The 143,629-nt window shown below is 46.3% G+C and overlaps 4 protein-coding genes across 12 annotated transcripts; 2 read left to right on the top strand and 2 right to left on the bottom strand.

Annotated features, from left to right (window-relative positions):
• Positions 1-34,239: 34,239 nt before the first annotated feature.
• Positions 34,240-124,575, bottom strand: SMARCD3 (SWI/SNF related BAF chromatin remodeling complex subunit D3). 8 transcript variants are annotated; one of them, XM_072330181.1, is made up of 14 exons: positions 123,914-124,575; positions 120,484-120,679; positions 85,907-86,124; positions 82,772-82,814; positions 70,851-70,973; positions 66,307-66,429; positions 64,430-64,525; positions 63,821-63,922; positions 62,093-62,254; positions 61,160-61,257; positions 54,745-54,880; positions 47,382-47,504; positions 45,919-46,020; positions 34,240-45,820 (listed from the first exon to the last, which is right to left on the bottom strand). In XM_072330181.1, exons 3-14 carry the CDS (start codon positions 86,113-86,115, stop codon positions 45,767-45,769), a joined length of 1,371 nt encoding a protein of 456 aa, XP_072186282.1. In that variant the 5' UTR covers positions 86,116-86,124; positions 120,484-120,679; positions 123,914-124,575; the 3' UTR covers positions 34,240-45,766. The 8 variants fall into 8 exon arrangements, with proteins under 8 accessions (XP_072186282.1, XP_072186277.1, XP_072186281.1 ...); XM_072330176.1 differs by having other exon boundaries at positions 124,006-124,574; XM_072330180.1 differs by lacking the exon at positions 123,914-124,575 and adding an exon at positions 123,378-123,872.
• LOC140248984 (uncharacterized) lies at positions 99,401-102,288 on the top strand. Its single transcript, XM_072330182.1, has 2 exons — positions 99,401-101,403; positions 101,683-102,288. The coding sequence occupies exons 1-2, from the start codon at positions 100,821-100,823 to the stop codon at positions 101,829-101,831; spliced, it is 732 nt and encodes a 243-aa protein (XP_072186283.1). The 5' UTR covers positions 99,401-100,820; the 3' UTR covers positions 101,832-102,288.
• Positions 124,576-128,846: 4,271 nt separating the features above from the next.
• On the bottom strand, positions 128,847-132,857 carry CHPF2 (chondroitin polymerizing factor 2). The gene is made up of 4 exons (XM_072329886.1): positions 132,452-132,857; positions 131,246-131,810; positions 130,735-130,917; positions 128,847-130,363 (listed from the first exon to the last, which is right to left on the bottom strand). Exons 1-4 carry the CDS (start codon positions 132,721-132,723, stop codon positions 129,101-129,103), a joined length of 2,283 nt encoding a protein of 760 aa, XP_072185987.1. The 5' UTR covers positions 132,724-132,857; the 3' UTR covers positions 128,847-129,100.
• A 356-nt stretch (positions 132,858-133,213) lies between these two features.
• Positions 133,214-143,172, top strand: ABCF2 (ATP binding cassette subfamily F member 2). Of its 2 annotated transcripts, none has more exons than XM_072329254.1 (15): positions 133,214-133,342; positions 133,530-133,702; positions 134,827-135,039; positions 135,780-135,962; positions 136,286-136,457; positions 136,589-136,684; positions 137,758-137,860; positions 137,940-138,035; positions 138,144-138,263; positions 138,788-138,877; positions 139,068-139,178; positions 139,421-139,483; positions 139,952-140,080; positions 141,221-141,424; positions 142,151-143,172. In XM_072329254.1, the coding sequence occupies exons 2-15, from the start codon at positions 133,549-133,551 to the stop codon at positions 142,286-142,288; spliced, it is 1,872 nt and encodes a 623-aa protein (XP_072185355.1). In that variant the 5' UTR covers positions 133,214-133,342; positions 133,530-133,548; the 3' UTR covers positions 142,289-143,172. The 2 variants fall into 2 exon arrangements, with proteins under 2 accessions (XP_072185355.1, XP_072185357.1); XM_072329256.1 differs by lacking the exon at positions 133,214-133,342 and adding an exon at positions 133,394-133,456.
• The last annotated feature ends 457 nt before the right edge of the window (positions 143,173-143,629 follow it).

The following is a 143,629-nucleotide window of genomic DNA, read 5'->3' as shown; positions in this document are numbered from 1 at the left end:
GCTCATGACAGATGCAATCACTTATGCAGTAAGTATCACATGCCCAGAAAGGTGCTGTAAAGCCTAGTTCAAAAAACCAATGTTGTGCTTGCTGCAAGGGGGGGGCAGAGAGAGGGGGAGCTGCAGACACTAAGTGTGAGGAAACAAGGGGATGAAGGCCATGAAGATCAGGGTGGAACAGCCCCAGAGCAGCGTGGTGATTAGATGTCCTCAGGGCAAGCTGGAAGCAGGTTGGGGGGTGCCCCTCCCGCAGGGTGGAAAGTTGAAGGCGAGGAAGACGATGAGCCTTCATCCCACCCCCACCCCCACCACTCACTACGCAAGGGGGAGGGACTGATGCTCATGGGGTCTCAGGAACGCCACGATCATACCTGCTTGATCTCTGCTCTGTGGGGATGGAGTTGGATTCCTAAGGCACTCCTGCAGCAGGAGCTGTGCTGCCATTGTGGATGGGAGCAAACGATCTCTCGCATCCCGGTGCTGCTCTCGATCAGCCCGAGCTTCCTGTCTGTGGTTTGTGCTGCCGTTCAGTGCTGTTTTTCCTGCTGTTTGGATGCTGCTCCCTCACACCTCTGTCCTCCCCCCGCGGCCATTCCTGGCTCCCAGCTCCTGACCGGTGTCCGCCCCTCCCCCGGCCTCCCATTGGGCAGCGGCAGCTCCGCCGGCTCCGATTGGCTGAGCCGCAGTGCGCGGGAACCAGCGTTGCGTCCCGGCCGTTGGAGGGGCGGCTCCACACAGAGCGCGGCTCCCGCAGCCCGGTCCGAGGCCGAACGGGACCGGCGCGGCAGCCGGGGCTGTGCGAGCTGCACCGGGACGGAAACCGGCACCACGGAACGAGTGCTGAGGACAGCTCCGCCGGAGTGCGGGGAGAACGGCACTGGTGCGGGGAGAGGGCTGGGGGGGGGGAGAACGCGGTATGGGACTGGGGGGGATGGGCAGAGAGGGATATGGGGCTGTGGGAGAGCAAGAGGGAAATATGGGACTGTTAGGGGGAGGGGGGCAGAGGGATATGGGATGGGGGGGGCAGAGGGGATTAAGGGGCTGGGAGGGGGGCAGAGGGAGATATGGGACTCGGGGGGGGGGGGGCAGAATGGAAATGGGGCTGTGGAGGAGCCAGATGGGGATATGGGGCTGTGGGGGGGCCATAAGGGGTATGGGGCTGTGGAAGGGCCATAGGGGAACATGGGGATGTGGATGTGCCAGAAAAGGATATGGGACTGTGGGGGGGTAGAGGGGGATATGGATTGGTGGGGAGGGGGGCAGAGGGGGATATGGGACTGGGGGCGGGGGGCAGAGGGGGACATAGGGCTGTGGAGGGGCGAGAGGGGGATATGGGGAAGGATCTCTCTGTGTAGATTGCTTCTCTTGGAGTTTTCCCTGTAAGCCTGTGCAGGTGTGCATTTTGCATTTGTTTTCAATGGTCTCTTTCTAAGTGCACCGCTCTAGTTTTGTTTTTTCTTCAGGGGCCATAGAGGGATGTGGGGGGGCCACTGGGGGATATAGGAAAGTAGGGGGCTGTGGGGGGACTCTAGGTAGTCATATAAGACTGTAGGGAGCTGTGCAGGGGCTGTAAAGGCCTACAGAGAGTTGAGGGGGACCCTAGGGGGAATATGGGGCTGTGGTGGGCCATAGGAGGACTAGGGGCTCTAGGGGGCTCTGAGGGTGTGTAGGGGTTGTGGGGAGCTATTGGAGGATATGGGCAGGTATGGGACTTGAAGGGGTGGTGTATAGAGAGAGAGAGGGTTGTGGGGGCCTTAGGGTGATATGGGGCTCCTGGGGGCTGTTGGGTGCTATGGGGAGGAATATGGAGTTCTAGCAGATGGTGGGGGTGTAGGTGTGGTCTATATATGTACATAGATGGGAATCTAAGTATGAAAAAAGATACATCCACGTGTGTTCTGGGCTGCATTGAAAAAGGGGTGGCCAGCAGGGAGAGGGAGGTGATTGTCCCCTCCTACTCAGCTCTTGTGAGGTCCTGTTTGCAGTACTGTGTCCAGGCCTGGGAAGGATGTGGAGCTGTTGGGGTTGGTCCAGAGGAGAGCCACTGTGCTGATCAGAGGGCTGGAGCAGCTCTCCTATGAGGAAAGGCTGAGGGATCTGGGCTTGTTTAGCCTAGAGAAGAGAAGGCTGCGGGGAGACCTCATTGTGGCCTTTCAGTACCTGAAGGGAGCGCACAAACAGGAGGGGGAAGGGCTGTTTATGAGGGTGGATAGTGATAGGACAAGGGGGAATGGAAGTTGTGGATGCCCCATCACTGGAGGCATTCAAGGCCAGGCTGGATGTGGCTGTGGGCAGCCCGGTATGGTGGTTGGCATCCCAGCACCCAGCAGGGGTGTTGAAACTAGATGATTGCTGCGGTCCTTTGCAACCCAGGCCATTCTGATTCTCTGATACGGGGGGATATGAGTCTATAGGGTGGACAATAGGGGGATGTGCTTGCAGACACTCGTGCAGCCCTGTGCACACACACACACGTGTGCAATTCCATCCTGGCTTTATGCAATCCTGTGTGCACTCATGTGTTCTCTATTGATTTCCCGCTGAATCCTCCGGTGGACTCGTAGTTAGGCTGGGAGTGAAGGGGAGCACTGGGTAGCTGTTTGTGTTCCCTGCTGTGTGCTGCGGGGTTGTGCTGGCAGCGGTGCGGTTGGTTTGCTTTTCCTTGGGAGGGTGGGAAGGAGCTGAGCAGGCCCGGTTCTTTTCTCCAAGGATTCTGATCCTCCAGTGTCACTGCACCAGGGAGTGCACGATCTAAAGGACTTCTGGGTTGTGATAAACTCGTATCTCAGCAGCTTCTATGATTTCAGATTGGGTGTTCTAGTGCAAGCAGTTTGGGGGCATGATTTATTGTCCCTGTAGCTAACGCAGTGTGGGAAATTTTGACCTGCTTTGGCTTGCCAGTGCTTTCCCCTGTCTTTACTTGTCTGGAGCCTCCTTGAAATGTATGCCTAATGTGGAAATATTTTCCAAGAAGGCCAGTGGGATCCTGGGGTGCATTTAAAGGAGCCTGGCCATCAGGAGAATGGTCTCTAGTGGTCCCTTCCAGCTCCAATTCTGTGATTCTGTACTTGCATCATTGCTTCTTGCAGCAGTACAGTGTTTCAGAAGAGAGAAAAACGTGGCGGGCATAAACTGGATTTCAGCCATTAGTGAAGTTGTGCTGAGATCTGGGCAGACTGTTGCACCTGTGAATGTGTGCAAAGCCTGCCGACAGAGAGAAATAACTTTTCCCTGCAGGTTGAGCTTGTCTGACATAGGTCATTGCTAGGTGAGCTTCTGCTTTAAAGCATCAAGCTGTATAAACAAGGCAATTTTAAAAGCAAGCTTGCCAGTTCTTTTTTTACCAGTGATTTTTTCAGGAAGGAAGGCTTGGAGATGCTGTTTGCTAATGGAAGATGGAGAGAGGAAAAGCAGGAGAAAGGCATGGTGTGCATAGCCACCACATCCCATCTGCAGCGTTCTCCCCCTGTGCAAATGAGGAGCAGCTCAGCAAGCTTGGCCTGGGCCGTGGAAAGGGAGCATGCAAACGTCTGGACCAACCCCAAACGAGTTAGTTCTGCAGGTTGGTTGTTTTCTGCTGTTTGTCTCATATCCTGTTGCTCAGCAGTAGATTTGTTCATGTTCAGTGCCAACAGGAAACTCTCACAGCATTTTTGTTTCTGCTGTCCCAGTGCTTTGATCCCTTGCTGCTGGGATGGGGTGTTTGAAGAATGATGCATGTGTTGATGTCCAGCCTGGCTCTGAGGATGAGTCTGCATCCCTGGCAGGACTGAGGGTCGGAGCAGGCCAGGTTGAATCCGATGCACTTTGCTCTCGTTCTTAATGCTTGTTCTTGCGCAGGAGGGCAGGTGGTGAACCTCATGAGCCAGTGCCTGCAGGTGGGGTTTGCGGAGAAAGAGGTCCTGCAGGTCTTGGGTGACACCCATGGAACCATAGCGAGGCTGCATGGGTGTAAAACACCGGGAATCGACAGAGGTGTGAAGGTGAGCTGTGGGCTCCAGTACCACAGGAAGGGATGTGTGTGCTCTGGGTTTGGATGCTTCTGTGTGCTTTAAGTGACTGAGAAACCGATGCTCAGTCCGCTTGAGTGTGTAGAACAAGTGTAACATCCTTTCTGATGGAGTATTGTGAAAGGAATCCTATGGGATTGAGACCTGCCATTAAGCTTGTGGACATCATCCAGGAGTTGGGGATGAGGCAAGAAAAGTTGGGGTGAGAGAATGAGGCATTAGAACAGAAACTATCTTGGTCCATATTAACTCCTCCCTTTTTTGAATTGGAATTGATGTGGGGTTTTTTTTGTATAAAGAACAGACTGATTGTGCAGCTTGTCAATGAATTCATTCACGCCTGCTGACTGGTGCTGTTCTCTACAGGGAGCTGCAGTGGAAATGGACACTTGTGGTCCAGTGTCTGGCCCCCTCCCGCGTGCTCAGATCAGCCAAGTTGTCAAGGCCTGGCTCTTGGTTGGTGAGTTGTGCCGAGGTCAGAGAGTTGGATTTTCTGGGCTTTGAGACACATCTTCCAGTTGCACGTTGTGTTATTTCTGATGTGCTGACCTGTTGAGCTCCAGCCCCAAATGAGGATTCAAGCCCTACCATAGCAGGAATGGTTGAGATTGGAATTGGAATGCAGAAGGCTGGAGCCAGCAGGAGCAGGGAATCCATCATCCCCCTGTAGTCGGCACTGGTGAGTCCTCACCTGGAGTTCTGTGTTCTGATCTGGGCCCCTCACTGCAATGAAATGCTGAGATGTGTCCAGAGGAGACCAGTGAAGCTGTGAGGTGTCTAGAGCACAATCTTATGGGAGCTTCTTATGGAACTGGGATGATTTAGTCTGGAAGAGAGGAGGCTCAGGGAAGACCTTATCATTCTGTACGATTACCTGAAGAGAGGTTATGTGGGGGTGGGGGTTGTCCTGCTCTTCTCCCATGTAACTAGTGACAGGAGTGGAAGGAACAACCTCAGGTTGTATGAGGGGAGATTCAGCCTGGATGTTAAGAAAGCCATCTCCAAATGGATGCTCAGACGCTGGAGGCATCTGCTGGCTGAGCGCTTTGTTGGGTGAGCATCACACTGCTGGAAAGCACGCAGCTGTTGTCTCTGCGAACAGCCCCATCTGTGGGGACTGGTGGCTTTTTCATGTTACCCTTGTGTTTCAAGTCCTACATCCAGTTACTCGTGCTGTTTGAAAGCACCATCTTAGAGGCAGCCTTGATTTCTCCAGCTGCGAGCTTTGTGCCACGAGAGCTCTCCTGCTTCTCGCTGGGATGGGCGAAGGAATGGAAGGCCCAGCAGAAGTCTGGGTAGGTGATATCACTTGCTGTTCCTTTCCCCACCCGTGCCAGGAGAAGCAGGGAATGGAACTGGACGAGATCCCGGCGGTTTGATCCTGCCTCAGCAGAACTGAATGGCGGTTCTGATCCCCGTATTTTAACCGGAGTGAATCTGACACTAACGACAGAATTGAGGGGCCTGTGGGAAGAAACTGCATGTGCCACAATTTGTGGTGCAAGGTGTTCTCAGAACTGCTGCTTACAGTGCCCAGAAGGCCTCCTTTTTGACAGGGAGAGGATTAACTCGGTTATTTTAATGAATCTCTTTCATTTCTGCTCATCTTTCATACTCCCTCTCCAAAAACTATCTGTGGATTCTCAAGTAGTATTTCTTGCTAAAGAGAATAGGCGTGCAGCCTGCACTTTCGTTTGCACAAAGGATCTTCTAATCATCTCTGTCTGTGTTTCTTTTAGACCCTGATGTGGAGCAGAGTGGAACACAGACTTGGGTGCATGTTCAGTCAGGAGCAGGGACACGTAATGCTCATCTTAGGTGTCTGGCTGACATGAAGAGCAGAGAGGTAAGTTTCACAGGGTGGCGTGCCCATTTAATTTTATTTTTCATTCATGATGCATAGAGGCGTTACCCAGACAAAGTGAGCATTTGTCAGCTGGACTTTCTAGAAATGACCTGGGCAGTGAAATGGGTTTGAAGCATCCCAAAGAGCCCTGCAAAAGAATGCTGAGAGTTAACCAGGCACCCTCCTTTGGAAACCTCCGGTGTCTGCCAGCTCTTCAGCTGTGCCCAAACACCTCCCATTGCGCTGCCACACCAGGACGTAATTCCAACCCCACACTGAGTTCTGCAATGTTGTGGTGCCGTGTTGGAATCAGATGTGACCCCGTGGTCTTGCCTCCCCCCCTTGTGGGGGTCATGGTGGACCAGGCTGGTGGCCGTTGGTGATGTCATAAGCGGCTGGAATGAGGGGAGGAGCGGTGCGTTCTGTGTTCCTTTGTGGGCGAGTAGGAGTTCGGAGTGGTTGGTTTTCTTGTTGTTCTTGTGCGTTTAGTGCCTTTGTTTGAGTACCATCGTGCGCAGCATCCTGTAGGTAAGCTGAGCCAGCGTGGGATGGACGGGTGGGCAGCGAGGTGTTGAGAAGTGCTGGCTGTCAGCGCTCAAAGCACCATATTGCTTACTCTTGACCGTCAGACATAATCTTCCCCTGGTACACACATTCCAAAGGGGGTGTCCATAAAGGTGGCACCTGTCCCATGCTTCTTCCGTTGTCTTCTTTGCTCAATTATGGAAGCAGAGTAAGGTTGCTGGGTGGACAGGCATCACGTAGCCTGAGACTCAGCATGTCTTGCAGCAAGTGGATGGGACGGTTGTGCTGTGTGCGTTATGCCATGGCTGTCTTAGCCCTGCTCACTGACCTGCTCTTTCTCTCTCCTCTGCCCACCCTCCGCCCACTGCCTTGGTGCAGCTTTTGCTCTCATAAGATCTGAGCAGAGTGACCAGGAACTGCTGCAGATAGCCTGAGGTGATCTCGTTGCCAGGTACGTGCCATGTTTTGTCCCACCACGTCGTTTTACATGCCGTGGGTTTCTTCACTGCCCTCCAGCTCAGCCCTCAGAAGGATGCTGTCTAATGCCCTGCTATCGCACTGTCAGAGTGCTCTGGGTGATTGCATCTGCTGCTCTGTGCCAGAGTCCCCATCTGCTGGCAGAGGGATAGCAACTTGGTACAGCGCTGCCTAATAGGCTGTCACGTTTGAATTTACTGAAGCAAGGGGTAGTTTCTCGAACTCTTGCCTATGCCGCAGAGTATGCAAGGGTAGTTCTGAAGAAGTCCCTCCATACTGTGCTGGGTGAATAGAGAAAACAGACGTGTGTTTCTTCTCTGTTCCAGCTTGTCACACCTGCTGGGATGGGCAACGCATGCAGCGAGATCAGATGTGAGCCCGAGGTGGCGGGCACGGAGGTACAGTATGAAGCTCTGGCTTGTCTTTGTTCTCTGTGTTGAGCCAGCAGAGGGAGCCGCAGATGTGCTCTCCTGCAGGAAAGAATGGGCCAAAAAGGGCCTGGCCACCTGTCTGCGCCAGTGCCATTGCTGATGAGTCTGGGTAGAGAGAGATGCATCTTGGCATGGCCTGGCACTGCACGCCAGGAAGAGAAACAACTGTGATGAGAAGTGCAGCTCCTTCTGAAGTGCTCCTGATCAGGAGGGAGCGCATTTCCTGCAGCTTTCTCTGCAGATGTGCTCCTCCCCTTGAAATCCTCCTGGTTTGTCCTCAGCTCCTGACCACGGCCTGTGCTCTGTTTTGCAGGCTGATAACATGTGGAAGCCGCAGCTGGTGCGTGCGGAGTCATCTTTCAACGTGCCAGCGATTGCGGCAGCCCATGTTATTAAGCGTTACGTCGCCCAGGGGCCGGATGAAGTCTCCCTGGAGGTAAGCAGTTACAGGCGTTCCTTGTTGTCATGCACGGGAGAGTAGTCTAGGGTGTGAACGGCTCAGGAATCTTCTCAGACACCTTCAGAATGTCTCACGAGGTGAAGCTTCGAAGGTTCGGTTCCAGCTTAGACTTGCGCTGGGTCAGGAGGAGTTCAGCCATCTCTCCAGTATGGTTGGATTGGGCATTTGAACCTTGTAATCAAGCAGATCCTGCCCAGTATGGGAGCCTGGTCTCTGAGCAACAGCAGACGGGTGTGTGAAGTGTGCAGATGTGTTCAGGAAGCCCTGCTAACTGATGCCCGTGGTTAAAGTGGAGCTCTTGCATAGCCTTTGGCAGAGAGCCAGCTGATTTTGAGACCTGTTTCCTACTGCACAGCAGTACTGTGTATGTTGTGTGACTCTTGTACCTCCAAGTTCAGTTTTAGAAGGGAAAATGCCTTGGGGCTGCATTGGTGCAATTGCTGTCTAGCTTTAGGATATTCTGTGGCGCAGAAGAAGGCAGTTATTTGAGCTGTGCTTTCCTGCCAGCTGTGCTGAAGCTGGGATTGACGTTTCAATCTCTTGCAGGTGGGAGACTTGGTGTGCATTATTTCTATGCCGCCAAAGGAGCTGAGCCCCTGGTGGAGAGGCAAGCTTGGCTTTCAGGTAGGCACACGCTTTCGACTAGAGAGCCCAACTTCAGTAGAGTCAGGAATATCAGCTTGGAGCTGCTCTGCCTGCACAGGATGGCTTCCGGATGCAAACGGTTGCCCTGTGTCACTGTCAGGGGACATTCCCTTTGGCTCTGGGCTCAGGCTAATGCCCTCCTCTCTTTTTGTTCTTGTTACAGGTTGGGTTTTTCCCTGGTGAGTGCGTGGAGCTCATCAGTGGAAAAGTTCCCGAGTCCCTCATCAATTCATTGCCAAAGCCAGGTACACATGTTACATTTGACAATGCGGGTTAGTAAAATGGGGTCAGAGCGTGGCTTTCAGGGCGTTCGTTAATGCCCGCGTTGAGCAAGCTTAGCAACAGGACTGCATTAAGGTCCATGGGAACACGCAGAGATCTGTCCCAATCCCACTGTGTTTATTGTTGGGCTTGGGGAAGTCACAGAATCCTCCTGGAATGGCTTGGGATTGGAAGGTGCCTAAAGGATCATCCTCAGGCTCCAAGGCCCCTGCCTCAGTCTGGGTGCCCAGCCTGCGCATTTAGCAGGAGTCGAGAGCAGGCTGTCCGGGGCCCCTTCCGACCTGGCCTTGGGCACGTGCAGGGACGGGAAAAATCCGTTCTTGCGTGTCCTTGTTGGGAATGTTCTTCCCGATGTTCCGTGCTCGGTCGAAGGCGTTAAGCTCAGCCTCGTCCAACTGAGCCAAGCCTGAAATGAACTGGTTTCTTTGTTTTGTTTCTTTGCAGTGCCGAAGAAACGGGGCAAGCTCAGCACCTTCCTTCGTTCGGTGGTGAAGGCTCGCCCCAGGAGATTGGAGCAGCCGGAGCCGGCGAAGGAAGGGGTGTTTGGGTGTGACCTGGGGGAGCACCTTCTCCGCTCTGGCCGTGATGGTAAGGAACAGCCCATTGCTGAGATCTCCCTCCGCTGGGCATCTAAAGATGAAAGGGAGATCATATCCAACAATTGTTTCAGTCTGAAAACGTAGGAAGCCTTCTGGCCAAAGAGAGCATCCTGCAGCCTTTTCCTAGCTCTTCTGGTCGTGAGATTGGATTCCTCCATTCCCCAGGGAGCTGTGATGGGACTTGCAGTGTCTGTGATTTTGCCAGAATTACTTTCTCCAGGCTGTTGCTAGGTGGTGGCATTTCTGGAAAGCCAAGAACACGTCTCTGTGCAGCTTCCTCACAGCTGTCTCTGCCAGCTTTCTCCTCTAAGGAGGAAGCAAGTGGTAGCCCGGCTGGGCTTACTGGGTGGGATGTGAGAAGAGCAGGGCCTGACCCAGGACTTGAGTCAGAAGCTAAGCTAACCGCTGGCTCTTGTTCTGTAGTCCCCCAGGTCCTGCAGAGCTGCGCTGAGTTCATCGAGCAGCATGGCGTGGTGCAGGGGATCTACCGCCTGTCTGGCGTGGCGTCCAGGATCCAGCGACTACGGTAAGAGTGCTGCGACTGACACAGCTGTCAGCAGGGGCACGTGCCATGCTGCGGGCGTTCAGAGGAACCCCTTCCTTTTCTTGACTGTATTTGTTGTGGCTTTGGACTTGCTTTCCTCTTTCTCAAAGCCCTCTGCTCAATCCTGTGTCCTTCTCTGCAGCCATGAATTCGAGTCGGAGCAGGTTCCCGAGCTCAGCGTCCGAGACATTCACAGCGTGAGCTCCCTGTGCAAGATGTACTTCAGGGAGCTCCCAAACCCTCTGCTGACCGAGCAGCTGTATGGCAAGTTCTCGGTAAGCTCAGGGCAATGTCTTGGAAATGACACGTACCTCTTCCCTGGGTGTCCTGGCTGATGGTTGCAGCAGTGCCCCAGCTCCGAGGTCTTCTTTCTGTTAGCCCCATGAGGCATGTCTTTGCCACCTCCTGCCTCTGGCTGATGCCACTTCTGGTGGTGCCAGGAGGTGCCTACTTAAACCATTCACGATGCTTGCGAGAATTCCCTTCCCTTTGCTATTCCCGCCTGGTGTCTGAATCCCTTCCTGCCTTTTTCCAGGACGCTGTTTGCTCAGCTACAGAGGAGGAGCGGCTGCTCAGAATGCAGGACACCATCCAGCAGCTGCCCGCTCCTCACTACAGGTCAGTGCTGCACTCGGTCTGCTGAGCTCAGCCCTGCTGCCTTTCAGAGGGCCATGATGCGATTCCAGGTGTTGCCTCACGCTGGCAGCATCATGCCTGTGCACGCTGAAGCGGCTGAAGGCTGCGTCGGGTCGGTTGACTGGGTCGGTTCCTTGGCATGGGGGCATGGTTGGTGCAGCCGATGGCTGCGGCTGTGCTGTGCTGGGGCTTGGTGCTGCAGCGTGGTGGCACTTAGTTAAGTTTTACCTACTTCCTATTCGGGGACAGTAGCAATGACAACAACCAGCGTGAAGTGAGGTTTGTTTTGTGCACTGCAGCACGGCTTGCTTTTTGGTGCTGAACATCTGCCCCTCTTGTTTTCCAGGACGCTGGAGTACTTAATGAAACACTTGGCGTCTCTGGCTGGGAACTGCTCCGTGACCAACATGCATGCTCAGAACTTAGCGATAGTGTGGGCTCCAAACCTCTTAAGGTAAACTTCTTTTTCCGTTTCACCACGATGCTTACTTCTGCTCCTGCCCAACGCCAGGGGCACAATTTCCAGATGACAGTTTCTAGTCACTTGTTTAGCTGGGACTGCTGTGTCCCTGCTTATCCAGGAGAATTTCGTCAGTGGCATCGCTGATTGCCCACTGCGGAAGTCTCCAGAGCCCAACTTGTCAGTTTTTGGCTACAGAAATTCAGACTTGGGGAAACGATCTTGGGGAAATGACTTGTAAGATCTGCCTTTTCTTCAGATCCCCGCAGAGCCAGTCTGCCTCCACCTATGGAGAAGCTGCATGCAAGGAGCTGCAGATGCAGTCAGATGTGGTGGAGTTCCTCATCACCCACACAGACGTCCTCTTCCCCTCCACATCCACACCAGCCGTGGGAGAGGGAGCAGGTGAGCGTCTTCCTCCATTAGCTTGATGTTGATCTGACACCTTGATCCAATCCAGGCCTTCTCCAAGACCTTTGAAAATGCTCTTACTGTTGAGGAGACAGCAGGCTTCTGGGTTTAGATTAGAATATGGTGCCCTGTTCCTGGATTCTGAGAGTGTCCAAACCCATAATTTACATGGAGAAAACCGTCACTGCCATTCAGATGTTTTGAGCCCCTCTTCTTCCAGTGGCTCTGATAAGCAAGTCTGAGAGAAATGCAGAACTGGGATGTCTGTGCTGCTGCTTTCTGATCCTCCCTCTTACCTGTGGTTTCCCCTTGCAGGGCACAGTTCTCTTGCTGGGCCCAAGTCTGTGTGGGTGTCTCCTCCATCTGCAAAGCTGCTCACGCTGCAGGAGGCTCTGGCAGAGAGGAGAGGCCAGAGCAGCTCTCCTGCTGCGACACGGAGCAGCAACACTGAGGTGGAGGAAGGCCCCGCAGCTGTAATGAGGATCTTCCACACAGTCCTTGATTTTCCATCTGAAAGGTAAAGAGGACTTCCCTTTCCAGCCCCTACCATCATTAGTCGGGTGGGTTTGCCAGGAATGGGCAACTGTCGTCAAGGGCTCGGAGCAGCTCTTCCCTCACCCTGCACCACGACTGGCAGCATGCTCTGTTTTCTCTCTCCAGACCAAGAGTGCCCAGCAAGAGGAAGCAGGCACCAGCTGGCAGTTGGCGTTCCTGCTTCTGCCTGGGCAAACCATCCCCTGCAGCCGAACGCCAACTGCAGAGCAGTGCCAGGGAGCCCTCAGAAGCAGAAGTGTTGGTCCTGGCAGGTAAGGGTGCAAATGCAGCTTTCAAAACACTGCTTGTCAGCAGCACAGGTAGGTTTCATGCTTTCAGTGGGCTTGTACCTCCTTCTGGCGTTCGAGCCCGTGCCTGACATCTTTGGTTCACCCCTGTCTTTCCCAAATGAGTCTCTTGTCAACACAAGAGCTGCACCTCCACGAGGATCACTGTCAAGACAGTGACACTGTTGCTAGAAGCCTATTTGCTTCTGCCCACCACCACTACATAGCCAAATGTCAAGATCCTCTTTAAAGCATGATTCATCTTGTGAACGTTTGACACTAACCGCTGTGCATCTACTCCTTCCTAGGTGACCCGAGCCCATGTGTGCCCCGAAGACGCCGGGCATGGGACGACAGCGCATCCTGTGCTTCCATCAACACAGAGCTGCTAGGAAGCACAGGATGCTGCATTTCAATCGATAGCCTTCCTTATGGCAGCATCAATGTAGAGAAGAATGTCATCCTTGTACAAGCCCTTGTTCATCCCATCCCTCCTGAAGCTGCTGACCTGAGCCTGCCAGACAGCACCGGCACCAGCCTGGATTGGGACCCAGTGCAGGGGTCCCAGGACAGCCCAGCCCAAGCACAGTCCGAGTGCCCCGACAGCAGCACCACCATGCAGGCTCAGGTCAGCATCAGTGAGGAGAAGCCGAGCATCTTGGAGGGGGATGTGGAGTAAGGCTGCAATTCAAATGAAAGCCTTCTGAGTGACAGCAGCGACAGAGAGAAAGAGGTCATCATTGTTCAGCCAGTCATTTCTCCTAGTTCTGCTGAAGGGGCTGACGTGAGCCTGCCCGAAACAACAGCCACCAGCCTGGACTGCGACCCGGTTGAAAGCAGTTGAAAGAGGAGTTAATGAAGGCCCCAGCATTAGGACAATGGGGCAGAAGAGAACTGCACTGGTATCCCACATGTTCTCTACAGTGCTGGAGGTGAAAGGGGGACACTGGCTTTCCCCTCAGAGATTTTTGAAGTATCAGGCCATTCTAGTGGAGCAAGATGATGGAGAAATAACAGTAACAAATATTGTAAATCCAGCTGCTTTTCTTAGTGCAATTACAGGAGAACCTGTGTCTCACGACTGTTTAGAGACTATGGAAGCAGTCTATTCCAGTCGCAGAGACTTGAAAGAAGAACCACTGGAGGATGCGGAAGACGCCTGGTACACAGATGGGAGCAGCTTTGTTCGACATGGGAAGATAAAGATATGGACTGATTCAAAATATGCCTTAGTGCTGTTCATGCACCCATATCAGCAATATGGAAAGAAAGAGGACTGTTGTCAAGCCAAGGGAAAGGTCTTAAACACGCTGAAGAAATAGCCAGACTCCTGGAGGCAGTCCAACAGCTGGAGAAGGTTGCTAAAATGCACTGTTGATGCCAGCAAAGGGGAGACAGTGCTGAAGGAATGGGAAATGTGCTGGCTGACAGAAAGCAAAGCGAGCGGCAGAGGGTGAGGTGGTGGAGGTTTCCTTGATTCCAGATGGTAACATGCAGGTGGATGGTGAGCCAAAGCACTCAAAAGAGTATTGGAACTCGATAAATAATTATCAGGAAGGGCAGGTAAAAGAGGAAGGATGGAGCTTTCCAGCACAAGGGAAAAGAATGATTCCAGCAGCCATATGATGGGCTGTGGTGACTGAACACAGGAACACTCACTGGGGAGCAGAAGCATTATATAAATATCTTGTTCAACGAGTGGTCACCCGAAATTGGTATACTGCCATTAGGCAAGTGACCCAGCAATGTGAAGTTTGTTTACCAAATAATCCTAACACAGGCCACAAAGTTCAGTTGGGGCAAACAGGGAGAGAAATTATCCAGGACAATAATGGCAGGTAGATTTCTCAGAGCTCTCAAGAATAGGGGGGTACAGATACATGTTAGTTTTAGCAGATACCTTTTCAGGATGGCCTGAGGCATACCCGTGCCGGACTAACCAGGCCAGGGAAGTAACAAAAGTTTTGTGACAAGAAATAATTCCAAGGATCTGGGTGCCAGGAACAATCTCTTCAGATTGAGGCCCCCATTTTATTGCTAAAGTGGTTCAACAAGTCAGTACTTTATTGGGAATCAATTGGCAGTTGCATACACCTTACAGGCTACAGTCAACTGGCCAGGTGGAAAAGAGGAGCCATTTATCTAAGCTGCAAATACTAAAACTTGGCAACGGCGCTGGGATTCCATGGCTGCAGGCACTGCCTCTGACACTTGTGAGAATTCCAACTAAACCCCAACCAAGGAAGGATGAAGCCCATATGAAATTCTCTATGGGCGACCTGTGCGGTGCCTTTGCAGTGCAGCCCAGCCCAAACACAGCCCGAGTGCCCCGACGGCGTCACCTCCAAGCAGGACCAAGTCAGTGTCACCGAGGAGAAGCCGAGCCCTTGGATGGGAACCTGGAGTCAGGCCTGCAGTCCCAGGCACCAGGCAGCAACACGAGCTCTGAGCCACTCTCTCCTCAACAACAGAGGATGAATCCCATCTTTCCCCGTACCTCTCCCGTCCTCCTTTCTTCGATTGAATAAAGGCACTCTGGTGCTCAATCAACGCCTTGACTGTGTTCCAAGTCTTCATTCACAGGGACCATGATGAATGCAAGAAACAGCAAGGCAGCTCAGCTTGCAATGCTCTGACTGTGGGGTGCGTGCAGCAGAGCTCTGGGTGTGTTCCTATTTTGCCTGGTTTTGTGATGCCTGCAGCGAGAGCTCTGTTACCATTTTTTAGGGGAGCAAATAGTCTCTGGCATCCTGGATGCTGCTCATGCAAACCCCATGCCTCCTGGCTGTGGCTTTGTGATGCTTTTCAGGGCCTTTTGATGCTCTTCGCTGCCTTGGCTGCTCCCTCACACCTCTGTCCTCCTGCCGTGTCCATTCCCAGCTCCCACCTCTGAGCTGCCCCTGCAGATCGTCTGCAGCCCTGCCATCATCACACTGCGGAAGAAGGAGCTCACCCTGACCAACATCAGGCAGTGCTGCCTGCCTCTCTCACTCTCTAGACCAAGTGTAACTACAGTGTCGTGCAGACAAATGCTTTCTGTCACATCCTCCATCCCCGCAGCCATTTACCAGTAGGCGGCTGTTGCAGAAGAAGAATCAAGCAGCAGAACCTTTTGCTCAGCTACAGCACACAAATGCTACAAAAGCAGAAACAACCCTCAAGCTCTGGGTCTGTTTGTCTTGCACAGGCATGCATGGACTTGGTGTTTGATGGTACCCCCCATCCTTGATTTCCTTCCCTGCTTCTTGTCTGATGGCACTGCTGAGCCAGGAACAAGCTGCCCAGCGTGGCAGAGCGTGGTGCAGAGCTGTGCTGGGACCTCCTCCCCTTCCTCTGCTGCAGCTTGGCGTGCAACCTCACCCACTTCTCTGACAGACCTGCTGATCCCACGCGTGCCATCGGGATGCTCTGGCACGGGATGTGCCTCCAACCCAAAGCTCCTTCCCACCTCCCAAGGGAAAGCAAAGCAACCCAAGCATCACCAACAAACCTGCCCAGCAGACAGCAGGGAATGCAAACAGCTTCTGGCTGCTCCCCTGCACTCCCCTCCTTGGTAAGAGCAGTGGGGTTCCACCAGTTTGTGTGTGTGTGGATTTGTGCACGGGTGCTGTTGCACACGTTTGTGTTCATGAGTGTACAAACCAGTGGGGTTGCTCAGGTCTGTGCATGTCAGTGGGTATGCGTGCAAGGACGAGCATGCACATGTATGTGTGTGCACAGGGGTGTGCAGAGGGTTGGAGCTGCGCAAGGACATTGTTGTACCGGTGTGTGCGTGCACTTTGGGAGTGAAAGGAAGGGGTTCCACGTGTGTCTGTGTGTGTGCGCACAGGGCTGCACTAAGGGATGTGGTTGTGTCAGTGTGTGAGCACATGGATAGTGCGTGGACGTGGTGGCACAAATGTGCGCTTGCACAGGGGTGTGCTGAGGAGTTGGGTTGCGCACAGGTGCACACAAAGGGATGTTCTCTGGTAGGTGTTGGCACGTACGTGTTCCCAGGGGTGGTTTGCACACGTCTGTGAATGCGAAGGAGGGCACAAGGTGCGGTGCGTGCACGTGGGCGTGCAGAAGGGGCAGAGTGGTGCACGTGTGTGTGTGCACCTGGAAAGGCGGAAGGCTGGGGTGCAGGTTGACCTCTGCTGAGGTGCGTGGGGGCTCACGGTGTTGCTCAGTGGTAGATTTGTTCACGTTGAGTGCTGTCAGGAAACTCGCTCAACACTGAAGGCCTTGCAAAGTCTGGCTGAGGGATGTCAGTTGCTTTTCCTTTCCCTACTGATGCTGTCACTTCACTGTAGAAGGCCACCACAGCGACCAGGCTGCATGTCTCCGTTTCCGCTGATTCTCCATTTCCTTCTTGTTGCTCCCTGCGACCAGCAGGTTCAGCCGTGCTGCTTTCCTGCCTCCTCTGCTGGGTTTCGTGTGGTCGGGATGGAGCTCAGAGCAGACCCTCACCTCCAGAAGCCCATGATTGGTTCAGTCCCTGGTTTTACCCGCAAGTTCTCCATGTGATCATGGCTGTTCTTAGTCCTTTGCAGTCAGCTTCTTCATATAGAGGGCAAATCTCTCGCCCTCCTGAATTCCACAGTAACAATCACGTCTGCTTTGTGTCAGGCTTTTGTTTTCTTTTTTTTTAATTATTACTATTCTTTTCCCATTTACTAGGTAGGAAAGCTACTTTCTGAGCCAGGAGAAGAAGAAGCGCAACAGGCAACAATCTTCCTTGCACTGCGCAGTTTGCATGAGTAGCCAAGTGCTCCTCAGGTCATGTGTGCTGCAGAGCTGACCTTGGTGGCAGGGGCCGTGTCTTCATTTTCTACCTGTCCCGTGGGAACATAAGAAGACTATTCAGAGCAGGAGCTGCAGAGCAGGATGAACGGCATGAGAAGGTAAGGCTGGGAACCAAGGAGGCAGCTTTTGTGTCGGGCAGCAGTGATGCAGAGGGCTCCCCAGCAGGAAGCTGGCTCATCCAAATGCTTGCTGAGTGTTTGGAAGCCCAAATCCTTATGGTCTCTAAGCTGAAGGCAGCCCAGAGGCAGCATCTCCTTGATCTGATCGTGGTGTGCCTGAGTGAGGGAGTGATCCAAGCTGGATGCAGAAGCGTCATCTTAATTTCTCTGATATTTGACCTCAGATGACACCTCTTGGGTGTTGGTTTCTTAAACTTTGGATCTAGGAGGCGGCCTCTCCCTTTGCTTAAGGTTGCAGTCATTGCTGGTGTGGGATCATTTGTGCCACAGCTGGTGAGCAGAGCTGTTGCTCTCACAAGCGTGCTGCACGTGGAGACAGAGCTTTGGACCCCCTTGGTAAAGACCACCCTGTGAGAGCCTGTCAGAAGCACTGCTGTGTGTGCACGTGAGCTGGGCGCAGCTTAGGCTGAGCGGAACTAAGAGGTGAGCTGGGTTTGGTGCTGGGTGGTTGCTGGGAGGTATCTCAGCAGAAAAGCCGGGCTGGGGTGGGCATGCTGCGTCAGTCCTCATCCCAGCTGGCAGTGAGAGTTGGAGGAGGGTGATGGGTGCTGCCTGCTCTCGCTGCTGCCATGAATTTGTGGCACAGCAGCACAGTGGTGAGTGAGCTGGGAGGGGGACGGACTGCTGCTGTGCATGGCTAGGCCAGAGCTGGAGGTTTGTCAGACACGTGAGTCCTGCTGGTGCAGCCATTGCAGCTGCAGCAGGAGTAGAAGACAAAGAGGTTTTCTTCGTGAGAGCAACACCAATGATTTGATTCAAATGTATGACTGCTATGAAGATGGTGAAGAACAGATCCACCTCAAAGACATGCTTGATCACATCAGGAATGAGCACGTGATCAAAGACAGCCAGCGTGGCTTTCCCAGGGGAAGGCCATGCCTAACCAGTCTGGCGGCCTTCTGTGATGGAGTGGCGGCATTTGTGGACAAAAGGAAGGAAACAGATGTCATTTACCTGGACTTGAGCAAGATCTTTGACATGGCCCTTCACCACATCCTTCTCTCTAAATTGGAGGGACGTGGATTTGACAGGTGGACCTGGTGGAGAAGGTATTGGTTGAAAGGACACAGACAGAGGGTGGTGATTCATGGTTCTGTGTCCAGGTGGAGGCCGATAACAAGTGGTGTCATCCAGGAGTCTGTCTTGGGACCAGTGCTTTTTTACATCGTTATCAGTGACACCAGTGATGCAATTGAGTGCGCCCTCTGCTGTTTGCTGAGGGTGCGGCTGACACAGCGGAAGGAAGGGATGCCATTCAGAGGGACCTCGCCCGAGGGGTTGGCCTAGGTGAATCTAATGAGGTTCATCACAGCAAAGTGCAAGGTTTTGCACTTGGGCTGGAGGAATCCCAGGCATCCCTACAGACTGGGAGGAGCGGTCCTTAAGAGAAGCCCCGCAGAGAAGGACCTGGGGGTCCTGGTGGATGAAGAAGAGAACGTGAGCCATCAGCGTGCTCTTGCAGCTCAGAGAGCAAATGGTATCCCGGGCTGCATCAGAAGAGGGGATGGCCAGCAGGGACAGGGAGGTGATTGATCTTCATGATCCTTGAGGTCCCCTCCGACCCGGGCCGTTCTATGGTTCTGTGATTACACTGGCTGTCCAAAATAATGGCAGCTGTACAGAAGCTGGATATATGTGGGGACAGCTCTTGTAAGCAGCTGATTTTAAGACCTTGCCCTAGTCGAGAGTCTAAATTGCGTGTCAGAAGAAAGCTGGGAAAGTGGTTCTTGCTCATTATTTTTCATTTGCTGATTCTTTCTTTAGGGTTCTTTTTCAAAAGGAGATTTTGGTGATGGAAGCAGTTGAAGAAGGAACAAAACCAGCTCTTGCCAGGAGTGCTTGAAGTCCCTGTGGAGAGAAGCAAAGAACCTGGGCTTCCTCTGGGATGCCCCCCACCATGTCTCAGGAAGGAGACAGCTGCTGTTCCAATTTCTGCTCTGTGTGTGGAAAGGTACGCCTGGGTTTCTTCTACTTGTTTTCTCTTTCTTTTTCTCTCTTTGAAGGAGAAGGGGTGGAGCAAGGGGAGACCCACTGGTCATTTGTTACCTCAAGAACAGGATGGATTCTGCATTCACCGTGGAAAACCTGGGCTAGTAGCATGGGCGTGTTTCAGGCTGGACTCTTCTTTTCCTGCTTGGTTTCCTTTTGGCTACGGGGAGACAGCTGTCTAAAGGTGTGTTTTCAAAGCCACTCTACAAAACCATGTTTCCCTGTTGCAGGTGGTTCAGTGTGCTCTTGCAGTGTAGATGCGTTTGCTGTAGAATCTTAGTGGTTTCTGTTCCTAGGGGAGGACTGGGAGGAGGTAGTGAGAAGAGCATTCAATGCCTTGGGTGTATCTTAGTGAGAAATGTCGGCATTAGGTGCTGAGAATCTTCAGCTGTAAAAGGACAGTGAGGCTCAGACTCCTTAACGTGCTGGAGCAGGGTGGAAGCAAGGAGTGGGCACTGCCCTCCCAAGTGCAGGCTGCACTTGGTTATGGTCTTCCAGGTCTCTGCTGCCCTGGGTTTCTTCTGAGAAGTTTGTTGGAGCTGCTTGGAGTAGTGAAGGGTGGGGAAGAAGTGCTGTTCAAGAGCTAAGGCTCTGCATGATAATTTTGGATGGACTGAACCATGGTGTCTGAAGACATAGTTTCCATCAGAATGATCCCAGCATTGTGTCCCAGTGTCTCAGCTGAACCCCCAGAGCAGGTGTCTGAGAGCACCCGCCTCCTCCAGCTGAGCCATAGGAAAGCTAACTGTGCCCAGGAATTACAGTTATGCAGATTGAACATGCTTCCAAGTGTTTTCCTTAGTGATAAATGATGTCCCAGCACTCTGATATTCCATCTCTGGCACAATCTGGAGCATCTCTGCAAACCATGGGTGCCCCTTCCCACCACCGTTTCTTCCTCTCTCTCTTTAGAATCAGCGTGGTGAAGTTCCCTGCGTTTGTGAGCAGCAGGCAGCAGGCTGCAAGAGATCCAGTTGTGTTGGAAATGACCGCGGGAGACGTGCCTCATATATCATGGTCAGCAGGCCTCGGTTTATTAGGTGTAACAGCATCTTGTTTATACAGTCAGTAATAAGCTCATACATATTGCAAAAGTAAAGCTCAAGATTGGTGGGTTATACATTACTTCATTTGACCTTTATAGTTAGTCTTATGGTTACTTTTCTTCATAGCTATGCCTACACATTGCTACACATCTTGTTTTTCCCTTTAGACCGTCCTTGTTTCTCGCTACATATTTTGTCCTTAGCTACATATCCTGTCTTTCACATCCTGATATCTCCTCATTGTTGCCACTAGCCACATACCTTCTCTTACAATTTAACTAATGGAATCTCATCATGTCCTTTCTCACAAAGCCACTCTGCACAAACACTCTCCACACTTACACAGACCCTCTCCACACTTCCCCCGTTTTCTTTTTGGGCAACTAAGAAGGCATTGTATTTTGAGTCGATCATTCTCATTAGTAAATACAACATAACAACATTACTGTTAAACCTACTAAAAAGAACAAACATGTTTGTACTGTAACCTAAGTTTCTGCAACCTGGAAATAAATCCGTGAGGGTCCCATTGTGTTAATCTGTAACCAGTTAAAAAAGTCTTCAATTTTCATATACTCTGATATATTGAATTTTAATGACCACTAAGATTTGTGCAATAAATACTTTTAGGATGCTCATAACCATGCTCTACCGACTGAGCTAGCTGGGCTAATAATTGATTAATGATCATGCAATTTACAAAGTAACATATCAAATAGAACCAACTTTAGAGGACAAATGTACTAGAATATCACTAGGGGCATTATTACTTATCAACCCTTGAGAAACTGTTTGTGGTGAATGCGACAGGTGGTGCCAGCAGGGCGTCCCCTGCTTCAAAGTGCACCTTTCCTCTCTCACCCACCACAGATTCTCTCCTGCATTCAGGGTCTGAAGGATTTCTTCCAGTTGTACACCATATCCGCGTGGCCAGTGCGTGATATAGAGCCCAAGTGGAACACCTGCTTGGAAACCAAGTATCAAATTTAATTCTATTAGCGTGTGCCTTTGTCTCAAATGATGCGTGGTTATATTTTAAAATCCCAATTAGTTGGATGTAAGAGAGGTAACCATTTTACGATACAGGGCCATCCCTTTGCCTGGGATTCCTTTCCAGGTTTTGTCCTTGCAAATTAAGAAAAGCTAATTAATCCTGTTTAATACACATTTGAACTATTACTAAAAATAGAAGAAGCACACATCCTAGCTAATGCCTTAAACTCTCTAATTCTTGAGACTGCATATGAGCATATTCACAACTCCAAGTTGTCAGTGGTAGGGGACAGTCCCAAAGTCCTGCGGCCATATTCCAAACATTAACCATAGGCTGTTCCTTGAGCACTGGGGAAGCTTCAAAAGAACGATCCACATAAGCTGTATCCGTACGAACATGATTCAAAAAATTCAGCACAAGCAAAACAAGCAAAACCTTGCATAATATTTCTTGTAGTGTGTCTCCCATATTCCCACTTTTTTGTTTAATAATAACAAGAATGGATTTCAATGTTTGATAAACGTGCTCAGTGATAGCTTGTCCAGTGGGAGAACGAGCAATGGCTGTAGTATGTTCAACAGCCCCATCTTGGAGGAAAGTTTGAGTGGCCTTAGAGGTATACGCAGGCCCATTATCTGTTTTTGTAATATGTGGGATTCCTATAGCAGCATAAGCTGATAACCAGTGTTTACGGGCATCGTGACTGTTTTCACTTGTATGTGCTGTGGCAAATATGTAAGAAGAGTGAGTATCTATCGTTACATGTGCATATTTTAGACAGCCAAATTCAGGAATGTGAGTGACATCTGTCTGCCACAGTTGAAGAGGTGCTGTGTTACGTGGTTTTGTCCCAATTTGAGGCAAAGGGGCAACCACCTGGCAGTCTGGGCATGTTAGAGTAATGTTACGGTCCTGATCCACTGTCAGTTGGAATTGTTTTTGTAAGGCTCTCCTGTTATGATGGAAAATTTGATGCGAGAGTTGTGCTTGCTCAAATAATTGAGGGGCAGCAAAAGTGACTGTGGCTTGATCAGCCTTATGGTTGCCCTCAGTTAAAGGACAAGGCAATGTAGTATGCGATTGAGTGTCATAATGCAAAACTTGCTTGAGCTGTACAAACAAAACCAAGTTATTAACTTCCTTAAGAAAGGATTCTTGGATCTGTTGAATGATACCTGCTACATACAAAGAGTCAGTTATTATATTAAGCTTCTGTTCTGAAAAATTTTGAAAAGCTCGAACTACTGCAGTGAGTTCTGCAACTTGAGGTGATCCATCAACAACATGTACATCTGACTGCCATCGTGTAGCAGTTGCACGCCAGAGAACCTCTGCTTGGTGCGCCTTGCTGGAGCCACCTGTAAATACAGTAACAGCATTGGGTATTGGAACATGTGAACGTAAAGCATTAGTAGCAAGGGGGATATCAGTCAAATTATGTAGCTGGTATTCAGTCATAAACACAGTGTATTGCATAGGAGAGAGGATCATTCGTAACACAGTTTTTGATCCGTCCGTGTCTTTAACCACGTTACACGCGGGCTGCAGAGACGCAGATGCAGGAGTCATAGCCGCGGCAGAGAGAGGCAGCGTCCCGACGAGTGACGTGGGCGGGGCGGAAGGCGGCAGCTGGCTGGTAACGGCTGCTTGTGTCCGAGCGCGGCCTCTGTTCTTTCTTGCGCTGGGCTGGAGGTTTCTCGACCAGCGTCGGCAGCTGACGGTGTTGTGGTTGTCCGAGCGGCAGTTCTGGCACCATACACCGGCGGCTTGACAGTCGCGACGGATGTGTCCGGTATTTCCACAACGGTAGCACTTCATGCGGGAGCTGTTCTGCGAGCGGGGGCTTATAGAAACTGCAGCTTGGAGGGCTGCAAGGGCAGCTAACACTTGATTCTGAGAAGCCTCAGCCTGTGCCTTTAATCCTGCCCCTACCTCCTTAATAGCCTTAACTATGAAAGCCTGAACCCCTGTGGGCACACTCGATAACCTGTCTAACACCTCCTCTATTGTCCAATTACTCCTCAATGTATTTAGAATGCCACGAGCTGTAGCGTTACAGTTTTGAAGTGCACACTGTTTCAGCATTATTTCTCTCATGTATTCTGGTACTCCAGCCTTCTCTATGGCTCCAGCTACCTTATCTATAAACGCTCCAAAATCCTCATTTCTTCCCTGCTGGATTCCCATATAAGACGGCAGCCCACCTGGTGCCTTGGTCTTATCCATAACCTGTCTGGCCAGATACATTGACTCCCTACATTTAACTGGCCCTAATAAAGCCTGGGCCCCCATCCGGATGAAAGGACCCACCCCTAAAAGTTCTTCAACAGTTACATTATACAAGGGATCTCCCGGCTGCCTAACTATCGCCGTACTCTGTTGGCACATCTCTTCCCAATAAGCATTAAACAGCCTAGCTATAGCCCGACAATCTGATGGCAACAAAACTTGAGTACTCCAGATATAATCCAACATCTGTCTCGCTGACTCGCTTTTTACTCCAAACTGACTGACCGTAGACCGCAATTGTGACAACAATTTCCAGTCTAAAGCAGTGATAGCAGCCTGTATCCCGCCTGCAGGATTAGGTGCATACACCACCGGAAATGCCATCTGTTGCACAGCTTCCAACACCTCATCGTCCCCTGCCTCTAAACAAGCCCACGCCAGCGCAGCCCAGCCCCCCCTCCGCTCCCGCGCGACGGCCTCCGCTAGGTCAGTCCCTGCCCCAGGGAGCGGCTCATTGCTAAGGGGGGTCGAGGGGGCCGGCTGTAGCGCCATGGTGGATGCAGGCGGCTCGTCCGACACAGACGTGCCGAGAGGCGGAGACGGGGCACTCGGCTCCGGGGCCACTGGCAATGCAGGCTCGGCAGCCAACGGCAAATTTACGGTGGACACAGCAGGGGGCATCGGGCAATCTGACCACTCACTATAATTCTTATTCCTCCCCTGCACAACACTAGCTTGCTCTGTCGCTTTCTTTTCTGCCTGATATCGCAACAACTCATTATAAACCAGACTCATCCACATGCTTATCCACACACTCATCCATACACACATAAACACACGCCACCACTTTCCGCATTTTTTAGCCTTTTTCTCCCCTTCTATCATTCCCTGCTCAGTAAGATCATGCACCAAAAGCGGATTCTGAAATAACCCTTTAGTATATCCGTACGCTAATAACTTGGGGAGTTCCTTTCCTATGTCTATACCTTTAAAGTGTCTCCTACTTAGAAAAGCGGAGAACAAATTATATGCTGCTTGCCTGTCCATATTTACTCACGTCGGTACCGTTGCAGCCTTCCAGGCTTCGGCAGCACGTATCGGTCGAGCCCACCTGTCGTGGTCGCTCGAGACGCGGAGCTTTAATTCGGCTCTTTCGTCGTCCTCGCTGCTTAAGGACCCGAACCCAACGCAGTCCCAACCGTGGCAACTTCCTTTTTCCCTGGCAAGGATTCCGTCTTCTTCTTACTTAGCGGAAGAAGATTGTCCCTGTTCGGGCACCATTTGTTGGAAAAGACCGTGGGAGACGTGCCTCATATATCATGGTCAGCAGGTCTCAGTTTATTAGGTGTAACAGCATCTTGTTTATACAGTCAGTAATAAGCTCATACATATTGCAAAAGTAAAGCTCAAGATTGGTGGGTTATACATTACTTCATTTGACCTTTATGGTTAGTCTTATGGTTACTTTTCTTCATAGCTTTGCCTTCACATTGCTACACATCTTGTTTTTCCCTTTAGACCGTCCTTGTTTCTCGCTACATATTCTGTCTTTAGCTACATATCCTGTCTTTCACATCCTGATATCTCCTCATTGTTGCCACTAGTCACATACCTTCTCTTACAATTTAACTAATGGAATCTCATCCTGTCCTTTCTCATGAAGCCACTCTGCATAAACACTCTCCACAATATACACACACACAGATATACACACACACAGATATACAAATATACACACACAAACATACACACAGAGACATATACACACACAGATATACACACACAGATTTACACACACAGATATGCACACACACGGATAAACACACAGAGAAACACATACAGATATAAACACAAAGATATATACAAAAGCAGATATACATACGCAGACATACATAAACAGATATACACACACACGGATATACACATACAATGGTATACACACACAGATATACACACAAAACGGTATAAACACACACAATTATATACACTCAGATATACACACACGCAGATATACACACACAGATACACAAACACACAGATATATACACACACGGATATACACACACGGATATACACACACACAGATATACACACACACAGATATATACACGCAGATATACACACGCAGGTATACACACACAGATATACACACGCAGATATACACACACGCAGATATACACACACACAGATATACACACACACAGATATTTACACGCAGATATACACACAAACAGATACACACACACAGATATACACACACACAGATATATACACACACAAATGTACATACACACAGATTTATACACACAGATATACACACTCACAGATACACACGCAGATATACACACACAGATATACATACACAGATATACACACTCACAGATATACACACACAGATGTTTACACACAGATATTTACACAGAGATATTTACACACGCATATATACACACAGAGATATATACACACAGATATATACACACACAGATATACACACACAGATATATACACAAAGATATATACACAAGATATACACACACACTGATATACACACACACCGATATATACACACACAAAGATATACAAACACAGATATACACACACAGATGTACACACACAGATATACACACACAGATGTACACACACAGATGTACACACACAGATATACACACACAGATGTACACACACAGATGTACACACACAGATATACACACACACAGACATACACACACAGATATATACACACAGATATACGCACACAGATATACGAACACTCAGATATACACGCTCATATATATACACGCAGAGATATACACACACACAGGTTTTCACACACAGATAAACACACACACAGATAAACACACACACAGATATTTACAGACACAGATATTTACACACAGATATACACGCTCAGATATATACACGCACAGATATACACACGCAGATATATATACACACTGATATTTACACACACAGATATACACGCTCAGATATATACACACACAGGTATACACACGCAGATATATATACACACAGATATACACACACAGATGTACACAATCATATACACACACACAGATATTTACAGACACAGATATACACACACAGATGTACACACCCAGATATACACACACACAGATATATACACACGCAGATATACACACACAGATCACAGAATTACAGAATCACAGAATCACAGAATTATAGGGGTTGGAAGGGACCTCCAGAGATCATCGAGTCCAACCCCCCTGCCAAAGCAGGCTCCCTACACCACGTCGCACAGGTAGGCGTCCAGGCGAGTCTTGAATATCTCCAGAGAAGGAGACTCCACCACCTCCCTGGGCAGCCTGTTCCAGTGCTCCGTCACCCTCACCGTAAAGAAGTTCTTGCGCACATTCGTGCGGAACTTCCTATGCTGGAGTTTCAGCCCATTGCCCCTAGTCCTGTCCCCACGCACTACTGAAAAGAGACCAGCCTCGCCACTATAGCTCCCACACCTCAGGTATTTATAAACCTGGATCAAGTCCCCTCTCAGCCTTCTTTTCTCAAGGCTAAACAGACCCAGTTCCCTAAGTCTCTCCTCGTAGGGAAGATGGTCCAGGCCCTTCACCATCTTTGTGGCCCTCCGCTGGACTCTTTCCAAGAGATCCCTGTCTTTTTTGTACTGGGGAGCCCAGAACTGGACACAGTATTCCAGATATACACGCTCTGATAAATACACACAGAGATATACACACACACATATATCCACACAGATATATATACACACAGATAAGCACACACAGATATACACACACAGATGTACACAATCATATATACATACACGGATATAAACACACAGATATAAACACACAGATGTACACACACAGATGTACACACACACAGATATATACACACACAGATATACACACATTTATATACACACACAGATATATACACACATATATATACACACAGATATACACACACAGAGATATACCTATACAGATATATACACACACAGATATACACACACACAGATATATGCACACAGATATATATACACACACAGATATGTACACAGATATATATACACACACAGATATTCACACACAGATATACACACACACAGATATATACACGCACAGATATACACACACACAGATATACACACAGATATAAACACACAGATATACACTCAGACATACACACACACAGATACGCTCACACAGATACACACACGCAGATATACACACACACAGATATATACACACACAGATATATACACACACAGATATATACTCACACAGATATATACACACACAGATATATATACACACATATATATACACAGAGATATATACACACAGATATATACACACTCTGCACTGAATGTAACTATGCTGTTGTGGAGACACATGCTTTCTGTCACATCCTCCATCCCCGCAACCATTTGCCAGTAGGCAGCTCTTGCAGAAGAATCAAGCAGCATTACCTTCTGCGCACCCTGCAGCATGCAAATGCTATGAAAGCAGAAACAACCTGGCATGCTCTGGGTCTGCACGGCTGCACAGGTGGGAGAGGTAGATTGTGTTTTTGCAGTGGAAGTTTCCAGTATTTTCAATACATAGCATAGGCCTATACTGAACGTATAACCCTCTTGTAAAACAGATGTATATGTAGTTTTTCCACCAAGAAAGTTGCTGAACAGAGTTAAGTTCAGACTGGGGGAGTTCTGACATGGGTAGAAGTGAGACAAGCACAAGATGAGTACGCAGGGTGGGTAGAGCCTAGCACAGGACAGAATGAATGTACTAACTTTTGGAAACATTGCCCTTCTCTCTCCACAGAAAAGTACAAGGCATAAAAACAAGAGGTTGGTAATTGATCTTATATGGAAATGAATCCTAGCAACAGTCTCGAGGAGTCTGTGAGCCTGAGATGCTCAACCAATGAGAGCCATGAGAGCATTACCTGCATTGGGTTTAGGGCATATAACAGAATTAATTTCACTGACTGGTGTGCAGTTTCTTCCTTGCCAATAGGGGTTGTGCGCGCAGTATTGCAATAATGAATAAGCACTGCTGCTATTGCTGCCATCTTTGCCCAACTAGGAATCTTTGACTTTGACAGCTTCTCGCACAAGGAAATAAACAAGGGGCATTCTGGGTTGGAAGTGGGGCAAATACTGCTGGAGCTGGCGGTCCAAGAATTGACTACTTGCCTGCACCTCAGTGGGTTGTGCATATGGGTCCTATTTGTCTTCTGGCACATGTGCAGTGCTGCCTGGAGGTCTAAGCAGGACTGGTAAATTAGCAGCACGCAACGATGATAATGTACACAGGCCCCCAGCACGGCTGTTTGTGTGCATCCAGCTGCCTGCAGCACCGAACATCAGGCCCCCAGCACGGCTGTTTGTGCGCATCCTGCTGCCTGCAGCACCGAACATAGGTGGCTGCACTTCCTCAGATTGGACACGCGGTGACAGCAGAGACTGAAGAAACAACTGCTCCGACAGGAGTGAAGCGGCCCTGCGGTGCAGTCCCCGGCCATCTGTTCTCTTTTTTCCTAACAGGAGAAAAACACAAAGTTATAAGGGGGAGAGGGCAAGAAAGTAAAGAGGCACAGAAAATTAAGGAGAACTGCTCTTTATCTTATCTATAAAAATTGATACGATTGATGCTGTCGTGCATTTTTTTTATTTTTAATTTTTTACCAGTGTCAGTTAGATTGTTTTAAAATATCCACACACCAAAATCTGACTACCAAGCAAATTTAATGAAAACGAAATGAAGGTGAGTTAGCAGAAAGCACAGGGCCATATTATATTAGGCTCTAGCAAATTTAAAGGCAGTCACTGCACAAAGAGGTAGATTTGAGTTTCACATTATATGATTTCTACAAAGATTAAGGAAATCTAAAGCTTTCAATATATTTTTTTAATTCTTTTTTCATTTCATTTTTTAAACACTTGACCCAGACCCCAACCCTCACAGGAGCTGTAAAGATAACAGCATTAACCCACAATGTAACTCTAATCCTAAACCTTATCCTGATTCTAAAATCGTCTCCAACTCCAAATGTAACAATAAAAATGATGCTAGAAGTTTGTAGCAAAAGGAACCTTAACCCTGATCATAATCCAAAAAACAATCATTAAGGTAACAATAATCTTTACCATAAAAGTAATACTAATCAGAGCCCTGATGATGCCTGCATCCAATCAGAAGCATGCTTTGTATTATTTAGGAGTTGTATTTTTTCCAATGAACTCTTTCTATTCTCACTTTTATAAAGTAACAGAGTCTGTTCTTTTATTTATTTACAGACATTCATAAGGAGTTAGTACATGTTTGCTAGGTTTGGAGACGTTTTTATTTGTTTGCTGTGGTTTGATTTTTTCTTTTTTTCATTTTTTTCCTCCCTTCCCTCCTCTTCTATCTTTGTGTTCTTCCCCTATAATCAAAAGAGAACGGATCACCAGGGTCTGTCCCGTCGGCCTGCAAAGCCGCAGATGTTCTTTCCGTGGTCTCTGCTGCCACCGCCTGGCCAATATACGGAACTGCCAATGTTAGGCGTTTGGTGCCGCAGGAAGCACAACGCATGCGCACAGAAATACAGACGAGGCAGATCTTAGTTCTGACCGGTCTACACAGCAAGTCCGCCAGTCTTTATTGCGTTAAGCCCTCCAAGTGGCACTGCGCATGCACTCGAACACGTAACAGGCATAGATTTCTCCTAACTCCTTGAGGAGCAGGCAAGCAGAACAACTGAGTGCGCTACTGCTTGTGATTGGGCCACCCCCATCGTAGAGATGTGTGTTAGATCTTTCACCCACCCCTGGACTGGCCTAGTTGTTTTAACGATAACCTCTGAAATCTGAGTTACTTGTTCTACCACCTGTAGTCTAGAATAGGTAGCCAATAAATGCTTTTCAACCATGCTGTATCTTGATTCTGCTCCATGCCAAACCTGTGACCAAAACCTCATGGGGGTTCACAAAGAACTCTGGCTCTGCCCCCATCCAGACCCTTCTTGAGTTACATTCACATCTAGTTTGGCTGAAAAGGTTGGACTGAAAATACTCAGTGCTTGGGCCTGTTTAACAGATATTTTTTCCTGATTATGCTGTCCATCAATCTTTTTAAACTGAGCTCCTTCTCTAATCAGGTCTTTAAACATTTGTTGTCTCAAGATCCTAATGGGTCCAGATTGGATTACCTTAGGGGCTGGACGCCTAAGTCATGGCAGCAGATGGTTCTCTGACCTTTCCACCACCATTCAGAGACTGCATCTGGCCGTAGGCACTCTTGTCTCCCCATCAATTGGGCAGCCTGTTGTATTACAGCATCTGAGGGCCACTAGGGGGTTCAGGATGGATAACAAAGAACCATACTGATGTAAAGATGATTGCTGTAGGATGAGATCCCTAATTCCTAATGAAAATTTTATTGACTGGGCTCTCAAAATCATCTTCATAGATTGCCTCTTTCATGTCTAATTCTCTAATATAATTTTGTAAGTCCTCCATAGAGGACCACAGGCTCATATTTAATGGTATGTCATTCTTATTTGGCCATGTTATATGACCCACAGCCATAAATCATTCACTGATCAAATGGCTATCCTCATTATGTTGGACAGTAGCATACAGTCTTTGCTTGAGGGCAGGGTGAGTAGTAATGGATGTCAGTTTTGAAATTTCCGGTCCATTCACCACAGCGCTTTCTGCCTCCATGTCCCATAACCAGAGCAGCTATTCTGGCATGCTCTCTTGGTTTTTGTCTAAAACACTGTACTATATCCATCAGTTCAGTTGCTGTATTATGGGCAGCAGGGTTTGGGGGGCTGGGCACTGGTCAGGGCACTCCCACCAGCCTATCCTGCACTTTTTTTTTCATTTTTGGGTTACAATCAGTCAGATCTCAAATAGACCTAGTCCGAGTGGAACCTCAAAATCTGGGATGAAGTCAGAAGTCTTCCTCAGGTTGACCTTCCTTCTTTGACCCAACTCCTTCACTCAAACCAGTCAAAACCAGTTTTTTTGGCTACCTTTCCATTATGTTTGCCCAGCTGCACTGCCTTGACTACAGAAATATCAACATGTCCCACTGGTCTTTTTCTATTGAATTTCCCCAAAGCCTAGGATGCTTCATCTTCATGTGAAATGCCCCTACTTGCCCAGTTCCTGCTTTCATGAGGCTTATGCTTTGATTCAGTTCACCTGTTTTTATGAAGAATGCACATAACAGCCCTGAAGAAAAACAATGCTAAAAGAGAAAAATGAATATAAGCAACAGATTATATTACTAATAAATTCTGCCAACAATTTTGGAAGAGTTAATACCCCAAATCTCTTAGTCAAAAGTTTTTATTATGAACAGTTACAATTCTAATTATTGACACTTATTTGTTACTATACATGTGACTACTTTGCAGTTATATGAAGACATTTTAAACAACTATAGCATGCAGAACTGCTTTGGTTCCCCTTAAAAATTATGTAACGTTTTTGCACATCCTACAATCCTTCCTTAATAAAAGAAAATCTCTTCTGCAAGGCCTGTTATTTCACATAATTGCAGATTCTGGATGAACCTCTTTAAAGTTATATTTCAGTGGTTACTGCAATGGCTCCACTCAGTTAAGATTTCTGGTCTTTGTTACTGTCATCACTGACTAATGTTTGTTAGGGTTTGTGTTTAATCTGTTGCCTCTCCTGTCTCTCTCTCTCTTTTAAGTGTTGAATAGTCTGGTAGCCATACAAATTACTTTTCAAAATTTCAGCTTTCAATTCCATTTAAAAAAGAAAAAAAAAGTACTTGGTACTTGACTGTAATCACTAGGCTTCCTTGTTGAGACAAGTGCTCCAGCATTCAGGCCTTTGTTTAAACTGCAGTTGTGTTCTTTTGAAGATCCTTACTGGCCAATTCCCTTATGAGGAATATTATTTTTGGGAATGGTGCAGCAAAAAAAGTACATTTTTAGAAAACCTAAAGACTGAAGTTGTTTTCCATAGTTTCTTCAAGATTATCTAACTACAGGCTATCACTGAAACTAAGAGCCTAACAACTTCTGTCCTCTTCCAAACATTATGTGCAATTATCCCACTTGTCTTTCCAAAGCATTACCAGGTCTTGCATTATAATAAAACAACCAAACAGACCATTCATCTGAGAGCATTGTCTAGATACTTCTTGAACTGCAACAAGCTTGGTGCCATCACCACTGCCCTGCAGAGGCTGTTTCAGTGCCTGACCACCCTCTCGGTGAAGAACCTTTTCCTGATATACAGCCTGAATCTTCCCTGTCACAGCTGCATGCTGTTCCTTCGGGTTCTATATTGTTTGCTGGAGAGAGGTCAGTGCCTGCCCCTCTACTCCCCCTTCTCAGGAAGCTATAGGATGTGATGAGATCTCTTCTCATTCCCTTCTTTTCTAGTCTGAACATGACCCTTCCCATTCTTATTAGTAATTTTCTTCTAACACTATCTATAGCATTTCATTTGTTTATGGACTTTTGCGACCTTTCTCTGTAGAACTCATTTATTCAAGATGTTTAAATCTTATCCTCTGAGTCTGAAATAAGGTTGAGACCTCTATTTATTTTTTCTGTCTTCTTTAGATACATTCTATTCCTATAGTCCCAAGATGCCCTGTAGAAATTTAGGCGGAATTGCCTCAGTTGAATAAGTCTATATGTTACACACACAACTAATATATGTATATAGACTTACTGCATGATTGTATATACATAAAATATATTTTAATATGTACCCAAAGGCTGCCTGGGACACAGACCTGTATGCACACTGTCTGCAAGACTCTCCATGGAAGCTTGAGAGGAAGTGATAGAAAAGGAGGAGCCCAAAGCTTGACCAGTCCTGTCATAGTCATGACCTGCAGCCATGGCACAGCCACAGGCACTTAGTCTTTGGAGGGAAGTTAGCAATCTCATCACTCCAAGAGACCATCATGAAACCTTCTGCTTCCCCCATATTACAGTGCAACATGAGCAAGCCAGCAAAAAGGCTTCTTGAGCTGCAAAACCATGTACTTGTTTCAAGTACCAACTACCATTTGTTTCATCTGAAGCACCTGCATATTCCAGGAAAGCTCCACAGCTACCTGAAAAAAGAAGACATTGCACAATTTGAGATCCACCTTGTCTGTGGTATAGACTACCTGTTGGTTTTTTTAGCTGCTTTGCAAAGCTGCTTTGTTTTTCTGTACTTGTTCTCATGTAGACTACCTTTTAGAATGCTTTGGGAAGAAACAAAATAATTTAAGTGTTCACTGGGCAACAGTATTTGTCTGTAAGCAAATGAGTGTGGATGGGCCACAGATTTACAGACTGTAAAGCAAAGGCACAAAACATCTAGTCTGATCTCCTAAGCCTACAACATCTTAGCAAGTACTTTACATCAAATGTGTAAAACCAACAAAATAAGAATAACAGTGATGAAACCAAGTATTCACTAACTTTACTTTCCCAAAGGTCAGCTTCCTGTCACCTCCAACTTTGTTAAACAAAAGTTCCTTCTGCTTTAACAAACATTACATCCAGTTTGCTCCTGCCCTGGTCTCAAGGAAGGCATCAATTGGGATCCTCACTATTTGTAAAGGAATGCTACTATAAGATTATTTTTTTTTATATACTGAGCCATCACTCTCTACATAGCTAATTATCTATAAGCTGTGCATATCTTACTTAACTTTATAATTAATTAAAAGCAGTTTTAAATTCAATATTTAACAAAACATAACTGTTGGCATAGAAATTTTGTTCAGCAGCATGGGATTGAACGAAAGCCTCTTGTAAATCTGAGAAGGGCTGTGACTAATTTCAGTACTGCAAAATTAAAGCCAACAATGCAGGCTTGCTCGGCACAACCATATTCTACAATATTTATTTCAACAGTGACCAACAAATGTCCAGCCAAATTCCACAGTCTCTATTCAGACAATAGAAATTTTATCAATATAAAGAGAATGGTTTTAATATGCTGATATGTCACAGAACAATAATGTCAGATCTCCCAGGTTACACATGAAGATAGTGGTAGGAAAATAAATGCACACACATTAGAGAGTATTAAAGGAACATGATTTAGAAAATGAGGCAGCATACCAGGAACCTGGTCTTTCCTGTAGGAAAATATCACAGGAATTTCCTCCTACATTTCAGATCTCACTATGACAAGCTGAACAGGATGGAAATCATTTTAAAATATACAGTTATGACATCTGTTCTAAATAATAAATGTTATGTGTAACACTGTTTTCTCCTGGATAAAGACATAATGAGTAAAAATACACAGAAAGAAAAACTCTGCCAAAACAGGAAAAAGTGAAAAAGAGATTATTAAAGAGTTTATTAAATAACTCCACTATTTGGAAATAAGGCATTTTTCCTACATTGGTCAGGAAAAAGAGAAATAAAGGACCACCACAGAATCACAGAATGTCCTGAGTGGGAAGGGACCCCATTGGTCTAGCAGTCAAACCTTCCACATGCTTTGCATGTTTTTTTCTTCTGTACATTTTATGAGCAGCACACATACACTGTGGCTGAGTATGTGTCACCCTGTGTTTGCACTTCACCTTGTGGGATCACTTTCAAGACAAATTACAGAAAATACTTGGTTCTCCACATATTTGCACTTTTTCCTGATACCTGGAGAGGATGTTATTGTTTATTGATGGGCAGGATGAATAGAAAGAGAAGAAAATAGGGAATAGGGATGGTCACTAGGGCAGAAAGGGGATCAGAATAAAGCAGGGACAGGAGACAGGACAGAGGCAGAGCAAGAGAGAGGAAGATGACAGGCAAAACAGAGGGAAAAGGAAAGAGACAGTGATAAGGAGCAGCAGGACAGAGGGACGGGGGAATAAAAAGCAGAGATGGGCTGCAGGACCAAGACAGAGGAATTCAAAAATAACAACAAAGAACAACAAAACATCAACGACACATACAAAAAAATTAGATTTTAAAAAACAGAGTGACTGAATGGTACTGATATAGGTTTGTTTACGGGGAGGGGTCTTATGTTAATTAGTTCTAAGAAAACATTAATGAGTTTGAGAAAATATTTGGCATATGCATGAAATTCTGGGGAAAAATATGTGTACGTATGAGCACAACCAATAAATGTAATATGCACATGAATTGCATATATTGGGCAGATATCCCATATATACCCAGTGCTGCAATAAAGGAATACCTGCTTGACACAACTCCTTGGAGTGTAAGGTTAATCTACAAATGTTCTTGGCATCAGGAGGAATGGGACAGAGGAGGGAGAGCTAAAACCAGAGACGGGTTAGTGGGCCATACAGACAAAGAGATAGACATGCAACAGAAAATGGAGAAGAACAGCAGCTAGCAGCAGCAGCAAGAGACAAAAATGGGTGTAAGTTGAAAAAGAAGGAAAAAAGCAGACAGGAAACAATAGATAGGCAGAAAGAGGGAGAACTGAGAGAGACTGGGACAGGCAGTGGGAAAATAGAAAAAGCATGCCAAAAAGCTGACAAAGGGTTTGATCAGGCAGTATGTAAGAGAGGTGAGCAGCTCTGGATAAAGAGAAGGGAGAAGGGATAAAGCAGAGATGGGATGCAGCACTGACACAGAAGAGAAGAAAAAAATGGAGCAGGAAGCAGGCTCCACCAGCACCACAGCCCAGCATCAGGGGCAAGCCCCTTACCCAGGGATGTAGTCCATCCTCATCAGTATCCTCACTGCTGCAGCAGGGGCTCCTCCAGCCCCAGCCCACAGCTGCACTCCTTCAGATACACAGGGCCACCACTTCACAGCATTGTTCCCTCCATACACACAGACCCCAGTATGGATCCTGTGCCCCTGGACACAGTGTGCAGTGGTTTCACACTGAGGGATAGGCTAAGCACTACCATACTGCTTTCTCTCCCCAAAAAGACAGGGATAGAAAATATGATGGAAAAAGTCTCAATGATTGAGATGAGGACAGGAAAATTACTTACCAATTACAGAGTCAAATCAGAGTCAGATCAGGGAGATAATAAAATTTATTTATTAATAATAACAGACTAGAGTAGGAATGACCAGAGGGAAACTGAAAACAATGAGCCCCATTTACCTTTTCCTACTTCATCCCTCCAATGCTGCACAGGGAAATGGGGAACATATGTTGCAATCAGTCCATAATGGCTGTTCTGTGGTACTCCTTCCTCTTCACTCTCTTTACCTAATCCTGTGTGGGGTCTCTCCCATTGGTTGCCATCCTTCCCACAGACTGCAGTTCTTCAAGAACTGCTTCAGTATGGGTGTCTACCATGGAGCTTCAGCGTGGATTTCCCCACAGTGGGCAGCTTCCACCAAACCTCCTGCTCCAAGGGATCCTCTCCAAGGGCTGATGTTCTAGTCCAGAGTCTGTTCCTGTGGAGGCTCTCCATTGGCTGCACCATGGTCTTCTCCACAGGCTTGCAGCACGGAGATCTGCTCTGCTCTGCAGAGAGATGGCCTGTTCCACCATTCACCTCTCTACACACTGCAAGGGACCTTCTGCTCTGGTGCCTGGGGCACCTCTTTCCCCTTCTTCTTCATCATGTTGTTTCTCCCCACATTTTCTCACTTCTCTTTCCCAGCTGCTGATATGCAGTACTTCCTTCCCTTCTTCAGTACACTTTCCTGGAGGTGTGACTGGCATCACTTGTCATTTAAGCCCTGCAGGTCCCTTTCAGAGTTGCCTGGAACTGACTCTTACCTAGCATGGGGCAGCTTCTGAATCCATTATAAGGACCACTCCTGCAGCACCCTCTTACCAAAATTTTGCTATAAAAACTTGATACAAAAGACTGCTGCTCACTCAGTGCAAAAGGACTACAAACACAACCAGTAGTGCAGGCAGAAATGCAACTCTGCATTAACTCATGCATGTAATCCCAGGAGGGACACTGCCCATATGCTTTGCCGTCCTCTGGGGCACTGCAGCACTCAGTCCTGGATTAGCCTTCTTTAATCCAGCTCATGGAGAGCAGTCACCTCCTGCAGCTACGAGCTGCAGAGCAGAAGAGGAAAAAAAAAAAAAAAAAAAAAAAAAGGCTATGGAAAAGAGCGTGGAAAGAGATATGGAAAAGAGTGTGGGTCAGAAGCAGAGAGAAAAGAAATGGAAAATGGATAGCCGGTGAGTGTCATGGCTGTATGATTTTTGGTTATCGGTATTCCACATCATAACATCATGTAGTCCACTGGCCTCCCCCCCCCCACACCTTTTCCCTTTTGCTTTTGGCAGCATGTGAGCTCCCTCAGTCATCTTGTCTCACCATGAGAGTAAAGCCTTTGGATTTTGGACATTCTCTCTCATTTAATTTATTAGCTTTAATTCTAATTGTATTGTATTATATTGTATTATATTGTATTATCATGTGCTATCTTGCATTCTGATATCTTATTTAGTAAATCTGTTTGTTTATCCTCAAATTGTTGCTGCTGTTTCGTTTCTAGGCCCATCTCCCTTTTCCCTTTGGAGGCGTGGGCCTTTGGGTTCCCCTGCCCCAGTAGTCAAGGATCCATGCCGAACCAGCCTGTAAACTCTTGACAGTGGGTCAGAGGCAGAAAGAAATAATCCATGGTGCAGTGAACAGGACTGAGAATATTAAAGGGCAGGATAGGAACAGGGATAGGAACAGAGGGACGGGAATGAGGCCAACACTGGAGGAAAAACTGTGACAGGAAGCGGGATTGTGAGAGGGAAAAAGGTAAAAAAAAGTGATACTGAAGAAAAAAGAGAAGAGAAAGACAGGTTTACAGGGCTAGACCAGTCTTACCACTGGGACTGATAGAATACCAGCCATTCCGATTGGCCATCTTTTGCCCTCTGTGGACCGTCCACTGATAGCAAGCTTCTGTTCTTCCTGCTGGCGGTCCACAGGAGTCTTGGACTACTATTTGGCTAGTGCATGCTGTCTTGGGCCAGAAGATACCTGGCATCCCCTCACTTGGGAACTGAGCAGGAGGCAAAATTTTCCCATGGTCCTTCAGTAGCAGACTTTACCAACACTGGGTTTTTCCACTTCTGATTTTATGGTGACCGTGGAGAGAAGGACATGGATAGAAAGATGTCTGAGGAGGAATAAAACCACAAAAGCTCCTGGGCTGCCCCTTACTACACTCAGTTGTAGTTATCCTGTAGGGGAAGGTAATGAGCATGTAATAAGGCACAACTCTGACTGACAACACGGACAGGAGGTCTACTCCCTCACAATCATCCATCTTTGCCCACATGGCAGCATTAGCCACCCTATAATGAAAGCCTTTGTCTGTGCCACAAGGCTGCACTCTCTACTGCATTTCCACGGACAGGATGCTCAGGAACTGCTAGCATCAAAAATAACTTGGTGTGACACGGGGAGTGATGACAACATTGGCACAGTGTCTGCCATGTACCTTTTTTGATACCTTGGGCTTCCAAAAAGCTATTCCTTGCCTTCTCAATTCAAATCCTAAATAAACTCTGACTCTTATCTTTAATATGAATTCTTAACTAAACTTAACTCCTAATATAAAGCTTAACTCAAGCCCTAGTCCAACTCCTAATCCCAACTATTTTCCTAAATTTAACTTCTTATCCCTTTATCTTAGGCACAAAATATCCATCTCTGCAGTGATCCTTGTCCATTTTTATCTCATTCTGGAACCTGCCTTGCAGAGAATATAGGAAATTGTTTTTCAAGGAATTATCAGATGCACGTTTGCTTCACCACTTCCTTCCCACTATCACTTCTTGTCCCGCTTATAAAAAGTCGCTTAATTCGAGATTACAGAAGTAAAGTAGGAAAGTATCGAATCGCTTCATGCTGTCCCAGGTGAAGTTATGACTAAAGGCTAAGCATCTGCACAGAAGGGAAAAGAAAAAAGAAAAAAAACAAAAAAAACTGACTAGGCAAGATCAACAGAAACAGCATAAATGCATGGAGGGAGCTGAATAGTGTTCCAAAGTTCAGTAGAGTGTTTGAAATGGTGGGTGATAAAGACAGCGTCCAGGTAGAATAGGTATTGCCTAGATTTACCTGTATCCGTGACAGACATATGGAAAGGGAGAATACTATTTAAAAACTATAGTGACATATGAAATGCATGGGGGGAAAAATATGCCTGCAAATGACACAGCACACGTAAGACAGGAGGATATATACACAGTGGCTGTCAGGTAGCAGTAAGAGGTGGCTGCTACCTAAGGACAGGCAGCCAGCAACAGAATGTGACAACGTGCCTGACAGGGAAGAGGCTCCCCAACCAAGATCCAGCCCAGCAGTATGTGAACAAGACAAGCAATGCAGACTGGAAGGTGGTAGTCATGCTCAGAGTCCAGCTTGTCAGAAAGACTCAAGGTTGTGAGGCGCATTTAAAGTCAAATATCAAAGTCAGTCTAGCATACAAAAACAACAGGCCCCAGAGCAAAGTATAATTATAGCCAAGTAGGAAACAGTCACACCAGCAATATAACCTGTACAGAGACCAAATGACCAGGCCTGAGTCTGTATTGAGCCCCTGGGCCCAAGGACAGGATGTGGAGGTCAAAGATACATTTGAGGCTGGTGAGTCATGAAGACCTATCAGTACAATAATGACAGTGACAAGTACGCTGTGCTGGGGGAGGGAAGATCAAAATAGTGGGTAATGATCAGTCTCGAATTTTAGAAGGCATATAGCATAAGTCTCTGCTTAAAAAGACAAAAAAGAAAAGTTGCAGACATACATGAACCGGGTAAGCTTGCAGCCTGGTCAGTGGAGTCTGGACAGCCAAGTACCTTAACCTGAAGTAGTTACGTTCAACTGCTCAACTGTCTCATGATCTAAAACTTGGCTGCTCTGATTAGCTCTCCCTTGACTGTGTCTTAAGCTTGAGCTGAACCCCACCACAGTTTTTATAACAGATTGACTCTATTTAAATCTGTGTAACTTCTACCTTCCAGCTCCCATTGCAAAGAGAGCTACCTATGATCATCCTAATCTCTTTCTGAATTTATCTACATTCTTTGCATTGTACTCACCAATGGCTTTTTCCTCTGAGAAAGTGAAGAACTGACAGGAAATTAAACAGTAAATGCGCATTTCTCCTCTCAGATACCTGGAAAAACAGCATGTCTTTTGCTGTTCCAAGATGAAAGGGGTAAGATGCATGGGACTTGTTATTACCACAAGATACGACTGCTATTATTGCTACTTGCTTTTCCCTCCATTAGGAAGCATGTAGACATATTCTTTTCAAAATCAAAATTAATTTTTTTCTCATCTGCTGAGATTTCCTAGATAACCTTCCAGGTAGAACTTCTCTATTTCGTGTCCATATAGACTTTTTATTTATTTATTTATTTATTTTTAAATACATCCTGTTTGCTTTTTTTTCAAATTAAAGTTGCTACTTCTGCCTCCAATTTCACTGATTTGCTAAAATAATTCTAGGCCTTCCTTTCCTCTTTCACCTTTTTTCTTCTTTCTGCTCTCCATGCACTCCACTTCTTTCTGTTGTTCTTTCTTGACAGTCTTCTGGGCTCTGACACTTTAACCCCGAAACAAAACCTCCTTCATTGAGCTGGTGAATTGAAGCTTGTTCATCTTGTCAAGTATTTCTAATGTTTGTATAGAGGAAGCCTGGCTGTTGGCACAGCTTATTCCAATCTCCTCTCAGCTTCCAAGTTCTAGGTCCAGCTGTAAATTTTTGTTCACTGATTGTAACTAATAGCAATAGCAAAGTATACATCAAAGGACCAAGCACGAAAGACAGATTTCTCCAATATTAAGGATTTCTCATTGACACGTTGACATCTTGCAGCTGGCAACAGATCATCAGATTCGTACGTATACATAAGAAAGACCTTAAGAGTAACAATTCTCACTGTTGTCAAGTCCAATTAAAAGCCTGTGTTTGTACGCCCTCTTTGTGTGTGTGTACATACAAGTAAGCAGAAGTCTGAAAACTTGAGAATGTTAGAGTCTTTTATCAGGAGCAGAAAGAAACCTATTATACTGAGTTAGCCCTTTTAGCAGAGCCTGAGATCATCACCTCACGCATTGTTTCTTCCCCATGGACTGGGGTAAATGGCCCCACATTGCTCAGTAATATCCAGGTCTCTGAGCAGTTTCACACAGAAAGTGATCTCTTCCTAGTCCTTAGATAAAATTTTCTATAGAGGAAACGTATGAAAAAGCTCCTACAGCACTACTTTTATACAAAGGAAGTTTGCAAAGGAGTTTTCTTTGTTAAGAGGCATAAGGTAAGTGAAAGAGTTACAAAAAAACAAAGCATTTATTGTTAAAAGATTTTCTACCACTCGCTCATCATCATACAGTGAAGATACGGTGGCTACAGAATTGATGGAGTCTCTCTTCCATCTCCCTTTATGAATATATTTTCTCACTCACAAACTCACAGCTGTATTTTTTAAATGGAGTACTTTTCTTCGATGAGATCTGAAAAGGAGTTAATCATACAGGATCTGGTAGATCAGATACATCCTATTAAACAACAGAGCAGTTACAGAAAGGAGACCTATTTCTTCAGGAAAATAAAGAGAGCTTTTGTTTCCCCTTCATCTCTTTGTGCTGCCATAAAAATGGTTCTCAACACAGACAGGAAAAAAAAAAAACAAACAAACAAACCAACACCTCACTACTGTTTTAGAAAAAATGTGGATTTGTAACGTATAATACTAATACTTTCACCAGCTTTGGCAGAATAAATTCTATACAGTGTGATATAAAAAGCTGTCAACTGAAGCCATGCATGTGCTAGAACAACCAGTGCTGGTAAGTGGAACAGCTAAATCCCTGTTGATAATAGTGGGAAAAGTTTTGACGAGTCTCCAAAGTGATATGCAGAGCACAAGGCTGTGCCCTGCATGCCCATTTTGCAAATTATATACCAGTTGAGAATGACACTCACACCTGACCTCTACATGTATACATATTCATATGCACACAAAATATACAAAACCACATCAGCTGTGCTATTTCCAGCAGTACTCTGCACATTATCCTGTGCTATGTCTTAATGGCACTTCATTGGCACTCTGCTCCCATTTTTTCCTATCTTTTACAATTGTGGTATTCTCTCTACCCTGGTATTTTTCTTCCACAATCAAACATTTGTTTTTCCTTTAGCTCTTATGCCAACATTTCAGCTTCAAGATATATTTCCCTTTTATTGCATTCCAGAGATTGTTTTAACTCTGTCCTAATTTTGTGCTATAATTTCTAACAATCTATATTATCACCTATAAATCAACTACTTCTGTGTACAGATTTTATTTGTTTGTTCTATTTATTTTTGCGGTATGCACATACTTGTATAGTACTGTGGTAGAAACCAAAGAAACTTAAAAATTTTCTTACCTTTTTTTTCAGCCAAAAAATTACAAAATCACAGAATCACAGAATTATCAAGGTTGGAAAAGACCTAGAAGATCATCCAGTCCAACCATCACCAATACTTCCCAGCTAAATCATATCCCTCAACACAACATCCAAACATTTCTTGAACACCCCCATGGTCGGCGACTCCACCACCTCCCTGGGCAGTGCATTCCAGTGCCTGATCACCCTTTCGAAATACGATCTTCTTGAGACTAAGATAAATCTATTATTCAAAATCTGCTGCAATTGCGTGCCTGCTCAGTACCATTAACTTTCATTTTCACATGCCTAAGCTACATTTGCTCCAGTTCCTACTAGAACTGTTCCACTGCTTCTCCTCAAATATAATGTCACATTATTCCAAAAACCAAGCCCCTGGCTACACCCCTGGGATGAATGACAAAGGCCCAAACTGCTTCTGAGCTCAGTAGAAAAGTATCAAAGTCTCAGATGCATTTCAACCAAAAGGAAGACACCTGACAACTATTCCTAAGACTCATCATTGGTGAGCAGTCTTTTTATGTGCAGAAGGAACACGCACAGTAGAATATAAGAATTTGGATTTTGGATTGCCATGTACAGCGGCTGACTCATGCACAAGCATGCACATGCATGCTCACACACACACTTCATTATGGCACTGGTACTTAACACAGCTTCAACTTCCAGTGGTGCTGTTCTGACTCCACTTGGCAGTAGTAACACATTACTTATATTAATTTGCTCTGAAAACCCATCCAATTAATTAATTCCAAAGAGAGATTCTACAAGTAGATTAGACTTGGTTATTTTGCCAGCTGTGGCATGGAACTGGAATTTCTCTGAAGAAATATTTGCCACTCAGATGGCAATGTGCTCAAAAACAAAAGCCCCTGGCAGATGGCATCTATCCCAGCTTCATGCCCTTCTCACATGCCCGCTTATGTTCTTCTGAATTTATAATTCCTGGAGATCAAATGCATCCCCTGAATGTAGCTGCTCTGTTTACCACATACAGAAAAGAATTTATACACTGGACAGCATGCACACAACTGACACAGCAGTAGAACAAATATGGAAGCACAGTAGCAGATGATCCCCACTGTTTTCCTTCATAATTTTTGCTTGTAGTGCAATTAACAGAGTCCTACAGCAAATAAGATTTAAAGTCATTAACTGTCCGGCAACCTCTCAGCCCCCAGCTAGACTCAGTTTAAGACTGCAGGATTTCAGGTTTTAGTGTAAAAAGGGGGTTTTAACTAAAATGAAATAAAACAAAACAAAATAATTTTAAAAAGCCATAAGAGATACAGCTGTGCTTTTTCTCACACTAATATTTTTACACAGTGGTACTGCCAACAAATGACTGTAATCAAGCATAAATTTTCTGAGACACCTCTAAACACAATGGACAGAGTGAAAGCTATAGCACTGGTAACATGTATGCAGATGTATTCAACAAAGCAGTGGGAGGGAAGACTTATGTTTTCTGTGACTGGGCAGGAGAAACTTTTACATTCAAATAAGAAAGAAATTGGCAAAGACAGCAAAAAAAGGACTTTACTGTAGCAAAACTAAATACTTATAAGAGCTGCCTCCATTCCTTACCACATGTGAACTTTCATCCCAAGAAAGTGAAAGAAAGGAGATGGAGATGAGCAGTCTAGAAGAGGATTTTGCGTGCTACATCACCAGGACCCAGTTACACTTTGGCAGCTGCTTTTTGGACTAGAAAACATGTTGGTTCATTAACGACAAACTAATATATGCACTACAAAAAGCAGGATGGCGGAAGGATTTAATGAAGATGCCTCTGCTTCCAAGTCAATATGGTATAATTCCCATTGTCTGAATTTGTCATGTATTTGCAAAGAAGGTTGTTTCCAAGGGGTATCTAAGGCTGATAGTGCTTCATAATTCAACAGCATCCTATGTAACCAACACATAGAGTGAATGGGGTAAATGAATGATCCATAAGGAAAAGGCAGTTTACCTATGATTGAAGAAGACCAGTCCAGGGACTCTGTTAAGACTGAGAAAACTGCCACATTACATGAAGTTAAGCTTCTTGGATTCTGAACCAACTTTACAATTAGAGAATTTCTTTACAGTCTTGATCTCCAGTGGCACACAAAGAAAGAAATATTTAACCTATATCCTATTTTACCTATAGGCTTATTGTTAATATCTGCTGTGTTCAAGGCAGGTATCAGCAAAGCACCATTAAGTTATTTGCATTTTCTCAGATTGCCTTATTTCTTGCTTCAGCTTCTGCTTTACTAACCCACCGATACATGAAAATGCTTAAGAGGCTTTCATTCTGGAAAAAAAAAATTCTTCCTCTCAGTATAGCACATTGATCATACTCATGGGATATATAAATCTGTTTGCCTTTCATTGCAGGGGCAGGAGAGAGTGTTACAGTTTGAAAAATAAATGTCCCAAATGTATTCTTCCAGAGGAGCTTTTCATTTCAGGAATGAAAACTCCCCTAGTTTATTATTTTACATGGCATGGTGGCTCCTTGCACTATAATGAACGTTCTATTCAGAAATATAAAGCATTCCATAACTATCAGGGCTATCTTGTCTAGTTCCAGAGAAGTTACTATTTGAAACTCTTAGGTAGCACAGGATGAGCATTACCTTTATTTCTCTAAATCTGTAGTCTTTTATAACACTCAGCTCAACCTCCCCCATCAATACTATCCATGATTCTATGCATAGCCCATAAGGATTTGCTGCGTAGTGTCTGAACTTTCCACTAGAACTCAATGACACAAGTTGATGAATTAATCTTTAATCTTCTTTAGCACTGACACCTGTATAAAGCATGGCAATCTTCTGCTATCTATGGCCTGGAATGATTTGAGACACCTCCCATGGGCGCTGTTTTCAAGGGTCACTCTAAAGCTGGTGTTCTGACTGGTTTGTTGATGGTACATTCCCATCCAGTCAGGAAGAAGGTCCATGTGTAACAGTGAGCTAAGTAACACTGGGAAGTCCACTTGTTCTGTGGTCATGATGCCAATGTGATGTTTTGAGCAATACTTATGTGTTGCGCACTCCCAGAGACTGTTCCAGTTCCTGTCGGCGCTGCTGAATCTGAAAGAAAAAGAAAAACTGTACAGTTCGGCAGATTCAATTGTTCAGCGACAAGAAGATTCACTTGTGAGTTATTAGTGTGGCTAACTCCATCATACCTTGCAGTAGAAATATCTGCTCACAGCCTCTTGAGACCATGGCTCATGATAAAATTCAGCTCTGCGTTCTTCTTCTGGATTTCCAACTACATCAGTCATCACCTGTGACAAAAATAAAAATACTTTTCACTACAGCTACTTTACCATGTAGAGAAATATTAGATTTACCTGGGATCAAAATTTATCTGCACTGCTAGGTTAAAAATATTCCAGACTGACCTCTAAGCCCAAGGCAAATGGAAAATGAATGGCATGAATGGCATGTGTGGTTACCGACAGTACATGACAGTAATATGCAAATTGTGAACAGCTCCTAACCTCTGCTCCAGAGCTAAGGAGTAATTCAGCTGCCCAAGCTAAGTGCTATAGATCTCTTATGTTTTAACAGCAGGGAGAACACTGAACAAATGCTCTATGTATGCTGCTACAGAAGCTCCGCAACACCTTAGTTCATAAGCTCTTCAAGCTGAAGGTATACTTGAACATTCTTTTAGATACCTACTCCTCTCTTGAATATAAATAATAATCAGAATATTAACAATAGATCTTTGGAAGATTGTTGATTAACAAAGTAGATGTTTATATTTGAAGGACAATTCATTAAAATAATTTCACAGCTTTATTGATATAATGGTTTTGAGGTGTCTGACTTAAAGATACAAAGTGTGAAACTTTGTGAGAAACAAACTCTTATTTTGCTGGCAAATACCTGAACTTCCTTACATTCCATATCTTGGAAATTTAAATGCTTAGCTCAAAGGCAGATGATATTTAATCTGCTATTTCTTAAATAAGATTTAATTATGAAAAATAACAAAGCACTCAAATTGTGTTATTGTGCTACAGAATCCTCCTATTAAGTTTCATATACCTTTAATTTTATTGAGTACTGTATGGGAAACTGGTGATCACAGCCTGAACCTCTGATTACTCAGCTGAGGCAAGTGTTGGGTCAGCTGTGGGAGCACAGGTGAGGGTAATTCAGAAGGGGTGGAGGTTGACTCCACATCTCCTAGACTTCATTTAAGGGCTGACCACCACTAAGGCAGCATCTCTTTGAGACTGCTCCTCCATGGAGATTGGATAGCCAGCCTCAGCATTTTTCCAGCTAGACTGTAGGCATCCATATTGGTGAGTCTTTCCTATATATAACCTTTTGGATATCTATCACCATCCTTCTTGCATTATTACCATCTTTTGTATTATTCCACCTTACAAGTACATCAATGTATCTTTGCATCTCCATTTTACTTTCTAATCACAAATTCACCTAGCCCCTATTCTGGAAGTGTAATACAGCCTAACTGGTCTTCCCTGCATACTTTTTGCTCTAGGATAGCAGTGTTACACTTGTCTGTCTTCTTTTCTACCAATTTTCTATCCTGGACATTTTAGCCATACATGTTATACACATTTAACTATAGTTCTTATACTCTTGTCCCACTCTTCAAATCATAGCTCACCTTAAGATCCCTGCTTTGGGACCGGAGAAGGTCTTGGATGTATCCTTTGGGATCTTTGGAGAAACTCAGCATGAAATCACGTTGTATTTTTAGCTGATTTATGGATTCGATTGTCTCATGAATCTAACAGGAAAAAAATAAGCTAGTTGTTACTTAATTCCTCCCATGCTTCCACAGTCCTGAGGCCAGCCTCATTAGTATCTTTGTGGTCCTTGTAACATGTAAAGGTGACAGTTGTACACCAAAGACCCATGAAAGATCCCACTGAATTTTTCCTTCAAAGTAGGAGTTAACCCTCATCTTGAATTTACATCTTGATTTCACGTGTATTTCTGCAATACACGCATATTCTTCACTTCCTGTATTGAACTGCTGGATGGCACATATATACAATACTGAAGATCCAAGTCTTGCTCGGATTTCTTGTGATTTCTTGTGTATAAGCAGTCTTTTCACCAAGTCAGATTTTTCAGTTAAGGTACTATATGTTTTTGAACAATGCAATGCTGTATGTTTGTCTAATGCAAGAAAGCAGTTATTTCTCAGGTTAATCATCATTATACCTTCAGTAATTTTTTGAGATGCTCAAATTTTGTGCTAGTGATTGTCTAATCAAGTCCATGTTAGACACAGGGAGCTAAGAGATATGGTTTAGGGGTTTTCTGTAGGTATGGTAAAGGGAGGATGGTTGGACTAGATGATCTTATAGGTCCTTTCCAACTTTGTGATTCTATGATTCTATGTTAAATAAACTTACAGAACAGCCATGACTTCTAGAGTTTTTCTGGTGAGAAAGCCTATTGATGTCATTATGGCTGCAAAAAGGAATGTGAACAATGAGAAATTGGGAGTATGAATGTTTTATAGAAAATTAGTCCTATTCTCAAGATTATGATGAAACAAATGAACAATAACCAGCAGGGAAGAATGAAGTCTCCAATGAAGAGTCAAGGATGTATAATTATCATGTATAACAATATCAATTATGATGATAGCTAAGGAATTATTAGCACGTGTACAAACAGAAACATTCTGTTACCTTTTTCCACCAAAATTCTAGCCTGAAATTGTAATTCATCTCTTTAAATTTCCTGTATAAATCTATTTACCAAAACAGCTAATGTGGTCAGGCACAGAGGGAGGAACATACTTGTCCTCTCATATAACTATGCCACTGAGTCCTCTAGTGTAGGCACAACTGCAAAGTATGTTAACAGAAGAGAGCTGCTTTCAACTTAAAATATTCCTCATTTGGGAAAATGATGTAGCCACGATAGAGGAAAATCTCTCATTGACATGCAACAAGTTCCCTTTAGACAACTCTGTGGCAGTACAGCAACAAATGGTACAAACAGAAATACAGAAGTCAAAGTCTGCCTACCCAGAGGTGACCTCAGTAGCTACACTAATCACAGCTTGTGCTCTGCCATAGCAAATGCTCAATAAAAGGCAGTAAAGATGTCAAAAAGGGGGAGCTGCACTGGAAACAATAATCCTCCGGGTTGGGAACTAACTGTCTAAGCAGCTGCTCTGCTGAAAATGATCTTTTACCAGAATCCATGGGACTGCTGGTGTTCAAACCACCTTTAAAACAGTATGTAGGCAACAGTTGCATGTGGTTAGAAATCAACAGAAAATGTGCAGGGATATGTGACACAATCTCTGTTCCATTATATCACACCTTCTCTTCCCTTGCTCTGAAAAGCCACTTTTATTTATCTCTTACCAAGCCAAATCATCCATTTAGTGGCTCTGGGCAGCCTGGTCTGGTGGTTGGTGACCCTGCACATAGCACAGGGGTTGAATCTAGATTAACATTATGGTCCTTTTCAACCCAGAATTCTATGATTTATGCATGTACCTGATAGCCAGCTCTAACTGCTGTGCTTGTGCATAATTCTCATCTAATAATACAGGATACAATTCTGCCAAACAGTTCCAAGTGATCTTTCTGCCATTCATTTTCTAATGTTGCTATCAGTGCAGCAAGCTGTTCTCCAATCGTGCATATACAGCACACATCTGAAATATGGGATTTTCTTAGCTTTCCTACTTAAAAATTTAGCAAAACTTCATGACATCTCAATAAAAATTTATAGTCAAACAGCTTATATGATTCTTGAATACACTAAAAAAGAGCAATGCTGAGCAGGAATTCCGAGTTTATTATCTGCAAATTTAATAGGAGGCACTCATTCTGGAAAATTACCTAGGGCAGAACAACTATATCTGGACTTATAAATATTTCTGCATTTTTAAGTTCTCTCTACAGTCAAAAGAGATCATGACAGTACAGTCACACAGAAGAGACTACAGAATAATTCATCTCATCCAAAAGCAGACATTTGCTTTCTGATCAGTTGCACCATGTGTATCCAGTGTAAGAGATTTAATAATGTTCAAAAACAAAATGTAATGCAGAATATCTATTTACCCAGACAGTCCCAACATTTTAGCTTTTTTTTTTTTCTTTTTCCTCCACAGAAAAAAGTGGAGTGCAGTGTTCAAGATGTGTCTGGATGAGGAGCTACAAAATATGGTTTAGTGGCTTGTAGTAGTAATGGTAGTGGGAGGATGGTTGGACTGGATGATCTTGGTCCTTTCCAACCTTGTGATTCTATGATTCTATGAAAATATAAGCACCCTGGTCAATTCACTTGGAAGTTGTGTCAGTGTTACCAGCCCAGCTGTTCCTAAAGTCTTTGGTTCACTCATCTCTGTCCATACTCTGCTTCCTTCAACCTATCCAAGCATTAACTCAGCTCTTTGCCTCCTTCTCATGTGGTGTTCAGAGATATGATTTAGCAGAGGGTTGTTAGAGCTAGGGTACTATGGTTAGGCTGTGGTTGGACTTGATGATCTTCGAGGTCTTTTCCAACCTGGGTAATTCTATGATTCTCTTTCTTATCAGCATAAATCTTCAATTCCAACCCCAACCCATCCCCACCATACCCACTAACGATGTCCCCAAGTGCCACGTCTCCATGGTTCTTGAACACTTTCAGGGACAGTGACTCCACCACCTCCTCAAGCAGCCTGTTCCAATGCTTGACCACTCTTTCAGAGAATATCCAACCAGGACCTCCTCTGGCAAACCTTGAGGTCATCACTTATCATCCTTTTGCTATTACCTCGGAGCAGAGGCCTATCCCTGCCTCACTCCAACCTCCTTTCTAGAGTTGGAGAGAGCAATGAGGTCTCCCCAACCTCAGCCACTCTTCATAAGATCTGTATTTCAGATCCTCCACCAGCTTTGTTGCCCTTCTTTGAATGTGCTCTAAGGCCTCAGTGTCTTTCTTGCAGTGAGGGGTTCAAAACTAACCAGAAGTGATTGCTAAACCACTCTTTATCATCTTTGAAAGGTCTTTGCTAATGGGAGAGGTGCCTGAAGACTGAAGGATAGCCAACATCACTCCAAACATCACACCTTCAAAGAGAGCAAGAAGAAGGATCCAGGAAACAACAGGCCAGTCAGCCTCACCTCTGTCCCTGGAGAGGTGATGGAACAACCTGTTCTGGATGCCACCTCCAAGCAATTGGAAGAGAAGAATTTTATCAGGAGTAGTCAACATTGATTCACCAAAGAGAAATCATTCTTGACCAACCTGATAGTCTTCTATGATCTCATCACTGGCTAGGTAGATGGGGGGAGAGCAGTGGATGTTGTCTACTTTGACTTCAGCAAGGCATTTGACAGCATCTCTCACAACATCCTTGTTATGAAATTTAGAATATGTGGGATAGTTGAGCGGACACTGATGTGAATCAAGAACTGGCTGACTGGCGCAGCTCAGGAGGTTGTCATCAGCAGTGCAGAGTCTGGTTGTAGGTCTGTAACTAGCAGTGTTCCTCAGGGTCAGTGCTGGGTCCAATCTTACTCAACATCTTCATCAATGACCTGGATGAAGGGATAGAGTGCACTCTCAGCAGATTTGCTGATGATACAACACCGGGAGGACTGGCTGACAGACCTCAAGGCTGTGGTACTGTTCAGCAAGAGCTGGACAGACTGGAGAGTTGGGCAGGAAAGAACCTGATGAGGTTTAACAAAATTAAGTATAGAGTCTGACACTTGGGGAGGAATAACTACATGCATCAGCACAGGTTAGGGGATGACCTGCTGGAGAGGAGCTCTGCAGAGAAGGACCTGAGGGTCCTGGTGGACGACACATTGGCCATGAGCCAGCAGTGTGCTCTTGTGGCCAAGAAGGCCAATGGGATCCTGGGGTGCATTAAAGAAAATATGGCCAGCAGGTTGAGGAAGGCGATCCCTCCCCTCTACTCTGCCCTGGTGAGGCCACATTTAGACTACTGTGCCCAGTTCTGGGCTATCCAGTTCAAGAAAGACAGAAATCTCCTAGAAGGAGTCCAGCAGAGAACCACAAGGATGATAAAGGGCCTGGAGCATCTCCCCTATGCAGAAAAGCTGAGTGACCTGGGGCTGTTCGGTTTGGGGAAAAGAAGACTGAGAGGGGATCTGATTAATGTTTATCAATTTGTAAAGGAAAGAGGGAGGCAAATGGATGAGTCCAGGCTCTTCTCCATGGTGTGTAGCAAAAGGACAAGAAGTAATGGCCTAAAACTTGGAAAGTTCAGTATTAACAAACAGATCTTCTTTAAGATAAGGGTGATGGATAAATGGAACATAGTGGTTGTGGAGTCTCCATCCATGCAGATATTCAAGACTCATCGGAATACCTACCTGTGAGGTGTACCTGCTACAGCAGGAGGGTTGGATTCAATGGTCTCTTCAGGTCCCTTCCAACCCCTACGATCCGGTGATTGTGTGTAAACATAGTATCAAGGTACAGCCTCACCAGTGCTGAGAACAGAGAGATCATCACCTCCCTACTCCTGCTGACTGCACTATTTCTGATACAAGCCAGGATGCCATAGGCCTTCTTGGACACCTGGGCACACTGTTAGCTTGCGTTCAGCTGGCTGTCAACCAGCACCCCCATGTCACTTTTCTCTGTACGGTTTTCCAGCCACTGTGCTCCAAGCTTGCAACGATGTACAGGGTTGTTGTGACTAAACTGAAGGACCTAACACTGGGTCTTTCTGAACTTCATCTCCTTGGCCTCAGTCCACTGATCCAGCATATAATCATTCCTTTGTAGGGCCTTCCTAGCCTCATGCAAATTGACAGTTCCTTTGAACTTGTTGTCACCTGCAGACTTACTGAAGATGTACTCAATGTATTCATCCAGGCCATCAATAAATATATTAAACAGGATGGGCCCCAATACAGATGTCTGGGGAACACCTTTGTTACCAGTTGCCAGCTGGATTTAACTCCATTCACCAACACTCTCTGAGCCTGGCAATCCAGCCAGTTCTTTACCCAGCAAAAAGTGTATCTGTCCAAGCCACAGGCTGCCAGCTTATCCAGCAGAATACTGCAGGAGAATTTCTTGGTTTCAGCTAGTAAAGAGTTGATTTTCTTCATAGTGACTGGTATGATGCTGTGTTTTGGCTTCAGGAGAACAACAGTGTTGATAATACACTGATGTTTCGAGTTGTTGCTGAGCAGCACTGTACAGAGCCAAGGACACTTCAGTTTTTCATCTTCTCTTACTGCTCTGCCAGCAAGGAGGCTGGGGAACACAAGTAGCTGGGAGAGAACAAAACCAGGACAGCTGATCTAAACTAGCCAAAGAGATATTCATAGAATCATAATCATAAAATCATAGAATGGCCAGGTTGCAAAGGACCACAATGCTTGTTCCAACCCCTCATATGTGCAGGGTCATCAACCACCAAACCAGGCTGCCCAGAGTCACATCCAGCCTGGCCTTGAATGCCTCCAGGGATGGGGCTGTGGATACAGCTTCCTTGGACAACTTGTTCCAGTGCATCACCACCCTCTGGGTGAAAAACATCCTCCTGATATCTAACCTAAATCTCCCCTGTCTCAGTTTAAAAATACCATATGACATCATGTAAGAAAATGATAAAGCTGAGAAGAGTTGGCTGGGGGAGACCAGCTGAGCATCAGTCAGCAGGTGGCAAGTTATTTGTGTGTGCATCACTTGTTTTGTGTATAGAGATATATGAAATTATTCAATTATTATCATTACTGTTATTTCTCTCTTCCCTTTCTGCCCCCGTATCTCAACCTATCAGTTCTACTTTTTTTTTTTTTTTTTTTCCCCAATTTTCTCTCCCCATCCTACTGAGAGGGGAGGGAGTGTGAGCAAAAGGCTGTGTGACATTTATCTGTATGCCAGGTTAAACCACAACAGAGACAGAGTGAAAGGCTTTACTGAACTCTAGGTTAGACTACACCAAGAGCCTTTTCCTCATTCATCAGGGGGGTCACCTAGTCATAGAAGGAGATGAAGATCGTCAAGCAGGACCTGCCTTTCATGAACCCATGCTGGTTAGGCCTGATCCCCTGGTTGTCCCACACATGCCATGTGATCTCCCTCAAGATGATCTACTCCATAACCTTACCTGGCACTGAGATCAGGCTGACAGGCCTGTAGTTCCCCAGATCCTCCTTATGACCCTTCTTGTAAATGGGCATCACATTAGCAAGACCTTCCTGGTTGACCAGAACTGCTGATAAATGATAGAAAGCAGCTCGGCAAAAAATAAGTAAAGAAGGCACTGAGAACCTCAGCCATTTATTTCCTCATCCTCAGTGATAATGTTCCCTGCCACATCCAATGAAGGATGAAGATTCTCCTTGGTCCTCTTCTTGCTGCTAATATATTTGTAAAGACACTTTTTATTATCTTTAACAATGGTGACTGAGTATTTTTCTTTCTAATTTTTTCTCCGTAAATATGTGTACTTGAAGTGTACATGGATGCACATGCATCTGTGTGCACTGAGAATACATGCTCAGCCCTGTTGCTGGTTGGATCTGCAGTAAAGGAGCTGTGGCTGCTTTGCCTCTCTCAGCCATTTAGATCCAGCCTAATTCCCTTAACACACACCTTGGAAGACCATAATTGATCCACCTCATGTGCTCTAAAGTGTTCTGAGCTGTAAACAAGCCATGTTAGTTTCCCACAGAACACAACAGATCTGCTAAATAGTTCAGAAGGTTCTGAAATTCTACAGCATGTAGAGTGGCCCACACCTCATGCCACCTGCCAGGGGATTCATTACACTGCCTGTGAAACTCTGCTTCTATCACTCTGACAATGATATCAGGCCCTGAATCAAATCCTAACATCAAACTCCACTCACTTCACTGTATTTCCATTGCATGTGACTTACTCAACCTTCGAAAGCACATCCAAATGAGAAATCCCTTTCTCATATTACTTTCTTTGATGTGTAGCACCAAAGCCACATGGAAGATACACAATATATATATATACCATGTGATACTTTACTCCTGAACCAGTACCTTGTTGTCCAATGCTGTAATCTCCTGTTGGTTAGCTGTTGAGAGAAGAAAACTACTCATCTGTCCCTTTAATGGGTCTTCAACTTCTACATCTATGTCATAACAAGCCGTCTTCTTCTGATCATTGGGGTCAACACTACAGAGAGGATAATAGAATACCGTAAGAACTGCTGCAATGAATCAGAGTAAATACCTATCCAGACCAGATTATATTTTCTGCAAAGGACTGTTGCAGATGCTGTAAGAAGAGTTTAAAAACTGGTTACCTATATATGTGTGTGTATATATCCTAGCATATTGTTTTATCTTTCATCAGTTTGAATTTAGACTTTTGAGCCTGAGGTTTTGTCCAAACTATCAACTTTACAGCTACTAATGCTCAGTCTTCATTAAGTTGTCTAACATTTTCTGAGAACAGTTATAACTCTGGCCTACAAAGTAATTTCCAGTTGTAAATAGCATTTTAATATTGTTTCTGTTCCACTGCATCTGTCTGGGGTAAGCAGAACCATACACTACCATTTTGGATGTGAGCACTTAATGACATTGGTTATCAATTCCAATGCTAACAACTGAGGTGGAGGACCGTGACTGGGGGAGCAGTGACTTTCCACTTGAAGTCACTGAAACTGTGAGTTGCAAAAGTTAAATGTTCTGAAGTCTAAGGGGCCTGATGGGATTCATCTCCAAGCACTGAAAGAGTTAGCACATATTATAACTGGACCTCTATCAACAATTTACTGAAGGTCATGGGATGCTGTGGAAATTTCTGCTTTCTGGAATATAATCTTATAGTGACCTACAAGAAAGTCAAGAGAGAAGACCTAGAAAACTAACATAAACTAAATCTAATCTCAGTACATGAATAAAAATATATAGTTTCCTGGGTACTATCAAAGGGTATTAAAGAACAAAGATGTTATTGGGCATAGTCAAGGTGAATTCACAGTGGGAAAAGCCTGTCTCAGTAATGTGATCTCCTTCTACAATCACATCACTCGCTCAGTGGGTTAAGGGAAGACAGAGGTTGAAATCCTATTGGATTTTATTAAGGTCTTTGATATGGTCCCTCACAAAATCCTTCTGAACAAATTTTCTAACCATTACCTGAATAGGGTCACATTGGCTGATGAAGTAGCTGAATGCAAGAGTTCAAAGTGTCGTAGTAATGTGTGTCTATGTCTGGCTGGCAATCAGTCACTAGCAGTGTTCCCTAGGACTCAACTCTAAAGTCAGTCTTGTTCAACACATTCATCAGTGATTCTGATCAGGAGTTGAATGCATCCTCAGGAATTCTGGTGAGAATACAAAACTGGGAGGTGCTGTTGACTCCTTTGTGGGACAAGAAACCTTGCAGAGGGATCTAAATAGATTGGATAATTGAGCAATTGTTAATTGAATTAAATTCAGTAAGGACAAATACTGGTTTCTGCATCTGGGATGGAGGAATGCCAAACAAGTGCAGATTGGAAGATGAATCACCAATAATCACACAATTGTAGGGTCTGGAAGGGACCTCCAGAGATCATCTAGTCCAGCCCCAATGCAAAGCAGACCCCCTAGAGCAGGCTGCACAGGCAGGTGTCCAAGCAGTTCTTGGATATCTCCAGAGAAGGAAAACCCACAACCTCCCTGGGCAGCCTGTTCCAGTGCTCTGTCACCCCTTCACATATTGATGTGGAACTTCCTGTGCTCCAGTTTATGGCCACTTCCCCTCGTCTTCTCCCCACAGATCACTGAAAAGAGGTTGGCCATGTGTCCTTGGCTCCCACACTTAAGTTATTTATAAATATTAATCAGATAATCAGATGATTCCTCAGTGTTTCCTCCTAGCAGATTTGTTCCAGACCCTTCATCACATATGTGGCTCTTTGCTAGATGTGCTGGGGAGCTGGGAATAGGACAAAGTACTCCAGATGAGGCATCACCAGGTCTGTGTAGAGAGGAAGGATTACCTCCCTTGTCCTGCTGGCCATGCTCTTTTTGATGTACCCCATGATACCAATGGTCTTCTTGGCCACAAGAACATACTGATGGTTCACAGTCAAGCTGCAGTTTTCCAGGGCTCCCAGGTGCTTCTCTGCAGAGCTGCTTTCTAGGATAGGATTCACAAGAGTGACATGAAGCTGCACCAGGGAAGGTTCAGACTAGGAGACAGACATCTCCTGGCTAACCAGAAATATGCTGGTGGACTGGAGACTGCCAAATTTGACACTCATCTTCAAAAAGGAACAAAAAGATTGTCCTGGTTGTTACAGACCTATCAGTCTCACCTTGGTGAAAGGGAAGGTTATGGAACAGATAATCTCAGGAGCCATTATGGGCCAATTAAAGGTGAACCAAAGGATCAGGTCCAGCCAGCATGGGTATATGAATGGTAGATCCTGTCTGACAAACGTGATTTCATTCTATGACAAGGTGACTTGCTTAGTGGATGAAGGTAAGGCTGTCAGTGTGGTCTACCTGGACTTCAGTAAAGCCTTTGACACTGTCCCCCACAATATCCTTGTGGAGAAGCTGGTTGCTCACAGTTTGGATGTGTATATACTCCATTGAGTGAAACACTATCTGGATGGCCAGGACCAAAGAGTTGTGGTCAGTGGAGTTAAATCAATCTGGTGGCCAGTCACGAGTGGTGTCCCCCAGGGCTCAGTACTGGGGCCACTTCTATTTAACATCTTTACTAATGATTTTGGTGAGGAGATTGAGTGCACCCTCAGTAAGTTTATAGACAACGCCGAGCTGACTTGTCAGAGGGGGGAAAGTCACTACAGAGGGACCTGGATAGGCTGGATCGATGGGCCAAGGTAAACTGAATGAGTTACAAGTGTCAGGTCCTGCATTTTGGTCACAACAACCCCAGGCAACCCTACAGGCTTGCGGAGGAGTGTCTGGAAAGCTGCCTGATGGAAAGGGACCTTGGTGTACTGATGGTCAATTGGCTGAATATAAGCCAGCAGTGTGCCCAGTTGGCCATGAAGATCAATGGCATCCTGGCTTGGATCAGGAATGGTGTGGTGAGCAGGAGTAGGGAAGTCATCTTGCCCCTGTACTTGGCACTGGTGAGGCCTCACCTCGAGTACTGTGTTCAGTTTTGGGCACCTTAGTACAGAAAGGACATTGAGGTGCTGGAGCCAGTCCAAAGAAGGGCAATAAGGCAGGGGAAGGGCTTGGAGAACATGCCCTATGAGGAGGAACTGAAGGAACCGGGGCTGTGTTCAAAGAAGGGCAACAAAGGTGATGAGAGATCTGGAGCACAGGCCTTATGAGCAGCGGCTGAGGGAGCTGGGATCGTTTAGTCTGGAGAAGCGAAGGCTCACTGAAGACATTACTGCTCTCCATAACTACCTGAAGGGAGGTTGTCAGCTGGGGGTTGGCCTCTTCCCTCATGTAACTGGTGATAGGTACAGACTGAATGGCTTCAAGCTGTACCACGGGAGGTTCAGGCTGGACATTAGGAAATACTCCTTCTCTGAAAGAGTGATCAGTGGAATGGGCTGCCCAGGGAGGTGGTGGAGTCACCGACCCTGGAGGTGCTCAAGGAATGTTTGGACATTGTGTTGAGCAACATGGTCTCATGAGAATTAATGGTGACATGTGGATGGTTGGACTGGATGATCTTGTACGTCTTTTCCAGCCTTGGTGATTCGGTGATTCTGTGTTCAATCAAGGGAAGAGGAGTCTGATTGGACACCTTATTGCTCTCTTTCAATACCTGAAAGGTGATTGCAGCAGAGCGGGGTTGGTCTTTTCTTACTGGTGACAGGATGAGGGGGAATGGCCTCAAGTTGCACCAGGGTAAGTTTAGCATGGATATCAGGAAAACTTTCTTTACAGAAAGGGTTGCTAAGCATTGGAATGGGCTCCCCAGGGAGGTGGTTGAGTCACCATCCCTGAATGTGTATAAAAACAATTTGGATGAGATGCTTAGGGACATGATTTAGCAGAGGCTTGTTAGAGTTAGGGCAGTATGGTTAGGTCAGGGTTGGACTTGATGATCTTTAAGGTCTTTTCCAATTTGAGCAATTATATGATTCTATGACTGGAAAATATTCTTCACTGTCAAGGTGGTTAAAGACTGGAATGGGCTTCCTAGTGAGGTGACTGATGTCCCGTGTCTGTCATTTGAATAATGCCCTCATTAATATGCTTTAATTTCTGGTTAGCTGTAAAGTGGTCAGGCAGTTGGACTAAAATTTTTCTAAGTCTCTCCAATTGAACTATTCTAATTTCTTAATTCTATTATAAAGCAAATCACCCTTATCCAGATGCCTGATAAATTCCTCTAAAAATACAGTCAGTCATGCCTTCCTGTCACAGAAGCTATACTTTTTCCCAAATATATCATATTTATCACACATCTGTTAACTCCATTCTCTTATAGTTAGTATCAATTGGCTTCCAGTATCCAAGACTGATCTTGGTATGCTTTTTCAGCACCACATTAGTTACTTATCACTCCTCTGGCACTGGCGGAGATTTCGTTAATAAGTAACACATTGCAGTTGATAGTTAAGCAATTTCTGCATGAAAAACCATTTGCAACTCTTAATCTATTTTGCATTTTACCTTTCTTTCTGTTTGACATCTAAGTGAGATAAAGTTTCCCAGACACACTTTTTCCACCTGCTCTCCACAATGCATACTGCATAGGTAAGGGGCCTTCCCTAACCTCTAAGTTAAAACTGATCAAAAAAATGAATGGAAAATGCTACCTCTAATTTCGGATATGGCAGCAGCAAAGAAGAATAGCTCCAGCTCCAGCTTAGGCTTACATAAGATTTTACTTCTGTGAGTTTTAAATCTGATGCACTCAGTTTTGCATAGTTCAGAAACTATTATGCACTCTATATTTTTTTATGGCATCTTTCAGGATACATACCATTTAGAAGTATTTATTCAAATTATAAGCTGTTTATTTATATTTAATTTATTCTTTTTCTTTATTCTTTTGTTGCTTTCTATCTCAAAAATTGGGGATGGTTTGCATCTGAACATCAGTTCTAAAATGCTACAATGAGATTAGAATAGATCTTGTTTTCATCTCTGTGTACATCCTAAAAACCTAAAACCAATGACTAATCTAGGGGAACCTCTTGTACAAGATAGGCCTAAAGATTAATCTGAAGGCCATATATATTTAACATCACCAGCAATTAAAAATCCCTGGTAGTGGCTGACAAATTGTTTCAGTGATTGACTACATTCACTGCTAACAATTTAACTTAGTGGAACAGGAGAAAGGGTCTGTGAGACTCTGTTCAAAGACAAGCTGGACAAAGACAGGTTAAATCTGATATGATTTGAATCTGCTTTGAGTTTGTAGTGGGGAAGCCTTAGATGACCAGTGTTAGCTTCTATCCTACTTTATTCTGTGATTTTAGTAGTCTAAGTCTACTTATTCTCATTAAATTCAGTGCCTTCCAGATTTTTTTATTTTTTACTTTTTGCCTGAGACTACAAGCATTCCATTACCCCTTCAACAAACTTTTTATTTCCCCTTATCAGCAAATTAATACTTCCCCTATCCACAGCATTATCTCACTATAGCATAATACTGCCTAGGTCTGTGTGGTGCACACAGTCTGTCAGAGAATACTACTATAAACAGCATCCTCCTCTTCAGCTTCTAGCTGAAAGAAATGATCTCGCCCCCAGGACTTCTTTGCCATGTCTCCAAAAAATAACTTGATCAGTACTACAAAGGAACTTAGAAAAGACTGAAATATCCAACAGCAAGTCTGCAATCCTCAAGAATCTCTTCCCCCCACCCATGTTGTCAATTAAATATGGAATGTGCTGGATGTGCCCTACATATACGTAAAGCTGTATATGAACCATGCCCAAAATATGCCTCTTTTGGCAAGGATTCCAGGAAGCTCATTGCCCTGTCTGTAATAGCCTTCTCTAAATGCTGGCATCCTTTAGATTAACTCTTTAGAAAATCCCTGTATAGCTTGTATTCTTAGAGTAGGACTAGCACCCAAACCAGCTGATCCAATCCCCACCAAACATGCAGGGACTGGCCACTGTATTTGAAACCATTAGACTGCAATATTTTACATAATAATTGCACAGTTAGAATGAATGTCCATTATATTACAACCCCCTTTTTTCCCGCCAGTGGATTCAAATTTGTTCTTCTCCCATTAGGAAAGAAATCTGGTCAACTCTTAATATTATTTTAGTATGGATAAAAAGAGTGAGAAGTTTTACACTGTCCTATAGAAATGGTGCCACTCCACTGAAAATAATTCATAATTATATAGACCAGAATGTCAAAGAGAATAAACTCATGAAGTCCAAGGCGCTGACTAGGATGTCAGAAAACCTGAATTCTGGTCTGTGCTACAGTAGCTGTTTCTGTATTTATGCACGTTTTGCACATGACTGCTGAGCTGACTGACCAGCTTACCTGATGATGTGGTTTATCACGATAGGATCTGGTGGCAGCAGCAGGTTAGTCAGTCTCTGAGGGATTTCAGAAAACTTTAGCCGCGGACAGTCAAAAATCTGAAATACAAAAAATTCTGTTATCCTTGTCCGAAATCTAATTTGTAGTTAAGGCAGAAAATGAACCACTGGCTCAAAAGTAATGGGATTCTGCAAGCTATAGTTCTGTCTCCTGGCCAAATGCAGATGTTACACCTTGCTTGCAAACCTTCCCTTTAAGAACTTCCAAAATAAGTGGGGTATTCTGGAAGCTACAGAAAAACAAAGTCAGTTAAGATAATGATAGCCCATATAGTATCACTTTTATTTAATAAATGTAATCTTTTCTACAGAAAGCAGTCTTGGTGGTTAATTATAGAGGTTGTTGTGAAAGACAAAAAATCTTAGTGTGCGAGTCTGAAAACATCATGCAGATCATTGAGAGTATCTTAAAATTTGAAGCAGATTTAAGAAAAAGTTCGCTTTTCTAATCATCTTTCATGTCTTCTGCCTTTCATAGATGGAGGAAAAGAAGGGACGAAAAAGGCTCTACATATGATCTGGTATTCAGAAGCAGCAGATTTTATCACATTACTGAGATACCATCTTACTCTAAGGAAAAACAAAACAAACAAACAAAAAAATTACATAAATCAAGACATCGAAAAAGAGTTTTTCTACCTGAAAGGCTACAACTTTTGTGCAGGTCATAAATCATCGGATTCTTGACAGCACTGGCAAATGGGGGAGTTGCTTACTTTTATTATTTTATGAGTTGTAATGTCTGTTGAAAGCCATTCAGTACTGAAGACTGCAAATTATTAAGAGAAAATTCAGAAATTCTGTTCCATCCAAAACTTACAGATGAATATTACAGATTGCCTTGAAAGAGATGCCGTGTCTAAAGAGGAATTACCTGTTGGAAGTACTTGTCACAGTTAATGTATTCCTTATCATGCGAATCTTGCAGCTTATTTGTTTTGATGTACTGCCAGAGAGCCTGGATGATAGCTGATCGGGTCTGCGTGTGTATCCCCAGCAGACGGGCTAATCGTGGGTCCAGCTTAAACTGTGGAGGCTGCAACCAAATGAAAAGGAGAGAGATGGCAATAGAGAGAATAATAGACATAGATAAGAGTTTTAATTTTCTGGGCACTTTGTTCCACAGGTGAAGCATCCCTTTCAGTGGTGGAAGTCACATAAATAGAAATTGCTCAGATGTGCACCGACACCATAGAAAAACTATGTCTAGTGTTTGCAAAGAAAGAGGGACACTGCACATGCTATGCTAACGGGCTATCTGTATCATGTGCTTTAGGTAATGAGTTGCACGCAGAGTCAGGAAAGAGTTTTCCTCTTTACTTCTTATGCACAATTTGGCTTTTGGGAGTGGAAGACAAAGAGGAATGATCCTGCCTCAGAACTATTGGAGGTTAGCCACAAATTGAGAGCACGAATTCAAGACAATATTTCTGCTATTTCTAATAATTGACCAACTGCCTCCCATCAAGGAACTCCCTCGGCACTCTTTCGTTTCAGACGTGTTTCCAAGATTCTGTTGCATATTAGAAAATGCACCTGATTACAACTTGTCAACAGAATCTATTTCTTCTGCTGACTTCCATGGTACAACTCTTCAATTACCCTGCTTTACATTTTCAATAATACACATTCCTTAAGTACGCTGGTGCCTCTACAAGTGCACATGTATTCATAATTGTACATTCTTCAGCAAGGATTATTTTGTTGGGTTTCAGGTCACCCAAAGTCAGACTTACAACAAGACAAAACTTTGGGGGAAGAAAACATACTTAAAGGCACAAATTTTTATGCTAATGGTGATCATAACAAACCTAACAATAAGGATTGCCACTATATTAGCACCTCAGTTAGGTCATACACTCACTAAAATTAATACAATTTTCTATTCTAGGAAGACTATCCTAACTTTTCTTTCTTTCTTTTTTGTTTGTTTGTTTTTTGTTGTTTTGTTTGTTTCCTGTGACTGGAATCAGGAAACTGATTTGGAATTAAGCTTTGCTAGCTCTGAAGTGGATCTCTTACTTTGCACGTGTGTTCAGTACAGACCCTTCAAATATAGAACTACGACTGATAAAAAAGAGGAAGCAGGAATGCTGAACCAGTCTTGAGAGCAATGATAAGCCTATTCCACAGCAGGCCCTGTTTTATGCCAGATTAGAGTGACAGTGTAGCCAAAAATTAACAGCCTCAGAAAACTGTGTGCTCTGCTCTGACAATACACTGCCACAGCTGCACAGCTGGTTCCGGTACCTCCAGCTACAGCCATTCCTTTGAAATGCGCGATACAGGAAACCTCCCCTTCACATGCATCTCACCTTACTATTTAGCAAGAAGTCTGAAGTGGCAATTTATGTTCTTTCTGCAGGTGATACTAATCATCATCATGCCAAGAAGAGTATTTTGACAGAGTATAATAGAAACTCATTTGATGTGTCCTCTAAATATTTTAAATGATCTGTCAGTTTGGTATAATTATCATCTCTTTGGGCAATGTGACATTGTGTCCACGTTTATTGTTTCTTGATGAATGCGATGTGATAATTTTACTCTGTTGCAGTATGTCATAACGGGTGTATTTTCCATGACAAAAGCATACACTGACCTGGTAATCCAACATTAAGAGTAACGTGCATCGCACACTGACATCACCAGGTCTTTTCACCTGGAAGCCATCAGTCTCCTGAGTTGTGGGAGTTCTGTGCCACTGCCAAAAACAAATAAATTAATAAATAAAGCAAATTAATGAGGTTAGTCTTTTTTTCACTGGTGCAGAAAACTCTCTGTGCCCATCAGTGGTGCACCTTGCACAGCGCTTCAAGCAAAAACAAGACGAGCAGTAAGCCCTCAGAAATCTTGCAGTTGAAAACCAAACCAAATACCTACATCATATCTTGCTCTGCCCTCACAAGGCTGTTTTGGCACACAATCTGTTTGGATGCTAGTATGCTTCATCTGTCAGGAGAAATGCGCACACTTTTTTTCATTACATGCATTCTTTTTCTAAGAGGCAAATTACATCACTACTACACCTATGTTTTCATACTAAATAGATTCTGTTAGTAAACATTCCAAAAAATGAGTAACATTTTGAAACCTCTGAAAACACCACAATTAAGATAATAAATTCAATGTAACAAGGTGGGTAACAGGCACGTAGCTGTTCATCTCTGTTAGTACAGTATATGTATGCAAAGGTGCATGAATTTCCTACCTCCACAAGATGGTTGTCAGGTCCATAAAGGTCTTTGTCCAGTTCAATGACTAAACTCTTAAAAAAAGATGAAAACTTCCGTTTCTGTTTGCTGAGCTGTATAATCAGAAGATACATAAATGTTTTAGACTGCATATAATAGTCTGTGTTATGTGCTTTCTTCTCAGGCTCTTTTCTCATATAGATCACAAGTGTGACCAGTCTAAATGAGTTTTCCAACTGACAAATACAGGGAAACGTAAAAATCTAGCAGTGATAGAAGAGTACACAGCAAGGGAAAAAATTTCCTTGACTCTCTTAATCTTATGTTAATGAAGTCTTGCAATGTGACCAAGGTCACTGTATGCCTTTTAAGTTTGCATTTTTTCATAAATGCCAAATTCTCTGTTTAAATTCTCAAATAGCAGCAGGTCTTACAGATTAGCCATACACTAAGTATCTCCTTTTACATTTTGCCTTTCATCTAATTAGTAGTATTTGCTGTTTACTCTACAGTTCATATTGTCTAATTAAAAGCTGGGAGGTCTATGATTACATAATCTCACTTTCTGGACAATACACTCCACAGTGTTTCTTTCATTCATAGAATCATTTCAGTTGAAAGAGACCCCTAAAGGCCATCAGGTCCAACTCTCCTGCTGTGAATAGAGACACCTACAGCTCAGTCAGGTGCTCAGAGACCCACCCAGTCTGACCTCAGATATCTCCAGGGATGGGGCATCCACTTTCTCTCTGGGAAACCTGTGCCAGTGCCTCACCACCCTTATTGTGAACAGTATCTTCCTAATATCCAGTCTAAATCTCCCCTCCTTTAGTATGACACCATTTCTCCTTGCACAGCAGACCTCACTAAAGAGTCTTCCTTCTTACAATTCCCTTCAGATACTGCAGTGCCGCACTCAGAGCTCCCCCAAAGCCTTCTCTTCCACAAGCTGCACAGCCCCAGATCTCTCAGCCTGTCCTTGTAGGAGAGGCATTCCATCCCTTGGATTATTTCTGTGACCCTTCTCTGGACACACTCCAACAGGTGCATGTCTCTCCTGTACTGACTCCACATCTGGACGCAGTGCCCCAGGTGAGGTTTCAATGACTTTATTATTATTTACTAGAAGTTATTTGGAAGTACATCCTTCTTCAATTTAAAATTTGCCATTAACTGAGATGCCATGATAAAAACAAAGTTCTCTTTTTTTGTTATTAAATCATACAGTCTAATTTCTAATCCAAATTTGTCTAACTTCAGTTTCCAGATCCTGCAGTTTGTTTACCCTTCATTTTCTAGCAAGATTCTGATTCACACACTGTTATCTTTAAATAGACACACATTGAATGGTTTGCTTTCTCTGTTTATCTTACAAAATACCCAGCTTGTAAAGTCTATGTAAATAGCTGACACCCTTACTGAAAAAGCCCAGTCTTCACAAATGAAAGTGAAAACCATCACAGATGTTTCTGATCGTTTCAGTTAATAAAACTTTTCTTCCATCCTCGCTCTGACCATCCATACATCCTCTTGCACTCCTCAAGAAAATGAACAATGCTCTTCTCCTTGTGGTCCTACTCCACATGAGGTACAATGGCTGACCTGTCATCCCTCCCATGGCCCGGATCCTGTCATGTCTTTGAAGAAGTACTCTTCCTATATTGTCCTACCCATTCATTCTGTCCTTAAGTCTGCTCTGTTTCCTGCTGCCCCCCCCAACATTACCCTTATGGTTGTATCCCTCGTTCCTTCTGGACATACTGCTTTTCTAGCTGCAATAAGCCAATGTTGCCATTTCGAGATGTCTTGACCGAGTGAATGTTCCTAGTAAAGCCCATGACCCTACAGGACAATCTCTCTTTGCTGGCCCCACTGAAGCACAAGTAAGTCATACATCATCCAGGAGCTTCCCCTCCACTCGAAGCTCCCATGATGCGATGCTGCCATCAGAGTCATCAGCGTCAGATTTTGCAGGATTAAATGTGTTGGAGATATAAAGTCTCAGCTTCCGCTTTTGCTGTTACACAAAAAGAGAAAAGGACATATCTAGGTTAAGTCCAGCAATCAAGGTAGCCACAGGAAAGGCTTTCAGTAGAGAATTGGCATGTATACGAATATGTTTTAAGTAGAGAAAGAGAGGAGGCTGCAGGGCCAAATCTATGAGGACTACAGATCCTGCACTTCTGGTTTAGATATTTGAGATGTCATTCTAAGAAAAGCACCATAATATAATGCCCTTCCTTTCTAGATACTAGCTAGATTGCTAGAATTCAATTGTACATCTCCTGCTACATGAACGTCTTTCATAGTTGAATCAGTTCAGATTTGTAAATAGCATTAAAAAAATCCAGCTAATGCTGCGAATTACATGCCCTGAGCCCCATCTTACCTCCACCGTCACGTACAGTCTGGTATAATCCTCAGCACCCTCCTGCCCTGACATCCACACTGGCACATCCCTGCTTCCTAGCCCTCTTTTTTTATTCCAATTCACTTCAATCAAACACATTGCAATTCCAGTTCTATGTATATAAGCAATCTTCTTTCTTAATAGCTCCTTCTGGATGCTCTACTGATATTTCACTTCTATTCGCCTTTGATTTCCAATGGCATTATCCCCATTCTTCTTTTTATCCTGGCAACTCCTTCTCTCTTCATATTTGCCCATATGTAAGTAGGAATTGTGTCTGTTTTCTCCAAAATCTGACACATCATCACTAAGATATCACTATTCTGTAATAGAAGGAGGCCTTGCTCGCATCTGAATATTTGATATATCTTCCTTTCTCTTAGCTTTCAGTTTCCAGCTTCCTTGTACAGTCCTCCTAAAACTGAGTTAATGACAATGACAAATTCCACTGTGAAATACAAAAGATCTCTCCCTCATACTATCCTGTTTCCCTTTGCTAACCCCTTAAGATATTTTTCTTTCTTTCAATTCACACACAAGTTGGATGCGGTTTACATTTCATGGCTGGCCTCCTGCTGGTCCCTATACTTTTCCTGCCCAGTCAATATCCAGAGTCTGGATATAATTTGTTTCTCCTACACCCCTCTCTTTGATGTACAGTCTTCAGTACTAAACAATGAGTTGTCTTTCTCAAGTTTAACAACATAATATTCTCCTCGCTGTAACCCCTATGATTCAGCCCTCTTCTTATACATTGACATCAGAAATGAACTTAGAACAATTAGTAATAAAAATTCTAAGCAATGGCTGTCTTTAAAGCTGCAGGTATCACTGACATCTATAAGTATGGTAGAAAGCTGAGCCTTTAATCTCTGCCAAAGGAAGACATTCAAACTGATAAGCAAAATAGGTTGTCTTTAGATATTGATCCAAAAGATACTAAAAAATTACAACATTGTTAAGGCTGCAGTTATCACCCATGAGGCACAGAGAAATATCCTTGCTCCTGACTCATAAGTACATATTGAAACAGAGCAACTGCAACAGGATTCCAGTATGAAAGGGGTTTTAAATCTAATAAATAAATAAATAAATAAAAATTGTCATTAGAAGCGGAAGAAGGGAGCACAAAGAAAAAAAAGCTCACATTTGTTGGAGTTTAAAAAGAACTTTTTAAAAAAATCTCAAGTGTTTGTAAACTGTGCTTTCTCTGCTAAAATGCTGTTGGTGATGATTCATTTCTTTAGGCTTCCCATTAGTCTAGCACCCTTCAGTAACCTGCTGGATGTAGAAGACTCTAGGGTAACTTCTCAGGGAGACACAGAAAATTCTCTTTTTTTTTTTTTTTTGATCTCTAAGATCCAGCTGTGTTTGTGCCATTGCCTTCTCTCTCAGAAGTCTCCACATTTCTGCTTGTGCTTCCTACTTGATCAGGCTGTCTCCAATCCTTCCTGCCCCTCCAGCCCGCATTCCAAATGGCACAATCTCCCCCTTCCCACACCTGCCCTCCCTTTGAGAGATCTACCAGGCCAAGCAACCCTTAGGACAACAGCAAATACCAGCCTCCCTTTCTGCATCTGGGCCAACACCCCCTAGAAATAGCCTACAGAGTAAACTGCAATCAGGTGTCAGCCATCACAGCTGTCACAATCAGTAACTCTAGACCTGACTTGCAGAACACAGTCAGATCTGCCAAAGATGTTGTATGCTGCATGCACATTTTGCCTCTTCTTGTTGAAAATCATAAGCCTTTTACCCCAGTGGCTCGATTCAGCCCTAACTAGTTACAAGTAGCATAGTACCATAAGGCTGCTGGCACAATTTCTGATAGCATGTAATTATTCAGCCAAGAAGACCATCAGGAATACAGTAACACATTGGCGTGGCACCACTGCCTATTCAGTCCTCTCAATAACAACATGTATGAATTCCCAGAAGGGAACACAACTGGAATTCCTAGGATCAAATTCATGAACATACATGTTAAGGCTAAGGACAGTAAGACAAATGTAGGCCATAAGTCAACACTCCCAATCTATGATCATCTACTAACCAGAGGATATACCTCTGCCCAGACTGATCTCCACACACTAGGGAAACAGCACGCTATTTGGCTTTTTATTTTAATTGAAGGTGTCACATTCAGCAACTGAAGATGAGAAGATTCCTAAACAAATTCTCTCAGTACATTGTTTGTTTAAATTGAAACTGTCATAGATTCTATTTTGCCTACAGCATCTCTGTAAATGGCTTGCACAGACATTTCCCATAAGGAGATTTAAGATATCTTTTCAAAAACTTTAATAGTACTTAATGGAGTATCCCACTGAGCCATAGGGTCACTGAGCTGGCAGCATCACAGAAGTCCACGTCTCATGTACCTCTTTCTCCTTAACTTTCCATGAAGAATCATTAAAAAACTTTGCTCAAGTTGGGGTAAATGACACCTACTGCATTTGTTGATTGAAGTGCAGGCTTGATTCAAAGAGATCAACAGCAGCAGGCCCAGTATGATACAAAAATATTGACAATGTATTTGTTCTTTGTCCCCTAAGAGTATCCCTTGGGTGCTCTATCTTTAGAATCCAGCAGAAGGAACAATGGAAGTTTCTTAGAATGATTGAATGGTGAAGCTCAGAGATCAATTGCTGTGGACAGAAGTCATTCTGAACAGAAACAACTAAAACAATCAAAAAATCTCAGAGAGATCACTGAACTGCACAGAAAACTCAGCATCTCACAAAAACTGGAAATTGCTCTCTGACAGCAATCTGATAATTCCTCAGTCAGCTCAAAACTTGAAAATGGAAAGAATCTAAATCTACAGAACCAGGGAGAGACAGTTAGATGCTGTGACTGTATTCAGATACTGGGTTCTTTCCAAACATAAAAGTGGAGAACCTGGGAGTGAATTGCTTAGTGTGAGGTACTGCAGCTGCACACAAGTGTGATAAACTTGTTGCAAGCAGCTGTAGGACTGGAAAAATTGGCTGCTGGGAGTGGCTGCTGACAGTGGTGAAGTGAGCTGGCAGGTGGCTGATGCCATCACTCTGCGCCCTCAACCAACCTCAGAGAAAATCAAAGCCTCCTTGCTTCTGAGCAACACCACAGATGTCACCCATCTCGGCAATGCAGCTGTTCACAGGAGATCAAAGAAATGGAAACAGGCTCAGTGTATTCTACGCACTGTCTCCAATCAACAATGTTTGAACCATCTCCCTCAAGACTCTCTCCAGAATAAATAATCTTCCAACATGGAAAAAACAAACAAACAAAACAACAGACCGATCAACCAAAGCCTGAACAACACGAGGCTCTAAGTCTGTGGCTCTAAAGAGGCTGTGAAACTTCTATCTTCAGAGATTTTCAAAACTCGGTGTGGCCTTGAGCATAAAGTTGAACTAGACACAGCCCACAATTCTTCCTTAACCCAGTCTTTTCTGTGATTCAGTGAAACAGCATTAGAAAACTGATGAAACTAACATTTCAGTAGGATACATTAATAGGGAAGTGCTGAACTTGATCTGGTAAAAAACGTAAAAAAATTCACTTGTCCTTTTCTTACAAGTCATCCTTTTAAAAGCTATTTGAATGTACATATTTTTGCAAGATCTTTAACATTTTTCCATGATTAATTTTTCCCATTACATGTTTTGTCATTCCACAGTTTTAGATTTTGACTGAAAACTAATAGGAAATGTCATGTATTTTTTCATTATACCACTCTGAACTCTTACTTTCCTCTTTCTAGTCAATGTAATACAAAGTTATTCAAACAGTATTTCTTTTCCATAAGCTATATTCCATTTATTAAAGACTTTCAGAAGATATAGCTAGTAATATCCACAGAATTTCCTCCACCATTTTTCCATACACATTGCTCCCATATGCTTATTCTTAGGAGCTTTGTGTGATTCCTTTCAAAATATCTTTGTTAATTGGGCCTTTACTAGAAAAATCATTTCGCCACTTAAATCAAGGATTTTTTTTTTCTCTTTACATCAGTCCAGGAATTTTTCTTGACATACCTTCATTGGCCTCTTCAATGCTTCCTGAATATCCACGCGCTTCCGCATAATGGTCTGGTCTAGTTTGCGTTCAAAAGCCAACAGATCCATGTAGGCCTGGGACTCAGGAACCAGCTCCCGGATCTGAGAAGGAAGGAAGGAATACCCAAGCATTGGAAGCAAGAACATGCTATGCTCCAGAGCAGTAATACCCTTTCTCAGCCACTAGACAAATGTGCTCAAAAGTTGTTATCCCAGTGATGGTAAGTTTCTAGCGGGGCAGGTTTCAGTGGCATAGTACAAGAATGACTGAAAAGCTGGAACATGGAGTTAGAGCTGATGAGCTTTGGATCCACAAGGCTGGAGCCACTGATAAATTCTTCAAGAGAGCCTTAGCCACAAGTAGCCTGGCAGCCACTGTTCTTGGAAATGCAAAGTACTTCAGATTTGTCCTGCTTAAGCTAAAAAAGTTCTCTCTAGACTGATAGTAAAGGCTAGGTATTTGTGTTGTTTTTTGTTTTTTTCTTAATAAAAACAAGTGATATTCAAGTGTTGCTTCAGTGGGGCATGGAGCCCCTCTTTATGAGGAAAGAGACCTAGAACTGCTCAGCCTGTAGAGAAGACCTGGGGGAGGAGGTAGGAAGGGGTGAGCACATTCTTATCCTTATAAATATTTAATGGTCAGTAGTCAAGTTGATGAGGCCAGACTCTTTTCAGTGGTGCCCAGCAACAGGACAAGGGGCAGTGGGTACAAACTGGAACACAGGAAGTTACATATAAACATGAGGATAAACTTCTTTGAGTGTTACACAGCGCTGAAAAAGCCCAGAGAGGTGGGGGGAGTCTCCTTCTCCCAAGATATTCGAGTCCACCTGGATGCTTTCTATGCAGTCTGCTGTAGGGAACCTGCTTTACTAGGGGAGCTGGACTGGTAGATTCCTTCCAACTGGGATCCTACAGTCCTGTGATAAGTCAAAACTACAATTTAGGAAGGCAACCATTGTTACCATATCTTCTTGGCTGATGTGAAATTGACCTAAATATTTAAGTTTTGACATGACCAGAGATGCGGAGTCAGCTTACGTTCTTGCTAAATTTTTTCTGGTATTTAATATATTAGCTAAACCATATTAGCTTTCAGAAGAAAATCCCTTCTTATTCACCTCATTTTAGAAAGGTCAGCAGAGAATGTAATAGAAGTAGGTTAGGAGAGAAAAAAAGGAAAAAAGTCTCCTGCTCAGTACAAGAGAGACTTGGTCATCCTGCAGAGAGTCCAGTGAAGAATCATGATGGTGACAAAGTGACTGGAGCGCCTATTCTACAAGGAGAGGTAGAGAGAACTGGGACTATTAAGCCTGGAGAAGAGAAAGATCAGGGGGATCTCATCACTGTCAGTAAACACCTGAAGGGAGGGTGCCAAGAGGATGGAGCCAGGCTCTTCTCAGGAGGGTACCCAGTGACAGGACTGGGGGCAATCAGCACAAACTGGAATACAGGAATCTCACTGAACACCAGCAAACACTTCTTTACACTAAGAGTAACCGAGCACAGGTTTTTCATAGATATCGTGGAGATACTCTCCTTCTTGGAGATACTCAAAAGCTATGCCGACATGGCTCTGGGTAACCTGCTCTCAGCGCTCCTGCTTGAACAGGGGAAGGAGTTGGACCAGATGACCTCCAAGGTCCTTTCTAACCCAAACCATTCCATGATTCTGTGTAAAGAGAAAATACTTAAGATCTGAGTCTCGAAATAGACAAGTATACCCTTGCAAGAAAAAGTAAGTTCTTAATTAACAATAAGTTAAGCAAGCAAGCCACATAAAAAAGGAAACTCTAATTAGTATAAAAATACTCTACTGGACTGCCACGTCAATTTTTATGATACTCCAGCTTCCAGCTATATAATTAAAATATTCAACTGTTAGAGTATCTGTTCTATAAGAATTAAGAGCAAATTGGTATTCCTGTTTTTCTTTAAAATGAGAAGTCTGAATTTGTTGTAAGACACGAGCATGTAAGAAATACCTGGCAAAGAAGAACAGGCCAAGGCAAGAGAGCTTCCCAAGTGTGGGTACAACTTCAGCACTTTGTGCATACTGTGTACAAAGCTATTTCACTTTGCAAGATAAAACTCCAGACTTCTTATGGATGAATACCAGTCATTTTTCTTTCATATGAAGAGCTACTAATGACAATTGGTCCATGGTGTTGACACAGGGCCAGTTGACATCAAACCTTCAAGCAGTGGGGAAACTACTCATAGAGCTGACCATAACTGGCATCTGTTCACCTAGCCTGTTGGTATTAGGGAGCCTAACAGGTTCCTAGTAAAATCATCCTGTTTTATAATCATATCTTGTCCATATACATGTTAACTATGCATTGCAAGGACATAAGGTCTACTGCAACGAGTCATCCCAGGTATCATTCTCTCCCAGTATTGAACCCCTGACAGCATTTGAAAGTTTATCCTTTATCACCTACAACAGCCTAAGGTATGACGTTTCAGAACCTCTAGGGACAGTCTGCAAACAAATTCATTTTATTCATTTTGAACCTGCCATTGGTTTGTTTTGTTTGATGTCATCTTCTTGTAGGGCTGGAGCAGCAGTGGACAGGATCTCCCTAAGTACCTTCCCCACGCTGCTCATACGTTTTTCAGAAGTTGATGGTTCTCTGTCATCCCTTTCTTTTCCAAGATGAACAATCGCTCCCTATTGTATTTACACTGATGAAGACTATCAAATAAATGTCTCTTTCAATATTATTTGTTTATTCCATTTGAAATGCTAGAACACCTGTACTATTTGCAGCAAGACTGATGCTTTTGAAAAGCAGAAACCATGGAGCCAAATAAATGTTTTGCTTTTATTCCACTAAATTCTGTTCAGCTTTAGCTGAATCATTATATTTTTAACTGCTTGTATTCTACTCAGTCTTAATAGAAGAGCGTGAATATTTTTAGGAGCAAAGCACAAGGAGCAAGCATTGCTCTTAAAGCATCAAAGAGTTGCCAGACAGCCTGCAGAATAAGGACAGCCAGGAAATAGTTCCTCCCCATAGTGAATATAAACCTTGGCAGGTGAGAAAATACCCCCGTGCCACTATCTCATCCCACAGAGGGAAAAGGCTTCCTCAGCTCCTTCAGTGCAGGGCAAATGAATTGTGTTGTACTTGTTGTTTAAAAAATTCCGGATACAGTTTCAGACTTTTACCTCTGAGTCACAGCACAGTCAGTTCATGAACTCCCGGGCACATGATGAAGCAGGGAGCTCACCTACACAGCCCTCCAGTACAAGCATATCCTACAGCTGTGGTACAACCTCTCCTGCTGGTTCTCAAACTACTGGAGATGGGACGTAATGAAATTTCTAATAAGTTTGTAGAAATGGTAATTATCAATAAATGCTTCTATTCCGCGCTTCTACATCTCTTACCCTGTGAAAGGGAAAAGGTATTTCTTCCTACTTCCTATTTCCTATTCCATCTATAACCATCATTTAAGAAAGCATACACTCCAAAATTAGCCAACAAAGATAATACTGCAGATAATTCCCTGAATGCAAGTGGCTGCAGCTTGAGAAAACATTTGGGAGAATTATATGTACTTTCCTGTGTTTGCACTCTTTTGTAGGCACATGCTACAGTTGCAGGGATGGCAGGATACAGAGCTAAAACAAAGGTCTACTCAGCTCACTTTTGACTGCTCTTATGGTCTTTTGCTTTCTCAATATAGTATTGGAATATTTTGGGGGAAGCATGACAATGATCCAATCCCATACTCTTTCCCAATTTTGCCTCAAGAATGAGAGAATAAGCGGAGGTAAGCCCCAGCAGTAGCACATCACAACAAATAATTTGATCTGTTTCTCTTAACATAATAGCTTAAAAAGAGAAAGATGCTTTTGAACTGCAATCAATAGTATATAATTCATTTTTCTGTTTTCTTCATAGGTAACTGAGACTCAGTTATCGTGGTGTATATGTGATAAGGGTCTGCACAACCTACAAACTTCCTTCTTGCACTTTCCCCTTACTGTAAAGCTCTAAACTTTTCATGCAAGCTTCCTCTCTTCTACAAGAGTTTTAAGTATAAACACGTGAAGAGTACTTCAAGAAGTGAATTATCTACTCTGCTCCTTTTCTATTTCAAGAAGCTACAAAAATTACCTAGCAGCAACTCATCATCTGATATTTTGAAGCATGTATGCTAAATCCTCTCTTTTAATTATATAGATAACTGGAACAAATTAACATTTACATTAGTAAGGCAGGGTTTTTCTAGGGGCTGAGGCTCTTTTCCTTTCTATCATGAAAATTCAAATATTTCAAAAAATTTAGAATAATAAGAGCATAGTTATTAATTTCTGTGCTTTTATCCTAGATTTCCATGGACTTATTTTGTATTGATTGTCACCAAAGAATGAAAAAAAGTAGAACTGGGGCAATGGGGACAGTGAGCAGGAATAGCACAACAGGGAAGGATTACAACTTCCCTCTAAAAGCTGCACAGTATGCATGTGCTTGTAAACAACTACAGATTGTGAAACAAATAGGTGGAATCCAAAGTCAGTGAACAGTTAGAGCACTACTATTTCTTCGACAGCGTTGTGGTTTGGTGATTTCTCTTGTCAGTGTTCTACATCAGAACATCTTGCAGAACAGTGGCAGTTAAAGAGTTCATGTCCTGGTTCCGAGTTACCGCCATTTTGGGCATTTTGAGTTCCTGGAGGGGAGGGGCGGCATCCCCAGAGGACATGGCGCAAGGAGGAAGTGGGGTGGGACTCTGGACCCAACCCCAGCTGTTCTCTGCCTCTGGCCATCTCAGCTCGCCATGGAGCAAAGCATGTGCTGCCCTCGCACTGCCGTGGTTTGACTCCTACTTTGGGTGCTCTCGTCTCTATTGTTTTGTTTGATTTGGTTACATGTAGTCAATTCCCGTTCCTCCTCAGATCATTGCTCTTGTGCTTTCTCTTTGTTAGAATGATCTGCTGGCTCTTTTCCCGGGCCTGCGTCCCCGTCACAGACTGACATCTAGGGACAACCCCATGACAGATAACCAAAACATCACGGGATAACTTCTATGACTGGCAGAGCGTGATGTCTTGGAAGGCAATGAGGACCAGTTGCACACTACACAAAGGCCTCATCTAAGAGATGAGCGTTGCACTAGAACAGCTGAGACTGTGGGATGCATCTCCTACAAGCCACACGATCAAGGAGGAGACAGATCCTTTGAGGCATCTTAAAAATGCTCCATTGTAGCAGGCCTTCATATTTACAGAGGACTTTAACCACCTTGCCATCCGCCTAAGGAAAGTACAAGGCATAAGCACTGAGGAGATTTCTGGATTGGATTGATGCCAATTTCTTAACACAGGTGATTGTGTCTTTTGCTGAACCTATTACAAACAAGGAAGGAAGAACTGGTTAAGGATACGATGATAAAAGGCAGCCCTGGCTGCAGAAGAAGAATGAGACAGTGGAGTTTGGGATGCTGTGCGAAGAGAGCAAGATCAGGACCTCAGAAAAGCAGGTTTTGACGTATTCAGGTACTTGCTCAGAAGGATTCCACGTGATGACAGGTATCCCTAAGGGATAAAGGAGCTCACGGAAGGTGAGTTGACCTTCAAGGACAATCTTTTCAAAGCAAAGGGGAACAATCCAGGCCAGTGTGCAAAGTTGAGAAGGCCTGGCAAAAGATGAGCAGTAGTAGGGAATTCCTGAATGGCTTCAAATGCAGAAAAAAAAAGAGTGCGTGGAGACGGCAGCCAGATCTTGCAGCTTCTTTTGGTATACATGTGCTCCACCCTTGTGGCCCACTGTGGGCTTCACTCCAGAACATTGTGTTTCTTTCTGGCCTGTGTCCAGAAGTCCAGGTGTAGTTTCACAAGTATGGCATAGCAGGGAATAGCCTCTTTCCTTGACCAGGCTAATACAGCCCAGCATAATTCAGCAGGCACATCAACTGCCTCCTCCAGGTCAGTGATAGAGGTGCTAAACAGAACAGCTGACAAGACAGATCCCTGTGATACTAGACTTATCCCCGTCTTCCACAATGGGTTGTGTGACCACTTGGACACTACTCTCTAAGCACAATCATCCAAATATATTTTAACTGGTATGGTTGTCGACCTACCTAGACCAGAATGTACCAATTTGAATATAATATAATGGGAGAAAGTACTGAAAATATTGCAAAAGCTAAGATAAATGAAATGCATCCACTGCTGTCTCTTGGTCACAGATCCAGTCATCTTATCAGAGGAGGCAATCAAGTTGCTCAGGCAACTTGATTTACGCTTCTCCTTCACATGCTTGGAAATGTATTTCAAAGGGGACATGATCAACAATTTTCCCAAGGATCAAGGTGAGCTTGATTAGCCTGCAGTTCTCTGGATTGTTTTTTTTCCACCTTTCGTGAGGATGGGCACAACAATTGTTTTTCTCTAGTCATCAGATACATGTCCTGATTTCTACAACGCTTCAAAGACGATAGAGATTGGCCTTGCAAAGACCTTGGCCAATACCATCAACAACACAGATCCAGCCTGTTGAGTTTCATGGGCTTGTATGGGTGAAGTTCCCTCAAGTAATCCCTGGCTTAATCCCTGTTCACTCTTGGTTGCTCCTCTTGAATGTGTTCTCTGATCATAGTGGTACGGCAGACATTGTTAGTGCAGGCTGAGACAAAGTAGGCTTTAAGAACTTCAGTCTTAATTGTCTCCATTATCCCTGTATCACCTATTTCACTCAGCATCAGGCCCACCTTTTCTTTGGCCGGCCTGTTATTAATAACGTGCCAGTAGAAACTCTTCTTGTTACTCCAATGATTCCTGCAAGTCTCAGCTACAGCTGAACTTTGACATCCACAGAATTGTAGAGGTTGGAAGGGACCTCTGGAGATTCTCCAGCCCAGCTCCACAAAGCAGGTTCCCTAGAGGAGGTTGCACAGCATCCAGAAGGGTTTGGAATATCTCCAAAGAAGACAACTTCCCCACCTCCTTGGGCTCTGTCCCACGGCTCTGCCACCCTCACAGCACAGAAATTCCTCCTCATGTTCAGATGCAACTCCCTGGGCTCGTTTGTGCCTGTTGCCACTTGTCCTGGTGCTGGTCACCACTGAACAGACACAGGCCCCATCCTCCTGATCCCCACTCTTCAGATATTGATCAGCACTTATCAGATCCCTCTCAGCCTTCTCCAAGTAAACAGCCAAGGGCTCTCAGCCTTTCCCCATCAGGAGGTGCTACAGGCCCCCACCATCTCTGCACCCTCCACTGGGCTCTCTCCTGCAGTTCCCAGTCTACCTGGAACTGGGGAGCCCAGCACTGGGTGTACTGCTCTAGATATGGCCACCCCAGGGCAGAGCAGAGTGGAAGATCCTCTCCCTCTGTGCAGCGTGTCCCAGATGCCATTGGCCTTCTTGGCTCCTAGATCACAACACTGGCTCATTATCAACCTTCTGTCCACCACAACACTCAGCCTTCTCTGCAGAGCTCCTGTCCAGAGAGTCAGCCTCTAACCTGATGCATGTGGCTAATCCTACTCATCTCTAGGACTCTATAGTCACCCTTGCTGAACCTCATAAATGTTCAGCATTTCCTGGTACTACTCCCTACATGCCCAAGCAATATATCTAAATTCCTCCTTTGTAGCCTATCTCTGCTTCCACCTCCTGTGTGCTACCTTTTGATGCTGGGAGTTCCACTCTGAGTTTCCAACTTAGTCAAGTTGGGCTTCTCAAAAATCTTAGCATTTTTCTTGGTATCTGGATGAACTGCTCTTGCACATGAAGGAGGCTGTCTTGAAATACTTGCCAGATTCCTTGTGCCACTTTTCAGAGTTGCCTCCCAATGGGATTGCACATACCTGATCCCTGAATAAGACAAACTCTGCTTGTTTAAAGTCCATGGTTCATACTTCACCTTTCCCCTTTCTTATTCCCTTCAGGATCTGGAACTTCATTATTTCATCTTTGCTACTGCTAAGATTGTCATTTCTTCCTTATGAACAATTAGTAGATTCAGACATGTTTCACTTCATCCTGGCGCAGATGGAGAAGAAGGTGGACAACAGCCATGCAGCAACCAAAAAACAACAGGAGAGCTATCACAGTATGAGAGTAGAGCAGAGTAATCCCTTATGGTGGTCAGTGAACAGCAGCAGGAGTCAACTGTTTATAAAGGAGAATGAAGAGAGGATAAAAAAGAAAGGACAGCTGTATGAAAACCCATCAACACAGCTAGACAAGAAGTCCTCTGAAGAATGTGGGAAGCACTGAGAAAGACAGTAACTAACAGTGAGAGGCAAGCCTGACACCAAAGGAGGCATAGTTTCTTGTTCTAAAGTTGCACTCCACTCAGCAAGCTAAATAGGGAAAAGAGATGCACAGCTGTGGAGACAGAAGAATTTTCAGTAAGAGCTTGTTGCATTAGAATGAGTAGGCATAAAAGCTGAAGAAACAGAACAGTGAATCACAGTCACAGTGTCTGGAAAAATACATAATGACTCAGAACTAAGAAAAAGATTAACAGTGACCAGAAGTAACGAGAAGACATAGCCTGAAGAAAGAAGAACAGTTGGATGTGCAGTCATGCTTCCCAAAGGGCAGTTTGTGGCCTGAGGTCAAAACTGAAGCACACCTTATAGACTCAGGTCACAAAGGCCATGTCAGCTGATGATATCTGCATACCCAACTGTGAATGAAGATGCCTATGAACTTTTCTGTAATTTAATGAGGGCATTAATGACCCGAGAAAAAAGAAAGGATCCAGAGATAAAGAAAACAGGGTACGGCATGTCCTGCGGCACAAAACTGTAATTAACATACTACAGAAACCTCTAAACCTTATTATGTTACAGTATGTCAGCCTAGACTTAATGAAGTCTCATTCTGTTCATTGAAACTGCATTTAAGACAAAAGATATTTAGCAGCTCCAGTCTACTTCATTTAAGTAAAGCATTTAACATACAGTCATGAAGGGAAGAGATGCCTAAGACTGAAAAAGTGGGGATCAGAACAAAAATGATGTGGCAAAGAACTGGCATAGAAAAAAAAAAGAAGCAGCAGAAAGTACCTCACGGAGTGCTCTTGAAAATGATTTTATTCAGATAATTTTATTAATAGCTCTAGCATTTTTAAATAAATAAATAAATAAAGGAGAAGTCCGCTAACAAAACTTAATGGTAAGTTTGGGTTGTATTGTGAATACATGGCAGAAAATAGTACAAGAAATGTAGGAATGCTGAGAAACGTAAAACAGAAATGGGATGAAATATAGCATTACAAAGCACAAGATCATGATCCTTAAAGCCTATACCAATATTTCCTGCTCTAGCATGGGAATTCATCACTTGCAAAAAGTAGAAATACTTGTAAGTATGAATCAATCATAGAATGATTACATGCTACATCACTGTGGTAAGGCCTTAAAAAAAAAAAAAAAAAAGAAATCTAACTCTAATGGGCATCACTTGCTCTTTTCAGTGGACATAAAAATGCCCCAGTGCTTTTCAAGTACTGGTGATATGGGTGATCTGGAACACCATGGTTCCCAACAATTAAATGTAAAGAGGTTCAAAAGATGTGAATTCAGCCCAGAATATACAGAATGAAGGATTAGAATCGTAGGGAGCCATTTGTATTGGGAAAACTAACAGCACTGGCCTTGCTGAGCCTAACAACAAGTTTAAAAAAAAAAAAAAAAAGTGCGTAGGAGAAGCTGCCAAATCTAAAATATCTGAGAAGTAAGGAAGCTAATTAGTCCTGAGGCCGTAAATGCGTGAGATGCCTTCTATGACAGAGTGAATAGGACTGGATGTGACACTGGATGGACTTCCCCAACAGTTCCGTAATATTTTCCTATGTGCAACAGTTTAGTAGGCTGGACTGTTCTTATGCGATTATACCTACATAAAATTAAGTTCATGTCAAATATCTGAACTGCAGCAGAAAAGCAACTCCATCCAACTAGTGACAGGCTCCAGTCAAAGCACAGTCTTGGTAAAGGAACCTGGAAGTCCCGCAGCTGGTTAGCCTTGCAGCTGCCTGACTGTCACAGCAACTAACCCTGAGAACTCTCGTCTTTTTCTATTGTTATAATAAGATTGTTCTCAGGAGTAAAATGTGTTCGGTGTAACACCTCTCCCCTTCACAATTCACAGGAAACACAAGGAAGAGTCTGCAGAATGCCAGTGGCAACAAATGCCGACTGGCTGAAAATCACTCAGGAAGTAGCTTTGGGAAGTTGGAACTTTTACCCCATGTTTCATTTCATTCCTTATCCACAGTGTAAATTTTCCACTTGACAGGACACTGATTTGCACAGCATTTCACTACCTCCTGAATGGTGAGAATAAGGAGGTTCTGATACACTTCACTGTGCCTAATGAAGTACTTTAATCCAGACACAAAATCATACTACTGATATCAACTGCACTGATAAAACCTCCATTACAGACAGGACTCTAGAAATTTGTGTTCTCTTATTATTGCATCAGTTAAAATTACCGGCTGATGGTAACAAAGGTAATGAAAGATGGGAAGACTTGGTGACACCATGGCTCTGAATGGTGCAAGCACCAGTGTAGCTTTTTGGCTTATGTGAAGGTAGGCTCCATCTATTGAAACTTATCATGGATTTGATAAAGAGGTATTAAGTCTTCTATTGCCCGAGAAGTTTGGTTACCCCTGTTTGAGACCTTTGCATCTTGTAAAGTCACCAAATAAAGGGAAAGAAAAAAAATACAAGCTTTCAAATAGACATATGTTTAAAGTGTCATCCATAAAGGATGATCACCTCTGAAAAACAATTTGTGAGACAGACAAGAAATGTAGCTTTCATTCTAAGAATGTACAGACTCTAAGAAGGAATGGGGCTTTAACACACCATGAAGACTGCAGGTAGTTCAAAGCTTTGGACTGCATGGTAGCCTACTCCTTTCAAGACAGCAGCATGAGAAAATGAATGGCTAACCCATGAGAGACTGTACTATCAGAGAGTGGCAGAGTGACAGGAAGTGAAAATTTGCTATTAGTTGTATCAAAAAGGGCTCATTTCTTCAATTGGTTGCAACTAGGTACCTTTGGAATGTCACAGAAGAGAACCCGGAGGTTGCTGTAGACTTTGGGTTTACACTAGTAGTTGAAAGGCAGGCTTGAAGAGGAGAGCTACGCACCTATGAAAAGAATTCTAAGCCCAGAAAGAGCAACAGAAGCCAAAGAAACTGGGACTACCTTATGATGAGTGTATGTGCTTTGAAGACTCAAGGGTCTTGTCCTTTGGGACCACAAAGGTTTTAGGGGAACTATACTAAGGAGGGGACAGAAGCAGAGAAGCCTGGGAATAATGAAAGAGTAATTCTTGTGTTTAAAAGGGAAGCAGAAGATTTAAGCATTGAGGATCAAGCATAGTCAGCAACTAAAAGATAGACATATCTGCAGAGATAAGAGAATTAATAACTGTCTGAATAACACAGGCCTATTAAACTCTGCTGTTTATATAGATTCTAAGATGCACCTGCAAAAATTAGAAACTGTCAGGTCTACTGGGCCAGGGAGAACTAAGAACAAGTCCAGCTCCTACAAACACAACTGCACTCTGAACCAGCCTCAAAAATTGATCAAAAACACCTATAAGCCTCAAAGGGCCCCAGCATCAAGTAATGTACTTCACAGTCCAGCACCACTGTCCATCCAGCAAGTGGCAGTGCTGGCACAGCTAACCCAGCACAAGAGGATGACACAGGCCAGGCTGCACCCCACAATCCCAGCCCCCGGCCCCAGCCCCAGCCTGGCTCTCTTGACTTTCACCCACTGCCTACTTACTTTTTAATTAGATTTTTAAACAAAAAGTGAAAGTCTTCTCTAAAATCCCTCTAATTACGCTAAGATGCTGAACTGATTGTGAAGGGAATAGGAAATGAAAGCGACTCACCCTCTGAGGGAGAATTTTGTCAGCCATCTTCCTCCTCTTGGCACTGTACATTTTTTAAAGAAAAAAACACGTTACCATGGTGACAGATCTAGGAGTAACGAGGCCACCTGCTAAATTATCCTGACATCTCCACATGCTGGTGCACAGCTGTGCATGCATCAGCAAAAGGGTCTCACCCATGCCCAGGACCTAGGACCCTTTCTCTCAGCAGCCTGGGGAGGTAGTTAGCTAAGAACAAATCAGGGCAGTCTGTTATGCATCTTGGAAAGAAGTACGTAAGTTCTTTGATCACAGCATCTTCTACAGTGCAGAGCAGCAATGCATGCAAGTACATGTGCACATGCCATCCACAGATGCAGAAAGAGCATGATGAAGGACAGCACGTGTGTGGAAGTGTGCACAGACACACCTACGCCCATGCACAAGGAAGAGGTGAATGCCTGTAAGCTGAATGTGAACCTGTTCAAATGCATCTGAGTATGCATTCATCTATGCTCAAAATTGAGTGACAGTGTTCATTTGTGTTCAAAAACACACATATTTATGCACCCTTACGTATACACGCTCATTTTAGTGAAATGAGTGACTTTCAATGCTGTCAGTTTATGTTTCCATGCTTGTTCATCATTCATGTTATGAATGTCAATGCAAGAAGATAAACGTGTGCCTGTAGTGCATATGCATAATGTGTCTGTGCCCATACACAAGCACATTTATAGATCTATGCTTTTAAATATGCTCCTGTGCTCGTATGCATACAGCCAAATTTGTATATGCCTCAGAAATGGTAGTGCTGGGAAGACTGCCAAATACACTGTATTTCCAAGTCTTCAGATTCTGAAAAGCTTTTGCTCCCATCAAACTGTCACCTCGCTTTCTCTAGCAAGGCCAAGGGGAAATTCAAGCCTCCCTCTTCACCTCCGTAAGTTGTGAGGCCTTTATCTTAAGTGGAAGATTAATCACTCCATCTGTGACACAGACAAATGAGGTAAAGACAACTGCCTGCTGCTGATCTGCTACGTCACAGGGATGCCCTTCCTCACAGCTTTCATCTAGGAATTCTGTCATCAGCCATGTCCACATCAAAGCTGCTTCCACACCAGTGTGGCAATCTCCATTCTTACATTTGCTAATCATAAGCCTGGCCTGAAATACCAGATTCTTCCCCATCTGCACAGAAGCCTAACTCTGAGCAACTCTTTGTGCTTGGAGGTGAAAACTACATCCTTCCTCGGGCAGAAAATTTATGCACACAGTCACACACAATTTCACAGATGAACAATGGCCCTTTTTCAAAAGTACAGAAATAATGGGACCAGAACGTGACATGGTTTAAACCTCCAGCACCTTCTGCAACTATGAAAATCAAAACTGCCCTGCAACTTTTCACAGGAGCTCCATCCTCCCAGAGAGAAGTGGAATACGCGCCCGCAGCAACCCCAAAGGCTTTCAGCTAACTGCCACAAACAAACAAGGTGACAGAACCCCAACAACCTGGCCCTGAAAAGTTTTCTACGCATCTGTTACAAAGAGAGATTTACCTGCTTTCTGTCCTGCAAACCTGTCAAGAAAGGAAAATTACACTTTCTTGGCCCTTTTTTCCCATAAAACACAGGGTCCAATTAATCCCAGAACGGGACCCAACATTCCAGAAAAGTCTGCCTGAAAAAATAGGAAAGTTTCAATGGAAATGACAGGGAGGTGGGAATGAACAAAGGGAAAACACTGAAAACATTATTTGGAGTGACAGAATGGCGGAAGAAAAAGAAACTTCCCTGAGTACCTAACATGCATTGGTGTAAACTGGACTCACAGTGGTAGTGATAATTGCTACAAGTGTTGAAATTAAGAACGGAGAGGGAGGGAGGAACTGCTTCCTTTTGCAATTTATGACATTGACTTTTAGGAAACAAACTATTCTTCCTTAATTATCCCTGGAACTGGTTAGTGACTGAAGTTTAACTTCGTCTCCCAGCTGCGGCAATATTTCAGGTTGTATCTATCCCATTTATTTGAGGGTCAGGCGTTCTTGCATGCAGTTTCCTGGAGGATCTCCTGGGAGGTGCTGTGGAATGCACATTTTTGCTAGTGCACGGGCAAGGCCTTCATGACGCACATGCATCTCATGCTGCACCCACACACATTCCTTCTATATTTAATTCTGTTGAACCTTAATATATTAATACTCTCACGACTTGTGTCCTTTCCAGATGCATCCAAGACATAAGCATTCTCAAATCTGGCTTGCTGACCCAAGGCGTATACACTAGACAGAGCTGAGCTTCCAAAGCACTGATCTTAGGAAATCATGTTTTACCCAAAACTGGGTATGATGATACCACTAGAACACTGTATGATCCTATATATACCCATAAGATTCTTGCAAAAGGCAGTCAAACCGAGGTGACTGCACCCTATCAGGAACTGGCTCACACCTCATAACACAAGTATGATACGGTCTAATCTGCAGAAAGAAATTAGACAAATATTTTTTAAGACAGAACGTAATCAGCCCTGTACAAAGTAGACACATTCATGAAAGAAGGTTCCTTAAAAAAAATAAAAATCCTCAGATTCTAGAAAAATTCTCGTGTCTCTCTCCTTACATGCAGCTATGCCTACAAAAATTTCCAGTTTTATAACCACTCATCTGAGTGACCATAGTACAAGTATTCACATCACCAACAAAAAAAATCTCTTCCACTTGTCTCTTGTTTACAAACAAATTTGTTAGCCAGTGAGAAGTTAGAGAAACTATAGAGAACAGATAACAAATAATACAATAATTGCATTATACTAGAAAAGTCGATAACTTTATGGGCTAAACGTGGTGGCCAGCTCTATATCCTGATATACTCACACAGTGAAAGCATTTTATCTGCAGAAACAGACTTTAGTAAAGGTTGTCATCTTTAAAGACCATTCCTAAACAAAGGATGGAGTAAAATTTACCATACTTTTTCCTGCTTTAAGAAAAAAAAAATATATATATATATATATAAAAATCTATATATAAATATAAATCTATATAAATCTTCTGGTTTGTCTCATTCGATCTTAAAGGTTTTACTTATTGCCAAATAAAGATTTTTTTCCTCAACTGTTCTCCCCACCCTTTCTTTCTGGAATACTCACCTCCTAGTTCGGCTCTGAGTAGCTTGCTGCTGCTGTTGCACTTGCTGCTGCACCTGCTGTTGTTGGACCTGCTGCGGTACAGTACGTTTTCTTGTTGTTTCCATCACAGTCTGGGGCATCCCAGGTCTCACAGAGGGGCTTCCAACATATGGAGGGCCTGGGGGACCCATGGGAGCCCCTTGATGGGGCATTCGAGCTCCTGATGGCATCCCAGGTCGCTAGGGAAGAAGCAAAACAGAAGGGAAAAAAGAAAGAAAAAGACAGTTTGTCCCCTGCTTTCCAGCTGCAATAATATTTGTCCACAATCAGACTCTAGCTCCCACAAGTTCCCCATTTTTACCAACCTTACATATAAGCAGCAACACAGAGCACAAGAGATCTGAATTGGAACTCCCTGGACATCATAAAGTGGAACACAGTGATAATGGAGACGGGGAACAGATGAAAAATACTGGACATGGGAAAGCACTCAATGGTCAGTAACAGTCAGGCCAGCTTACAGCAGATAGCTCTAACTCCTTACCAAAGCTGACATGGCATGCAATACACAGTTCACACAGGTGCAGTCCACATGTTAATCAAAGCAAAAGCAAAGTGACTTCTGCAGTACTCCAGATTTTGAATGGACCAACTGGATGCTTTGATCAGTAGGGACACTGTAACATGCAGAGCTGAACTACGGAAGCACTGCAGCAAAGTGTTTTCCATTGAAAGCCTTTGCCTCCACCTACACTGGAAAGCACCACAAGTTCATGATGTGACCAGAACCCTTCAAGAAAAGGTCAAGTCTCTGATCAAGAAGAAAAAGAAAGTGATGCTTCGTCAGCAGCCCCTGCAGGCATTCTGAAGTCCAGACGTTTATGTTGACTACAGCATGCTAATGGAATCTCCCTTTAGGTGAGACTGCTAACCTAATGCTGAACATGGCACTCAGCAAAGTTGATGCCATACTGAAGTTTATATTCCTCAGGGAAAAACACCGTTAAAATAATTGCCACCTGAAAAAAAGTAATTCAAAACAGAGGGAAAAGCTTAGTTTCCCTCTAAGAATCAAAATATTTATTACAGATCTTTATGTATCTGTGAAAATACGCAATGCACACAAACACATTCCATGCATTTGAACCAATATATAAATAAAAACTATCATACATAGAAGTCTTTTAAATTTCTAAACAAGGACAAGTGTAGAGTCCTACACGTGACAAGGAATAACTGCAGTATCAGTACAGGTTGGAGGCCAAGCTGCTGGAAAGAAACTCAGCAGAGAAGGACCTGTGGGCTGTGGTGGCCAACAGTCAACCAGTGGTTGACCGCAGGCTGACCATGGGCCAGCAGCGTGTGCTGGTGGCCAAGGAGGCCAACAGGACCCTGGAATGCACCACGGAGAGCGTGGCCAGCAGGGTGAGGGAGGTGGTCCTCCCCTCTGCTCTGCCCTGGGGCGGCCATATCTAGAGCAGCGCACCCAGTGCTGGGCTGCCCAGTTCCAGGCAGATGGGAACTGCTGGAGAGAGCCCAGTGGAGGGTGCAGAGACGGTAGGGGCCTGGAGCACCTCCTGATGGGGGCAGACTGAGAGCCCCGGGCTGTGCACATGGAGGAGAGAAGGCTGAGGGGGATCTCTGAGCAGTGCTGATGGGCGTCTGAAGGGAGAGGAGCAGGGGGAGGGGGCCGGGCTCTGTTTGGTGCTGGACAAGGAGCAGCGGGCACAGAGTGCAGCCCAGGGAGTTCCATCTGAATGTGAGGAGCAATTTCTGTGCTGTGAGGGTGGCAGAGCCCTGGAACGGAGCCCAGAGAGGTGGGGGAGTCTCCTCTGGAAATATCCCAAACCCTTCTGGACACCGTGCAGCCAACTGCTGCAGAGAACTGCCATGGGGGCTGGAGTGAAGGAGCTCCAAAGGTGCCTCCCAACCCCTATGGCTCTGGGATTATGGGATTCTATAAACCCTTTCTGGAGCACAGGAAGTTCCACACAAATGTGTGTAAGAAATTCTTCACAGTAGGGGTGACGGAGCACTGGAACAGGCTGCCCAGGGAGGCCATGGACTCTCCTTCTCTGAAGATAGCCAAGACCCGCCTGGACGCTGAGCTGTGTGACCTGGTGTAGGAGCCTGCTTGGGCAAGGGGGTTGGACTGGATAACCTCTAGAGGTCCCTTCCAGCCCCTGCAATTCTGTGAGTCTGTGTGACTCACTCTACAAATTCTTCTAATGAAACTGTGAGGCCATAGCATCTATTATGGATAAATAATTGGTTACAGGATATTAATGAGGTAAAAGTAAATATGACAATAATCTTAATTGAGCATTTCCAAGAGCTCTGCAAAATCATGAGCAGCCTGGAGAGGGCAGATGGAGACTGACTGTTTGCTGTCCCATCTGGTGCATAAACCATAGCCAGCAGAGGAATCTACAAGGAGCCAGGTTCATAGACAAAATGGGGTGGTTTGCCACACAGTGGGTAGCGAGTCTCTGCAATTACTTTTCAAAGAGAGGTTAAAGACAGAAAATATTTTTGGCTTAGAAACTTCTCTGAAGTATCAACAGTTGAAGACTGAAAAAATATGTGGGAAAAGTATTCCAGTGGTCACTAAAGTGGGATGTGTGCACCCCACGGGGTAGGCACAGTGGGATGCAGGAAGATTTTTTGTACCATTAAAAGTATTTTTTAAATTGAGATTCTTTCATCTTTGTCTAGTTTCTTTTTTAACCCCTGTTCATACCGATCCATTAGAAATGATAGGAATGCAAGACCAAAACGGTTTGGAGACCACTGCTTTGTACAGCGCCCTGTCTTTGCCTGCAGTAGCCATCTGCTATGGTTGCTGTTAGACGTAGCATTGCAGGCCCAGGAGAGCCTTTTCTGAGCCAGAAAAGCTGCTCTCGCGTTATGCTCCAACTTACATTTTACAGTAAAAAAGCACCTATGATGGCTGCAAACCCTGAGCAACAGTGCTTAGCTGCATCTCCAAATCAGTAACCCGTGTCCTCTGTAGTTCCCAAAGCCCCAGCTCAGTGCCCTCCCAGGTCATTACAAGTCTTAGACATTCCCTGTACCTGGATGCCTAAAGGAAAAGGAAGGAAGAAAGAAAGGAAATGATCACTGAAGAACCAATGGTTATAATTGGTTTGCACAGAGAGGGAAGGCTGAGGGAAGACAGTGCAGCACAGCCAGCCAAGCGGGCTTCAGCAAGTATTCACAGGGGGAACTGAGTATGGGTATGGCTGCTGAGAACAGAAGCAGCAGGAGGCAGCAAACACACAAGATGGAGGCTCTGTGCAGAGCTGAAAACATTTTCTCTCATAAACATTGAACTATGAAGACCGGTGGAACACAGCAGCTCCACCCTTTCCCACTTTCTGACCCAGGCAGATGCAGCAGAAACAAATGGCCCAGAACAGGCTTCACACTTGAGCTTGTATTTAAGATCTTTCTGTTGTCTGTCAATCTACACACTGTGGCCCTCTTCCAAAGAACGGGGCCTGCTGTTGCCTATTGATCATCCTGGGACATTTGACATACATTCAGAAGAGTGAAGATCCTGGGCATGGCCATCTTATGTTTCATTCCCCACGGAGGCTGACTGGCCACAGGGATCACACTGCAGGCCCACTGTTCTGATTCCACAAGGAATACTTTAAAGACAGGAGAATGAGATCAGCAAGCCAGGCCTACTCTTGATCACAGTCTGACATCTTTGAATTTCTTTCAGTTTCCTTCATTAATATATTAAAGTACTGAAGGGACAAAACAGAAGGAGCCAGCTCTAGCAAGTGCTGCAGCATTGTGGACAGCTCATCTGACTCACCCCTTCACGTGCCTTACTCCTTCCCTTAACTTCTCATACTCTCGAACCCTACATCATTTGTAGATAAAATATTCCTCACTGTGCAATGTACATTTCCCCACTGAAAACCTATCAGGCACCCAACAGATATGGAAATGTTTTCTCTATTTAAACCTTCATAAAAGGAGTACTTTATCTTACCTAAAGGTTTGTTTTGCTCTCAAACACACATGCAAGAGACGGCAGTAGCAGACAACACATGGACTTTTTCACAGTGTTGACATAAAAAAAAAGTTGCCATGATACTAAAGAGTATTGCTGTACTATTATGTCTCTTGAAAGAGATCTATGAAGTACCACTGGCTATGGAGAAGGATCTGTGTCTTGCCCAAGCTATACTCCATCACATTTGAAAAGCCACAGCTGTCAGGTGAAGTTCCCAGTGACTTCCCTCCCATTTTTAAGATGGGGATAAAGAAAGACCTGGGAACCGCAGGCCAGCGAACTTCATGTCAGCACTTAGGAAGATCACAGAGCACGTGCTTCTGGAAGCTACTTTAAAGGACATGCAAGACAAGGAGACGATCCAAAACAGCCAGCATGGCTTCACCAAGCGCAGATTGGGCCTGACCAGTCCGGTGGCCTTCTGTGATGATATGACAGCATCAGTGGACAAAGGAAGGGTAACTGATGTCATCTCCCAGGACTTCTGCAAGGTTTTTGATTTGGTTCAATACTACACTCATCTCTAAATTGGAGAGAGAGGATTCCAAGAACTGACTAGCAGATAACGAATTATTTGGATGCAACTGCAGCCAGCGGGTTGTGGTCAATGGCTCTATGTCCAGGTGGAGGCCAGTGATGAGCAGGTGTCTGTCTTGGGATTGGTATTCTTTGAATCATAGAATCCTTAAAAGTTGGAAGGGACCTTTAAAGGCCATTCAGTCCAATTCCTCTGCACTGTACAGGGACACCACAGCTAGATCAGGTTGCCCAGGTCCTGATCCAGCCTTGCCTTGAAAGTCCCCCGGGACAGGGAATCAACCAATCTCTGGGCAACCTGTCCCAGTGCCTCCCCACCATCACTGTAAACAACCTTTTCCTGATATCCAAACTAAATCTGCCCTTCTTAAACTTGAAGAAATTTCCCTTTGTTCTACCATCGCAGACCATGCTGAAGAGTTGGTCTCCTTCTTTCTGTAGAACCCTCTAGATACTGAAGGCTGCCCTCAGCTCACCTTGCAGCCTTCTCTTCCCCAGGCTGCACAGCCCCAGCTCTCTCAGCCTGTCCTCACAGGAGAAGTTCCATCCCTGGGAGCATTATTGTGGCCCTCCTCTGGACGCACTCCAACAGGTTCACATCTCTTCCATACTGATGACTCTACATCTGGACACAGTGCACCAGGTGAGGCCTCACAGTGCAGAGCAGAGGGGCAGGATCACCTCCCTGACCTACTGGCCTCGCTTCCTTTGATGCAGCCCAGGATATGGTTGGCTTTTGGGGCTGCGAGGACACACTGCTGGCTCATATCCAGCCTCCCATCCACCAGTATGCCCAGGTCTTTTTCAGCAGGTCTGTGCTCAATCCTCTCGCCCCCCCAGCTTGTATTGGTAGTGAGGGCTGCCTCAACCCAGCTGCAAGATTTGGCATTTGGACTTGCTGAACCTCATGAGGTTCACATGGGCCTGCTGACCAATTTCATCTAGGTCCCTCTGGATGGCAACCTGTCCCTCTGGTGCAGCAACTGCACTGCACATACTGGTGTCAGCAGCAAGGTTGCTGAGAGTGCACTTGACCCCACTGTCAATGTCCTTGTTGAAGATACTAAAGAGTATCAGTCCCAGCACTGACCAGTGGGGGACACAACTCATCTTCTTCAATATCTTTATCAATAACATGGATGCTGGAATTGAGTGCACTCTCAGCAAGTTTGTAGATGACACCAGGCTGAGTGGTGCAGTTGATACAACAGAAGGAAGGGATGCCAACCAAAGAGACCTGGACAAGCTTGAAAAGTGAACAGGTTTACCCATGTGAACCTAACAAGTTTCAACAAGGTACTGCTCTTGGGTCAGGGCAATCCTAGACGTGTACAGACTGAGGACAAAGCTCTTTGAGAGCGGCCCTGCTGAGAAGGACTTGGAGCTCCCAATGGACAAAAAGCTGGACATGAACCAGCAGTGCGCACTTGCAGCCCAGAAGGTCAACTGCATCCTGAGCTGCACCAACAGAGAAGTGGCACCAGGGCAGGGAGTGGATCGTCCCCTTCTGCTCTGCCCTTGTGAGGCCTCAAGTACTGTGTCCAGACCTGGAGCCCACAGTTCAGAGAAATGTGGGGCTGTGGGAACAGATCCAGAGGAGGGAACAAAGATGTTCAGAGGGCTGGAGCACCTCTCCTACTTAGAACGGCTGAGGGAGCAGAGTTTGTTCAGCCTGGAGAAGAGAAGGCTCTGGGGAGACCTCACTGCAGCCTTTCAGTACTTAAAGGAAGAGTAACGTTGTACATGGTCCAATTGTAATAGGACAAGGGGAAATGGTTTTAAACCAAAAGAGGGGAGATTTAGGTCAGGTGTGAGGAAATAATTCGTTATGCAGAGGTGCTGAATCCCTGGCACAGGCTGCCCAGAGAGCTGAGGGTGCCCCATCTCTGGAGGTGTTCAAGGCCAAACTGGAGGGGGCCCTGGCTGACAACACTTCTCACAACAGGGGTTTGGAAGCAGATGATCTTTAGGATCCCTCCCAACCTAAGCCATTCTTGAAGTGAACTTCTCTCTGATGGGAGAAATGGAACAACAGTGGAGAGGAGCTTTTCTGTGAATTTCTTCTGCAAAGGCTTTTCTCAAGCAACATCAACATCATAGTGGCCAAAATGTTGATGTAGATAAAAAGAGGGCTGCTGTCTGAAAATAGAAAAGAGAGGACAAAAACATGGAGAACTGATAGGTACAAGGAAAAGAAAATGTCAGGAAAAGCAAAGGCACCTACAGAAGATTTAGAAAGGGATTAAGCAGAGTTGGGAGTCACTGCACTGTGATATAGCACTGAACTGTACACACAGGAACTTACAGTTCTGAAAAGCAAAGACTCTATCCACCTTGGTACCATGTAAAAGGATTCTGATGCCAAGCAGTGAAAAACTACAGGCCTCATGTTAACTAATAAAGTCAAACATTTTCACAAGAACAACAAAAATTACAGAGTAGCTTGGAAACTAAAACTAGGAGCTGCCTTGGGTAGGCAACCTTTCTTTACAACATAACATTACAGCAGCTGCTAATTTATTTAAGGTACAAGCAAGAGGAGATATAGGTGATGTCTTGAGCTAAGAACAGGTCACTAGAAGCGTACGTAACAGCTAAGAAATTTAGCTGAGGTGATAACTGTCTCATGGCAACAGAATCATGATGACACGAATGGTTTCCCAACAGAGAACGCCCTACTGAACGTGCCATTTCCAAATGGACTCATAGAACAAAAGAAGTTGTAGACAGCTTCTCCCCTGCCCTACGATAATTACAGTTACGACCTCATATAGGTTCCTGTTTTTAATATCTATAAATCTTTTACAAATTTAGCAAGCAGAAACTTCTATATTTTCATTCTTATTGCTCACTGCCATATTCATCTTCCATTTTCCAAAAGCACTCACATCCTAGAAACAGGGTCCAAGTGTTCCACTGCTGTGACTTCCAAGTTCCATCTATTTTGAGAAATGTGCACAGCAACCCAAAAAATCTTCAAATACTTCATTTACAGAACTGGGAGCTGTAACTCAGGACAAAGCTCGGTGAACATTTATTTCATGAGTGCCCATTCAGAGCTCAGAACAACCAGATACCAAACCTCAAACAAGCATTTGGATACAAACAGTTCAAAACCAAACAACAAAAAAAAAACAGCCTTTGGAATTGAAACCAGCAAACCCAATGTACTGTCTTCGAGTTCAATAAATCAGATCACATCAACTGCAGTGATCTAATGTGCTACGGAATGGATGTGGCGTGAGGAACAACAGCCAGAATATGCCTTCTCGATCTGTAAAAGGAGCGGTTTAGGGAGGGGATGGAGTGCAGAGCTCTGCAACGTCATGGAGGAGGAGGAGGAGATTGATCAAGTCCTCACTGACTCTTCCCTTACAAGAACCAGACAGCAGCTAACAGCTGGTAGCATCAGGCAGGTCTTCATTTAAGACAAACTGCAAAAATTTCCTGACACAGAACACTGTGCCTGCTAGAAGTTCATGTGCATTCAAGAAAATACCAGCAAACTAATCTCCACAAATAAAGCTCACAGAGGTACTAAGTATGCAGTACCCCTCTGGGTCAGAAAACTCCAGAGCTATGAAGAGCATTTGGAAGAAGCGTTGCTCATTTTTTGCCTTGCAGCTCCCCTGCACTCTTCTGCTACTCCCCACAGGGCTGGGGGCCTGGGGGCTCAGGGCTAAATAACCCACTGTAACTGGATCCGTGTTTCTACGGTGTTTCTTTTGGAAGAAAACAGAAGAGCAACTCAAACATCTCACATACCAGACACATCTGTGTACCTCTATTTATCAGCATATTGAATTCCTCACAGTGGACAACAAGCTTATTTTGCATAGTCTCATTAACTACTTATTAAAAACATACCAAGAATTAGGATGATTTTAATTATGTGTGAACTTTTCTGCAACTATCTCAGAGAGAAGGAAAGCCCAGCCCTCCGGTCCCACTGGCCGCTTGCTCATGCTTTTCAATGCTGTACAATGTTCTTTCTCTACCAGTCTTCTGCAAGTAACATCTCAAACAAATGTTGAATTCCCCAGGCTGCCTTAAGCTCAACCCAAGCATATCCTTGTTTAATAAAACAGGAAATGCATATGCAGTAAACCAGTGACTGTGTGTCCAGAAACAGTGTTCTGACAACATCCTAGCACAGAGCACCCTGTATTAGGCAAGTGGAACAAACTGTTCAAAAGTGACTGTTCATGAAGCTCTTTTCTACCCCTTTTGGAGTTTGGGCACTGACAAGATAGTATTTACATCCATGATAACACGAAAATTGCAAAGTTTTTGGTTATCTTTTCAAACCTTATATTCTCCTCACATCACTACTTCTGCTGTAGTGACTTCTACGTCTGAAAGAAACAATTACTTTTATCTACTTAAGGCAGATCATCATTCAGTTTGGGGGAAAACACCTCTAGTTCCTCCCATTAAAACAGAATAAACGCTATTTTTATGCCATACTGAAACATGAATCCCTGAGATCATCCAGTCCTTCCTTACCTCATCATCTTCGACAGACATTTACTTCCTTAACCAGTTTCTCAACAGTGACAGAGACTTTACAGCTTTCCTAATCAATCTCCATCCCAAGGTATTATGGAAAAAACACGTATGTTCTTCCTACAAAGCCCAATCACCACCAGTTTCCCAGTCTCTTATTGATGAAGCCTTTACAGCCCTCCCACTGTCACTGCCATCTGGGTTACCCCTCCTTTTGCTTATTTGTCATGCGGACAATCAATCAACATGAAAAAAATATATATTCTTGTGAGTATATTCCAACTGATTTACAACATCGTCTGCACTACTCTCTTCTTCATGAAGTCGGCATTTGCTTTCTTAGTAGCAGTGGCTGCAGCCACATAGTAGGCAGCCCACAAAGACATCCAAGTCTTTCTCCTCATTTAAACCCTGCAGTGTACGAGGAGATGCAAAATTTATTTATGAAATTCATTGCTCATCCCTTTTTCCATAACTCCATTAAACCTATTAAGGACTCTGTATACATCTTCAGGACATCAGACTTATCTTTTAACAGATTTTTACTTATTTAATTGCTGTATTAATTATTTGTTTACATCATGGCATGCTTTGAGACCCTTCTTGCACTGTACTGAATGCAGTTTCATGTAAGACAGCTCCTCAACTTACTGTCAAACTGTACGAGCAGATTTGAGAGGTGGACAATCACACAATAAGAAGAATGGGGATCAAAAAAGAAGTCTCACAAGTGATGTATGGGTTTGTATACATTAACAATAGTGAGGTATAATTGTTATTCAAGTGTAGAGATCAGCAGGAACCATAAGAAAACACTTATTAGCAGAAAATAAATATGCGTAAGGACTCACATTAAGAGGAAGAGCTACCCATGCACAACACAGAGGGCAAAGAACTAGATCCCTATACACAGAAGGTGATATGAACTAAGAGGTATATGGTAAGTACAGGAAAGTTCCAATAGCTGAGAGAGAGTCATGGACTTCCATAGGCACAGCTTGTGAACAGAATTCAAAAAGATCGGTTTTGGAAGGAAGACAAAGTGGGAACAGAAAAAGGACAGGGATACAGAATAAAAAGGGTCAGAACAACCACACAAGAAAATGGACCTCTCAGCTGCCTCCTGAGTGAAGATAATGCTGCAGAGTCCACAGTACAAGCACCAAAGATGAGAAGATTTCTGCAACTGAGTCGCAAAAGGACACATGCCTGGACAAGAGCTTTGACAAAATACGCTACGGATCTCCTCAAGGCTATACGTGAAGATCCCTGTTTGAGAAAGAAAAAAGAAAAACAAAGACAACACCCAGTGAAGGGATGCAGACAACAGAGAAACTGACATGGGGGCTACAGAACAGGAGAAACCGAGGAGCACCCCGCAGGAAGATTAATAATTTGGTTTGGGTCAACAAGTAGATACCCAGAGTGAGATGTCACAAGGGCAGCCCGAAGTGTACAACTGGACAGTAGAAAACACATCAGTAAAAAACATATTGGCATAAAGGTGGTCATTAAAGCTGAATTTATCCATAAAAGTTCTGGAAATAGAGCAGAGGGGGGAAAATGTCAGTGAAGGATGATGAAGCCTGTGAAAAAATCCCTCTTCCCACAGATACAGCATGTAAGGCCCTGATCAACAGAGCAGGAGTCAGAGAAATCCAACAAATAACTGAAAGAAAAGAACTGCTCAGCAGAGGTGGAACAAACTACTCCAGCAGGACGAAGTATCACACCTGAGGCTTCTGACCACTGAAAGATCTGACAGCACAGAGGGATCCTATCTGAACCACACAAAGGGAAGAAGATCTCTTCTGAGCCGGCAGCATGGAACAGAACAAAGGCAAGATGAAACACACAAGAGCAAAGGGCGAAGTGACCTTAGCAGAGAAACACATGTTTTCAGAAAGATCAAATAAACCCAAAATCTAACAGCTCTCAGTAAATACTGCGAAATTCTCCTTCCTATTTAACTGATCAAACAGTACATTTTTTTCTCACAGCATTCTATCCCTGCTTATACACTCCTATTTCTGAAAAATGAAACAATAACGATAATAATACCTGCAGTAATCAAGACAGATCATTTTGCCAAAGAGAGAACAAAAAAAAATAGCAATTTGAAGAGGAGGTTTTCCCTGGAGTGGAGGCATAACCTGATTCCAAGGCGTTCTGGAAAAGTTTACTCTTCAACTTGAATTTTCAAGGAATTGATTCCGATGCAGACAGGCCGCGTGCGGTGATGAGGCTGCAATATCTGCACTCGGGGTAACGGCTCCTTCTTTTATTCAATAGGATACGTAAACAGATAAATGAAGTTGCAACTTTGGGTCTTTTTGTAAGCAATGGAAGACTGGCTGCCTCAACCCGTTTTGACCAAAATGAGCCTGAGGTCAGGAAGAAACTAGAAGTGAAGAACAAACACGGAAGCAAAAGCAGAACCAAAGGAAATTATCATGGAGGGGCGCAGAGGGTCCTACAAGAGGAGGGTCCTACAAGAGGAGCTCAGGCGAGGAGTGACGGACAAGAAGCTCTGTTTCCCCTGACAGGCAGTGGAAAGGTAACAAACAGATGCAGGTACTCAGGCAATGCAGATACCAAGTGAGACGCCTCTCGTGGAGAAACAGGCAGTGCAGACAAGTCAGACTTTTCTATCACCCAAACAAGTAATGGAAACAAGTTCTGCTGCATTAATTTTGGTATGAGTTAACATTTCTCATGCTTAAGAGGCTAGCAGGCTCCTTTCACATCTACATGGGAAAGAAGCAGGTTCATCCAGCTGTCTTAGCAACTCCTGGAAACACCGAAGGAAGAGCGGTGTTGTGCCAACAGAAGCCTTGGAAAAGGAAACAGCTACCCACGTGCGCAGCCTTCCCGGGATGCCTGCGGCCCACCCAGCTACAGCCACCCTGAGCCAGACCATCTTAACCAACACATACGTTCACAGCTACTGCCACAGATCTGCACACCTGCTTCTGTCATATCTGCCCACCCAGCAACACACTGCTGATGTACATCAGCACCACTCTGCCCGCTCACTGCTCTCAGGGAACAGAATGCCATCTAAAAGTCCTTTACCCTGCAAGCTCATCACAGCCAGGCTCTGCAGCACACAAGAAAGATCCAATAAATTTGGAGCAAGCCTGAATTATGGAGACAACCCAGAGGCCTGCAGCGAGCTCCCGAGATTCCTTTGTACAGGAACAGCCAGCGGATGTCTTCAAAAAGGTGTCACAGAAGGTGCCAGAATGCTCAGGAGAGAAAACACGCAGGGACTACCTTCATCTGAGCAATATCTGCATTTCCTGGGTCTTATTTCCTTAAAAGTGTATCGGCACAAGATATCCGAATGCTATAAATGGTGGTCGCTTTCAACCATCAGTCATTTAAAGAACATCGTTTCTACTGGCAGCAAAACAAGGTTAGCATATCCCCTTAAATGGAGATCAAAGACCTGATTCCTTAAACAAAAGATGGTCATTTTTCAAAGACCTGAGTGATTCCTTTAATTAAGCGCGGCAACCTGACGTTCCCTCGTGGGTGAGCGCCCATCGACCGGCAGAGATCTGCAGCGCTAATCTCTCCAAGCCCCTGAAAGTCACCTGTTAAGTAGCCAGAGGATACATCAGAGCCAAGGCTGGAGACGAGAACCAGAGGCAGCGCCACACGGCCGCGTCGGACTAGCATCAGAATTGCTTTTCAAAACACAAGTTTGCTTACAGAACAAAGTGTCCTACAAGCCCGTTTGGGTCAGACGCGGTGCAGATCCCGCACCGTGACGAGGCTCAGAAGCATGCTATTCACCAAGCATGGAGAATCAAAGCAGCAATCACAGCACACAACCCCCCAGACAAAGCCGTATAGCAACGAATCGGCCACATCGTGTGCACCGGCGGCCCCCGCGGCTCTCGGGCGAGGCGGGGAGCGGCGCCCCACGAGCGGCGCTGCAGGGGCCGCTCCAGCCCGGCGCAGCCTCCGCTCTCCACTCATCCCTCGATTCGGAGCCAGCCAGCTCGCTAACTTTCCCGACTCACCACCCCATGGACCAGAAACTCAAAAAGTTTGCTTTTCGTAGCTTTGCGAGCCCCTCCTGTAACTTCGTCTGTAGCCATCGGGGTCTGCTCAGCCTCTCTCACTCTCTCTCTTCCTCTTTCTTTCCCTTTTCTGCCTTTTTCTCCAACTCTCCCCTCTGAGTCCTGCTGGGCTCTCACACTTCTAATAGCGCGGAGTGGGGAGGGGGCCCCTTCAGGGCCTTCCTGACGGCCCACTCGCGCTCGGCCTCAGCTGCTGCATTCCTCCACTGATAAGCCAGAAATAGTTTGCGCTGCCGGGCTCTGCGTGTTTACTCTGCGGGGACAGAAAATCCCGCTTTTTAAACCTCTCTGTCCAAACACCCGAGATAAGAGGGAGGCAAATTGAAAACACGTCCCGGCCTTTCGCAGCAGAGCTGCAGCCGCTCCTCCTCGGCGCAGGGGATGGTAAATTCTGGGGCAAGGGGGAGGGGGCGGCCTCGGCGGCGGCATCAAGCCCGGCTGCCGGGGAGTTTTCCCACTAGGAGATGCGGCGGGCGAGCGGTGAGAAACAATGGCTCCCCCCGTTCGCAGCGCTCCGCCCGCGCCGCGCTCCAGGCCCCGTCCCCGGGGACCTCCGGCAGCGAGCAAACATTCGCTGGCGGCGATTCCAGCGCGGGGCTGAGAACGGTCCCTTCGGCGAGCGGAGGCAGCGGGAGGCGGAGAGCCAGAAGCGGGCAGGGACGGCGCGGGGGCGAAGGGATGGATGGAGGGCGTGCGAGGAGCGGGGGCGGCGGGCAGCATGGCGGCGGCCCCGCCCGGGGCGATCTCTCCGGGGCTCTCCGGCCCCGCTACGACGGATCCGTGAGCGACCCGCGGGACTGACGGCCGCAGGAGCTGCGAACACCGCGGCTCGCCGTTAGGTTGCCGTTAGGCTGCCGTTAGGCTGCCGTTAGGTTGCCGTTAGGTTGCCGTTAGACTGCCGTTAGGCTGCCATTAGGTTGCCGTTAGGCTGCCGCAGCTCGCGGCTCCTCGCGCAGAGCCCCGCGCGGCACCCCGAGACCCCGCGGGCCCATCTGGGGGGAAGGGGCCTCTCCAGCGCTCCCGATCTCGGCGGCCCCTCCTGATGGGGAGCGGCTGTAACCTCTCTGCGATGCAGAGCGGCGGTGTCGCTTCCCATGACGGCACAGCAGCGTGGCCGCGGGGCTCTGCTCACCGCGGTGTGTGCGGCTGGCGGGGGGCTGCTGCCTCCCGTCCGCCTGATACAGCGATAGAGATGTTGCCAGGCTACCAGAGGGGTTTGTTCTATTCCTCTCCTTGAGATTGTTGTCTATAGACTCTGAATTTTTCGGCAAGGCTGCAAGCAGAAGGGAATCAGAAGGGAACCTGAACTGAATAGAATCGCTGCCATGGTTTTAACCCAGTGGTTAAAAACAAGCACAAGAAAGACACTGAATCGGCCAGCAGTGAGGAGCAGCGCATGGCGATCGCACGGCATCGTGCGCGCGGGGACTGAGGAACAGCCTCTGCTGATGCTCAAGGTGACCCCAACCCAGGCAGCGCTGTGTAGGACGCCACAGCGATTACAGCCTTTGGGCGTGCGGGTGCTGTTATCAGCGCCCTCCCCCTTCCGCTCCCTCAGACACACCCAGCGCAGCAGCGCAGCCTTGTTCGGGGCACGGACCAAACCGCTGCTGCGGCTCCGTCCAACCCGAGCCGACTGTACGTGGGATCCGGAACCGAGCTGCCGCGTGCCAGCATGGCGACGCCGCCCCGCGCCTGGGAGGCTGCGGTTCCAAAAGCACGCGGTGACATCGGCTCGATCTTGCGAGCCCGTTAGTGCTCAGCAGACGACATGCCTTCTTCTTGCGCACCGCACCGCGCAGGGACGCACCGCTTCCCCTGCAGCGCCGCTGCTGACACAAAGCCGCATCCGCCGCTGTCCCCGCTCCTAACGGGAGCCGCGTCCCCACCCTGGTTCCACCGAACGGCACGAGGGCACGTGCGGGTCACTGGGAAGGCTCAGGGCAAACGCCCGCTACAAGCGGCGGCAGCTCCGGGAGCGGCGGCACCGCCCGCAAAGGAACCAGCGGTGGCCGGACGGGGCCCGTCGGCGCCGAGGCCGCCTCGGATCGGGCCGGCGCTCAGGGCGCGGCTCTGGTGCGGAGCGGCGCGGCGCGCGGTCCCCCCTCGAGTCCCCCCGCGCTCCTCCGCCAGCACCGTCGGCACCGAATGGCCGCGGCGCGCCCGGCACGGGCAGGGCGTGAGCCAGCAGCGAGCCCGGATGGGCGGCGGGCCGGGTTCGGGCCGGGTTCGGGCCGGGTTCGGGCCGAGCCTCCTCCGGGTCCGCGCCGAACCCGAGCGGGCCGCGGCCGGACCGATCGCGGGTCCCGCGAGCCCCAGGCGGCGGTGCGCATGCCCGACGCGGCTCCGTGAAGGTCAGCCGCGGCCTCGCGGGGACGCGCGGGCGGGGGCGGCCGGGCCGCGGTAGGGAACGGCCTTAACCCTTTCCGCGCCGCGCCCAGCGGAGCCCCGGGACCGCGACCGCCGTGCGGGCAGAGCCGAGGGGCGGCGTGGCCGGGGCGAGTGGCGGTGACGGCCGCAGCGCCCCGCCGTCCGATTCCGTCATCGCCAGCGCCGTCCGACGGGTGGCGGGCCGGGCTGCTGCGCCGCAGGGCTCAGGGTGGGGTTTCGTTGGTGCTTTTGATCCGCTACAGATAAAGCGACGCGAGCAGCTGCTCCCGGCTCAGCCGGAGGCCACATCCTGCAGCAGCTGGACGGGGTGCGGAGCGTCACGGGATTTCAAGTGAACACAAGAGAATCAGTATCGTCCTCTATCAGCATGTTCTATGGGGAGAGTTACTAAGAGCATCGGATAAGCAGGTCGGCCCCCATAAAAGGAGAGAGCTGCGGACACACTGTAGCCTTACGCGTAATGAGACTTAAAGGACAACAGTTACATACTAGTAACACTGCGCTTACTCACAAAGTCCTATAGGAAACACTGTAACTCGCTTTTCTTTTTTCCTTTCCCTTTTTTCCTTTTCCCGAGCGGAGGCCGCGGTACAGCTGGATGGAACCGACCGGCCCAGCATCTCCTCGCTGACAATTACATTTATTTCCTGTGAATACTGTGAAGGAAGACTCGTGTAAAATGCACTTACACAACGAATGGATGAAGGTTACAGTGCAAGCATATCTCCTCTCCAGAGAAAAACCATACAATTTTACTTGAAATTCATTTCTTATCCTATTTCCCCCATGTATTTTCTTTCAAAAGTGTATTAAACCAACGTTATTTGCTGCTGCTGTTTTTAAAAGCTGCCTGGCTCAACCCAAGTCTCTCTCTCTTTCCCAGCTGCCACAGCCGCCCTGCAGCTGCCCGCCATGTCTGGCCCTGATGGCAGTGGCACGGACGGACCCTGCAGTGCTCGTGTTCCTTCACACGTTCTCGGGCACTGGGCACATGCTCCATCCCTCCATTGCTCCCTTCAGCCTCACTTTGTGTTATGTCCTTAACTCACATTACTCGGGTTTCAAGGAAAGCTGACATTCATCCTTATCTGGGCTGTAGGAGGCCATCTTTTCTCCCACCGATTCGCTTAGTTTGTTTTTACTTTGCTATTTTCAGCTATGCCAGTCAGGCTAAAAAAGCAGAAACACAAGTTGTGGGAGGGGAGGAACATGTTTGCATCTGCATTTGATTTTTTAATCAATAGTAGTTAAAGAAATACATCAAGGTTGCTCTAAAAGGGCTGGTTTCTCTCATCCGATTTTCACTTAGGCTCAGAAACTTAAAGCATAGTCTCATAAAACACCAGAGTTGGAAGGGACCTGCAGGGGTCACTGAGTCCGACCCCCAGCTCAACACAGAACCGCACGCAAATCACACCCTGTGTCTGAGACCACTGTCCAGAGGCTTCTGGAGCTCCAGCAGCTTGGGGCCCTGCCCATCACGCTCTCAGCCTTTCCCTCACCTCCACCTGACTCCCATGGCAGCTCCACGCTGTTCCCCTGGGCGCTTTGCTGCCAACAGAGAGCAGAGCTCAGTGCTGCCTGTTTGTGCCCTGTGAGGAGCTGCAGGACCAAGAGGGGCTGTAGGATCACCATGAAGAGCTGTAGGCTGCCACGGAGTCTTCTGGCTACCTGGGCACTCTGTTGGCTCACATTCAATTTGCTGTCAATCAAAACCCCCAAATCTCCTTCAGCAGGGCTGCTGCCCAGCATCTCATCTCTGCTATTCTCAACAGTTTCAGAATTTGTGCAGTATTGCACAAAAAACAGAGACAGAAAATACCTGAGATGGAGGTTCTGCATATTCTAAAGAAATGGTAGCCTGTTCCTGAGTCCAGAATTATTCGATATCCCCATTAACAATATAGATAATGACCTAGAGAGCATGCTGATTAAATTTCCTAGCAAGACATGGTTTGCAGTGGTCACAGGTATGTTGTGAGAGAGAATCAGAACTAAAATCCCCCAAAACTGGGCGTGTTGTTTGAAAGAGCAGGACATAATGCAACCAGAAAGAGCGCAGGCTTTCAGACCAAGCCGTGAATCAACAACTGCGTGGACAGACAAAGGAGAAAACTGATGGTGGTATTTTGGTTGGGTTTTTTGTTTGTTGTTTTTGTTTATTTGTTTGTTTTGCTTCTTTTTCAGAAAAAAAATATATATAGTGATATAACATCATGAGCTGAATGTGAATTAATATTAGTATGCTTACACCAGGTAAACTAGACACACACACAAAGCCAGGTGAGCATTGAGTGCTGCCCCACTGCTCGCATCTCCTTGGTGGCAGCAAAAGCAGTGCCAGTGGCACTCCAGGTCCTTATCTGTCTCCACTTTTTGTGTGCTCTTTCTCCCCATCCCTTCTCTCAAGGCACAAACTGTCCCAGATCAACATTTCCCCGAGGCTGCAAAATGAAATTTTGCAAATATTGGTGAGGAACCCTTCCAAAGTAATCAAAGTAATCCTGCTGTGCTGGGCACCGTTAGCAGCTCAGCCACGCTATTCTCTGCAGTTTGGGTCTCTGTGTGTGAATGGAAATATGTGTGGGAAAAATGAAGGTGGTTCAAGTAAAATATAATAAGAATTGTAAAGCATAAAGAGGGAAAGAAGAGGTAACAGCCACAAGGCTGCTGCAGATACGGAGAAGAGCTACTCTGCATATTCACAGTGCAAGAACTAACAGATTGCAATTTCTCCCAGGAAGATTCAGATATTAAAGAAGAGTACAGCAGTAAAAGTAGAAATGTTCTGGGATATTGTTTCTGATAGGGATGGATTTAAACTCAAAGATAGTAGATTTAGGTTGGATACAAGGAAAAAATCTATTACGTCTACATCTACGGTTGATGCCCCATCCCTGGAGACTTTCAGGCTGAGGCTGGACCAGCCCCTGGGCAACCTGATTCAGCTGCGGTGTCCCTGTTCAATACAGGGGAGCTGTACTGAACGGCCTTTGGAAGTCCCTCCCAACTCTAAGGATTCTATGATTCTATGACCTCTATAACTGAAGGTCTTTAGGAAGATGTCAGACAAGCATCTGCTTTGAGTGATGCAGCTGATGTAGATTCTGACGTGGAGCAGGACAGGTGATGAGCTGATTCCCAATGGTTTCTTTCACCCATTTGCCCATTTGTCTCCATTAAACTGCATGGAATTTAGTGAGACAAAGATGTGACCTTCTCTACCCAGAGTGGTTTGCCTTGATTAGCTTCACAGATCTGCTTCAAAACAAGTGTAAGGTGATCAAAAAGGGTCCCTTAAAGTTTTGGTTTTAGAAAAAGGACACGTATCTGACTGCTGCCAGTTCCCCCTGAAATTTACCAGGTACCATAGAGCTTTTACACTGCAGCCTTTCACATTTTCCTTGACCTTCAACTACCATTCTGCATTACTGTCTATAGACATATCACTTCACGTTAGACCTTTCCACTGGGTTCTCAAATCTATTTGCAATGAAGAAATCCAGTGAACAGTTTGTAACAAGCATAAAGAAAAAAAAGGCTTGAAATAGAGGCAATAAAGAATAAATAAAAGCAAAGAAAAATGTCTGTTTTTCTATAGTTTCCAAACGTAACTGCAGAAGTAAGGAGATAATTAAAAACATATGACCTGATTATTAAGAGTAATCACAGACAACAGCAAGGAGAAGAAGATCCCTAAAAATCTTCATCTACTGCCCCCTAGACCAAAAAAGGCAGGTACTTTATGGTACCTGATTAGAGTGATGGGTTGGGGTGTGTTTGGTAGCGGCACCATGAAGGATTCACTCACGGTCACAGATGGATCAAACACAGAGGAGGGAATTGCTGGGCCAGTAAGACTGGTGCTGTATAATCGACAGCAGCCACATCATAGACAGACATTTACTGCACTGCACTTTAAGCCTCGGTCTTATTGGACAACTGCTAAGAAAAAAAAAGTTATCAGAATGACTTTTTAAGTCTGTCCGACTATTTGTCATTTGTTCTTTCATCAGCTTTGGCCTTCCTTAAGCCTGACATTCCCAGTTTGGGGCATTCATTTACAGACAGCAGTCACAACCCACACTGTCACCCTTTGCCAGGCTAAACAAGTGAGGCCCATAGGTGGTCTCTTCAAACAGAAATGCCCATTTCTATAATTTCATCAAGTTTTCTTAAATAAGTCCTGGTTAATCTACTCAGAGCATGGGTAAACAGGACCGTACCTATATTCTGAAAGGCCCCGTAGCGGTGTGGCATTGATACTTCTCTTACCACCACAACACTCTGTGAAACTTCCCAAGATTCACAACCACTTTCCACAACATTATGACAGCGACAACTGCAAATTCTGCTGCAATACATTTGCTGCAATACATTTGCAGCAATACACAGGGTTGTTTGTCTCACTGCCATTAGGAAAGCCTTCAGCTCACAGTGCTGACTCCTGCTACCAGCCCTTGACAGCACAGCTGCGAGCTGCACTCTCATCAGAGACTGATTTCTGCTTGTTGGTCTTCAGAATCATTCAGTTCAGTACGATAACTCTCCTGCTTCAGCAGTCCCTGTATAGTTTGCATCATCAACGCTTTTCATTTCTGCGCTTCCTGTTATTTGTGCCATGGGTTTTAGTGAAAAATATCAAATGCCATTACTGCAAAGAGAATTCCTGAATAAAAAGCAATGCCTTTTGCTTCATTTTCTTACCTGCCTTGCCATTCTTCTATTACTCCCTGCCTCCTGAATCTCAACTACATTTTCAGATAGTGCTGTCTCAAAGGCTTCACTGAAGTCCCGTTAAATAAGACACACTTATTCCTTTTTGCTGAAAATTAGCCAGAAATCCACTGAATTAGTAAACTTACATAATTCTTTTATCCCATTTACCATTTATGTCCTCCTCATGCTCAGTTATTTTATTTTCCCTTCAGTCGCACAGAGACTTAGGATTACAGCAGTGCAAATGCCCAGAGTGTTTTTACCCATCTGCAACATAGGAAAACGAACTGGATTTCCTCTTTCTTTATTAGGAAAATATATTTTTTGAAAGCCCCTTCCGATTAATAATGCCATGTTTATATCCTGGTCTCACTGAAAACGGTTTGAAAAGAATCTATAGTTTGAGTAAACCAATAATGAGTAAATACTTACTGAGGGATGCATTCATATACAAAAATATGTGAGACGTGACAGTCTTAGGAAGCACAGAGAGACTGTGGGAGGCACATAACCAAAGAAGGAGAACAGAGCAATCTTGGCATACAGTAATAAATTCACCTCTCATTTCAGCTACACTAGCAGAACAGTTATGAGGTGAATAAAATCACAACAGTCTGGGAGCACAATGGAGCTGAGCGGGATAAGTAATAATAGTAATTATTAAAAAAAATAAATTAAAAAAACAACCAGAAACTCTGCTGCTAAACAAGCCCGAGTGACTCTTTATTTTATTGGGCAAAATAATCACAAAAGTATGAAAAGATTACCCTTGAGAAAAGTAAATCCTAATCTCAAACAGGACATTATCACAGCAGACATCAACGGCTTTCAGAAACGGCAGCCAGTGGTAAAATAGCAAAAGAAACTTAAATGTATTGCAGGGAAATGTGCCTGAAATTCTGACTGTGAACAGACAGCGCACAGTGCCCAAGCAAAATAAAACTTAGGTGAACGGTTATAAGCAAAATGTCACAAATATGATAAGAATGGGTGGGAGACAAGGAGCTGCCAGCAGCTCTGGGCTGTTCTATGCAGCTTTTTGTCTATTTGTTGGGCTTTTTCTTTCATTTTTTTTTTTTACCATCTTCAGAGATCTACAGGAGAAGATGTGGGGAAACTTTCACAGCCATTTGGGTCGAAAGACAAAAAAAAAAAAAACAAATGGCCATTAAAATATTAGGAGATTTTGGCTGGAAAAACACAAGACAGCAGTGGAAGTGAAGGAGCTGTGATATGCCTATAGCAGCAGGTAGGACATTTTCTAAACCTTCCAGCTTTCTGTTCTCCTGGTATATAAATACTCTTGAAATCAGGAATACGGAAATGGCAGGCACAGCTGCTCATGGCACAGTGACATGATTGCAGTGCTCACGCTGTAGCTGGACAACGTGCTTTCAGATGAGCCTTTTTTTTTTTAGCAACCCATTGCTGCAAAAGCAGCAAACTGCCGGCTGCAGCACTAGGCAGTGGTTTCCCTCCTTGTCTCTCCCACCATATAATAGGCACGGCATGTTGGCAGGCAACAGCTCACAGCAACAAACTCCATTTGGCAATGAGGTCATTAAGCCATACAGTAACACGCTGCCTATGCTCCCAAGGGGACGAGGAACATAAACGATGACACAAGTTAGTTGTAGCAGACCTCAAAAATGCTGGGGTTAGAAGAAGCATTAGTGGAATCCTTCTGGTGTGCAGTGCTTTGCAAAATAAATAATTTACATTGCTTTTGCTAACAATTGGCTGGTAAGGCTCAGATAGCGGTGTTTCTATGTGAACTGCGAGGAGAAGAGCTACCTGCTGTAGGTTCTATCACATAATTTGTCACAGTTTTTGCACTCATGGTAATCATCTGTGTCTCTGGCCCAAGATTTCTTGGTGGTACAGATAAAGACAGCATGGTCTCTGGCCTTTGCAGTTTGCAAATGAAGTTAGCAGATGGAAATAGCAAGAGTGTGCAAAGGAACAGGGAGAGCAGCAGTCTCCATGATGGGCAGCGGACCCAGCACAGCAGCTGTCTTGCTGTGCTTGTTTTGAATGGCTACCAAGTTCCTTTGCTGCACACCCCATCATCAGCACCTGTTTCCTGACCAATTTATACTCAGCCTGCAACTTGAAACCATAGAAACAACGTGCTTGTGGGGAATTTGGACTGCCCTGCTCTCTCTTGGGAAGCAAGCATGCTTCATTCCTCAGAGACGCCCCAGTGCCCACATACTGAAGACAAGCAGGACATATTGCACAGCAAGGCCGCTTGTAAAAGCAATAGCAAATACTAATGAGTAAATATCTGCTAACATTGTACAGAGGAAGGGATTTACAGTTTTAAGTTGTAAGCTCAAAGATACAAACAATAGAAAAATATTTCTTTAAATTTCTGTAGCTAAGATCCCAGCCATTAATCTGGTGTATGACACTCACCTAGTCTAAGTAAGTATAAAGCAAAGTTAAAAACACAGCATAAAGCTTGTATAATGGAAAGTCCATCAGAAATATCTCATATTAAATAAAATAAGGGATGCAGGATATTGGAAGAGAAAGAATGCAAACATAAAAACAACCCGTCTTTAGCCCTTTAGAAAAGCTTCTTTTGGCTATAACGTAACTGCTTCCTTTCTTGCTTCATCTGATTTGTAACAACTCCTCCACTTATCCAACTGTTTTAATGCTAACTTCTTTTTCCCTTCAGTTTCTCCACCTCCTATGGCCATTTGAGTCAATCCCCTTTTCCCCCAGTCCAGCTCCTGCCACTGCACACCTCAGCACTGCAATCCAATCCTAAAATCCAGTTTTCATGCATGCCTCTGTCATATATTTGATGATCTCACGCCCGCCATGACAGCTTTGCCATGCGCTTATCATGTCACTTAACTCCAACAAGTGCTGTAATTCATCAATCACAAATCCTCTTCAGAAACAAATTGAAGACATGGCTATAGGCCTATAGCCCCTTCTTGTTATGGCCTTTTTAAAGGCTTTGTTTTTTGCTATCTCCCCCTTTATATGTTAACTTGATTTATCTGTCTACCAGTTCTGTGGATCCTCTTGCATGGTTGCAGGACACAGCTCTGGTACTTCAAACCAAAGCCCAGGATACCTTCAGAAAATGACTCCATTCTGTCTGGCAGCTGCTGAAGGATGGATTGTGTGCAATAAAAATAGTTTCTAGCAGTTTCTAATCCTGTAGCAAACTCCCGGCATAAAAATGATGAGGATCCTGACTGCAGCTGGGACCCAAAGACGAAGCATGGAAGAGAGCAGGTAGGAGTGAAGTACTTGAGCAGGAGCTGGGAGCAGATGACTTCCAGAGGTCCCTTCCAACCTCAGCCGTTCTGAGACTGAATGGTGCATCAGCTGTATGGGTCAGAATTAGCAGGCTGAGGAGTATGGGTAGTGTTGCAGTCTGCCACAGAGGCAAACAACCTGAACAACCCTCATATTTACAGGCCCTTATTCTCATAGGACACATTTACCACCCCAGTATTTGAAGAAGGGACAACACAGAGGGGCACAGGCAGCCAGGGAGGTTCCTGGGAAACACTGTTGATGAATTCTTAACATGGATGACTGAGGAACAGTGTGAGGGTCAGGGGCAACCTTGGCTGTGACCAGGAGATGGAGGTGATCAGGAGCATGAGGGAATGGAGCAGAGCAGAAAACAGGGTCACAGTCCTAGACTTCAGCAGAGCAGACTTTGACCCTTTCGAAGATCTGAGTGGAGGAGCCCAGCGGAGGGCTGCAAAGACGGAGGGCTGCAAAGACGGTGGGGCCAGGGACAGCACCCCACTATTCACAGCTGACTCTTGGGAGGCTCCAGGATCAGACCCCTGATGTGTGGACTGTCTTTGCTTCAGGTACAATCAAAGAGGAGCCCGCAGCCTGCGCTGCTGAGCTCTGCAAAGAGCCTTCCCTGCAAAGCTCTCTGCATATTTCCATGGGAACAGACTCATGCCTCTCCTGTTGCCGAGGAGACGCACCACAGCATTCCGAGCCTGGCCAACAGCCCCCAAAGCACTGCAGCATCCCTAAGACCACGAGCAGTTTCACACGAGCACATCCCTCCCCGTTCACCACGTCCATCCTCCTCCCCATCCCCATTTTTCATCTGCTCTAAGCACTTGGACGCAGCGTTTCAGTGTCTCCCAAATAACCGGCTTTGATATCAGCATTTTAAATGACACTGCCGACCCGAACATCTCCGCGTGCCCGGAGTCCGTCCTCCACACAGCTGTAGTCATTCGCACACACTGAGCCACCCTGCAGAGCAACTCCTTCCTTCGGTACCGATCTGCTCTTAGAAGCTGGGCGGCAAAACCAGCGCCTCCCTCCTCCGTCTCCCCTCACTTTCGCAATTTTCGATCGGAAAATGAAAAGAAAGCTCCAACCCGAAGGGCTCGGCGGGCTACAGGCCTCGTGCTGCCGCGCACGGCGGAGGAAGGCGCGGACTCTCGCGGACTCCGAGCTCCGCCTCAGGCCGCGCTCACGGTCCCAGACTGCCGCTGTGTGGCCGCCGCCAGCGCTGACCGCAGCTCTGCGGGGACGGCCGGGCGGGGCGGCCCTGCGGCCGGCGCGGCGCCCACCGGGCTGGCGCGGGGTCGCCTTCCACATCCGTCCCTCCCTCCGACAGCCTTCTGCCCATTCTTTCGGATGGAAAAGAAAGAGGGAAGGCAAAAAAAAATGCATTCCCAGTAGCCTGCTAGTGGAGAATCGGCATCTGGGGCAGTGACAAGTGATGTGGGAGCAGCGGGCCCCGCTCTTCCGATATGGGGAGGCAGAACAGCTGGAGACTGTGCTCAGAGAGGCAAGGGACGAAGTCTCCTATAGTGGGGAAGCCTTGAAACGTGGGATCTTTGGCAGCAGAACGGCTTCTTCTCCCTTACATCTGAACTTACAGAACCAGTGCTAACCTGAACAGTCCAGAGGAACGAGCTCCCGGCTCCAAGGGAGATCTAAGAGCCCCCTGGGCTGGATCGTGCATTAACACCCTGAGAAAAAGGCATGTCAGACGCCCACTGCAGTTAACAAGGCAGTACCTGCTTGGCAGACTTGCTGTCACCAGAGGATCGTTGTTGACAGATCCCGATCCAGAACGTTTCAGGAGAGCATTAAGGCTTGTCCAGGCCTTGAACCCACCCTGCCCTCATCCACAAACAGCTGCACTGACTCAGGAGCCCAACAAATCAAGACAATTCTGAGGCAGGGGTGAAGGATGAGGGACCCCAGTTCATCTTCCTGACCTTACAGGTACAGAGGAAGGGTTGGGTAGGAGCAGATTTATCTGTTTATCTACTTATGCTAACTGCTTTGTGATACGCGTTTCAGATCAAGAGCCCGTGCCTTCAGATAAAACAACACGGCTATTTTCCTCACTAAGGTTCTCCAAGACAAGGACAAAACCCTTCTATCTCTCTCAGGTAAACTAAATATAGTGAGTCCTTGTGGCCACCCACTACAAAACAGCATTAACTACACCTTTAATCTCTTTACATGTCTCTTCTGAACACGTTTTCATACTCCAGAAGGCTTTTTGAAGTACAGCTGTTTGAAATGGAATCTGTATTACAGTAAAGTGTGGTCATGTCCCAAGAACGGCACCCTTCTTGGACCCTGTTTTCATTCCTCTGTTACCACAATCCTAAGGGCCTTTTGCACCTATACAAATTTGTCCTTGTTTATTTCTCACTCTATGATCCTTGCATGTTTCTCCACTAAAATTTATGAGCATTAAAAGGAACCCAATGTATAAATCAACTATATAAAGAGTCCAAATCGGCTGGTAAAATGTAATCCTACCCAATATTCACCACTGCACTAATTCTATCATCTTACATATCCTTCCACGTATTTCCACCTGCATCCAAGGACTCAGATGACTCCGTAACCTCAGTGCCAGCACAGCCCTGCTTTTGACCAACTGATGCAGTCTGAAAGCAAGGGTGTGAACCAGCCAAGAAATAGATACCACCCACCTGTGCACTGCACAGCCCCATGAGGCCTTCAGGGAGTGCACAGAACAGCAGCTTTCCCCAAAGGGAGATCTGAGCCCCTGGGTACCTGAGCCTATGATACCTAAAAAATCTTATCACTCACTGGCTTTATGCAGAAAGATAAATTCCAGAAGTGGGTGGTAAAGCAGGTGAAAGTGTAACAAAAATCTGTACGGAGTGTTGTCACAAGGTGGTACTTTGAGGTAGTGCTGGAATGAAATGTGACATGTTGGGCACAGCCATCTGAACCTCATCTGATTTGGACCGAAAACAAAAAGAAACAAAAAACAACCCACAAACAAAAGGGAAGCAGGAACCACAAATCGCTTACTAGGAAGACAGGAGCTAGTGCCAAGCTGACAGTGCCTCATTTATGTCCTTACAACAACAAGTCCTGGATTTTCAATTATCTTTCACTATCGCTTCCTTGCTGGGCACCCAAGTGTCTCTGCTTTCAAAACGGAGATAGTATTATCTACCTTCCCTACAAAGAGGAGAAGAAAACCTGAAGGGATGGGCATCTCTATTCCTGGCCAACTGAACTGTGTTTATCAAAATGAACACACAGCAATACAGGAGCCTTAACTCACACCAAGTGTGTGTGACATGATAGCAAGTGTCTACTTAATAACCTGGCCTTCCTATGAAGTTCAAAGCGACTCTTCGTGGGGCAGCAGTTATCAAGAGATGATGGTAAGGAAATGCCTATTAAAGAAAAAGATGCACCCACGCCAGGTGAATTCAAATAGTTCTGTTGGAAGTGACCTACAGAGATCACCAGCCCTGAGCGCTTCAGGGCCAACCAAAAGCTACAGCATATCCCTGAAAGCATTACCCATCTGCCTCCTGAGCGCTGACAGGCATGGGGCACTGATCATCACCCCAGGAAGCCCGCTCCGGTGCCTGAGCACCCTTACAGACAGAGATTTTCCTGACGTCCTGTCTGGCGCAGCTCTGTGCCATTCCTGCACATCCTGCCAGTGCTTCAGGAGCAGAGCCCAAAGCTGCCGCTGTGCTCAAGGTGTGGCTGCACCTGCACCAAACCCAGCGGGACAACCACCTCCTGGGACAGAAGGCTGGGCTGAGTTCAATGCAACCCAAAATGCAGTTGGCCCTTCTGGCAGCCAGGGCATGCTGCTGGCCCACAGTGAGGCTGATGGCAGCACAGCCTTCTGAACACTGCCTGCTCCTCCCAGAGGATAAACATAGACACAAACATCAGACAGTGGTACATGCGCATATGCTCTTTCACTGACCTGAAGTAACATGACTTTCATACACACATATATCCTAAAAATACGAGCAACCATCACAAAAATACGCACAGTACTTTTCTTTAAAGAGCAAAGTGCTCCAAACTGAAAATGCTACATAGTAGGTATTGATAACACTTCCAAGTCACTCACATTTAAAAAGAAAAATGAGAGTGATACAGGGGAGCTCATCAGTTAGGAGCACCTACTGGAAATTAAAAAAAGAAGAAGAAGAAAAGAACACAAAACCACAACAAATAATAACAAAATCATTAAAGGTTCTTCTTTTGGGGTGAAAAGTAATGATATAATCAAAGTAGAGGTGAGTAAATAAACAATACAAATGACATTGACAGTGTTCACATTGCAATCTCTGCTATAATTAGCTCTCAGTTAAAGTAATTGACTCAAGACCAGTGATGATGCAAAGCTGAAAGCAACAGAAGAGTTTTACACTGTGTTTCAGTAACAGCAATGTCCCAGCAATGATTGTGGTTCAGATCTCATTCAATAGACATGAAAACGTAGGTAGTTGTTGACACTGAGCATTTCTGTTATGTATTTAGAAATAAGTCAGAGAAGATGCTCATGGTTTTTACTGATGACAAAATAAAGAAATGCTGATTATTACGACCGCTCCTACACAGAGGTGCTGAAGTCAGGACTCTTCAGATCGGTGGTGAGGCCCTGGCACTGCCCTGGAGGTGCCCACAGCCATGGATGGGGCCCTGGGCAACCTGAGTGGGTAGGGGACAGCCAGCCCACCGCAGGGTTGGAATAAACGATCCCATCCAACGCAGCCCTTCCACAATCCTATGATTACTGTACAGTCCATTCTGTTCTTTATATTACAGAGTGGTGAGCCAAGCTCTCGCTGCAAAAGGAACCTATCAGGAGCAGTTCAGATGCAGACACCTACAGTCAATCAGACAAACCAGATCTTCTTTATACCCTGGCAATGAAGTGTCAGAATTGAAACTGCAAAAGCATTTTGTGTAACAGCTATTTAAGAAGCACTGAAATGTACAGCTGCAAAGCGGATGGTGTGTGAGAGCTGCTACTCTTCAATTAGCTGCTGTGATAAAAAAAAAAAAAAACGTATTTAACTCAGATTTCCAGAATTTCTTCACAAGATGGATGTGACAAAGGAATTCTGTGACAGAACAGTGCTCAGGCTGACAGCCAGTCTTAGCCTCATGGACAGGTGCCACAGGTGCCTACAGCAAAGCAGTGCAGGGGAGAGAAACCACCACAAAAACAGGAATGAGCGGCCAGGACAGAGCAGAACTTGTAACATCATGACTTCAGCGTTTCCAAAGATAGGAAGGAAGCAGAGCAGTTGTAATGGCTCACAAACAAAAAACATTAAGAATATTCACAATTAAATTCCCTTGTGAGTAGTTGAATTTGCAGACATTTGAAATAAACTAATTTTGATTAATCAGGAAGATTGCTAACATTTTGCTAGCTCAGCAATTTACCTTTAGTAAGAGTGAACTGGGGGGGGGAGAAAGAAAAAAAAGGTAAAGAAAGGCCAGGGGACCTTCTCAGAATGTCCGCAACTCAAATGCCATCCGAGTTCGGACACTTGGAGCTCTGGCTCAAGGCCAGGTTGGATGGGGCCCTGGGCAACCTGATCTGCCGTGGGACAACCAGCCCATGGCAGGAGGTTGGAACTGGGTGATTTTTAAAGTTCCTTCCAGCCTCAATCATGCTGTGATTCTGGATGAGGACTGCTCCAAAACTAATGTCTCCTATCTTATTACATTGGCCCATGGTATTGGAGGTGGAAGTTGATGGTCTGGCAGTAGATGGTGAGCCTTCCCACTAACATTCCGTGACATTCTTTTGCTGTGTGACAGATGGCAGCAGAAGGGCATCCTGATAAGATGGCATCAGGCATGGAAGTCCATATGAAGTAGAAGTGTGTCATGCGGAAACAATGGCACCCATGAACATCCATCAACACTCGTGGACATTTATGGAGACCACAGTGGATGTGAGTGCAGTGAAGGGTGAGTGGCATTTCAGCAGTGAACATGGTGGCAGTGAGGCACTTCCACTGGTGCATATTGTTACGAGTGTGGCACACAAGTCCTCATTCATCGCTGGCAAAAATGCACAGCTAACTGTAGTGTCTGTGCTGAAAAACAGTAACCTGTAGCTGAGAACGTGCTCCATCAAACAGTGTCATTGTGCTCTTTGTATCTGTTGTCGTTTTCATGGAAAACTACAGAAAGTTTTCACGAAGCTGAGGCCGGGGAGATTCAGGCTGGACATTAGGAAACATCACTTCTCAGAAACGGTGGCCAGGCACTGCAATGGACTGCTCAGATGGGTGGTGGAGCCACCAACCCTGGGGGTGTTCAAGGAACGACTGGATGTTGTGTTGAGGGACGTGGTTTAGTGGGAGCTATTGGTAATGGGTGAGCGGTTGGACTGGATGATCTTTTAGGTTTTTTCCAACCATGGTGATTCTATGACTCTATGAATCTATGATTCAATGAAATAAATAGAAGGAATTACTTCTGGAGCACCTAAATGCATTGTCGAGGTATCCTGCTACACTCTGTAGTTTTTATTAATGAGATACTCAACCTTTTACAAAAACAATATAGCACATACTTAACATATGTCAAAAGAGAACAAACCCTGAATAACAACAGCTAAACAAAGAACTAACCTCAGATAGGAGCTGTTGTAAGCATAAGTGAAAACATCATTTAAAATACATCTGCATTCAGGAGAAAGCACAAAATGGAAATGAACTCTAATCTAGATTTCATAAGTCATAGAGGGACACTGACAGAGACATAAACGAGAGACAGACTCATTTATACTGTTCTCTGATCCACCTGGTGAATGGGGAACAAAAACTACACATAAACAAATGCACATTCAGAGAAACCAAAATCAGAGATGAGGAGCATGTTGCATGGAACGGGAAGCAAGGAAGCGAGAAAGGTCTTCAGAAACATGGAAGAAACAACCCACGTAAACTGCCCCCACTACGTAAAAACCAAAGAGTTTGCACAGTCCCAGAGGCACAAGCCATGCACAGCCTGGCAGCAGAGCTAATGTTCAGCCTGGTGTCCTGAAACAACCACAGGAACACAGATAAAATGCAGGTGTAAGGGTATGGCAGGAGGGAGGGAAACAGCAATAGCATGAACCAACTGAAGCCTCCTGTATTGCCTGCCACCCCACCTGGTTTGTCTGGGTTCATTAATTTTCTTCCCAGAGGCTCACAGGGCTGTGTTTGGGTCTGGGCAGGATGGTGGTGACAGCACACCTACGTTTTGGTGTCTGCCGAGCAGTGCTGTGCAGAGACAAGGACGGTTCTGTCCTTGTGCTGCAGTGAGGGGCAGAGCTGGGGGACACAGCCAGGAGCACTGAGCTGGCCTGGCCAAAGGGATATTCTTTCCCATATGGAGTTGTTCATGGTGATAAAAGCTGGGGAAAAGAAGATGGAAGTTGAGGGGAGCACTTGCAGTGATTTGTCCTTCCAATAAACCCTTATAAATGATGAGCCCTGCTTTCCTGGAAATGGCTGAGCATCTGCCTGCCAGTTGGAAGTAGAAACTGGATTCCTTGTTCTGCTTTGCTTCCATGCAGCTTTTGCTCTACCAGTTAAGCTGTCTGTATCCCAACCCACGAGTTCCCATGCTTTTCCCTTTCCAATTCCCATTGTGCTGTAGGGCGGTAAGAGCGGAACTTCATGAGGCTATGAGTGCCCAATAAAATACAGATGTCAAGTGATACGAAGTTTTGTTAGCCATGCCAGCCACAACCACCAACAGCATGAGCTCTGTGCTTTCTCCTGCAACTGCTCATACCGGTCACTGCTGCTCTGTGGGCAGAGCCAGCCAGGATGATGATCTGAGTGCACAGTGTTATCTCTATGACCCCAAAGAAGAAAAACATGGGAATAAAAGAAACTGAAGCAGCAACTTGTCCTTTTATACCATTGAAGTGGAAAGCTTTAAAAAGTTACCAATGAGTAACATTTAAAAACCATTCTCTGCTGACCCAGCAGATACAAGCACAGCTCTTTGCTCTCTACCTGGACATCACCTTGTAACAGCAAATTCTTCGGTCTCCACAAATTATACGTATTTTGCCAGGGGAAAATGTGTGCAAATCTTTAAAAATCACAAATTCATACATTGCGAATATTTGGCCTTGCACTTTCTCCACAGCACCTTCAATTTCTTTCATACAATTGAAAGCACATTTGTAAATTGAAGGCTGTGTGCATATTAAAACTCAACATGTTTTCCCACTTCAGTACAGCTAAAAATTATGGGCATATGATTGGTAAGCTATATTTTCTTTGCTGCAGTTTAGGATCTTGACAGGAGCTGAATCACCTTTAAACAAATTATTTTTAAAATGCATTTCCAGGCAAAGAACAAGTGTGTTAAATCACAGGGTAAAGTTAAAATAAATAAAAGTAAAAGATGCAATCACAGAATGGTTGGGTTGGAAGGGACCCCAAGGATCACGGAGCTCCAACCCCCCACCACAGGCAGGGCCACCAACCTCCCCATTGAATAGCAGCCCAGGCTGCCCAGGGCCCCATCCAACCTGGCCTTCAACACCTCCAGGGATGGACGGGGCATCCACAGCCTCTCTGGGCAGCTGTTCCAGCACCTCCCCACCCTCACAGTACAGAACTTCCCCCTGACATCCACCCTCAATCTGTCCAACTTGAGCTTAAAACCATTCCCCCTTGTCCTGTCACTGCCTACCCTTGTAAAAGGTTGATTCCCCTCCTGTCCCCTTTTAAATACTGGCAGGCTGCACTGAGGCGGTCTTGGTCTTGCTCTGCACTTACAGCAGGGTTGGGGATTTACTCCCTTGCTTCCCACCTACAGGTCCAGAGATGTGAGCTTCAGGGATGTGAGAAATACAAGAATCCTGGCTGCAAAATACTGATTTAGTACTTCAACCTTCTCCATGTCTCTCACAGACCATTCTCCTTTCTGAGTTACTAAAGGAGGTACGCTTCAGGGTACATTGTTGATAGACTCCAAAACTGACATCAGTGCAGAAGGTAAACTACCACAGGCAAATGCAGACATTGCCATTAAGAATACAAACCAGTAAAGGCCATTGGAGGCCATAAAGGACAATAAGTTTCTCTCTCAATTGGGGCCAATAAGAAGAGGGTATTTTTTTTAAAGTGGCAAGAAGACGAAAACAGCTTTTCACAGAATTCATGGGCTCCTTGTCCCATTCAGGATCCTTATCTTTATAGAAGTTAATGGAATTTCAATACATAAACACTCCCGATTCCTAGGAGGGCTGGGGAACAAACTGCAGGAAGTCAGACCCATATTAGCCATACCCTGCATTACTGTTACTATCAGTGAGCTCTAGCACGTTAGTCAGCACAGAGGATACGGCACTGACAGCTACAGGAAGAGAAACAAATTGAACGTGGTGTCAGAACTGGAAAGGAAATTAACTTCCCTAAGTGTTAGCTCCAAGAAGCATTTTGCCACATTCAATGGACACATTGATCCCAACCATCCACAAGTAAGAAAATCACAGATGAGGTTCCAGTGATTAACAGGTTATGATTCTCATTGCCTGTACATACAATTTCTTTTGGGATGGACCTGCAGATCTTCTCCTTTTGGTCTGGTCTCTGTCTCTGTCAAGTAGCCCATCTTTTATCATTGGAGCCTGAATAACAAGAACTACCAAACTGCCCATCCAATGGACATACCTTTACTCAGCAGCAGCTGTGAGCTGGATTCAGATGCTCAGTGCCTTTAGGGATAGGCAAAGTAAATTGTGCCACAGTCCTCCACAGACTCAGAATCCCAGAGAAAGTTGAGTTGAACAGAAAGAGACAAAACAGTAACAGAAAACATAATCACAGAAAAGTAAATGGATTGAAACTGGCTGGAATAATGCAGTCTAGTAAGATGGGAAGACTCCTTCCAGTGAAGGTAACACTGAAACAGCAGACCTAAGATCTGTACGATTTTTCTAAGATTATTTAGCCCAAAGTGCTGATTCCATCATTAGTTGACTTGAAAGATATGTGGAAATCATTCCGTATTTGATTTATTTTCCTCCTTTATTTTTTTTCCTAATTCCATTGCAGGATGCGATCTGAGTGCACCACAGCTCTTTGGTTCATGTAAACCACACTCAGTAAACTACTACGAGTATCTCTCTGGGCCAGACTTCCCCAGCTTAGCCAGCAGCAAAGAGCCACACACTGCAGGCACCAGGCAAAGCCTATAACTGTGCTGCAGCAAGCTGAGCAACATGGCTGTTAACAGGCCAAACCAGACACTGACTACAAGCCCGATGTCTCTTAAAACCAAAAAGTTATGAGCCAGGCTATTTAATTCCAGTGCAAAACAGATTGCATTTTCTCACTTTACCAGTGGCAACTTTACTAGAGCAATGACCTGTGCAGGCTGTGAAAGACAAAAAGGCACTGAATCTTATAGGCATCCTGCATCAGTGACTGAGAATGGATGCAGCAGGGCACTTACAAGTGGATGCAACAAGAGCAGAGGAACTAATGCTAGAAACCAGAGACCTGAGAGGGGGGGTTTGTGAACCTTATCACGGAGATGACCAATACCTTCCAACAGTAGCACTGGGGAAGCCTAATAGCTAGGAGTTAGACATGCTAACTTAAACGTGCTGCGAAAAGCAATGCAGTCCTACAAATCAATGACTACCACATGAACTAATCGCGTTTACTTGTAACAACTGAAGCAGTAAACCACCACAAGGAACATCTGCTATCATTATTCCTCATTCTCCCCTCCACAGGCCTGCTCTTAGCACTGCATTCTCTAACATCGCTTGCTCTGAGCCAGCTCACTCTGCCTATCATCTCCTTCCCTGACAGCACCAGCAGAAACTATCAGAGCAAGAGCTGTGCAACAAGAGGACCGGCTGAGGGCAACAGCAGCAAGGAAGCAGCTCAGGGCTTATTTCACAAAACACTGATATTTCCAGATATCCAAAGCAATATATCTTCCACTCCCAATGCACGCCACAGACACAGCCTTCCCAGCTGGAACAGGTTATTTTTTGAAGGACTGACACCTACCTGTGCCAGACTAGGCAGATGGTGAACACCTAGAGTCACATGTGTGCAGACCAAGAGGAAACAACAACCTTATCCACAGCAGAATGGGGCAGGAAACCAGATACGGTATCATGATGAATGAGCAGCAGACATTCTAATTGAACTGAAGCAGGAGCAGCTCTATGAGAGCACGTGGAGGACGCACTTGGATCCAGCTCTGAAAAGAGAAAATAAAATAGTGAGTGAGAGAGAAGAAATATACATTATAAATAGAAGCTTCCTAGAACAGACCAACTTACGTGACACTTCACAAGCAAAACAACTTGAAAGGAAGGATGCAACTGACCATGACTAAAACCCTCCCTGCACATCCATGTTGCCTGTAAGGTACTTCTGCCCAGGCATTACACCACACCTGAATAGCTTGTAAGCTAGTCAGCTGTCAGTCTGTAGCCAGCTTGTGTTATAGGAGGTTGGAGATAAGATGAAGTATACTTCCCTGTAATCTGTTGCCATGTTGAGGCTTACTCTGGTAAGAATCACAACACGGCAAAGTTTGGAAGACATCCCTGGAATTGGCCTGGTCTAACCAAGAAGGCAGGTATGTTCTCACACGGATGGTCTTGGTTGTATTTCTGCCATAGGACACCTCTGGAAACTCTGGGGAGAGCAGGCCAGTTTGGGAACGTTAACCAAGCAGCCTGCTTTCATGCTTCGAAAAAGTAGCTCTAAAGGCTACCAGCCTTCGTGACATTCCCACAGGAGCTACTGGCTGCCCTGGTAGGTTGGTCAGTGCTTCAGAGAGGAGAACAGTGACCCCACAGACTCAGGGAACAGTCAGGCAGCATCAATGGCTGCACGTTCACAAGGACCAGAGTCAATGGGCCTGGCTAAGGAGGAAAAGGCCACTCCTTGGAAAGGAACACACAAGAGCATGACTTTGTTTTGTATTAACAGCCCTTCGCTGCAGGTGATGAAGGGCAGAAGCATAACAGCATAACAAATGTGCACCCACAGCACTCACAGGTGTAAGCTCACACCCAGCCATGCAGTTAGAAGCAGCTGTTCAGAGAACAGACAGACAAGAACGGAAACACGAGCATCATGGTGCCAGGCTGGGCAGCCCAGGGCAGCAGAAGAGCAGACAACCCCATCAGGGCAGTAAGGGCTCTCAGCTCTGCAGGGTCAAAACAAGGCAAGAACAAAGGGCAGAAAGACTGTGGTGAACTGTGCCAAAATAGAGCTAAAGTCAAAGAAGGACAGGGTCTGGGTCAGCAGTGGCTGAGTGCAACAAAGCAACTGAGGCATTGCAGGTCAGAAGGACTGGGCCAAGAGAGCAAAGAGCCAGAGCACGAGGTACAGGAACAGCCCTGCCATGCTGAAGGAGATATCTGAGGCTGACAGCACAGAAGTCTCACCCTCATCATGCCCAAGGAGTGAGGCCAGGCTGGGAATTCCTTCCCTAGTGCCGAAGGGCAGGAATCCTGCTTGGAAAGACCTGGTTCCTCGTGGCAGTGTCCCTGTGGTGAACAGTTGGGTGCTGATTGCTACTGAGGCAGTACCAAGAAACTGGTTCTTTTCAGAAGGTGCACGACTCCTCCGGGCATGTCGTACTTTGAAGTCATTCTCCAAGAGAGGTACAGCTGGCCCCAAACCACGGTCTGAGACCGGACCGGTCACTGGTCTCACGAGCAAGCAGACAGCACAGAGCAGCTTCCCGGGAAATTGGGCAAGTCTGTCCTGCAGGACCTGGCAAGGGGGATGTCATCCCCTCTGGAGTGCTCTCCTGAGGTGGGTAAGTGTCCTTCCCAAAGGGGAGGAAAGAAGAATCGAAGCAGCTCCTCCTCCCACCATCCCGAAGAAGGCCAGCCATGCAGATGTGCTCTTTGCAGGTCGGATGGTGGTATCTTCCAGAAGAAAGTCTGAGGAGCAGATGGGCCCTTGTGGGGTATCCGTCTGCATGAGGCAGGAGAGGGTCAAAATCACCATTCACCCCAGGATGGGGAGCTGGGAGTGTCAGCCTCTGATGAGGAATCTTGGGTTCTCATCAGCACAGCACAGCGGGATCTGGAAGCATCAGCAGGAGACCAGCTCCAGGGGCAGATGTAAACTGCCACCAGAAAACCAGGAAAAAAGTCTCTGGAGCACGACAGCTGGTGAAGCAGCTCAGCTGGTGAAGCAGCTCACCTGCTCAACACTCTCATATTTAATTTGTGCCGGTCTTTCCCAGCAACGTGACCCCAGGGTCCCTCCACAGGTGGTGCTGAGAGGAACTCAGGATGCTCTGCTCAGGATGCAGAGAACGGCAGGGAGGGAGAACCGTCCGCCAAAGCAGCGCGGCACGGCTTGCGCCGAGAGCGGCGGTCAGATGTGGAGCACTTCGTACTCAGAGAGTAGCCGGGGCGCCGCGTCTCCCCTCCGGGAGCACAGCTGGGTGCAGCCCAGAAGCAGCGCTGGAGGCCGCCCGCGCCCGACCGCAGCGCAGCGCCGGGTGCCTCGGGGCGAGGAGACGGGGGCCGTTCCCCGCAGGAGCCGTCAGACAAGCGCTGCACGCCGCCGGGGAGCTCAGCCCACGCGGCAGGACGGGCTCCCGGCGGCTCCCGCAGCCCACACGTGGGGCGACATCCCGGCACGGCGCTGCCCGCTCCGCCCGCGACGCGTCGAGCAGCGGAGCCGGCGCGGCCCGTCCCGGGGGCGTGGGGGTGCGCGCCGGGAAAACGGCGGATGCCGAACGGGCGGCACGGCGGGGCAGCGCCCGCATGAAACGAGGCGGGCAGCGCCGGCACCAAACGAGGCAGTGCCCGCATGAAACGAGGCGGGCAGCCTGGGGTCGTTCCCGGCCGGAGGGCAGCGCCCCGGCGGAGGCGTCCCGGGGCGGGGGGGGGGCGCGGCGGGACGCGGGGCGCGGCGCTCACCGTCCCGGCCATTCTCCTCCCGCTCGCAGCGGGGCCGCCGTCCCAGCGCTGAGCGCCTGCGCGACGCTGCGGAAAGCGGCGCAGGGACCGTCTGCAAAGCGCGCCCGGCGCGCACCCTGCGCAGGAGCGGAGCGGAGCGGCCCTCCCGCAGCGCCCGGCCCGCCGGGGAGGAGGCGCCGCGTGGGGGCGGCCGCCGCTCGCGGTTTAGCGGCGCTTCGGCGACGGGAAGGCGGCCGCTCCGCGGTCCCTGCGAGAGCCCGGCGGGGGCGGCGCGGGCCGCCTCCTGGAGGCGGGGGAAAGGGCCGGACGTTTCTGAGCCCCGAGGCGCCCTGCGGACCGTTCCCGCCCGCCGCGGGGCTTTGAGGCGGCCTCGGGGCAGGGATGGCCGGGCAGCCGCCGCCGCCGCCGCCTCCTCCGCCGAGCCCCGGCGCTCCGCGCTCATCGCTGCGGCATCTCCCCGCGCACCGCAACCCCCGCGGCGGCCCTCACCGCGCTGCTGTCGCCGCCGCCCCGCACCGCCGCCGCTGCCCCCGTACCTGAGAGCCGCCGCAGCTCCCCGCAGCCGATGCGGCCCCTCCGCCCGCCGCCCCGTCCGGCCCTGCCCTGCCCCGCCCGTCCGCGGACCCACCTGGTAGCGGGGCTGGGGCCGGAGCTGGGGCTGACGTGGTGCCGCCTGCGTGCCGGGCGCGGTGCGGTGCGGCGCTCCCCAGCGCCAGCAGCACCCGAGGGAGCGCTCAGAACCCATCTCTGCCCGGTGGCAGTCGCTGCCGCGGGCGCTGCGGGGACAATCGCTTACCACGGCTCAGCGAGACATCTGGTTCTGCTGAGACACCAGCTACGGTCGTATTGTAACAGTGAACATGAGAAGATAACGTCTTTGAATCGTGTCTAATACTTCGAATTCAAAACCGGCCTCTGCCAAGAGTTGTTACCCCAAATTTGCTACTTCTCTTCGTGCTGGCCCTTAAGCAGCTGTGGGGTTTGAGGACGCTACGCTCGGGGCTGCGGGTCTGACCCGCTGTGGCAGACACGATGGGAAAGAGAAGAGATGTTCAGTGAGAATCCAGTGGCAGATATTTACACAGTGGCTTTCAAAGAATAGTTTGAGTAAGCACTGAGTGAGTCTGCTGTAGGTTAAATAAGCACCAGGAACTATGAGGGGTGAGTGTTGCTATAGAAGCTGAGTGATGCTCTGAGGGGCTGTGAGGGGGGTGAAGGCAAACAGCTCAGGTTAAGAGGGGTAACAGGTGAGCAAAGATAAGCAGTTCTTCCAACTTCAGGTGTTCAAATATGGTGGAAGCTTAAAACCTAAATAAAAGGTTGTGAAGATTATGAAGTGGATTTATTTCTCTTTTAGCTGGGGTTGTACATTATGCCTTAAGTTTGTGCTTTTCCTGTGTGCCGTATTTTCAAGCTTTTTCACAGAACCTGAATCACAGAATGGCTAACGCTGGGGGCACCCAGGGCTTCCTCTGGTCCCACCCTGCCCCAGCGGAGCCAACCCAGAGCAGGGTGCTTGGTCTTATGGCCAGGTGGGGCTGCACATAACTCCACAGCCAGTATGAGAGTGCTGTGCCAGTGCTCCAGCATCCATACAACAGTGCTTCCTGGTGGGCAGGGGAGCTCCTGGGTCCCCGTTTGTGCCCAGCACCACTAGAAAGAGCCCAACTCTGTCCTCTCTGCACACCTCTGTGGGGATTTAAGGCCACCCACCACAGGGAAAGACCCTCCTGAGCCTCCCCTGCCCCATGCTGAGCAGCCCCAGCTCTCAGCCTCTCACAGCAGAGGTACATTGTGTCCTTCAGCATCTTTGGCTCTGCATTGGACTCTTCATTCTGTCCAGGTCTCTTTTGTACCAGGGAGCTGTGACCTCCTGGTGACACTTCGCCTAATGTGGCCACAAACGTTGGCCTTCCTTTTGCTGCTGCTGTTTCCTCTAGTATACAATTGTAAATGGAAAAATAGTTTTTGTTACCCGTAATCCAGAAACTTGTCTTTGGGCATCATGGAAGAGAAAGTTTAGCGTGCATATGTAAAGATATGTAAGATAAAGATATGTAAGTGCTATACACATCCAGGAAGAACAACCTCAAATAGCAGTGCAACAGATGGTACCTATCTCACCTCATGGATGAAGGCCGAGCCCCCAGGTGTCATAGCCAGCAAGTACCGTGTGTTAGTTTAGGCTCAGACTTCTGGTGGGAGACTGCTTAAGTGAGCAAGCCTGGATGTGCTATAAAGCACTGAGAAGTGTGCTTCATCATAGCTATGTGACTGGGTGATGCTCAGGGCCAAATAGCAGTGGGCAAGCTCCCCAGAAAGTATGTTGCCCCTTTAGAGTAAGGAATGGAAGAGCACACAGAGAAAAAATAATTCTGTTTTGATAAGGAAATATAAACCCATTAATGAGGTTGTCTTCTGCATCCAGACATCTGACCTTGGCCAACAGTAACCCCATACCTTGTCTTTGGGACATCCTAGACGATCTGCACACCATTTTATTGCACCCCCGAACACAACTGGCTGTGAATCACTTTGGAGTGAGAAAACTCAGCACTGTTGGCTGTGATGGATCCCTGCAGCCACCCTGGGGTTTGTACATGCACCGCTGAGCTGCTCAGAGGCAAACCGTGCTGGTGAGTTGGGCTGCACACAGAAAAATCACATTATTTATATTCCAGCAGAACCTCGGAGAAGATTGATGGACACCTCGATCATTTGCATTGTTTTTCACAACACTTGCATCTTAAAAAAACAAACATCTCATTAGTTAAGAGCAGAGCGGTAGCGCCTTCACAGCTGAGGAGATGAGGACTATTTCCTTGTTTCTTGAAGCTAATAGCACAGCTGGGACAAAAGCTTCCTGTGTTTGTAACGTATTTTGCACATTTTTTCTCTGTGATCAGAAATAAACTGTTTCAACAGGACAAGGGTTAAGTAATCCTGCCCAGCAGATCCAGGAGGGCGAATTACCTGTTATAATAAAAGACAAGAAAGAATATCCAGGTGCATGGTGTCAGTAGGAATTGTGGCACATCTGAGGTTGGAAGGGACCTTACAGATCATCCAGTTCCAACTCCAAGAGGAGAGAAGTGCACACAAATGTGTGTGCAACCCATGGCACGGATCATGGCAGACTAAGCAGAGTTGGAGGCACAGCTGACACTCAGTGAGGTTTTATAAGGTTGATGTTTTACAAGGTTGATTGTGACACTCACAGTGATTTGGCTTCAGCCTGTGACCCCCCGTACAGTCCAAGAATTCTGTATCAGTCCTCACACAGATTATCATTTCTGGCTGAGCTAAAGAGTGCCCTTGAAGATCGGTCCTTCTTTGCAGATAATAGCATAGAACCAGTGATACAGGTTTAAATCCTAAGTACACCTGGCTCATTTCTCCCATTTCAGCCAATGGCCACCAATGAGCACCTACAGAAGATCCTAAGAACAAGACAGACACAGTGATTCCTCCTGGAATCCTTTCCTAGCTCCAGTGCTGTTAGATTCAGACCTACTGTGACAGACGTGTTGGCTCAGTACCTCGCAGCTTTGACGAGTTGCCCTTTTGCAACTTTCATCAACTATGTATCCAGTTGTGAAATTAAAGGCCCCGTCTCAGTTCCAGCTGGGTTGGAATTGTTGCCTTCAGCACGTCTGGTAGGATGCAACGTTTTGGTTCTAGGAGGAAACCAATGCTGGTAACATGCTGATGTTCACAGCTGCTGCTGAGCGGTGTTGCACAGAGGAAAGGCCATTCACAGCAAAGGGCACAAGGAGCTGGGAGGGAGCAGAATCAGGTCAGCTGACTGAAACTGGCCAGAGGAATATTCCGTACCAAATGACATCACATGGAAGTGAGGGTTAGCTGGGCATTGGTCCAGGGGTGGGGAGCAACTGCTTGTGCATCACTTATTATACACATTCATAGATATTGTCATAACAATTACCTTTTCCCTTCTCTGTATTAGTAAACAGTCTGATTGCAACCTGTGAGTTCTGCTTATTTTTTCCCCCACCTCCCATCCCACTGGGAACGGGGGAAGCAATGACTGGGAAGCAATGACTGCGATGCTGAGCCACCTGCCGGGTTAAGACAACAGTCAATTCAGTGCCCAACTTGTCAGAGGGATTGGTGTGAGCACAGGGCTTCTTGTGAAGGTTGTGGCACCCGCAGGACCCGTCAGAAGGGTTGGAGTAACCACAGGGTCAGTCAAAAAGGTCAGAGCAACTGCAGGACCTGTGACAGAGCTTTGACAAGTCCTGTGGCCGCTTCCTCATCCTTGGCTCCAGTTCAGCAGCAAGTTGTGAGAGAGGCAGCTGCAGGCAGCTCCCACTCATATGCTTCATACCACCTGTGAGGCCTTGACTTTGACTAAAAGAAACTCATTAAAATCTCCCTTCTGTTGGTCAGGAGGAATATAGGAGTAGTGGCTTTCTGCTGTTTGCTTTTCTTGTGTGTGAGAGAGAGAACAATCTAATAGCTGTAACTGCCACAATGGAAGAATCTATTCTATGGATGAGATCTACTTGGTGTGCTGCAGGTGGACTGGAGGCTCATTCAATGCTGTACTACTCACTGCTCTAATGGAATGTAAGAAGATACCCATACTGTTCTCTCAGCTCTAATGCACAGTATTTTAAATATTATTTCACACTGTCTCCTACTCGGATCATACAGCACCAGCAAAACAACCATTACTGTAAAGCAATCGCAACAATGAAGTTTCCATCAACTTGTTTTGATCTCACTCTGAGGGCTCTCATAGCGACACACAACCCAGTAAGAGATTCAGAAGAGATTCCTTCTTCCCATGTCAACGTCAGGCTTTTTTACCTTTCAAATAAACAAATTTGACTTTTTTTAACCCTTTTGAGATCATTGCAGACTGAGTACTTACTTTGAAGCTTTTCAGATCTTTCATCATCTCTTTGGAAACTGATACCAGACCTCCACCTTATAACCATTAATACAGCAAATACAATCGTGTTCCTTAAATACTGCATGTGTAGCCATGAATAAGGGTAGTCATCCTCACTGGTTCAACACACTGAAACTGTGATTGCTCCCAATCCTAGAAGAACCCAGTATAACATTGTGGTGCTCTACAAGCTTGCTGTTTGACAAGGGAATCTTCAGTTCCTTTATCTTCCCTGATTATCTAACAAAAAGAGTATTCTGCAGTTGCAAGCACAGCAAAGTGGAAGCACACTGAACAGTTCTGTCCAGCAGCAAACTAAGTAAACTGCGTTTCTGTCTCCTCAGAATTGAGGACATGAAGAGAAAAGCTCGAGATGGTGCAACGACAGCACTGAGGGTGGCAAGGCCAACATAATCTTGTTCCAGAAAGCACCACATATTCTGTCTCTACACCACTCATCAGAATCACATGGCTCAAAGAAAGATCACCTGAACAGCTCTTCTTACACCCCTCATCCCGGAGCCAATGAAGTTTACAGGCATTCACATCAGTCTGCTTGGAAAGAGATCTATTTGTTTAAAAAACAAACAAACCAACAAAAATCAACCCCAACCCACACAAAAGCAAAGAACTAAAACTCCACAAAAACAGCCTCTCCACAGCCCCTGCTTGTGCTGCAGAGCAAGGCTGGGAAAGCCTTTCTCCTCCCTTGACCTCACATGCCCTTCAACCATGGCCAGGCTCGGAAGGGGATGGAAAGTGCCAAGTGTTAAGGTGCAGCGCAGCTCTTGATGCTTCCAGTCTCTCAAGTACTGTTGGCCTGTTCCTGCTCAAAAAGGGCCATGGCTAAATGTGAGCGGGACGCAAGCCCTTCCAAGTTACTGAGGACACAGCGGTGGTATAACTCCTCACTGAGCCGGGGGTTGCAGCTCCTCAGTGCGTATTTCTGCACTAACCCCGGCTCCACAGCCCGAAATAAGTGCAAACCAGAATAATGGAGGAAGACATCAAATACCTCCATGCCCTCCAGCACTTCATCTCGATCTAGGATATCAGCTGCTAGCTTGGTACGTGCTGTCATATAGTCAGAGTTATAGAAGCAGGCCTCAGCAAAGGAATGTCTGTCAAAATGTCCATCCCTCAGGAAGTCGGTGCTGGAGGAAGCAGTCTGCTCACCACGGAATACCAAAGCGGGGTTGAACTCCTGAAAGTGCACTGGGAAAAAGACCTGCCAATTGCTGATAGTATTCATGCGGCAGCGGTTCAGGAACTCCATGTTGATTTCTGTCCAGACACTGGCCAAGAAGAACAAGGTGTCCACGGGGTGCTTCTTTGAGACTATATCCATGAGTTTCACTTGTGATGGCACCTCAGTTTTGACACTAATCCAGGGGATTTTAACTTCTGTGTAGCGTTTCTCCAGCTCTCCTACCATGGCCTTGACTCCAGCAAATACATCTACCTGACTGACTCGCTGGGCATCATACGGATGGTAAATGAAAAGCAAAGTCAGCAAGGCATTATCGTGTGTGTCCAGTGTGTTCATAGCGTACATATCCAGGAAGTTTGATACAAAATCCAAGTCCTGTACTGTCAATGGAAGCACCAGTTGCACACGCGTGGCCTCCGTTACATACGGCATGGGAATAATTTCTACCTTACTTAAGGGCCGCACCAAGCTCACTCGTTTAACTAGGACATGACTGTGTCCCTTCTGGGTCACTGCCTCCAGCAGTAGGTCCAGTGTGTATTCCATTCCTCGGGTGGGGTCAAAACGCCGGTAGCCATTCAGCAACTGTCGCTTGCTGAACCGGAGCAAGGGCTGGTAGCGGCTGTTAAGTTGCTCAAGTGCTGACTCGATAATGTCACTGACATCTGCTTTGCTGGCTCCAGAGAGCTCGCACTTGGGGGAGCCATCAAGGCAAGAGAAGAGGTACTGCTCAGTGAAGTAGTCCCAGCTGATTACCTCAAAACGTGACTTTGGAAGAAATGGAGAATTGATCCCCACAGGCCAGGTCAAGCTTGCCTCGCCTGCAGGAGTCAGCGATGTCAGATTCCTGATCTGCATCTGTGCAAAGAAAACACATATTGATCAGTGACAGTTTCTCAAAGGCAAAGTCCATGTCCTGCCCAGACCTGCTGTACCATTTAGAGCTGGGTGTAGATGGCAGTGGTGTAGGGAGCCTGCTTTGGCAGGGGGGTTGGACTCAATGATCTCTAGTGGTCCCTTCCAACCCCTACAATTCTGTGTTTCTGTGATCTTGGTAGTATCGCACCAGAAGTTTCTGATTTCAGAGTGCTAAGTCTGAAACACAGGACTATCTCTAGTGTTTGGCTGATTGTTGTACACGAATAGAAACGATACCCTTCTATGACAACGCTGAAAGAAAAGGAAACCTGTCTGGACAACGGTCTTTGCAGATTTCCCTTGCCACATACCTGCAGTTCCTGGATCTCCTGGTAGGCTCTCTCCAGCTGGATCCTGCTGAAGTGCTTGTGCAGCCGGTACATCAGGGTCATGTCAGAAACAGGGTGCACGGCAATGGCTGCTTGGAACTCCTCTTCTTCCTCCTTCTCTGGATCAGCATTTTTAGCAAGCTCATATGTATGGTAATGCTGACCCTGAGGAGGACAAAAGCCAGAAAGACTGGCATGGAATGCTACCATTCACAGTGAAGCCTTCCCTCACCCTAGACATGCATCCTCCCCTCTCTCTAAGCTGACTGCAGAACCCAGAGGTAAGAACACAACACAAGAGATCTCATTCCAAATGCTACCTCTATATACTACGAGCCTGTTTACTTGGTGCTGCCACACAAGACAACTCTCTCCTCCTCTATCTTACATCAGAATCCAGCAGAAAAGCCCCTTTACTGTGCAGCAGGGACTAGTAAGGGCATGGGTTCCATCCAACTTAGCTAACACAAAACCCTCAGGAGAGAGACAGTACCTGGAGCTGGGAGACACAAGTGATGCCAAGGAAATCGATGATGCAACGCCCCAGCCACTCATCGGGGCGCACACTGAGGATCTCATTGCGGCAGCTGTCCAGGTGTGGATGAAGTTTCAGCAGCAGGCTGCGGGACAGCAGGTAGCCAAAGCCACCGTGGCAATAGCGAGCCTGCTCATCTCCCCCGATGAACTCCTCTGCTCGTCCCAGGTAGACGTCTTGGTTAATACTGAGATGTGTCACCAGAGCCTTGACTTGTTCAGCCTGGGCATAGGTGTCATCCTGCATGATGTAGAACCAGTCATAGTCAGAACCGAAGTGCTGGTGGATATAGTACATGGTCTCATACATCAGCCAGATGGGTCGCTCATCCCCGTGGGCCACCAGCACCATGCCATGAGGCACTTTGGCGCTGCGCAGCCCTGTGAAGTACAGCAAGCGAGAGAAGTGATGAGCTACAGTCTTGTTCACAGCCACCGCCAGCGTGTTCAGGGTAGCCCTGGAAGTCAGCACTGCCACAAACAGTCTCTCGTGGAATCCCAGTTCTGTCTGGATGTAGCGAGTTCTGTAAAGAAAGGACACAACTGCATCGCAAAGTACTGGATGACAAAATCCAAACATTAAGTTGATTTGGTGTCAGAACTTCCTAACAGCTGTCAGGATACCTCTGTAACCATCCCTAACCATTGGGATAAACCCTTAACTGCTGGAACTTAAAAATGGTGAAGAAATGTACCTTATTGGTGGAGCTTTAAGAGCAGACTCACCAGCAAAAATCCCTTTTAACAAAACCATGTGCTTCCTTCCATCCTGCAGCACTTTGCCAAACTACTGCAAGTCAAAGCAGTGAATTCAGGGCCAACCACTAGCAAACCACACAAAGCGGCACACGCAGCTTAGAGCTTCCCCAACGAATAGAGCAGTTAATAACTGTCTAAGAGCAACTCGACACGTTATTAGCCACAAATAACCGGAGAGGGAATGTCTCCAGCCTTCCCGGGGTGTCTGTTTTGCAAAGCTCGCTGCTGCTCCCGGTACGGGAGCTACCTCAGCACCGCACCATGTTACAACCCCGTTACAACCAGCGCTTTAACGCTACGCCCCGCCGTTCAAGCAGCGCCTCCCAGCTGTAGCCGTTACCCCATTGGATGCCGCAAACTCCGAACAGCGCTCGGCTGTTCCAGGCGCGGCCCCGCCGTGTTTTACCTGAGCACCTTCTTGTAGGGCTTGTTGGGGTCCCGGTAGTACGGCACGATCCGCGGCCGGAACTCCTCGTGGCGCTGCCCCGCCCCGCCCCGCCCCGCCTCGCGCTGCGCCCCGCCGCGCAGCTCGTCCGGTCCCGCCGCCCGCAGGCAGAGCTCCTCGGCGCCGCCCCGGCCCCAGGACGCGCGCAGCAAACTGAGGCTGCAGCCCAGCGACAGGCCGAGCACGAGCGGCAGCGCGGGCCGCAAGGCCGCCAGCAGCGCGGCCAGGCGCATGGCGACGGCGGGCGGGGCGCTCCGGGCTGACCGCGGTCCCTACGGCCGGGCTGCGCTCACGGGGCCGCGGGACATGGAGGCTGCGGATCGACCGGCAGCGGAGCCTGCAGAGATCGTGCCGTGCTGCAGCACCCCAGACCCGGCCCGCGCTGCTCAGCGGCCCCGCGGCGCAGCCGGCTGCGGGCACAGCGACGCGGCGGCGCGGGGGCCCGGAACGAGGCCGGCCCGGAGAGCGGCGCCGGAGGAAGCAGCGGGTCCCGCCCGGCCGCTCCGCCACCGCTGCCACCTCAACCGCCTCATCGCCGCCCCGAACGCTTCCGCTTCCCCTTCCGCTTCCTCTTCCGCTTTGCTCTCTATGGTTCCCCGGCAGCCGCTCTACCCGCCGGCTGCGTCGCATCTCTATGGTAGCGCCAGGCGCGGCTCCCGCGGCACGTCCGGGGCGGGGCCCGAGCCGGGCTGCGCGGTGCACGCCGGGACACGCGGCGCCCTGCCCGGAGCGGAGCGGCCGCCCGGCGCGGGTGACGTTTCAGGCGCCGATTGGCCGCATTGCCGGGGGGCGGGGCGCGCGCACGCGGTAGCAGCTGTTCTCCTGCGACAGAAGCAGCGCGCGGAGCCGCCGGTGCGGGACGGGCGGGAGGAGCGGGGCGGGCGCGGAGGGCGGAGCGGGGCGGAGCGGGGCGGAAGGGCGCCGGGCGGGGATCGGAGGCGCCGGGCGGTTCTCGAGGCCGGCCCGGTGAGCGCCGCGTGCCGCGGGGCGGAGCGGAGATCCGGGTTGGCGCGGCCTAACGGCCTCTCTCCCGCCGCAGCCGCTGTCCCCGCCGCGCCATGCCGTCCGACCTGGCCAAGAAGAAGGCGGCCAAGAAGAAGGAGGCGGCGAAGGCCCGACAACGGCCCCGCCGCGCCACGGAGGAGAACGGCGATGCCGGCACGGAGCCGCAGGACGTCCGGGCGCCGGAGGCCAACGGGACGGCGCTGCCAGGTGAGGGGCGACTCCGCCCGGTCCCGGACCCGCCGCTGAGGTTGCGGCCCGGCGGTGCGTCCCGCGCTACGGAGCGCCCGGCGGGACCGTCTGCGGGCGGCAGCGGGACACCGAACTGCGCGGGGACGGCCCTGCAGGATCCGCTCCCCTCCGCGTTCCGGCGGCGATCCGGAACCGCCTGCGGGCGGCGGCGGCGTCCCCGGGGCCGCCTCTGGAGCCGCCGGTGAAGGCGGAGCGCTGCGGGCGCCATCGGGCTGCCGCCGTCCCGAGCTGCCGGTATCTGCTGTCCGGACCCGCTTTGGTGCCGCAGCAGGAGCGGCGTCCCGGTTCTCGCCCCGCTCTCACTCAATCGGTCGGCGCTGCCCGAGCCTCTGCCCGGCCGTTTCTCGTGTTCGTGTCCGGTATCGGAGGCCGAACTCCCCGCGGTCGAGGTGAAGCTTACCGGGGGCGGCGACCCGCGCACCGCCGGGCACGTGTGTTTTCCGGGAGCGCTGCGGGCCGATCCCGCGTTGCGCTGCTCCGTGAGCTCCTCAGCGCGGGACCCGGTGCAGCCGGAGCCCCCTCGCGCCATCCCGGCTCTTGGCCGCCCCCGTCGTCCCGGCGGACCGCGGACCCCCGACCCCCGCCGTCCTGCGCCGCTCTCGTGCCGCGGGCCGCGCCGAGCCGCCGGCTGGGGGCGGGGCCTGGGCGCCAACCGGCCCGAGCCCGCCAATCACCCTCAATTATCCTGGCTCGTTTGCATGTCGCGCTCCTATTGGTGGAGGCGGCGCGGCGCGGGCCGGGTGCGGGGCGGGCGGGAGGCCGCGAGAGCAGAGCGGGCGGCGGGACGGGACGGGACGGGAGGCTGCAGGGAGAGGCCGCTCGCTGCCCGCGCACCGTAAGGCGGCGTTACCTCGGATCCCGGCCAGCCGCTCCGGCTGCTCGCTGCGTTGCTTTGTCAGCTCATCTGTTACTCGTGTTCGGTTGCTACGCGTCCATCTGCTGAACGGCAAAACCGAACGCGTCGCTCCAGGCCTCCTCGGTGTTTGTGTAGGAGCGGAGGTGCTGCTTCCTGTGGCCGTCCTGGTCTCGTTGCTTTACGGGCTTACGGCTTCCCGTGTTGGTGGGTTCTTCTCCCTGTACAGAAGTGGATGCTCTGACGAAGGAGCTGGAGGACTTTGAACTAAAGAAAGCTGCTGCTCGTGCCGTGACCGGAGTGCTGGCTTCCCATCCCAACAGCACCGACGTGCACATCATTAACCTCTCACTGACCTTCCACGGCCAAGAGCTGCTGAGCGACACAAAACTTGAGCTGAATTCTGGGAGGCGATATGGCCTCATTGGCCTCAATGGGATCGGTAAGTTTGGGGCACGGTGATGGGGGCCTCTTGGAACCCAGTGAAGGTTCTGTCCTGCTGGAAGGTGGACGGATGCATGTGGTAACTCAGAAATAGCCTGTAGGTGTGGGTGGGACACGGCACCGTCATCTCCCTGCTTTCTCCATACACCAGGAGCGATTGCTAGTAGGGCATGAGGTCGCCTCCTGGCCTTGGACTGTGCATTTGGGCTGGTTTCTGTGATGCCTGGGATTGTGAGTCCATCCGGTTCCTTTTTGCAGGCTTTGTGTAGCAGTGTCAGTCAACCCAACACTGCTGCTACTGGCTGAACAAGTGTCACAGTGTGGAGTGGCAGGCAGTGTGCATAACAGCTGGGAAGTAGTGCTGTATGGGGAAACACGCAGAATATGGGTACAGCTGAAGAAGAGCTGGTAGGAGTGATGACTCTCTAGTGATGAGTGTAATATTTTCCTCTGCATTAGAAGTCTATAGAGGCTGGTGCCCTGGTAATGTATGTTAGACCTGGTTAGATGGCAAGAAGTGTACAGCAAAGATAAACCTCCCAGTATCTGGGCTAGTGCTGAGCTGCAGAGGTGCTGCTGTCTCTGATTTCTCATGGGCAAGAAGTTCCCAAGGATTCTCTTGAATTGCAAAGGGAGAGGGTAATGTGGTCTGATTGTATCTCATCTGCGGGTTGTGGGTTTTGTTGTGGCATATCTTACTGAATTCAGCAGATAACTGGAGTGTCTGTCTGCACACAGGGAAATCCATGCTTTTGTCAGCTATTGGGAAACGAGAAGTGCCCATTCCAGAGCACATTGACATCTATCACCTGACCCGAGAGATGCCTCCCAGTGACAAGACCCCCCTGCAGTGTGTGATGGAGGTGGATACAGAGAGGTCCATGTTAGAACGAGAAGCAGAGCGTCTGGCTCATGAAGATGGTAAAGCTTTTCAGAGTCCCCGTGGACAAGGGGCACGTAGTCCACTTTCCCTTCCCATTGAAGGAAAGGGCTTACCTGGGTTCCTTGGCAGTTTTTGCAGTACCTCTTTTTCCCACCTGCCCTGTACTAGTTGAAAAGTCCTGTAGGATTCCACATCTTTAGATAAATTATCCTAGGCAGCTTCTTAAGACGTATCTAAGGTATGTGAGTGGAGAGCGCCGAATAGTGGTGAAGCAGTTGGGCTGTGAACTTTCTCAGCTGTACGTACTTGCAGCCGAGAGCCCATTATTGTTGGAAGTGCTGACAGGTGGGCTCTTTTTCAGCGGAGTGTGAGAAACTCATGGAGCTGTATGAACGTCTGGAGGAGCTGGACGCTGACAAGGCAGAAGCGCGGGCCTCTCGTATCCTACACGGCTTGGGGTTTACACCAGCCATGCAGAGGAAGAAGCTGAAGGACTTTAGTGGTGGCTGGAGAATGAGGGTGGCTCTTGCTAGGTGAGTGGTACAGTGCCTGCTGCCTCCCGGGCAGCTCAAAACCACATAACAGTTCTAAGAACTTAGAGCTGAGTTCAGAGGCTTTGGGTGCCCACATTTACCTTATGCTGCCATCTCCCCTCTCCTTTTAGAGCACTCTTCATTCGGCCATTCATGCTACTGCTAGATGAACCCACCAACCACCTTGACCTGGATGCCTGTGTGTGGTTGGAAGAAGAACTGAAAACGTAAGCATGGAGGAGTGTCCAGCTTCCACGGGTTGTCGTTTTCTGCACAAATGTCCTGTCAGCATGTGAAGCGAATGCTGCAGAAATAATTGTCTGTAGTTGTTGTGGCTACGTGGCTATATTGCAGTACCAGTTATACCCTCGTGTAGCTTGCTGCTGTGTGTTTTTTACAGAGGGAGTCTTGACACAAGGGCAATAATTTCAAGACAAGCCTATCTCTTTCTCAGTGAAGAAATGAGAAATACTGGTTTATACTTACCTACAGGTTAAACCTTCTTCCTGGAGGCCAGGAGCAGCCCTGGCAGCCCTTCTAGCAGTGCTGCATACTGTACCAGTAGTGTGAGCTTTCCAGACATGGCTTATAGCTCACCTTTCTGCATGTTGTTTTTCTGTTTTCACCAGCTGTAGTGTCTGAGTCTCAGTTTCATCTTGTTACGGTATATCAAGGTAACTGGGTTTTGTAATCAAAGATAAAATGTTCATGATTGGGCACAATATTTAGGAATAGCCATGAAATTTGATACCTGCATTGTGCATTAAAAAGGCTGTGAACGGAAGCTTGTGAGAAGGGCTTTTCTTTTGCAGAGGTTATTCCATCAGCTCTGTCAGCTGAACCTTTTGCATGTCTGATAGGTCAAGTGTTTTAGGAAAGTAATTAGAACCTCTCTGTTTGGGAGGATGCATTTACCAGTCATTGCACAGATTTGGAGTGGAGTCTGTCTTAGTGTAGCTAAGGGATTGTATTCTGTAACAAGACAAAAATGAGAAGCTAAGGTTGAAATTTCTAGGTGTAATGCCAGTGGAGTTCTGCATAAGTAGCACTGCTAATCCACCATGCAGGTTAGCCAGCTTTTAACTGTTCATGAGTATGGGAGAAGAGTTCTGCACAGTGGAGGGAACCTCACTTACAAAGCTGGATGCAGCCACTTACACAAAATTCCTGAAGCATCTCTAAGGCTGTTCACATTTTGCTCTTTATATGACTGTAGACAGAAGAGGTTTGATACACGCAAATCCTTTGTCACCATCAGGCCAACGAGCAGTTCTCTGTATTAAGTGTTGTGTTGTCACAGGTTCAAGCGGATCCTTGTGCTGATATCCCACTCCCAGGACTTCTTGAATGGCATCTGCACCAACATAATCCACATGCATAATCGCAAACTGAAGTACTATACGGTGAGTGAATGTGCAGCTAGCAGAAACAGGGATGCGATCCTCTGGGGTGTGCCTGATGTCCTGTGCTCCATCTCTTCAGGGGAATTACGATCAGTATGTAAAAACTCGCTTGGAACTGGAAGAAAATCAAATGAAGCGTTTCCACTGGGAACAAGATCAGATTGCCCACATGAAGGTATCTGCCTACCTGCACGAACATCTTTCTGCCCATGCCTGTAGGCAGCCCTGTTACCACCTCAGCCTTTTTGTCGTGGCTTTTGGCTAACGTTGTATTTGGTTGCAGAATTATATTGCACGATTTGGTCACGGTAGTGCAAAGCTGGCCAGGCAAGCTCAGAGCAAGGAGAAGACTCTTCAAAAAATGATGGCTTCTGGCTTGACAGAGAGAGTGGTAAATGATAAGGTGAGATCTCTAATGGGGTTGCATCTAGAGATCAGTATAGGAAACTTGAGCTGGATAAGCAGAGTAAACTTTATCTGACAGCAGGAATGGCTGACACAGCAGAGAGCAAGAATGGAATCCCCTTCTTGATGCCAGAGGGTTAAATTTACTGAAGTTAGTGTAACGTTGAATGGTCTAATGAGGAGATTTGATTTTCTCCTATTGAGAGAAGCAGATTTGTGATACCAGTAGGGCTCTTTTGCAGACGTGGAAATGAATGTCTAAAAAATGGGAGATCTGGGAGGATGCTCAGAGTAACTCCTGCTTATTGAAGAGTTTAACCCCCCAGTTGCTTCAAGGAGAAAGAAACAGGGAATTCTTAGCCAGCAGATGAGCTTACATGAGTTGTTAAAGGGCTCTTAAAAAGGTTGCGTTTTGTTACTTTGCTTTGAAGATGTTGTCTATAGTGAGGCATGGTTGTACTGGAATAATGGGGCTACCTTGTGCTCCAGGTTGTCTAACAAGTGGATATTCTTTGTTGACAGACTTTGTCATTCTATTTCCCACCCTGTGGAAAAATCCCCCCTCCTGTCATCATGGTGCAGAATGTCAGCTTCAAATACACAAAGGATGGGGTAAGTATAGAAAGTATGCATGAGTTATACGGAAGTTATGTGTGTCTGTGCCTTGTTTGGAAGTGTGAGGCTTTTGGGATCAGACTTCTTGGCAATGTTGATACTGAGTCTGCTGGGGATGCAGCTGTACATTTATGTGGAGATTCTGGGTAATAGCAGAAAAGCACATAATGATTTATGTGGCTTGCAGCCATGGATCTATAATAACCTGGAGTTTGGGATTGACCTGGATACCCGTGTTGCTCTTGTTGGACCCAATGGAGCTGGAAAGTCAACACTGCTGAAACTGCTCACAGGAGAGGTATGCTTACAGCATCATCTTCCCTGTTTTGGTCCTTTATTCTTTGGGTAGTCTTCGGTGGGCCTGCACTTATTTACCAGAGTACTCCATCAGACTTCAGAATTTCCAAGGGGTTTTCTCTGTCACATTGTATATTCAGACTGCATCTTCTGTACTGGGGAGGAGATGGATAGATTCTGTTCATTCTGGCATAGAGTAAAAGGAGGGTTTCATGGTGAAATACTTTTATCTTCCCCTTCTAGTTGCTGCCCACAGATGGGATGATTCGCAAGCATTCACATGTGAAGATTGGTAGATACCACCAGGTAATCCCTGTGGCAACCACCAGGAACATGAAAAAGTGGGGAAGAAGCTGCCAGGAATGAGGATCCTTTATCCTCTATTCCTGCATCTAAGGCCCATCTTGCTGCTGCTCTTCAGTGCCTTGAGCTTGGGGAGGAAATTTCTGCTGGCAGAGTGGGCTCTACCCAATGTTCTTGTCCCAGAAAGAGGCTTCTGTGGTTCTTTCTGTTTAGCCTCTCGCCTTGTACAGGAGAGATGGTTGCCTTGTGCTTGATGCTGGCCAGGTCTGCTATTCTGAAGCAGAATGCTGCTCCTGAAAAGGAGACTCCTTCGCTAACAGTTCAGCACAGTGAATACACTGGGTGTGAGATTATCACCTCTTGTGTTCTGCTGCCTAGCTGGTCGCAGAGGGATGTAAGCTGGGGAGGTACTTCTGACCAGGAGAGATGGGTGGTGTGCACAAGCTGAAAGTGTCTCTTCTTCTCTGTCAGCACCTGCAAGAGCAGTTGGACTTAGACCTCTCACCCCTGGAGTACATGATGAAATGCTACCCAGAAATCAAGGAGAAGGAGGAGATGAGAAAAATCATTGGCAGATATGGTCTGACAGGGAAACAGCAGGTGAATATGAGCTGTTGAAGTTTTCTTTACTCACTGGGGAAGTAGAGCTGCTGCATTTTCCATTGCTCTGCTGGTGTCTGTCAGTGTGATGCAGTTGGAGCATGGCCTGTCACGGCATCTGAATGCTTTTTCCGTCTCCACTTTTCAAACTGGAGGAAAATAACTCACGGCTTACAGGAACTTCGTTAGTTGTCTTAATTTCAGCCGGGATGGAATTGTTTTCTTCAGAGGTCTGGTGTGATGCTGTGTTTTGGCTCTGGGGGAAAAACAGCACTGTTAACACTATGATGTTCATAGTTGCTGCTAAACAGTGTTGCACAGAGCCAAGGCCATTCTCAGCAGAGGGCTCCAGGAGCTTGGAGGGAACGGAATCAGGACAACTGACTTAAACTGCCAAAGAGATATACTGTACTGTATGACATCAAGCAGAAAGAGGGGTGGGAGTTCATCGCTCTCTTCCACTTCTTGGGGGCTAGTTGGGCATTGGTTGGGGGTTGGTGAGCAATCGCTTGTGTATCACTTATTATTTACATTTTTTGTGTATGTATTTGCTATAATTATTATCCTTTTTCTTTTCTCTCTCTTAATTAAAATTTAGTTTTACCCCAACCCATGAGTTCTATAAATGACTGTGTAGTGCTCAGTCACTTGCCGAGTTAAACCACATTTCTGTTGAAGGGATGTGTTTTTATGTTGGAGTGGGTGACCCTCCTCAGTCTGGGTTGAGGCACAGAGACAGGCTGTGGCATAGTGCTAGCCTCAAGCATATTTCAGCTGTAGCTTGAACTAGCTTGCTTGTCTGTATTTCTGAGATGAATGCCAGTAGGAAAGGCAAAAGTAAGTTTAGGCTTGTGTCAGGATGGAATGAGCAGACAGAGCTCATCGAACTGCCCTCTGGTCCTCTAACAGAAGCTGAGTCCTGGTGTGGACGCTCCTTTTTCAGAAGTCCCTGGAGTTCCTTTGTTTTGCTGACTGAGGAGGCCTAGTCTAGGTGTACGCCTGATATGTTTGTCCTCTCGTGCCATGCATCTGCTGCAAACATGATTTAAGATGCGAATGTTTTCTGGTCAGCGTGGCAGTTTAGGAACTGGTGCTATTAAGTTTCCTTGCAGAGCTGCAAACTGTGTCTTTGTCTGTCAGGTGAGCCCCATTCGGAACCTCTCTGATGGGCAGAAGTGCCGTGTGTGCTTTGCGTGGCTGGCCTGGCAGAATCCCCACATGCTTTTCCTGGATGAGCCCACCAACCACTTGGACATAGAAACAATAGATGCTCTGGCAGATGCGATCAATGACTTTGAAGGAGGAATGATGCTTGTCAGCCACGACTTCAGACTCATCCAGCAGGTAAATAGAGCAGCAAATTTTTGCAGAGCACCTTTCCAACACTGAGTAGTTAGTAATTAAATCAGGGTGTTTTCAGCTGATTGGCTGTTCCTTATCCTGAAAAGGTACGTGAGTGAAAAAGGTCACAGTTCCTTTGCCAAGTTCATGTTGAATGATTACCCAGCACTTGAAAGAAGAAACAAATACTAATAGTAAAGAATAAGTTGAATGGAAATCTCATGACATGCCACAGAGGCTCCAGCTGGATTGTTCCAAACGGTACTGGAATAATTCTAGTGGACTTCTCTTTATCGCTTTGTCTGCACAGGTGAAGGAAGTTGCTTCAGCTGTGCATAAATATTGATTTATCAACTATTGATTTGTCAGTAAGTTGAGCTGTGATTTTATTTTTCAGCGCAGCAAATCCAAATAGTTCATGTCAAAAACCTTTCATCAATTCCCAGTTTAGCAGGAAATGAATTTCTTTTCCATCTACATACAAACAAAAAAGAAATGTTGAGGAGTCAAAGACTGTTAGTTCTAAAATCTTATATCCATCGCTCAGAAAACACCAGGTAGATGTTTCCCTGCAGATATTTTTCTTTGGAAATTGAATTGATGAAACCCAATAGACTCTTTCCTCATCATACTTCAGAGAATAGGTTTGGGTTAATTTTATCATGGTGGTAAAAATTAGGGAATGCTGCACTATAACCTCTCCTCCCTCTCCCCGTGTGCTTCTTTCAGGTTGCTCAGGAGATCTGGGTCTGTGAGAAGCAGACAATCACCAAGTGGCAGGGTGACATCCTCGCCTATAAGGAGCATCTCAAGTCCAAGCTGGTGGATGAGGATCCACAGCTCACCAAGAAGACCCATAATGTGTGAGCTGGGAGCAGCTGGCCAGGTGCACTCCATGCAGACTGACAGTGGCCAACGTGACTCGCTCACCTGTAGACTGGAGTGGGACTGCTGCTACCTGTGGCTGTGTTCTAGGATTGCTGCAATACTGCTTCCCCTTGACTTGCCTTGCACCTCTGTATCTGGACAGATCTCTTCTCTCCTGATCTGGCTTAATTCGGGCAGCCATTTCCCATATTTAGATGATATCCCATCTGAGCCAGGCCTTGGAATCCAGTGGCCTGTGTTGTGGCAGTTAGGGTGTCTGAGTTGCAGTGATACAGAAGTGGAGACCCCGGCCCAGCTTATCCTGCATCTTCCTCCCCAGTTTCTGCTTCAGTTTATAGATACTTCACTTCAAACTCCTCTGGCCTCGGTTTGTTTTCAACTATTATTTAACAGTGTAATTACAAGATCTGCCTGAGAATCCATCAGCCAATAAAGAGGGAAGAACAGTCTCGTTTTGTGAGCTGTGGTAGTTCCTGGGGCATGCTGGGGCTCATCAGCCTGTACTGGGCTTTACCAAAGCTCACTGCTGCCAAAGTCCTCTTGTTATGACCAGAAATTGTGCCATATGTGAAAGGGTGAGTACGGAGCTCTAGTGTTGTACACAGCAGAGCAGAATCCACTGATGGAATATGGGGTCTTCTGGATAATGACAGAAGGGGGAGCAAGCTACACATGCTTTTTTGTTGTTGTTAATAGATACAGCTCGAAAGGTTCCAAAGATCAGAAAGTAGAGGTGAAATGTAGACCTATAGAAAACCAGTGTGTGTGTGCTCCGCAACAGAGCAGCTTTGATGCATGTTTTTCCTTTCACCTTGAATTGAATGGGCCGAATACAGGGCTCTCAATAAATCGGGATTCTTGGCTATGAATTATTTATTTGTTCCTAACGGCTTTAACTGAACAACATTAATCAGCTGAAGTTGGCCCAACGTCTATTTTTGTTCTGAATAACAGATCCTGATAAAAGCTGATGTTTGAGCTGTACCTTCTGCCAGAGCGACTTGAGTCATTTCTTGAATAAAACACCTTTCTCATGTATTTTTAAAACAATGAAAAGACCCAAAAAAACCCCATCCTTTATGATCACGGCTTATCATTTAATTGCTAACGTGAGAATGGCAGCACAAGGCACACTCTGTAGCCCGGTGCTGTGTTCCTGAGCTACAGGAATGTGGCTGTATCTCCTTGGAGCGCTTTCTCAGCTGCCAGCTGTTGTTGGCTCCCAGCAAAGCATTTCCTTCCTTCATTGAAAGAGCCCATGGAAGCTGTGCATGGCTGCTGTGGAAGCACTACGTCACCCATGGGAGAAGTGTCATGGGG

The sequence above is a fragment of the Excalfactoria chinensis genome, chromosome 2 (genome assembly GCF_039878825.1).
Source record: "Excalfactoria chinensis isolate bCotChi1 chromosome 2, bCotChi1.hap2, whole genome shotgun sequence".
NCBI lineage: Eukaryota > Metazoa > Chordata > Aves > Galliformes > Phasianidae > Excalfactoria > Excalfactoria chinensis.
The sequence above is the reverse complement of the archived record's forward strand: the minus strand, read 5'-3'. Positions and strand labels throughout refer to the sequence as shown.

What these genes read in the sequence shown, in the direction of transcription:
- SMARCD3 (XM_072330174.1), bottom strand. Translation starts at nt 99,067, where the DNA reads ATGGCTACAGACGAAGTTACAGGAGGGGCTCGCAAAGCTACGAAAAGC. An exon ending in AGTTTCTGGTCCATGGGGTG is followed by an intron (nt 86,125 to 98,989) that starts GTGAGTCGGGAA and finishes CTTCTTCCCTAG; the next exon opens with CGACCTGGGATGCCATCAGG. An exon ending in GTGATAAACCACATCATCAG is followed by an intron (nt 54,881 to 61,159) that starts GTAAGCTGGTCA and finishes TCCTCTCTGTAG; the next exon opens with TGTTGACCCCAATGATCAGA.
- CHPF2 (XM_072329886.1), bottom strand. Translation starts at nt 132,723, where the DNA reads ATGCGCCTGGCCGCGCTGCTGGCGGCCTTGCGGCCCGCGCTGCCGCTC. An exon ending in CTTGTGTCTCCCAGCTCCAG is followed by an intron (nt 130,918 to 131,245) that starts GTACTGTCTCTC and finishes TGTCCTCCTCAG; the next exon opens with GGTCAGCATTACCATACATA. An exon ending in AGGAGATCCAGGAACTGCAG is followed by an intron (nt 130,364 to 130,734) that starts GTATGTGGCAAG and finishes TTCTTTGCACAG; the next exon opens with ATGCAGATCAGGAATCTGAC.
- LOC140248984 (XM_072330182.1), top strand. Translation starts at nt 100,821, where the DNA reads ATGCCTTCTTCTTGCGCACCGCACCGCGCAGGGACGCACCGCTTCCCC. An exon ending in CCCGACGCGGCTCCGTGAAG is followed by an intron (nt 101,404 to 101,682) that starts GTCAGCCGCGGC and finishes GATCCGCTACAG; the next exon opens with ATAAAGCGACGCGAGCAGCT.
- ABCF2 (XM_072329254.1), top strand. Translation starts at nt 133,549, where the DNA reads ATGCCGTCCGACCTGGCCAAGAAGAAGGCGGCCAAGAAGAAGGAGGCG. An exon ending in ATCAGATTGCCCACATGAAG is followed by an intron (nt 138,036 to 138,143) that starts GTATCTGCCTAC and finishes ATTTGGTTGCAG; the next exon opens with AATTATATTGCACGATTTGG. An exon ending in TCAAATACACAAAGGATGGG is followed by an intron (nt 138,878 to 139,067) that starts GTAAGTATAGAA and finishes TGTGGCTTGCAG; the next exon opens with CCATGGATCTATAATAACCT.